At 45.0% G+C, this 143834-nt stretch overlaps 1 protein-coding gene and 1 pseudogene across 2 annotated transcripts; one reads left to right on the top strand and one right to left on the bottom strand.

Annotated features, from left to right (window-relative positions):
- Nucleotides 1-35428: 35428 nt before the first annotated feature.
- On the top strand, nt 35429-131494 carry Slc23a2 (solute carrier family 23 member 2). Of its 2 annotated transcripts, none has more exons than XM_051144673.1 (16): nt 35429-35533; nt 82384-82637; nt 89075-89173; nt 92377-92493; nt 94475-94632; nt 106374-106462; nt 107402-107466; nt 108731-108912; nt 112551-112671; nt 113123-113279; nt 117476-117623; nt 118770-118875; nt 121769-121898; nt 123352-123489; nt 129799-129894; nt 130710-131494. In XM_051144673.1, the coding sequence occupies exons 2-16, from the start codon at nt 82530-82532 to the stop codon at nt 130940-130942; spliced, it is 1947 nt and encodes a 648-aa protein (XP_051000630.1). In that variant the 5' UTR covers nt 35429-35533; nt 82384-82529; the 3' UTR covers nt 130943-131494. The 2 variants fall into 2 exon arrangements, with proteins under 2 accessions (XP_051000630.1, XP_051000628.1); XM_051144671.1 differs by lacking the exon at nt 35429-35533 and adding an exon at nt 72777-72957.
- Nucleotides 41813-41894, bottom strand: LOC127188709 (uncharacterized; annotated as a pseudogene).
- Nucleotides 131495-143834: the final 12340 nt, after the last annotated feature.

Here is a 143834-nt window from a genome sequence, read left to right as displayed (position 1 = left end):
ATAAATAATAAATAAATACATCTTTAAAAAAAAAATGAGCCAGGCATGGTGTCCCACACCTTTAGTCCCAGCACTAGGGAGGCAGAGGCAAGAGGATCTCTGTGAGTTTGAGGCCAGCCTGGTCTACAAAGCTAGTCCAGGACAGCCAAGGCTACACAGAGAAACCCTGCCTTGAAAACTAAAAATGGAGGAGGAGGAGAAGAAGATCACCAAATGGATTCTCTTTGCCTCAGGGACATTACCCTAAATGAACCGAGCCAGTCACCAGAGGGCAAACTCTATGCAGTTCCACTCACACAAAGCACTGGGAATAGTAAAGTTATGGATGTTTCGAGGGCTGGGCTGGGGCATGATAGCCATTTGGTGAATCGCTTCCATTTTGCAAAGGGAAGGTTTTAGCCATGTGCTACAAAATAGTGTGAGCACAGGTCACACTTGCGTACTCAACAATTATACTGCAAAAGAAGGAAAAAGAGGCAAAAAATGGAAGAAGATTAAAAAGGATGTAGGGAGGGGAGCTCCGAGTCAGAACGGCTTTCCAAATCACGCGGTGGACCAGACTTTTCCAAGTCTGGCAGCTTCTGTCACATTAGGATGTGTGAGGGGGAAAGCGGCTTGGCAGCCAGACCTGGAACCAGGTCCTGTGCTTGCTTCAGCTAAGCAGGTCTCCTTCCTCTCGGCCTCTCCCTGCCCTGTTCCCAAGTGTGTCAACCTTTCAACCACATACTCACATGAGCACTTCAGTGGAGAGCAATGCCATTCAGCTTTCAGCCTCTGCAGTAGAAGAGGACGTGCTGGAAAGCCAATTCAGGATGGACCATGAGTTTCTACACCGCTCTCTCCCTCATAGGTACGTTCCAAGCGCAAGGGTAAATCCTAAATAGTCTGACCTCTGCTCCTCTGTTCCACGGCACCCTTCCGTTCTGTGATGAATTGGGACCTCTGAAACTGAGCATAAGTGACATGATCGATTGTGTGTGCCTTCAATCCAATCCCACATATACACTTATTCTCTCACACTCAAATATGGCACCATTGTATATACACTCACACTCTCACCCACATGCACACATTTTCTCTCTCACACACGCCCATGTACAACACACTTTCATACACTCACACACACAACAACTTGTCTTTTGGGGAACTCTTTAGAGGCTGGTGGAGCAGCTCAGTGGTGGAGTACTCAACTCATCTGCAGCCACCTCCTTTCCTTCTCTGTGTGCTGGTCTCACTGTGGAGAGCAGACCTAGTTATAAGCTAGCATGGGACTCACAAGGACCTGCCTGCCTCTGCCTCTAGAGTGCTGGAATTAAGGGTGGGCACCATCATGTCCTATTTAGCCTATTTATTTATTTAGACTTAGCTGTTGTAAAGATTGCCCTGCCATTCTTCCTCCCCTGCAACCCCCACAAGGTTTCTCTGTTTAGCCTTGGCTATCCTTGAACTCACAGAGATCCTCCTGCCTCTGCCTCCCAAGTGCTGGTAGTAAAAGCATTAGCCATGACCACCTGGCTAAATTACCTTTTGTTTTGTTTTGTTTTTTGAGACAGGGTTTCTCTGTGTAGCCCTGGTTGTCCTGGACTCACTTTGTAGACCAGGCTGGCCTTAAACTCACAGCGATCTGCCTGCCTCTGCCTCCCAAGTGCTAGGATTAAAGGCATGCACCACCACCACCTAGCTAGCCCCTATATTTTATAATTAGTCTTTGTCATGACAGAAACTAAGAATTAACACAAACACAGGTACTTAATGATCTATATAATTTAAAATGTGTATTGAAAATTTTCTACTATAGACTACTTTGTTTTATGTTAAATAAGCTGCGAGGCTGAGCTTTTACTTATATTTTCTGCTTTAATAAGTGAAGCAGACCCTGGTATGGTAGCATATACCTTTAATCCCAATACTAGGGAGGCAGAGGCAGGTAGGTTTTTTGAGGGACAGCCTGGTCTATGTAAGGAGGTCTAGGATATCCTGGGCTACATAGTGAAAACTTGTCTCAAAATAACACACACACACACCACACACACACACACACACACACACACACACACACACACACACACTAAATAAACAGAGCTCGGGGTATGACCTAATGATGGAGCACGTACCTTACATTCACAAGGGCTTGGATTCAGTCCCCAGTTAAGGAGAGGTGGCAGAATGGGGAACAAACAAGGGTAGCAACTTGAGAACAATGATTTGAACTGTCAGACTGCCCTTGCTGTCCTAGGTGCCACGGCAAGTGCCAGAAAGGCACCAGTGAGGTGCCTTAGCAGGCGGAGCCAATAACACTGGAAGGGGACTCAATTCGTTTGGACAGTGGACTCTGCAGTGGCTGGCAGCATTGCCTGGTATGGAGTTCCACTCTCTATATGTTGAGTTCAGACCCTAGGATAAACCCAGCGGTTAAAGAAAATCAGACTTCAGGCAAATGAAGATATTTGGGGTGCTCATGTGGACGGACCGCCACAGGCTAAATTCTTAAACTGACTTTTCCCACTCAAGAGGAGCCACATCTTTTACAGTCTAGAATATTTTATTGAAATCTAACCATGGCCTGGCATGGTGGTGCAGGTCTGTAATCCTAGTACTTGGAGACAGAGACAGGAGAGCCAGTGTGGTCAACATGACCATGTTGAGGCTCCAGATCAGTTACGGTTCCTGAGTCTCAAACAGAACTACTCTCCTCAAATATAACAAAACAGAAAGTGGCCTGGCCATGGTGGCCCATGCCTTTAGCCTTTTTTTTTTTTTTTTTTTTTCTTTCTTTCTTTTTTTTAAGATTTGTTTATTTATTATTATGTGTACACTGCTTTGCCTGCATGTACACCTGCAGGCTAGAAGAGGGTGTCAGATTTCATTATGGATGGTTATGAGCCACCATGTGGGTGCTGGGATTTGAACTCAGGACCTCTGGAATAGCAGTCAGTGCTCTTAACCTCTGAGCCATCTCTCCAGCCCCCTCGCCCCCCAGCGTTAACTTTTAAAAAATCCTCTGTACAGAAAAATCTTGGATTAAAGGTGTGTGTGTGTGAGGGCTGAAGCACACCAAATAAGAAATAGGTTTTTTGGGCTGGAGAGACGACTCAGAGGTTAAGAGCACTGGATGTTCTTCCTAGAGGTCCTGAGTTCAATTCCCAGCAACTATATTGTTCCCAACCATCTGTAATGAGATCTGGTGCCCTCTCCTGGCCTGCAGGTGTACATGCAGACAGAACACTGTATACATAATAAATAAATACATCTTAAAAAATAAAAAATAAAAAAAGAAACAGGTTTTTACAGATCACAATCTCAGGGTTCACAATAGGATCAAATATCCTGTAATAAATGTTTGTGCTAGACTCAAGGAAGTGGGTGGGTGATATCCCCTATCTGCCTACACATTTTAGGGTCTTTTCTGTACTTCCCCTCTGCAGTTAGGGGCCCGGTTTGAATTTGACATTATATTACCTCAACTTGAGTTTAATCACTCATACTTGGCCACCAACTTTAGAGTCCTGAGTCTGTTTTCTCCCAAATCCTGATAATTCTGGAGGTTCCTATGAAGATAGGGTGGGGCATGGTGAAACACAGCCTGTTTGCATTGGCCAGCTTGGGAAGAGCTTCAGAGGAGCCATCCTGGCAAATTGGAGGTTATGATGTTTTATTGGGTGAGGAGGAAGAACAGATTCTGGGAAGAGGAAAGCAATGCCCTATTGTCCATCTAAGGCAAAGAGCGGTTCTCAACCCATGGGTTGAACAATTCTCTCACGGGGGTCATTTAAGACCATCAGAAAACATAGGATTAACATTATGATTCATACCAGTAGCAAATTGCAGTTATGGTGTAGCAACAAAAGTAATTTCATGGTTGGAACTTACCACAACGTGAGAAACTGTATTAAAGAGGAAGGTTGGAACCACTGGTCTAAGGCAAGGCCGCAAGTGGGCCTTGAAGGCCACCAGTCTCCGTAAAGGGTTAAGATATCTAGGTGGTCCTTCCCACCAAACGTGGTTCCAGGAGGACAAGGAGAGCTCTTTGGAGAAGAGACTGGATGACGCAGAACCTCCGAATTTCCAGGTTGTCCAAAAGGCTTCAAACAGTGTGTGGGAGGGGGCAGACCTGTTGCCTTGAGCAACACTCCGCCCCCTGAAGGGCTTGCTTTGGACTTAAAGCCGAAGGTTCTGGTGGAACAAACAACAAAGGATGTTATTGGGGTAACCGGAGCAAGTTGTGTTCAAGCAGAATGTTACTGAACAGTGTGAACTTACCAGTGTTCACTTGGAGTGTGACGCTGGAGTTGTGCGGGAGGATGTCTTTATTCTTGGGACAGTCACGGCAAAGTGTTTCAAGGTGAAATGTCATAATATATGTAATAACTCCCCAATGCTTCAGGAAAAAAGAAAGAGACTCAAGAGCCCTGGTGAAGGATGTCAATAAAAATATGGCTTGTCTTCCATTGTGAAACTGATGTTGAGCATAAATTCTTGCACAAAAAATGAACAAGAACTGGGGCTGGAGGAGAGATGGCTCAGATCTTGAGCACTGTCTGTCCTCCCAAAGGTCTGAGTTCAATTCCCAGCAAGCACATGGTGGCTCATAACCATCTACAATGAGATCTGGTGGGGCTGGAGAGATGGCTCAGCAATTAAAAGCTAGGCTCACAGTCAAAAATATAAGAGATCTGGTGCCTTCTTCTGGTGTGCAGGCAGAATACTGTATAAATAATAAATAATACATCTTTAAAAAAAAAATGAGCCAGGCATGGTGTCCCACACCTTTAGTCCCAGCACTAGGGAGGCAGAGGCAAGAGGATCTCTGTGAGTTTGAGGCCAGCCTGGTCTACAAAGCTAGTCCAGGACAGCCAAGGCTACACAGAGAAACCCTGCCTTGAAAAACTAAAAATGGAGGAGGAGGAGAAGAAGATCACCAAATGGATTCTCTTTGCCTCAGGGACATTACCCTAAATGAACCGAGCCAGTCACCAGAGGGCAAACTCTATGCAGTTCCACTCACACAAAGCACTGGGAATAGTAAGTTATGGATGTTTCGAGGGCTGGGCTGGGGCATGATAGCCATTTGGTGAATCGCTTCCATTTTGCAAAGGGAAGGTTTTAGCCATGTGCTACAAAATAGTGTGAGCACAGGTCACACTTGCGTACTCAACAATTATACTGCAAAAGAAGGAAAAAGAGGCAAAAAATGGAAGAAGATTAAAAAGGATGTAGGGAGGGGAGCTCCGAGTCAGAACGGCTTTCCAAATCACGCGGTGGACCAGACTTTTCCAAGTCTGGCAGCTTCTGTCACATTAGGATGTGTGAGGGGGAAAGCGGCTTGGCAGCCAGACCTGGAACCAGGTCCTGTGCTTGCTTCAGCTAAGCAGGTCTCCTTCCTCTCGGCCTCTCCCTGCCCTGTTCCCAAGTGTGTCAACCTTTCAACCACATACTCACATGAGCACTTCAGTGGAGAGCAATGCCATTCAGCTTTCAGCCTCTGCAGTAGAAGAGGACGTGCTGGAAAGCCAATTCAGGATGGACCATGAGTTTCTACACCGCTCTCTCCCTCATAGGTACGTTCCAAGCGCAAGGGTAAATCCTAAATAGTCTGACCTCTGCTCCTCTGTTCCACGGCACCCTTCCGTTCTGTGATGAATTGGACCTCTGAAACTGAGCATAAGTGACATGATCGATTGTGTGTGCCTTCAATCCAATCCCACATATACACTTATTCTCTCACACTCAAATATGGCACCATTGTATATACACTCACACTCTCACCCACATGCACACATTTTCTCTCTCACACACGCCCATGTACAACACACTTTCATACACTCACACACACAACAACTTGTCTTTGGGGAACTCTTTAGAGGCTGGTGGAGCAGCTCAGTGGTGGAGTACTCAACTCATCTGCAGCCACCTCCTTTCCTTCTCTGTGTGCTGGTCTCACTGTGGAGAGCAGACCTAGTTATAAGCTAGCATGGGACTCACAAGGACCTGCCTGCCTCTGCCTCTAGAGTGCTGGAATTAAGGGTGGGCACCATCATGTCCTATTTAGCCTATTTATTTATTTAGACTTAGCTGTTGTAAAGATTGCCCTGCCATTCTTCCTCCCTGCAACCCCCCACAAGGTTTCTCTGTTTAGCCTTGGCTATCCTTGAACTCACAGAGATCCTCCTGCCTCTGCCTCCCAAGTGCTGGTAGTAAAAGCATTAGCCATGACCACCTGGCTAAATTACCTTTTGTTTGTTTTGTTTTTGAGACAGGGTTTCTCTGTGTAGCCCTGGTTGTCCTGGACTCACTTTGTAGACCAGGCTGGCCTTAAACTCACAGCGATCTGCCTGCCTCTGCCTCCCAAGTGCTAGGATTAAAGGCATGCACCACCACCACCTAGCTAGCCCCTATATTTTATAATTAGTCTTTGTCATGACAGAAACTAAGAATTAACACAAACACAGGTACTTAATGATCTATATAATTTAAAAATGTGTATTGAAAATTTTCTACTATAGACTACTTTGTTTATGTTAAATAAGCTGCGAGGCTGAGCTTTTACTTATATTTTCTGCTTTAATAAGTGAAGCAGACCTGGTATGGTAGCATATACCTTTAATCCCAATACTAGGGAGGCAGAGGCAGGTAGGTTTTTTGAGGACAGCCTGGTCTATGTAAGGAGGTCTAGGATATCCTGGGCTACATAGTGAAAACTTGTCTCAAAATAACACACACACACACCACCACACACACACACACACACACACACACACACACACACACTAAATAAACAGAGCTCGGGGTATGACCTAATGTGGAGCACGTACCTTACATTCACAAGGGCTTGGATTCAGTCCCCCAGTTAAGGAGAGGTGAGCAGAATGGGGAACAAACAAGGGTAGCACTTGAGAACAATGATTTGAACTGTCAGACTGCCCTTGCTGTCCTAGGTGCCACGGCAAGTGCCAGAAAGGCACCAGTGAGGTGCCTTAGCAGGCGGAGCCAATAACACTGGAAGGGGACTCAATTCGTTTGGACAGTGGACTCTGCAGTGGCTGGCAGCATTGCCTGGTATGGAGTTCCACTCTCTATATGTTGAGTTCAGACCCTAGGATAAACCCAGCGGTTAAAAGAAAATCAGACTTCAGGCAAATGAAGATATTTGGGGTGCTCATGTGGACGGACCGCCACAGGCTAAATTCTTAAACTGACTTTTCCCACTCAAGAGGAGCCACATCTTTTACAGTCTAGAATATTTTATTGAAATCTAACCATGGCCTGGCATGGTGGTGCAGGTCTGTAATCCTAGTACTTGGAGACAGAGGACAGGAGAGCCAGTGTGGTCACATGACCATGTTGAGGCTCCAGATCAGTTACGGTTCCTGAGTCTCAAACAGAACTACTCTCCTCAAATATAACAAAACAGAAAGTGGCCTGGCCATGGTGGCCCATGCCTTTAGCCTTTTTTTTTTTTTTTTTTTTTCTTTCTTTCTTTTTTTAAGATTTGTTTATTTATTATTATGTGTACACTGCTTTGCCTGCATGTACACCTGCAGGCTAGAAGAGGGTGTCAGATTTCATTATGGATGGTTATGAGCCACCATGTGGTGCTGGATTTGAACTCAGGACCTCTGGAATAGCAGTCAGTGCTCTTAACCTCTGAGCCATCTCTCCAGCCCCCTCGCCCCCAGCGTTAACTTTTAAAAAATCCTCTGTACAGAAAAATCTTGGATTAAAGGTGTGTGTGTGTGAGGGCTGAAGCACACCAAATAAGAAATAGGTTTTTGGGCTGGAGAGACGACTCAGAGGTTAAGAGCACTGGATGTTCTTCCTAGAGGTCCTGAGTTCAATTCCCAGCAACTATATTGTTCCCAACCATCTGTAATGAGATCTGGTGCCCTCTCTGGCCTGCAGGTGTACATGCAGACAGAACACTGTATACATAATAAATAAATACATCTTAAAAAATAAAAATAAAAAAAGAAACAGGTTTTTACAGATCACAATCTCAGGGTTCACAATAGGATCAAATATCCTGTAATAAATGTTTGTGCTAGACTCAAGGAAGTGGGTGGGTGATATCCCCTATCTGCCTACACATTTTAGGTCTTTTCTGTACTTCCCCTCTGCAGTTAGGGGCCCGGTTTGAATTTGACATTATATTACCTCAACTTGAGTTAATCACTCATACTTGGCCACCAACTTTAGAGTCCTGAGTCTGTTTCTCCCAAATCCTGATATTCTGGAGGGTCCTATGAAGATAGGGTGGGGCATGGTGAAACACAGCCTGTTTGCATTGGCCAGCTTGGGAAGAGCTTCAGAGGAGCCATCCTGGCAAATTGGAGGTTATGATTGTTTTATTGGGTGAGGAGGAAGAACAGATTCTGGAAGAGGAAAGCAATGCCCTATTGTCCATCTAAGGCAAAGAGCGGTTCTCAACCCATGGGTTGAACAATTCTCTCACGGGGGTCATTTAAGACCATCAGAAAACATAGTGATTACATTATGATTCATACCAGTAGCAAAATTGCAGTTATGGTGTAGCAACAAAGTAATTTCATGGTTGGAACTTACCACAACGTGAGAACTGTATTAAGAGGAAGGTTGAACCACTGGTCTAAGGCAAGGCCGCAAGTGGGCCTTGAAGGCCACCAGTCTCCGTAAAGGGTTAAAGATATCTAGGTGGTCCTTCCCACCAAACGTGGTTCCAGGAGGACAAGGAGAGCTCTTTGGAGAAGAGACTGGATGACGCAGAACCTCCGAATTTCCAGGTTGTCCAAAAGGCTTCAAACAGTGTGTGGGAGGGGGCAGACCTGTTGCCTTGAGCAACACTCCGCCCCCTGAAGGGCTTGCTTTGGACTTAAAGCCGAAGTGTTCTGGTGGAACAAACAACAAAGGATGTTATTGGGGTAACCGGAGCAAGTTGTGTTCAAGCAGAATGTTACTGAACAGTGTGAACTTACCAGTGTTCACTTGGAGTGTGACGCTGGAGTTGTGCGGGAGGATGTCTTTATTCTTGGGACAGTCACGGCAAAGTGTTTCAAGGTGAAATGTCATAATATATGTAATAACTCCCCAATGCTTCAGGAAAAAAGAAAGAGACTCAAGAGCCCTGGTGAAGGATGTCAATAAAAATATGGCTTGTCTTCCATTGTGAAACTGATGTTGAGCATAAATTCTTGCACAAAAAATGAACAAGAACTGGGGCTGGAGGAGAGATGGCTCAGATCTTGAGCACTGTCTGTCCTCCCAAAGGTCCTGAGTTCAATTCCCAGCAAGCACATGGTGGCTCATAACCATCTACAATGAGATCTGGTGGGGCTGGAGAGATGGCTCAGCAATTAAAAGCTAGGCTCACAGTCAAAATATAAGAGATCTGGTGCCTTCTTCTGGTGTGCAGGCAGAATACTGTATAAATAATAAATAAATACATCTTTAAAAAAAAAATGAGCCAGGCATGGTGTCCCACACCTTTAGTCCCAGCACTAGGGAGGCAGAGGCAAGAGGATCTCTGTGAGTTTGAGGCCAGCCTGGTCTACAAAGCTAGTCCAGGACAGCCAAGGCTACACAGAGAAACCCTGCCTTGAAAAACTAAAAATGGAGGAGGAGGAGAAGAAGATCACCAAATGGATTCTCTTTGCCTCAGGGACATTACCCTAAATGAACCGAGCCAGTCACCAGAGGGCAAACTCTATGCAGTTCCACTCACACAAAGCACTGGGAATAGTAAAGTTATGGATGTTTCGAGGGCTGGGCTGGGGCATGATAGCCATTTGGTGAATCGCTTCCATTTTGCAAAGGGAAGGTTTTAGCCATGTGCTACAAAATAGTGTGAGCACAGGTCACACTTGCGTACTCAACAATTATACTGCAAAAGAAGGAAAAAGAGGCAAAAAATGGAAGAAGATTAAAAAGGATGTAGGGAGGGGAGCTCCGAGTCAGAACGGCTTTCCAAATCACGCGGTGGACCAGACTTTTCCAAGTCTGGCAGCTTCTGTCACATTAGGATGTGTGAGGGGGAAAGCGGCTTGGCAGCCAGACCTGGAACCAGGTCCTGTGCTTGCTTCAGCTAAGCAGGTCTCCTTCCTCTCGGCCTCTCCCTGCCCTGTTCCCAAGTGTGTCAACCTTTCAACCACATACTCACATGAGCACTTCAGTGGAGAGCAATGCCATTCAGCTTTCAGCCTCTGCAGTAGAAGAGGACGTGCTGGAAAGCCAATTCAGGATGGACCATGAGTTTCTACACCGCTCTCTCCCTCATAGGTACGTTCCAAGCGCAAGGGTAAATCCTAAATAGTCTGACCTCTGCTCCTCTGTTCCACGGCACCCTTCCGTTCTGTGATGAATTGGGACCTCTGAAACTGAGCATAAGTGACATGATCGATTGTGTGTGCCTTCAATCCAATCCCACATATACACTTATTCTCTCACACTCAAATATGGCACCATTGTATATACACTCACACTCTCACCCACATGCACACATTTTCTCTCTCACACACGCCCATGTACAACACACTTTCATACACTCACACACACAACAACTTGTCTTTTGGGGAACTCTTTAGAGGCTGGTGGAGCAGCTCAGTGGTGGAGTACTCAACTCATCTGCAGCCACCTCCTTTCCTTCTCTGTGTGCTGGTCTCACTGTGGAGAGCAGACCTAGTTATAAGCTAGCATGGGACTCACAAGGACCTGCCTGCCTCTGCCTCTAGAGTGCTGGAATTAAGGGTGGGCACCATCATGTCCTATTTAGCCTATTTATTTATTTAGACTTAGCTGTTGTAAAGATTGCCCTGCCATTCTTCCTCCCCTGCAACCCCCCACAAGGTTTCTCTGTTTAGCCTTGGCTATCCTTGAACTCACAGAGATCCTCCTGCCTCTGCCTCCCAAGTGCTGGTAGTAAAAGCATTAGCCATGACCACCTGGCTAAATTACCTTTTGTTTTGTTTTGTTTTTTGAGACAGGGTTTCTCTGTGTAGCCCTGGTTGTCCTGGACTCACTTTGTAGACCAGGCTGGCCTTAAACTCACAGCGATCTGCCTGCCTCTGCCTCCCAAGTGCTAGGATTAAAGGCATGCACCACCACCACCTAGCTAGCCCCTATATTTTATAATTAGTCTTTGTCATGACAGAAACTAAGAATTAACACAAACACAGGTACTTAATGATCTATATAATTTAAAAATGTGTATTGAAAATTTTCTACTATAGACTACTTTGTTTTATGTTAAATAAGCTGCGAGGCTGAGCTTTTACTTATATTTTCTGCTTTAATAAGTGAAGCAGACCCTGGTATGGTAGCATATACCTTTAATCCCAATACTAGGGAGGCAGAGGCAGGTAGGTTTTTTGAGGACAGCCTGGTCTATGTAAGGAGGTCTAGGATATCCTGGGCTACATAGTGAAAACTTGTCTCAAAATAACACACACACACACCACACACACACACACACACACACACACACACACACACACACACTAAATAAACAGAGCTCGGGGTATGACCTAATGATGGAGCACGTACCTTACATTCACAAGGGCTTGGATTCAGTCCCCAGTTAAGGAGAGGTGGCAGAATGGGGAACAAACAAGGTAGCAACTTGAGAACAATGATTTGAACTGTCAGACTGCCCTTGCTGTCCTAGGTGCCACGGCAAGTGCCAGAAAGGCACCAGTGAGGTGCCTTAGCAGGCGGAGCCAATAACACTGGAAGGGGACTCAATTCGTTTGGACAGTGGACTCTGCAGTGGCTGGCAGCATTGCCTGGTATGGAGTTCCACTCTCTATATGTTGAGTTCAGACCCTAGGATAAACCCAGCGGTTAAAAGAAAATCAGACTTCAGGCAAATGAAGATATTTGGGGTGCTCATGTGGACGGACCGCCACAGGCTAAATTCTTAAACTGACTTTTCCCACTCAAGAGGAGCCACATCTTTTACAGTCTAGAATATTTTATTGAAATCTAACCATGGCCTGGCATGGTGGTGCAGGTCTGTAATCCTAGTACTTGGAGACAGAGACAGGAGAGCCAGTGTGGTCAACATGACCATGTTGAGGCTCCAGATCAGTTACGGTTCCTGAGTCTCAAACAGAACTACTCTCCTCAAATATAACAAAACAGAAAGTGGCCTGGCCATGGTGGCCCATGCCTTTAGCCTTTTTTTTTTTTTTTTTTTTTTCTTTCTTTCTTTTTTTTAAGATTTGTTTATTTATTATTATGTGTACACTGCTTTGCCTGCATGTACACCTGCAGGCTAGAAGAGGGTGTCAGATTTCATTATGGATGGTTATGAGCCACCATGTGGGTGCTGGGATTTGAACTCAGGACCTCTGGAATAGCAGTCAGTGCTCTTAACCTCTGAGCCATCTCTCCAGCCCCCTCGCCCCCCAGCGTTAACTTTTAAAAAATCCTCTGTACAGAAAAATCTTGGATTAAAGGTGTGTGTGTGTGAGGGCTGAAGCACACCAAATAAGAAATAGGTTTTTGGGCTGGAGAGACGACTCAGAGGTTAAGAGCACTGGATGTTCTTCCTAGAGGTCCTGAGTTCAATTCCCAGCAACTATATTGTTCCCAACCATCTGTAATGAGATCTGGTGCCCTCTCCTGGCCTGCAGGTGTACATGCAGACAGAACACTGTATACATAATAAATAAATACATCTTAAAAAATAAAAAATAAAAAAAGAAACAGGTTTTTACAGATCACAATCTCAGGGTTCACAATAGGATCAAATATCCTGTAATAAATGTTTGTGCTAGACTCAAGGAAGTGGGTGGGTGATATCCCCTATCTGCCTACACATTTTAGGGTCTTTTCTGTACTTCCCCTCTGCAGTTAGGGGCCCGGTTTGAATTTGACATTATATTACCTCAACTTGAGTTTAATCACTCATACTTGGCCACCAACTTTAGAGTCCTGAGTCTGTTTTCTCCCAAATCCTGATAATTCTGGAGGTTCCTATGAAGATAGGGTGGGGCATGGTGAAACACAGCCTGTTTGCATTGGCCAGCTTGGGAAGAGCTTCAGAGGAGCCATCCTGGCAAATTGGAGGTTATGATTGTTTTATTGGGTGAGGAGGAAGAACAGATTCTGGGAAGAGGAAAGCAATGCCCTATTGTCCATCTAAGGCAAAGAGCGGTTCTCAACCCATGGGTTGAACAATTCTCTCACGGGGGTCATTTAAGACCATCAGAAAACATAGTGATTAACATTATGATTCATACCAGTAGCAAAATTGCAGTTATGGTGTAGCAACAAAAGTAATTTCATGGTTGGAACTTACCACAACGTGAGAAACTGTATTAAAGAGGAAGGTTGGAACCACTGGTCTAAGGCAAGGCCGCAAGTGGGCCTTGAAGGCCACCAGTCTCCGTAAAGGGTTAAAGATATCTAGGTGGTCCTTCCCACCAAACGTGGTTCCAGGAGGACAAGGAGAGCTCTTTGGAGAAGAGACTGGATGACGCAGAACCTCCGAATTTCCAGGTTGTCCAAAAGGCTTCAAACAGTGTGTGGGAGGGGGCAGACCTGTTGCCTTGAGCAACACTCCGCCCCCTGAAGGGCTTGCTTTGGACTTAAAGCCGAAGTGTTCTGGTGGAACAAACAACAAAGGATGTTATTGGGGTAACCGGAGCAAGTTGTGTTCAAGCAGAATGTTACTGAACAGTGTGAACTTACCAGTGTTCACTTGGAGTGTGACGCTGGAGTTGTGCGGGAGGATGTCTTTATTCTTGGGACAGTCACGGCAAAGTGTTTCAAGGTGAAATGTCATAATATATGTAATAACTCCCCAATGCTTCAGGAAAAAAGAAAGAGACTCAAGAGCCCTGGTGAAGGATGTCAATAAAAATATGGCTTGTCTTCCATTGTGAAACTGATGTTGAGCATAAATTCTTGCACAAAAAATGAACAAGAACTGGGGCTGGAGGAGAGATGGCTCAGATCTTGAGCACTGTCTGTCCTCCCAAAGGTCCTGAGTTCAATTCCCAGCAAGCACATGGTGGCTCATAACCATCTACAATGAGATCTGGTGGGGCTGGAGAGATGGCTCAGCAATTAAAAGCTAGGCTCACAGTCAAAAATATAAGAGATCTGGTGCCTTCTTCTGGTGTGCAGGCAGAATACTGTATAAATAATAAATAAATACATCTTTAAAAAAAAAATGAGCCAGGCATGGTGTCCCACACCTTTAGTCCCAGCACTAGGGAGGCAGAGGCAAGAGGATCTCTGTGAGTTTGAGGCCAGCCTGGTCTACAAAGCTAGTCCAGGACAGCCAAGGCTACACAGAGAAACCCTGCCTTGAAAAACTAAAAATGGAGGAGGAGGAGAAGAAGATCACCAAATGGATTCTCTTTGCCTCAGGGACATTACCCTAAATGAACCGAGCCAGTCACCAGAGGGCAAACTCTATGCAGTTCCACTCACACAAAGCACTGGGAATAGTAAAGTTATGGATGTTTCGAGGGCTGGGCTGGGGCATGATAGCCATTTGGTGAATCGCTTCCATTTTGCAAAGGGAAGGTTTTAGCCATGTGCTACAAAATAGTGTGAGCACAGGTCACACTTGCGTACTCAACAATTATACTGCAAAAGAAGGAAAAAGAGGCAAAAAATGGAAGAAGATTAAAAAGGATGTAGGGAGGGGAGCTCCGAGTCAGAACGGCTTTCCAAATCACGCGGTGGACCAGACTTTTCCAAGTCTGGCAGCTTCTGTCACATTAGGATGTGTGAGGGGGAAAGCGGCTTGGCAGCCAGACCTGGAACCAGGTCCTGTGCTTGCTTCAGCTAAGCAGGTCTCCTTCCTCTCGGCCTCTCCCTGCCCTGTTCCCAAGTGTGTCAACCTTTCAACCACATACTCACATGAGCACTTCAGTGGAGAGCAATGCCATTCAGCTTTCAGCCTCTGCAGTAGAAGAGGACGTGCTGGAAAGCCAATTCAGGATGGACCATGAGTTTCTACACCGCTCTCTCCCTCATAGGTACGTTCCAAGCGCAAGGGTAAATCCTAAATAGTCTGACCTCTGCTCCTCTGTTCCACGGCACCCTTCCGTTCTGTGATGAATTGGGACCTCTGAAACTGAGCATAAGTGACATGATCGATTGTGTGTGCCTTCAATCCAATCCCACATATACACTTATTCTCTCACACTCAAATATGGCACCATTGTATATACACTCACACTCTCACCCACATGCACACATTTTCTCTCTCACACACGCCCATGTACAACACACTTTCATACACTCACACACACAACAACTTGTCTTTTGGGGAACTCTTTAGAGGCTGGTGGAGCAGCTCAGTGGTGGAGTACTCAACTCATCTGCAGCCACCTCCTTTCCTTCTCTGTGTGCTGGTCTCACTGTGGAGAGCAGACCTAGTTATAAGCTAGCATGGGACTCACAAGGACCTGCCTGCCTCTGCCTCTAGAGTGCTGGAATTAAGGGTGGGCACCATCATGTCCTATTTAGCCTATTTATTTATTTAGACTTAGCTGTTGTAAAGATTGCCCTGCCATTCTTCCTCCCCTGCAACCCCCCACAAGGTTTCTCTGTTTAGCCTTGGCTATCCTTGAACTCACAGAGATCCTCCTGCCTCTGCCTCCCAAGTGCTGGTAGTAAAAGCATTAGCCATGACCACCTGGCTAAATTACCTTTTGTTTTGTTTTGTTTTTTGAGACAGGGTTTCTCTGTGTAGCCCTGGTTGTCCTGGACTCACTTTGTAGACCAGGCTGGCCTTAAACTCACAGCGATCTGCCTGCCTCTGCCTCCCAAGTGCTAGGATTAAAGGCATGCACCACCACCACCTAGCTAGCCCCTATATTTTATAATTAGTCTTTGTCATGACAGAAACTAAGAATTAACACAAACACAGGTACTTAATGATCTATATAATTTAAAAATGTGTATTGAAAATTTTCTACTATAGACTACTTTGTTTTATGTTAAATAAGCTGCGAGGCTGAGCTTTTACTTATATTTTCTGCTTTAATAAGTGAAGCAGACCCTGGTATGGTAGCATATACCTTTAATCCCAATACTAGGGAGGCAGAGGCAGGTAGGTTTTTTGAGGACAGCCTGGTCTATGTAAGGAGGTCTAGGATATCCTGGGCTACATAGTGAAAACTTGTCTCAAAATAACACACACACACACCACACACACACACACACACACACACACACACACACACACACACACTAAATAAACAGAGCTCGGGGTATGACCTAATGATGGAGCACGTACCTTACATTCACAAGGGCTTGGATTCAGTCCCCAGTTAAGGAGAGGTGGCAGAATGGGGAACAAACAAGGTAGCAACTTGAGAACAATGATTTGAACTGTCAGACTGCCCTTGCTGTCCTAGGTGCCACGGCAAGTGCCAGAAAGGCACCAGTGAGGTGCCTTAGCAGGCGGAGCCAATAACACTGGAAGGGGACTCAATTCGTTTGGACAGTGGACTCTGCAGTGGCTGGCAGCATTGCCTGGTATGGAGTTCCACTCTCTATATGTTGAGTTCAGACCCTAGGATAAACCCAGCGGTTAAAAGAAAATCAGACTTCAGGCAAATGAAGATATTTGGGGTGCTCATGTGGACGGACCGCCACAGGCTAAATTCTTAAACTGACTTTTCCCACTCAAGAGGAGCCACATCTTTTACAGTCTAGAATATTTTATTGAAATCTAACCATGGCCTGGCATGGTGGTGCAGGTCTGTAATCCTAGTACTTGGAGACAGAGACAGGAGAGCCAGTGTGGTCAACATGACCATGTTGAGGCTCCAGATCAGTTACGGTTCCTGAGTCTCAAACAGAACTACTCTCCTCAAATATAACAAAACAGAAAGTGGCCTGGCCATGGTGGCCCATGCCTTTAGCCTTTTTTTTTTTTTTTTTTTTTCTTTCTTTCTTTTTTTTAAGATTTGTTTATTTATTATTATGTGTACACTGCTTTGCCTGCATGTACACCTGCAGGCTAGAAGAGGGTGTCAGATTTCATTATGGATGGTTATGAGCCACCATGTGGGTGCTGGGATTTGAACTCAGGACCTCTGGAATAGCAGTCAGTGCTCTTAACCTCTGAGCCATCTCTCCAGCCCCCTCGCCCCCCAGCGTTAACTTTTAAAAAATCCTCTGTACAGAAAAATCTTGGATTAAAGGTGTGTGTGTGTGAGGGCTGAAGCACACCAAATAAGAAATAGGTTTTTGGGCTGGAGAGACGACTCAGAGGTTAAGAGCACTGGATGTTCTTCCTAGAGGTCCTGAGTTCAATTCCCAGCAACTATATTGTTCCCAACCATCTGTAATGAGATCTGGTGCCCTCTCCTGGCCTGCAGGTGTACATGCAGACAGAACACTGTATACATAATAAATAAATACATCTTAAAAAATAAAAATAAAAAAGAAACAGGTTTTTTACAGATCACAATCTCAGGGTTCACAATAGGATCAACTTCCTGTAATAATGTTTGTGCTAGACTCAAGGAAGTGGGGGTGGTGCTATCCCCTACTGCTACACATTTTAGGGTCTTTTCTGTACTTCCCCTCTGCAGTAGGGGCCCGGTTTGATTTGACATTATATTACCTCAACTTGAGTTTAATCACTCATACTTGGCCACCAACTTTAGAGTCCTGAGTCTGTTTTCTCCCAAATCCTGATAATTCTGGAGGTCCTATGAAGATAGGGTGGGGCATGGTGAAACACAGCCTTTTGCATTGGCCAGCTGGGAAGAGCTTCAGAGGAGCCATCCTGGCAAATGGAGGTTATGATTGTTTTATTGGGTGAGGAGGAAGAACAGATTCTGGGAAGAGGAAAGCAATGCCCTATGTCCATCTAAGGCAAAGAGCGGTTCTCAACCCATGGTTTGAACAATTCTCTCACGGGGGTCATTTAAGACCATCAGAAAACATAGTGATTAACATTATGATTCATACCAGTAGCAAAATTGCAGTTATGGTGTAGCAACAAAGTAATTTCATGGTTGGAACTTACCACAACGTGAGAAACTGTATTAAGAGGAAGGTTGGAACCACTGGTCTAAGGCAAGGCCGCAAGTGGGCCTTGAAGGCCACCAGTCTCCGTAAAGGGTTAAAGATATCTAGGTGGTCCTTCCCACCAACGTGGTTCAGGAGGACAAGGAGAGCTCTTTGGAGAAGAGACTGGATGACGCAGGAACCTCCGAATTTCCAGGTTGTCCAAAAGGCTTCAAACAGTGTGTGGGAGGGGGCAGACCTGTTGCCTTGAGCAACACTCCGCCCCCTGAAGGGCTTGCTTTGGACTTAAAGCCGAAGTGTTCTGGTGGAACAAACAACAAAGGATGTTATTGGGGTAACCGGAGCAAGTTGTGTTCAAGCAGAATGTTACTGAACAGTGTGAACTTACCAGTGTTCACTTGGAGTGTGACGCTGGAGTTGTGCGGGAGGATGTCTTTATTCTTGGGACAGTCACGGCAACGTGTTCAAGGTGAAATGTCATAATATATGTAATAACTCCCCAATGCTTCAGGAAAAAAGAAAGAGACTCAAGAGCCCTGGTGAAGGATGTCAATAAAAATATGGCTTGTCTTCCATTGTGAAACTGATGTTGAGCATAAATTCTTGCACAAAAATGAACAAGAACTGGGCTGGAGGAGAGATGGCTCAGATCTTGAGCACTGTCTGTCCTCCCAAAGGTCCTGAGTTCAATTCCCAGCAAGCACATGGTGGCTCATAACCATCTACAATGAGATCTGGTGGGGCTGGAGAGATGGCTCAGCAATTAAAAGCTAGGCTCACAGTCAAAATATAAGAGATCTGGTGCCTTCTTCTGGTGTGCAGGCAGAATACTGTATAAATAATAAATAAATACATCTTTAAAAAAAAATGAGCCAGGCATGGTGTCCCACACCTTTAGTCCCAGCACTAGGGAGGCAGAGGCAAGAGGATCTCTGTGAGTTTGAGGCCAGCCTGGTCTACAAAGCTAGTCCAGGACAGCCAAGGCTACACAGAGAAACCCTGCCTTGAAAAACTAAAAATGGAGGAGGAGGAGAAGAAGATCACCAAATGGATTCTCTTTGCCTCAGGGACATTACCCTAAATGAACCGAGCCAGTCACCAGAGGGCAAACTCTATGCAGTTCCACTCACACAAAGCACTGGGAATAGTAAAGTTATGGATGTTTCGAGGGCTGGGCTGGGGCATGATAGCCATTTGGTGAATCGCTTCCATTTTGCAAAGGGAAGGTTTTAGCCATGTGCTACAAAATAGTGTGAGCACAGGTCACACTTGCGTACTCAACAATTATACTGCAAAAGAAGGAAAAAGAGGCAAAAAATGGAAGAAGATTAAAAAGGATGTAGGGAGGGAGCTCCGAGTCAGAACGGCTTTCCAAATCACGCGGTGGACCAGACTTTTCCAAGTCTGGCAGCTTCTGTCACATTAGGATGTGTGAGGGGGAAAGCGGCTTGGCAGCCAGACCTGGAACCAGGTCCTGTGCTTGCTTCAGCTAAGCAGGTCTCCTTCCTCTCGGCCTCTCCCTGCCCTGTTCCCAAGTGTGTCAACCTTTCAACCACATACTCACATGAGCACTTCAGTGGAGAGCAATGCCATTCAGCTTTCAGCCTCTGCAGTAGAAGAGGACGTGCTGGAAAGCCAATTCAGGATGGACCATGAGTTTCTACACCGCTCTCTCCCTCATAGGTACGTTCCAAGCGCAAGGGTAAATCCTAAATAGTCTGACCTCTGCTCCTCTGTTCCACGGCACCCTTCCGTTCTGTGATGAATTGGGACCTCTGAAACTGAGCATAAGTGACATGATCGATTGTGTGTGCCTTCAATCCAATCCCACATATACACTTATTCTCTCACACTCAAATATGGCACCATTGTATATACACTCACACTCTCACCCACATGCACACATTTTCTCTCTCACACACGCCCATGTACAACACACTTTCATACACTCACACACACAACAACTTGTCTTTTGGGGAACTCTTTAGAGGCTGGTGGAGCAGCTCAGTGGTGGAGTACTCAACTCATCTGCAGCCACCTCCTTTCCTTCTCTGTGTGCTGGTCTCACTGTGGAGAGCAGACCTAGTTATAAGCTAGCATGGGACTCACAAGGACCTGCCTGCCTCTGCCTCTAGAGTGCTGGAATTAAGGGTGGGCACCATCATGTCCTATTTAGCCTATTTATTTATTTAGACTTAGCTGTTGTAAAGATTGCCCTGCCATTCTTCCTCCCCTGCAACCCCCACAAGGTTTCTCTGTTTAGCCTTGGCTATCCTTGAACTCACAGAGATCCTCCTGCCTCTGCCTCCCAAGTGCTGGTAGTAAAAGCATTAGCCATGACCACCTGGCTAAATTACCTTTTGTTTTGTTTTGTTTTTTGAGACAGGGTTTCTCTGTGTAGCCCTGGTTGTCCTGGACTCACTTTGTAGACCAGGCTGGCCTTAAACTCACAGCGATCTGCCTGCCTCTGCCTCCCAAGTGCTGGGATAAAGGCATGCACCACCACCACCTAGCTAGCCCCTATATTTTATAATTAGTCTTTGTCATGACAGAAACTAAGAATTAACACAAACACAGGTACTTAATGATCTATATAATTTAAAAATGTGTATTGAAAATTTTCTACTATAGACTACTTTGTTTTATGTTAAATAAGCTGCGAGGCTGAGCTTTTACTTATATTTTCTGCTTTAATAAGTGAAGCAGACCCTGGTATGGTAGCATATACCTTTAATCCCAATACTAGGGAGGCAGAGGCAGGTAGGTTTTTTGAGGACAGCCTGGTCTATGTAAGGAGGTCTAGGATATCCTGGGCTACATAGTGAAAACTTGTCTCAAAATAACACACAACACACACACACACACACACACACACACCACACACACCACACACACACACTAAATAAACAGAGCTCGGGGTATGACCTAATGATGGAGCACGTACCTTACATTCACAAGGGCTTGGATTCAGTCCCCAGTTAAGGAGAGGTGGCAGAATGGGGAACAAACAAGGTAGCAACTTGAGAACAATGATTTGAACTGTCAGACTGCCCTTGCTGTCCTAGGTGCCACGGCAAGTGCCAGAAAGGCACCAGTGAGGTGCCTTAGCAGGCGGAGCCAATAACACTGGAAGGGGACTCAATTCGTTTGGACAGTGGACTCTGCAGTGGCTGGCAGCATTGCCTGGTATGGAGTTCCACTCTCTATATGTTGAGTTCAGACCCTAGGATAAACCCAGCGGTTAAAAGAAAATCAGACTTCAGGCAAATGAAGATATTTGGGGTGCTCATGTGGACGGACCGCCACAGGCTAAATTCTTAAACTGACTTTTCCCACTCAAGAGGAGCCACATCTTTTACAGTCTAGAATATTTTATTGAAATCTAACCATGGCCTGGCATGGTGGTGCAGGTCTGTAATCCTAGTACTTGGAGACAGAGACAGGAGAGCCAGTGTGGTCAACATGACCATGTTGAGGCTCCAGATCAGTTACGGTTCCTGAGTCTCAAACAGAACTACTCTCCTCAAATATAACAAAACAGAAAGTGGCCTGGCCATGGTGGCCCATGCCTTTAGCCTTTTTTTTTTTTTTTTCTTTCTTTCTTTTTTTTAAGATTTGTTTATTTATTATTATGTGTACACTGCTTTGCCTGCATGTACACCTGCAGGCTAGAAGAGGGTGTCAGATTTCATTATGGATGGTTATGAGCCACCATGTGGGTGCTGGGATTTGAACTCAGGACCTCTGGAATAGCAGTCAGTGCTCTTAACCTCTGAGCCATCTCTCCAGCTCCCATGCTTTTAGCCTTTAGTCGCAGCATTTGGGAGGCAGAGGCAAGCAGATTGCTGTGAGTTCAAGGCCAGCCTGATTTATAAGGGAAATCCAGCATAGCCAAGGCAGAGAAACTCTGCCTTGAAAAACAAGACAAAACAACAACAGGGCTGGAGAGATGGCTCAATGGTTAAGAGTGCTGCCTGCTCTTCCAAAGGTCCTGAGTTCAATTCCCAGCAACTACATGGTGGTTTACAACCATCTGTAATGTATTCTGATGCCCTCTTCTGGCCTTCGGTGTACATGTAGACAGAACACTATATACATAATAATAAATAAAAAAATCTTTTAAAAATTTTTAAAAAAACAACAACAACAGAAGACTTCAACACTGGGCCAGGCATGGTGACACATGCTTTTAATCCCAGCCCTCAGGAGCCAGAGGTATGCTGATCTCTGTGAATTCAAGGCTGGCCAGGTCTATATAGTAAGTTCCAGAATACCCAAGGCTACATAGAAAAATGCTGTCTCAGAATTCATAAATAAATAGGTAAGCAAATAAATCAAAACCAAAGGCTGGCCAGGCATGGTGGTACACCCCTTTAACTCAGGAGGCAGAGTGTGATGAGGTCATTGTGGGTCTAGCTAGCAAGTTCAGGGCAATCTTTGGTTTCAGAGCAAGACCCTATCATTTAAAAAAAAAACAAAAAACAAAAAACAAAGTGAACCATACTGAACAAATACAAACCATCTCAGAGCTGTGGATGTAGCTTACCATAAGAATGTTTGCTTGTCAGATCTCTGTGAGCTCGAAGCCGGCCTGGTCTACAAAGTGAGTCCAGGACAGCCAACGATACACAGAAAAACACTGTCTCAAAAAACAAACAAATATGGTACAAAGTAAGTTTTAAGTTGGGATAAGTTGTATGTATAACTATATTCCAAACAGAGGCAGCAACCCTAGCCAGGGATGTGTTTCATCTTCTTGCTTTTTTTTTTTTTTTTTTGGTTTTTTAAATTTTTTCTAAATGTAACTGTCATGTTTAATGGTTTTTGCAGTGCTCCTGCAGAAGAAAGCATGTAATTCTATGGCATAATCAAATCTCACAGTGTTTAGCCCTCAGATCACCACACGGCAAGCTCCTCAGAAGACCCCTGCTTCTGCTTAGTCACTGTCAATAACACAGTGACAACATCTGGAATTCTAACAGTTTAGCCCTGCTATTTTCCCAGTTTGTTGTACTATAAAATTCTAGATAGAGTTTGTTTTGTTTTGGTCTTTGGTTTTTGGTTTTTCTTCTTTTTAAATATTTTATTAATTTATTCATATTACATCTCAATTGTTATCCCATCCCTTGTATCCTCCTATTCCTTCCTCTCTCCCACTTTCCCCCTACTCCCCTCCCCTATGACTGTGACTGAGGGGGACCTCCTCCCCCTGTATATGATCATAGGGTATCAAGTCTCTTCTTGGTAGCCTGTTATCCTTCCTCTGAGTGCCACCAGGCCTCCCCATCAAGGAGACGTGGTCAAACATGGGGCACCAGAGTTCATGTGAAAGTCAGTCCCCGCTCTCCACTCAACTGTGGAGAATGTCCTGTCCATTGGGTAGATCTGAATAGGGGTTGGAAGTTTACTGCACATATTGTCCTTGGCTGGTGCCATAGTTTGAGCAGGACCCCTGAGCCCAGATCTGCTCATCATAATGTTCTTCTTGTAGGTTTCTAGGACCCTCTGGATCCTTCTATTTCCTCATTTCCCCATGCTTCTCTCACCTAAAGTCCCAATCGGATGTCCTCCCCTCTGACCCACTTTCCTGGTAAGTGAAAACTTTCATGGGACATGCCCCTTGGGCTAGGCTAGTATCCAGATATAGGTGAGTATATACCATTTGACTCTTTCTGCTTCTGGGTGAACTCACTCTAGTTTTTGGTTTTTCAAGACAGGGTTTCTCTGTGTAGCCTTGGCTGTCCTAGACTCACTTTGTAGACCAGGGTGGCCTCGAATTCACAGTGATCCACCGGCCTCTGCTTCCCAAGTGCTGGGATCAAAGGCATGTGCCACCACACCCGGCTCTACATAGACTTTTATCTCTGTTCTACTGATGAATTTTATACTAATGATGGAATTTTCTTTTGCCGTTCCCAAGGCTAAGTGTGTTAAAGGTCTAGGTTTAAATAATTCCCTTATGGAATAAAGCCAAGTTTCTCAACCCACATTTTGTTATCAGCCTTTTTTTTTTTAAATGATTCATATTATTCAGTGTATTTAATGATTCATGTGTATTACATAAGGAATTCCTATATGTTGTGCACATTCTTCCAATATCTCCTACCAGCTTCTTCCTTCTCCCATTTCCCCCTCCGGCTAGTCCCTCTTGACCGTTTAAAAAAAGCTTTTCTTTGCCCCAGCACTGGAGACTTTCCCTGTTTTGCATCTAACGTGTTTTCTTCAGGGCTTCTGTGTGGTTAATTTTGCATATCAACATCACTGGGACAAGACATGGCAAGATAGTATTAAAACCCTATTTCTGGGTACAGCTAAGTCTGTGAACCTGTTGGCAGAAGAGAGTAACGTTTGTGTCGGTACACTCAGCAAAGAAACCTGACCTCCATCAAGTGGGCAGGCGTCATCAAATCTGTGGAATTTACAGGTAGAAAAAAAAGCTGAAGGAAAAGCAAAGCCCTTTGCTCTGCCTTCTGGAGCTGGGACGGTCACCTGCTGGTGCTTTAGGACACTGAAGTCCCCACGCCTACAGGCTCAGGCTGGGTCACACCACCAGCCACTCTAATTCTGCAGCTTTCATGCCAGCACATCATGGGACATTCTGGTGTCATAACTGATGAGTGAATTCGCCTAAGGCATAACAAACTCAGTGTCTTAATGATTCTGTTTCTTTGGAAAGCCTGCCCAACTCGGTTTCCTGTTCTCCAGGAGCCAAGGAGGTTGAATCCCTTCATGGCTCACCTTAACTGTTTGCTCACTTAGCAGCTCAAATGTTTGTACACAGGAGGACTGACTGTGTGGTGGGCTCTGTTTGAAGAATGGATGTGCAGAAGTGCGGAAGTCAAGACATCTGCCCTGGGGGACAGACAGGTTCTGTGAGTGAGACACAGAAAACCTTGCAGCGGTCAGTATGATTTCATTCTAAATGCTAAGTGTCGAGAGTTCACTTCTGTTTACCTGGGGACTTGGAAAGTTTCCAAGAGAGGCTAAGGTGAGATGTAATAAAACAGAATGCTCCAGAGAAGTGAGGGCCATCAAGATGACTTAGGGCAAAAGTGTCGTCTTATAAAAGTATCTTTTGTTTGCCTGAAGTAATTGTCCTCAAGGAGGCTTACTGCCTCTGCTAACCTAGGCCTAGTACTGGAAGAGTCTATCTTTCTGTACAATCCTATCTAGGCCTAGGATGTTTTCATCCTCTGAGACTTACTGCTGAATAAGCTCACCCTTTTCTAGTTCTTTCAGAACTCTGACTGGGTGGTTCAACCCAGCTGCTCTGGCTCAAATTCTTGCCTAGAGCTCATCTCTATGATCCACCTGCCTCGGCCTCCTGAATTTCGAGATTTTTCTTTTGTTTTGTTTTTAAGATTTATTTATTATTTATTAAGTAAACAGGGTTTTTGTTTTTTGTTTTTTTTGTTTTTTTGCCTGAATGTAAACCTACATGCCAGAAGAGGGAGCCAGATCTCATTATAGATGGTTGTGAGCCACCATGCGGTTCCTGGAAATTGAACTCAGGACCTTTGCAAGAGCAGGCAATGCTCTTAACTTCTGAGCCATCTCTCCAGGCCTTTTGTTTTGTTTTTGGTTGTTTGGTTTTTTGAGACAGGGTTTCTCTGTGTAGCTTTGACTGTCCTGGACTCACTTTATAGACCAGGCTGGCCTCGAACTCACAGTGATCCACCTGCCTCTGCCTCCCGAGTGCTGAGATTAAAGGCATGCCACAACCACCCAGCTGCATTGCAAGATTAAAGGAGTGTATCACTGTGCTTGGTTAAAAAGAGTTTTGAGCTGAGCATGGTGACACACGCCTTTAATCCCAGCACTCGGGAGGCAGAGGCAGGTGGATCTCTGTGAGTTCGAGGCCAGCCTGGTCTACAAAGCAAGTCCAGTACAGGCAGGGCTCTGTGTAACAGAGAATCCTATCTTGAGAAACAAACAAAACAAAAAGGATTTTGAAGATGGGACCTAGATGCACTTTCTTTGCTCCCAACTCCTCTCTAAGCTGACTGATTCCATCTGGCTTCTCTCGGTTTCTCACTGAATTGCTCTGCTTTACCTCAAATTAACTCCAGCAATCCCTTCTAATCCTCTGGCTCCTCATTTTCTGGCTCCTTCTGACATCACCTGTGCCTACCTTGTTCTCTCTTTCTCTGCAACCTCTCTCTGTAAAACTCTCCTGGTAAAACTGCCTCTGAATTCCACGAACTGAACTGCCATGAACTGAACTGCCGCGAGCTCAACTCCACTGCATTGCTTCTCTACTCCCTGACTCAACTGAGCTGCCTGAACAGAACTGACTAGAACTCAGAGATCTTCATGCCCTATGTCTCCCGAGTGCTGGGATTAAAGGCATGTACTTGCCCTGTCCCAGGGTAGCCTTGAACTCGGAGATCTGCTTGCCTTTGTCTCCTGGGATTAAAGGCATGTCTGTATTCCAGTCAAATCACACAGACCTAGAAGTTGTTTGGATGTGATCTCTTGCCAGAGCAGCCATGTTCTGATTTAAAATTCTACGTCCTTTGACCTGTATGAGTAAACCCATCATGTGTGCCTCCCCACACAATAATTTTAAAAACTAAAAAGAAGCCGGGTATGGTGGCGCACGCCTTTAATCCCAGCACTCGGGAGGCAGAGGCGGGTGGATCGCTGTGAGTTCGAGGCCAGCCTGGTCTACAAAGTGAGTCCAGGACAGCCAACGCTAACACAGGGAGACCCTGTCTCGAAAAACCAAACAAACAAACAAACAAAAAAAACTAAAAAGAGGGAGTTCCAGTGGGCCAGACATCAAAAGCACACAAACAAACAAACAGCAATTTTTTATTTACTTTTGTGTGTGAATGTGTGAGAAAAGGTCTCTCTATGTATCCCTGTTTGTTCTAGAACTCACTCGATGGCCCAGGTTGGCCTCAAGTTTATAGACATCTACTTGCCTCAGTCTCCTGAGTGCTGGGATTAAAGGACTGTGCCACCATGCTTAGGTAAAAGGGGTTTTTGAAGACCGGACCCAGATGCACTTTCTTCGCTCCCAACACCGGTGTTAGACAGGGCCAGAGAAATATAGACTGGGAAAGAAATCCATAGAAACATGGTGAAGTAGGCGAAGCAGCAAGAAACACAGCTGCAAAGCCAAATGAGGACGAGCTTCCTGACGGGACGCAGTGCCCGCTGTGCCAAATGCCTCCAGAAAGTTCCAGTAAAGATCCTCAGATTGTGTAATTTGGGGAACGTGGCTAATTTGTTTGGGCAGTTTCAGAGGAGAACCAGAGACAGGAGCCAGCTTGCCAGTGGGTAATGAAGGGAGGGAAGTGCACAGGGCGGCACTTTCTAGAAGCTGGGCCAAGTAAGGAATTTACCACAGGAACTTGGGGTATAATACTTGGGCTAGGAGCTGGGTGGGGTGGTACATGCTTTTAATCCCAGCACTTGGTAGGCAGAGGCAGGCGGATCTCTGTGAGTTCGAGGCCAGCCTGGTCTGCAAAGTTGAGTCCAGGACAGCCAAGGCTACATAGATAAATCCTGTGAAACTCTGTCTCAAAAAACTTAAAAAAAAAAAAAAAGAAAAGAAAAAGAAAAAAGAAAGTAAGAAACAAAGTGGTCTGTGCTGACATGTAGAGGGTCTCAGAAGGATGTTGGTCTCTGAGAGCCTTCCATGGCAGGTTAGTTAAAGGGACATTTAGGGGAAAGTGGCTTTGTGGGTAAGAGCATATGTATTCATTCAGATGACTGAGCACATCTCTTTATTAGAAAACAAGAGATGCTTAGGTTGGGAACTGGGAGTCGTTTGCAGATAAAAAGGGTCTTTTGTGAGGATCAAATAAAGGAGCCAGGACTGTGAGATTGGGGGAACCGGTGAGCCACGTGTTTTGTGCTATAACTCAGATCTTTGTGGCTGCCTCTGAGCCCTTGTGGACACCACCAGGAAGGAGAGAAGATGTGGAAGAGACTAAAGGGCGCTGGGCTAGGCTTTAAGTTCTCTGACACATCAATCCTGTGCCCATTCGTGAGTGCTAGTGCGGAAAGATTCTCAGAAGTGATAGACATTGCCAAATCAGTCTTTTTTTTTGTTTAGTTTTGTTTGTTTTTTGTTTTTGGAGACAGGGGTTCTCTTGTAGTCCTGGCTGTCCTGGGCTTGCTTTGTAGACCAGGCTGGCCTTGAACTCACAGCAATCCACTTGCCTCTGCCTCCCGAGTGCTGGGACTAAAGGAGAGCGCTACCATGCCTGGCTGCCAAATCATATTTTAATAAGTGAGTCCATTTCCCTTTTCCTCCACCAGTAATGGTGCAATTAATCTCTGTACATCTGGTAGGTAGAAATATTAATGACTAAATTTTTGTTCCTTGTTGGGACGGGAGAACCATTAGTCCTCAAGGGTTAACCGCTGCCTCTCCAGGTCTGCTCTTCTCTGATTGTCCTCAGGGTGGATCCTTATCTGCTCAGGCAACTTCCTACCTCTATGGTTCCTCCCTCTGATCTACTTCCTTATCTTCTTCCTGTGTGGATAACTGGCTCTTCCATGCAGATTTCTCATTCACAATCCTAGTTGCTATGGGTACCCTGAGGACACTGCCTTTTGACTTCTGGCACACAAAACTGTGACCTCCTGATAGGTAGCCAGTGGTGACATGTCATTATTTCATGGTCCACAACGATACAATTGTAGGGTTTTTTTTTTTTTTTTTTTTTTGCCTTAATACAGAATGAAGGAACTGGACATGGTGGCGCATGTCTTTAATCCCAGCAATTTGGAGGCAGAGGCAGGCAGATCACTGTGAGTTCGAGGCTAGCCTGGTCTACAAAGTGAGTCCAGGATAGCCAGAGCTACACAGAGAGACTCTGTCTCGGGCGTAGGAGAGGGGGAACCAGAATGAAGGAAAAAGCCGTGTTGGCACATATAGTTGTCACCCCAGCATTTAGGAGACGGAGGCAGGAGGATTGCTCCAAGTTCAAGGCCAGCTTGGGCTCCAGAGTAAGAGCTTGGTCTTTAAAAGTCAAAACAAAACCAAAGAAACTAAAACCCCGAACTCTCAACCTATAAATACAATTCCGATATATGCTAAAACAGAGATGATTCTTCAAAATGTTATACTAGGTGAAAAATGTTAGAAAAGAGAGACCAGAATTGTCTGATTCTACTTAGGAGATACCTTGAGTGGGTAAGTTCATGAAGAGAGTAGAGCTGTGGTAAACAGAAATTGGGGAAAGGGGGAGCAGAGCAAGGCACTTGGTGTTTAAGGAGAATAGAGTTTGAATTTATAGATGAAAATTCTGGAGATTTCCTTCTGGGCGTGGTGGCACACGCCTTTAATCCCAGCACCCAGGAGGCAGAAGCAGGTAGATCTTTGTGAGTTTCAGGTCAGCCTGGTCTACAAGTGAGTCTAGGCAGTCAAGGCTATTGCACAGAGAAACCCTGTCTCAAGAAAACAAAACAAGGGCTCAGAGGTTAAGAGCACTGGCTGTTCTTCCAGAGGTCCTGAGTTCAATTCCCAGCAACCACATGGTGGCTCACAACCAGCTATAATGAGATCTGGTGCCCTCTTCTGGCTCGTAGGCATATATGTAGGCATAGTAAATAAATAAATCTTTAAAACAAAACAAAACAAAACAAAGACAAAGCCACCTTATATAGCAAGGTCCAGGCCAGCCAGGGCTGTACAGTGAGTGAAACCCTGTCTCAAACAAACAACATCACCCCCAACTCCCTAGGAAAAAACCAAAAGAAAGCAAAAAAAAAAAAAAAAAAAAAAAACCCACAAAACAAATTATATATGATGAGTCTATGCTATGTTCACTGTAGATGTCTGAAAAGAGAATGTAGCCAGGCAATGGTGGCTCAGGCCTTTAATCTCAGCACTTGGGAGGCAGAGGTTGGTGGATCACTGTGAGTTCGAGGCCAGCCTGGCCTACAAAGTGAGTCGAGGACCGCCAAGACTGCACAGAGAAACCTTGTCTCAAACAAAACAAAACTAACAAACAAAAACAAAAAAGCAAAACAATAAAAAGAGAGTGTGGATCATGTGGTTATCAGAGGCTAAGTGATGAGGGGATTGAAACTACAGACTTGAAAATGCTCTTAATAGCCAGCAGGGCGGTGATGGCGCACACCTTTAATCCCGGCACTCGGGAGGCAGAGGCAGGCGGATCGCTGTGAGTTCGAGGCCAGTCTGGTCAACAAAGGGAGTTCAGGACAGCCAAGGCTATTCAAGAAACCCTGTCTTGAAAAACCAAAAAAAAAAAAACAAAAACAAAAACAAAAACAAAAACAAAAAAAAAGAAAGAAAAGAAAATGCCCAAAAATGCAGTAGTAGTAACAGTCTTATCACTGAACTGTAGTTATAGACGGAGGATTTCATGGCATATGAATTATACATCAACTTTAAAAAGCCTGGGGATAGGCAGGGAGAGGGATCCACAGGATGCTTCTGGGGCCACAGTTCCACTGGCTACTCCTTAACCCAGAGACACGGGTACCCTAGGCTCAGGCCCCTAAGTTTTACAATTACAGGCTTGTTTTTCAACTGTTTACTTTTGTTTGTTTGTTAATTGAAATACTGCTGCAATGAGTAACACTTAACTTGGAAACAAAATAAAACAAAAAAGAAAGGAAGGAAGGAAGAAAGAAAGAAAAGGGGAAAGCCACTAGATGTGGTGGTCCTCTTCATTGAGAAAGCAGAGGCAGTTAGCTAGGTTTTTGTGATTTGGAGGCCAGCCTGGTCTACATAGCTCCTATTAAACCAGTCACAGTAATGAAGCGAGACCTCATCTGGGAAAAAGAAAAGACAAAAATAAGGAAGCAGGCTGGGTGGTAGAGGCATACACCTTTAATTCCAGCACTAGGGAGGCAGACACAAGTGCATCTCTGAGTTCAAAGCTAGCCTGGTCTACAAACTAAGTCTAGGACAGCCAGGGCTGAAATAGAGAAACCCTGTCTCAAAAAAAAAAACCAAAACAAAAAACCAAAAGACCAGAAGCAGTCACTTTAGGCAGCTCTCACAGGGCTGCCCCAGGCTGCAGAATGGAGCTCTACTGACAGGAAACCGAGGTGAGTGGTGAGTTCTTGGTCTTTTGCAAGCACTTGTCCTGCATTAGGTGAAGGGACCTTTTTCCTATCACTCACTCTGATCTCTTCAAAATTAACAACATCTTCCCTGAATTGTCCTGCAGAGACAACTCAAAGTCAGAGTTATGGCCTAGATGGGGGCTTAGCAAATGGGGGATCAACTGTTTGCTTTCATATAAGCTAAGAATTTTTTTAATGAGTGAACCCAAACCTAAGTAAAATCTTACCAAATTCTCTCCTCTGGAGTTCAGGCTGTATTTCAGCAGTAGAGCACTTGGCTAACACATACATGAACCTAGGTTCCACACCCTGCCTCCCCAAATGAAAAGAATATACGGATTATACTTAATTATTTTTATTTTATTTTATTTTGAGTTTCAGTAAAACAAAACAAAACAAAACAAAACAAAACCCAATTGGGTGGTGGTGGCACATGCCTTTAGTCCCAGTACTCTGGAGGCAGAGGCAGGCAGATCTCTGTGAGTTTGAGGACAGTCTGGTCTACAAAGCAAGTGTAGGACAGTCAAGGTTAGACAGAGAAACCCTGTCTCTACAAACCAACCAACCAACCAACCAAAAAAAGAAAAGAAAGAAAGAAACCCCAAAGCAAACCGAAAACTATGAGTATTTGTTTTTGGCCCTTGATGTACAAAATACAAAGCATTTTACTCTTTTCAAGAAACAGTTTGTTTTATCTAAACACCAGAGAAATGTTAGAAATAATATTGAAAAATATGTATGAAGAAGATAGACTACCTACAAGCTACAGTTGCTTCTTAAGAAAATAATATAGCTTGTGTATGGGGGAAATTTCAATCAAATTAACCAGGTCATAAAACACTCTTGATAGCCGGGCATGGTGGCTACACAGAGAAACCCTGTCTCCAAAAACAACAAAACAAAACAAATACTCTTGATAGAATCTGTAGATTCGAGTTAGGGGAGTTAATGAAGTTGGAGAACACTGTTTTTCTTATAACGTGTGTGTGTGTGTGGTTTTTTTTTTTTTGAGACAGTGTTTTTCTGCGAATCCCTGGCTGTCCTGGACTCACTTCGCAAACCCGGCTGGCCTCAAAGTCACAGAGATCCACCTGCCTCTGCCTCCCTGAGTGCTGGGATTAAAGGGATGCAGCCACCGCTGCCTGCCTGCTTGTTTGTAACTCTTCTAATGAGAAGAGAAAATAAAAGGGAAGGGATGTGAATAGGAAAAATGCCCATGTCACTTTTGAATTAATGGTGATAAAAATGCTTATCTGTAACGATGATGTGGAACACCTGCGTGTTGCTACACTGAATAAACATTTCCTATGCATTACAACATTTAGTCCTCATTAGAGCCAGGAATGGCTCAAGTCAGGGTGGCCCTAGATTTCAACTCCAGTCTGCTATCGGTAAAATGTAGTACTTTGTCCAGAAGGGGGAAAAAAAAAGTAGGAGATTAGAAAGTCAAGGGTCTTGAATGTTATGCTTTGGAAGAGACTGGTTTCTGTTTATTTGTGCTGGGTCATTATTTAGACTAAGAGGCCCTGATGGATTCTCAGAAGGGATGTCAAATGGTCAGCTGTGTTTTGAGATGATAACAAAGATGGTTTTAGGAGGCAACTCTTAAGAGGTTGAAGAGCAAGTGAGAGTCTGTATCCGCTGTTGCAAAACACTTCCCCTGTTCAAGTTGCCTGCAGGTAACTGACTGGACACAGAGTCAAAGGCAACTTCAGAGTTTTTCTCATGGCAAAATGAGAACCGAGATAGAAAACGCATTTGTGAAAGAATCATACGTCTAGTAACAGGGATGGCTCATGATCATCTGGCTCCAAGACATCTCTTCCCAGAGTACTAAAAGTCTCAGATGTTCAAGTCTCCATAGCCTATGTCAAGCTGTCTGCCTGTAGCCTACAGAAACCTCTGTAATCTATTGTAACTCCGAACGCAATGCAAATGCCATGTAAATAATTGTGTACCGTGCAGAAGGGAACGACAAAAGGAAAAGTCTGTATATGTTCAGTACAGTTGTGCCCTAAAATCATCACTTTATTGTTCTGGCCCTATCATATCAGTTATCACTCCAATGCTTGGGAAGTTTTGACCCACAGTTGTTTGACTCTGTACACGTAGACCCTGTGGGGTACAAACAGCATATTTACAGTTTCTGAGGAACGTTCGGGAAGTTGTCTGGTGATACCTCAGAAATGTGTGTCTAAAAGTTGAGAAATGACTGGCCTGGAAAGAGAGGTTATGGAAGAAGAGGACTGTGAGAATGGGGAGGGGGGGGGGAGAAAAAGGGAATCAAGGGAACCAACCCCTCTAGATCCCCAAGCCTGAGCAATCCTTCCAGCACTAGCTTGGGTGGAGGTGAAGTATGGGACAGTTAGAAAGGCTGTGGGGGGGGGGGGGGGGGAAGAAAAGAAAAGAAAAGAAAAAAAAAAAAGAAAGGCTGCGTGGCTTTATCGCATAAAAATGTTTCCAGGAGGGATCAGTCAATGGAATGTTACTAAACCAGGGAAGAAAAAAAGGATTGTAAACAGGCAAGAGGATTTGGCACTTAGAAGGTCACAGATGACGTCTGAGAAAGGGGGAGACTGATGGCGCTTAAAGTGCTTGCTGAGTGCTGAGGGTGGGGGAGGAAGAGAGGCAGGAAGGCAGGCAGCGGGGAGAAACTCGGAGTGAGGTGGTGTTTTAGGACAGAGGAAAAACTGTAAATGGAGAGTTAGGAAGAGGAAGACAATAGGAAAATGGAAAAAAAAAAAAAAAAAAAAAAAGAAAAGAAATAAAAATCAGAAAAGTGCCGGGTTTGGTGGCGCACACATTTAATCCCAGCACTCAGGAGGCAGAGGCAGGTGGATCGCTATGAGTTCGAGGCCAGCCTGGTCTACAAAGCGAGTCCAGGAAAGCCAAGGCTACACAGAGAAACGTTGTCTCAAAAAACCAACACCGCCCCCCCCCCCAAAAAAAAAAATCAGAAAAAGGATAGATTGAAAAGATCAGGGGTTCTTGATCTTGGAACAGCCTTTCTATTCCAGAAGGTTCCACAGTTTGCTAATCAGAACACAACTATTATGTTTTAAGGGTGGCTGGGAATTCTGGCATAGAAAGAGTTGTAAGACAGTACCTGTGTGTTTCTCTGGTGCTGGTCACGGAATCACATCATATTTTCTCCATCTTCAGTGAAGACGGAACACCTACTTGGTCTTCAGGGTATATAAGGTTTTACAATTCGATTTAGTGCTTTTCAGTTTTTTTGAGACAGGGGGGTTTAAGTAGTGCAGGCTAACTTCAAGTTCATGTTCTTCCTACCTCTGTCTACAAAATGCTGGGGTTATAGGTGTGCACCACCAAGCTTCGCTGGTTTTATTTTAGTGTGATAATATTTAAAGAATTACACATTGATTCTCAAAGACCCGGCTATGCACATTAGCCTACTTTATAAAATGTCTCTCCTTGCTGGTTAAGGTGTGCCCCTATTGATTAGTGTGACGCCCGACCTTCAGACTGCCAAACATAAACAATTTTGGAATCAAATATTTTTTTTTTTCCAGGTGAGGTCAGACGTGGTCCACCATTCTTTATGACTCACAGGAGTTGCTTGGGGACATGAGGGATTATAACCAGGACAGTGGTTTCAAGATGGAAGACAGAAGAGCTAATCATTAGGGTTTTATTTGTTTGTTTGTTTTGGTGGAGGTAAAGACATAGTTTCTGCAGTACAAGTTAGTATCTTAGACCACCGCCCAACCATCAACGGGAAACTTAGTGGAAACGCAAATTCAGAAGCCACACTTCAAACCTCCCAGTTTCAACACCTCTAGGGGTGGTACCCAGTCACTGAGTCTTTACGGCCCTCTGCAAGACTGCCCGGCCCAAGCGTTATAGGTTTATTGACATACGGCCTTTCGACTCTACAGCCTAAGCGCCCATCCAGCAGGCATCCCCTGGGGGCACTTGAGAAATACAGAGCCGTATGCTGCCCCAAGACCCGTTCTGAAATCAAGCCTGGTTGGTGTCTTCTCCCTCGTCAGCATAAGCAAGGAGAATCTCTCCTCCCCCCGCCCCCCCACAGTGAGTTCGGAAGCCTGACAGCCCAATTGCATAAGCCGCGAAATTGCTTTAAAGCACGTAACCCACTGGGCCGGGTGCACTGTACCCCGCTCGCTGTCACCCCGCAGCTACTGCAGGGCTCGAGGTCCAGCAGGGTAAGAAAAGAGGCTCTGGAGGGGGCAGACCCGGCGAGCATCGAGCCTACCAGGCGGGACGCCCCCGCCCCGCGCCAGCAGGTGTGTGGGTAAGGGTCTGCGGCTCGGCGCCCCGGGGCGCGCGGGCGGAGCCGGGGGTCGGGCGGGGAGGGGCCGGCGCGCGGGGCGGGCGGCTGCGCGGCTCCCGCCCCCGGCCCGCCCCTCCGCGGCGCCATTTTGCAGGCGGCTGCCGCGGGGACCTGAGGCGGCGGCAGGCACTGCGGCGCGAGCGGTGCGATCGGCAGCAGGACGCGAGCCCAGCGAGCTGCAGGCAGGTGAGAGCCGGGCCGCCGCGCCCCACGCCTCACGCCCCACGCCGGGCCAGCGGCCGCACCTGCCGGCGGCCCCCGGCTGCCCGCCGCGCCCACGAGGCCGACCCGCGCGGCCCCCGCGCGCTGTCACCCACCCGCGGCGCGGCCTGCGCCCCCCACGTCGGCTCGCTCGGCCCGGTGGCCCTGGCTGCCGCGTCAGGCCCTGCGTCCCCGGCGCTCGCTTGTCGCCTCGCCCGGTGCCCCCCGGGACGGCTGCCGTGGGCTCGGGGGGTGCTGCGTGGCTTGCTGTGCGCCCCTCTTCAGGTGGCGCGCCCCGCATCCCCGTGCCTGGGGATTCAGGGTCAGGCGGAGGGGCGGAGGGGGATGGTGGTGCGGTTTCCAGTCTGGCTTCCTTTCCTCTTTGCGGAGGCGACACCGAGTAATTTTAGATGCCGCTGCTCCAACCTCGCGACCTGCCCGCTGGCCTGCCCCCCAGGGGTCCCGGGTCGCCCTGTTGCCTTCGCTCTTGACCGAGAAATTGACATTGGAGTGTGATAACTTGAAGGTGAAGAATTGTCGCCATCGTTTGGCCGGAGATGTCCCCATTAGATGGGTAGCCTGTAGGAACTCGGCCTTCATTCAGGATAAGGGGCTTTAAGGGGGTCTGATGGGAAACTCCTGATCGTCAGCGCAAAGGGTAAGTGAGGGCAAGTGCAGTGGGGAAGAAAGTTGCCTTTTTGAGGGTTTCCCTGGGCTGGGGCATTTGCAATGGTTCTTAGTCTGATTTTTTTTTTTTTTCCCCGTCCTTGGGAGACGAGACGGGGAAGATGCTGTCCCTTCTGACGTTTGGGTCCTCTAGAAGAAGGCGGCCAGGGATGTGTGAGGCTCTGAGTCCTGAGACAGCCAGGCTTGAGCTGTCATTAGCTGGCCATGTGACTTCCCTCGGGCAGTTTCCTCCTTTCTAAAAGGCTAGGTGGCTGAAACCTTTCAGCTTTGTATTTGAGTCCTATTGGGCTCAGGCCTCACCTGTCCCATTTCCCTGCATCTGCCTTTCATCTTAGTATGTGACTTTGCTGGCCTGCCCCTTTAAGGTGTTTGACTCAGGTGAGGTTTATGAGAGAGAGGTCTTTACCTTTACCTACCTTAACTTAGAAGCTCACGATTCTGTACTGGGTTATAGTTGACCTTAGCTGAGTCTCTGTTTACTTAGTTCATCCAAAAGTTCAGAGCATTGGGGACGCTGTGCACTGGGCTAGCTTTCATGACATATCTGGTAGTTAAAAGGAGACCCTGAGGTGTGAGGTTTCTGCTTTCTAGCCAGGGTCCTTTGCTTAACTGCTTGCTAACTGGTTCTTTTTATACCAGGGCATTTCCAACCCCCTTTTTCTTATTTTGGGAAATAATTTTTGTAAGCAAGTAGGTGCTTGCCTGGCAATGGTGGCGCACACCTTTGATCCCAGCACTCTGGAGACAGAGGCATGTGGATCTCTTGAGTTCAAGGCCAGCCTGGTCTACAGAGTGAGTTCCTGGACAACCAGGGCTACAGAGAGGAGCCTTGTCTTGAAAAACCTTAAGGGGGGGGGGTGGAAAAAGGAAGGAAAGAAAAAGAAAGAGAAAACAGAAAGAAAGAAAGTGGGTGTTTGAGGAAGTTTTTGTAGCAGCAATTTTTTCTTTTTTTTTCTTTTTGGTCCTGGCTGACCTGAAACTTGCTTCAGGCTGGCCTCAAACTCAATGGGAACTTTATTAAAGTTGTGACCCCTCCCTCTTGTCCCATACAGTTTTCTGGTTCTTAGTTTTCTCGGTGTGGCACATTATACTGAGATTAAACCTCTATGGAAAAAAAAACGATTAAGCTGCTGTGTGGTGTAAATGTAATCTTAACAACTCAGCCCAGCTGGGGAGATGGGCAGCTGAAAAATTCAAGTCAGCTTGGGAGGAAGGGTAAGACCTGGCCCTGTGAATCAATGCAGTGCATTTATTTATTTATTGTCAAGATTTTGCTATGTAACCTTGGCTGGCATGGAACTCTTAAAGATTGCCGCGACCCAGTGCAGAGACTAAAAGTGTGTTCCACCATGTCCAGCAAAAAAGTTAAAACAAAACAAAACAAAAACAAAACAAAACAAAAAACTCAGGGAAATGCTTAACCTAGAGGGCTGGAAAGATGGCTCAGCAGGTAAGATCACTGGCTGCTTTTTAAATTTTTTTTCCCCCTCCTATGCAGAATCTGGGTTTAATCCACAGCATATCCACATGGTGTTTCACAACCATCTTTAACTCCAGCCCCAGGGGATCTAGTGCCCTCTTCTGGTCTCTCTGGTGTGAACTCTGCACACACATGCACAGACACACACACACTCAGGGATACCATCCACATACATTCAAAAAAGTGCTGGAACCAATACGACGGTCCAAGTGTGAGCTGAACAAGGAAGGCACCAGTGGGCAAGCGAGAGCAGATGGGGAAAAGCCCACAAGGCCTCAGCTCTACACAGCTCACTGTAGGTGAGTGAGGAGAGCTGGGAGTGATGGGGAAAAGTCCACAAGGCCTCAGCCCTACACAGCGCACTGTAGGTGACTGAGGAGAGCTGGGAGTGATGGGGAAAAGCCCACAAGGCCTCAGCTCTACACAGCGCACTGTAGGTGAGTGAGGAGAGCTGGGAGTGATGGGGAAAAGCCCACAAGGCCTCAGCCCTACACAGCGCACTGTAGGTGACTGAGGACAGCTGGGAGTGATGGGGAAAAGCCCACAAGGCCTCAGCCCTACACAGCGCACTGTAGGTGACTGAGGACAGCTGGGAGTGGGAGAGGTGGTCCTCCCCAGAGAAGAATATACGAATTGGTTGTCAAGTGCCAAATGGTCAGTCCTGCAAACACATACAAGTAACTAGACAGGTTATATGTAGGAGTATATATGTCTATACATGTATGCATGCAATAACAAGTAGTGAGAAGAAAGGTCATGATTTGAAGGAGATCAGGGAGGGGAAATGGGAGGGTTTGGAGGGGAAGAAAGAGAAAGGAGAATTATATGCTCAAAAAGGTAAATAAATAAATTAATTAAATTAAATACTTGATTAGAGTGTTTTTATGCTATACTGCCTGCCTGCCTCTTTTTTTTCCCCCCCCTTTTTCTTCTCAAGACAGGGTTTCTCTGTGTAGCCCTGGCTATCCTGGACTCACTCTGTAGACCAGGCTGGCCTTGAACTCACAAGAGATCTGCCTGCCTTTCCAGTGCTGGGATTGAAGGCATGTGCCACCACCCCCAGCCTGCCTGCCTGATTTGTATAGCAGTCTAGTCGACCTGACATTTTAGGAATATTTTAGGAATAAGTGCTGGGTGGTGGAAGTGGTGGTGCATGCCTTTAATCCCAGCACTCTGGAGGCAGAGGCAGGCAGATCTCGGAGTTGGAGGCTAGCCTGGTCTACACTTGAAGTTCTAGGACAGCCAGGGCTACACAAAGAAAATCTGCCTCAAAAGAACCAAGGGGAAAAAATTTTAGAAATAAGCTTTTTGTCCCAAGGGTAAGTGTGTGTAGCCTGTCCCCAGTCCATTTACCCACCCGTACTTCCATTAATTAGGTGCCAGCTGTTACTGAAAAGACCATTCTTGAATTAAACCAACGCATTTGCACTTGAGGTCTAAGTTTTTGTTGGTTATGGAAAGTACTGAGTTAGCTGTTCCTTCTCATTTTGGTTAAGAAAATTGTCACCACTAGTAATTTGTTTTTATAACTCATGATGAGCCTAAAAGTGAAAGCTTTGAAAACCTTATTTTGCCAGGTGTGGTGGTGCATGCCTTTAATCCTAGCACTCTGGAGGCAGAGGCAGGAGGAGAGGCCAGCCTGGTCTACAGAGAGTCCAGGAAGCCAGGGCCATTACACAGAGAAACTCTGTTCTGAAAAACCAAAAAAAAAAAAGAAAAGAAAGAAAACCTTATTTTATTTACTCTTACGCTTTTTTAGGTTTTTCAAGACAGAGTTTCCCTATGTAGCCTTGGTTGTCCTGGACTCACTCTGTAGACCAATACGGCCTCACACTCAGAGGCCCGCCTCTGCCTCTCAGCGCTGGGATTACAGACATGAGCCACCACCTCCTGGTTTACTCTCATGCTTTTAAGCTTTCCCCCAACCTGTTCACTGGTGTTACTTCCTCAGAGTTCTTTTTTGTTTTGTTTTGTTTTTCAAGACAGGATCTCTCTGTGTTAGCCTTGGTTGTCCTGGAGACACTCTGTAGACCAGGCTGGCCTCGAACTCACATCGATCCACCTGCCTCTGCCTCCAGAGTGCTGGGGGTTAAAGGCGTGCGCCACCACGCCCTGCCTTTCCCCAGAGTTCTTTTTTCCCTCATTCATTTTTTACCCCCCTCATTTTTGTTTTTGTTTGTTTGTTTGAGGCAGGATTTCTCTTTGTAGCCCTGGTTGCCCTGGACTCACTTTAAGACCAGGCTGGCCTCGAACTCACAGAGATCCACTTGCCTCTACCTCTGCCTCCAAAATACTGGGAGTAAAGGTATGTGCCACCACACCCAGCTCCCTCATTCATTCTTTTACACTTTTCTGCTCGTGTGTGTGTGTGTGTGTGTGTGTGTGTGTGTGTGTGTGTGTGTGTGTGTGTGTGTGTGTTGGAGGCTGGGTTTCATTTAGTTCTGTCATTCTTGCTTTGTTGCTGCCTCCAGGTTTAAAGGAGCCCTTTGTGCAGTCTTTGGTATTCTTGTCATTCTCTTCCTGGTGTTGCTATTTCTATCTTGTCCCAGGTTCTAGGTTGTTGGCTACTTCATAATTAAGGTCTCCTGGGCTTTTTCACTGTTATCTTGACACCAAATCTTGCTGTGTTGTCCAAGCTGGCCTCAAAGTCCTGGGCTGCACAAACTCTCCGGTTAAAGCTTCCCTTTACCTAATCCTCCGGCCCTGGCGTTTGGGGCATTTACATTTAATACTTTTTCTTTTTTTTTCTTTTTTTTTTCTGAGACAGGGATTCTCCGTGTAGCCTTGGCCATCCTGGACTTACTTTGTAGACCAGGCTGGCCTCGAACTCACAGCGATCCACCTGCCTCTGCCTCCCGAGTGCTGGGATTAAAGGCGTGCGCCACCATGCCTGGCTAATACGTTGTTTGAGTGCCTACTTTTTCCGGGGGCAATAAGTAATCTTAGCGGTCAAATGCTGCAGGGAGGTTTTTCTGTCCACATGGAGAGTTCAGCGGTTTCGTGGTACGTGGGTTCTGAGTGAGGCACTCTCCAGTGGGGGAGGCAGACAGTAGGATTTCAAAGACTCCTTCAAAGCCTGGGGACTCTGGAAGTGTGGGGATGGGAGCAGAGAGGACAAGGCCGGTTGAGTGAGTCTGCTCACTCTGCTGTGACAGAATGCCTCCGTTTGGAAGGGTTGAGCTTCTCACAGTTCTGGAGACCAGGAAGTCCAAGGTCAGGGCTCTGGGAAACTGAGCGCTTTCTGTCTCGCTCATAGGCAGCCACTTTCTCATTGAGTGCTTAATCACATGACCTTTTCTCAGTGTCTTCTCTCTCTTCCTCCCACTCCAGTGGGAAGAATTGAACCCAAGGCCTGTGCCTGCTGTACCACCAAGTTGCGTGCCAGCCTTTTCTTATTATCTTACTAGATTAAGTCTCCCTTACGATAAGACCTCATTTAACCTTAATTAATCAATTAAAGGTTTTGTTTCTGAGTTTAAGCACACTGCAAGGATTAGGGCCTTGGTATGTGGATTTAAATGGGAGAGTGAAGCAGTTTACTCCACAGCACAGAGTATGGATGAGTTTATCTTTTTAATTTCCTTTTTTTGTTTTTGTTTTTAATGACAAGATTTAGTCTTGGCTGGACTCCCTTTGTAGACCTGGCTGGACTCCCTTTGTAGACCAGGGTGGCTCAAATTCAGAGCAATCTGCTTGCCTCTACCCTCTATGCCTGCCCCAGGGCCACCATCCTGGCTTTTTTTTAAAAAAAGATTTATTTATTATTTATACAGTATTTTGCCCACATGTACACCTGCTTGCCACAAGAAGGCACCAGATCTCATTACACATAGTCATGAGCCACCATGTGGTTGCTGAGAATTGAACTTGGGACCTTTGGAAGAGCAGATGGTGCTCTTAACCTCTCTCCAGCCCCTATCTTTAATTTTCATGCTAGAGACTGTTTTCTTTTCTTTTCTTTTTGGTTTTTCCAGACAGGGTTTCTCTGTGTAGCCTTGGCCATCCTGGACTCACTTTGTAGACCAGGCTGGCCTCGAACTCACAGCGATCTGCCTGCCTCTCGAGTGCTGGGATTAAAGGCGTGCACCACCACACCCGGCTCTAGAGACTGTTTTCAATTAGCAATAATTGCACCTCGGATAAACCTCATTGGCTACAATACTGCCACTGCGCAAAGCTCATGCTAGGGATTGAACCTGTGGCTTTGGCATGAGCAGGTGCTCTGCTATAGAGCTACATTTCTAGCCCTGATTCCACTCGTAACAAGGGCGCTTAGCCTCACCATTGCTGTTTGAGAGTGGGTGTGGGTAGGGTAGCTCTGAGGTGGCAGGTAGGCCAAAGCATGGTGATTTGCTGTGGGGAGACAGTGAGAAGTGATTGGATTCAAAGTAGGGCTAGAGAGACAGGAGGAAAGAGAGGTGGACGAGTGTCATGGAAGAAGACAGAAAGACAGGCTTCTGGGCTGACACCTGGAACAAGAGTGGCCATCGGTTGGGGGCAAGTAAGTGCAGGGTGTGTGAAGCTGTGTACCAACCCATCACACCCAAGTTGGGTATAAGGCCTGTGGGATTTCCTCCTGTCTGCAAATGTAAACCTTGTTGGTATCTTCTCAGTGCCCTTAACTTAATTCTCTTTCTTTTAGTTGAGGCAGTCTCTAGCCTTCCTGGGAAGTTCACTCCCTGAAGGAGAGTAGTAACTTTTTCTAGCGCCTAGTCTGGAAAGCTCCCTGAATTCCTAGGTTCCTCTCAGACCGTCTTGTGTCTAGACCTCTGTCTAGTTCTCCAGGGCATCTCACTAAAAACCTGGTGAGGGTCATGCTTCATCGGGCCATTTCCTCTGTGTGTGCATGCATGCGTGTGTCTGTCAGTGGCTGTGTGTACACAGGTGTGAGCCGGAGGACAACCCTGAGTAATATTCCTCAGGTACTGTCCACATTTATTTATTTTTCTTTTCTTTTAAATTTTGAGACAGGATTTCTCTGTGTAGTTCTTGCTGTCCTGGACTCGCTTTGTAGACCAGGCTGGCCTTAAACTCACAGAGATCTAACTGCCTCTGCCTTCTGAGTGCTGGAATTAAAGACATACCCCACCAGGCCTGGCTTATTTATTATTATTTTTGATTTGTTTTTTTTTTTTTTGGCATGTATCTGTGCATGCAGTCTTCTCTGACGCCAGAAGAGGGCATCCAGTTCCCCGAGACTGGAGTTGCTAATGACTGAGAGCTGCCCTGTGGGTGCAGGGCATTGAACCTGGGACCTCTGAAAGGGCAGCCAGTCAGTCCTCTTAACCACTGAGCCATCTTCCCACCACTTAGAAAGTGTGCTTTGATGACTGAAGATGGGACAGCGGTGTAACCTGGTGTGTTTATTTCCCAGGGTTGGGGGTGTGGGCACTGTTTTCACCTAAGGTGCTGCTGGCTACTTCTGTTCTTAGAGGCATCCCTGCCGTTGGGGCTAGGGGCTAGGGACCATGTGAGGGCTGAGAATTGAACTTTAGTCTTCTGAACGAGCAGCCCATGCCCTTAACTACTTTGCCATCTCTTCAGCCCCTACTTATTTTTTTTACTGAGACAAAGTCTCACTGGCCTGGTACGCTAGCTTGACTGGCCATCCAGTTAGGAATCCACCTGTTTGCACTTTACCAACTGCTCTCTCCCTAGCCATTTAAAAAAAAAATTATGTGTGTGAATCTTACATAGTTGAGCCCTCCCATCTTTGCAGTTGAAAGTGAACGCAGCTGAATAAGATTAACTTCTCTATAGGAACCCGTGTAAACAATACAGGGGACCCTAGAAGGGTGAGAGAGCTAGTCCATGAAGTGGGGCCAATGGGATGGTGCTGGTGCTAATAGGTACGGATGGTATTCTGGGCATTTGAGGTCAGTATTGCTGGTGTGAAAACCCAGGGTGAGTCTGGTCTGTGTTTAATTCGTATCTCTAAGGTAACTACTAGGTTAGAATTCTCAGATGGCCTCTGGAACTCTGGGCACTTAATGATAGAACTCCATTTCCAGCTCTTGTTCTTGGTGGTTTGAAGAGGGCAGAGACGCAGGTAGCTAGTTGTGTGCTGGGTGCTCTGCTTGGCACTACTTTGTTCTGTTTTACAGTGGGGAATGCCTAGGATTGGAGGTTTCAGCCCCTTGTTCATGGACATAGTGCCACTGAGTATCAGAGCCAGGACTTGACTCCAGGGCAGTGACTTGCCACTTAAGACTGTGATCCGGCTGTGATGCTTGTTAAGGACGAGATTGGAGGTGGGGTTTGACTTGGGGGTGGGAGTGGGGGGCCAGCACTGATGGAGGGATCATGGTGAGCGAAGGGGGAAGGTGAAGAGGACTGAAGCACACAGGACAGCTGAGAGCAGCTAAGGGTGTGATAGAGGAAGTCAAAGGCCTTTGATAGCCTCCTGGTGGAAGGCCACCAGAGGATGCCTGGAATGGTGTCTCCTATCTTGTTTAGATGTACATTCTAGAAAACTCCAGGGTGAGTGGACTGGGAGGAGGCTGAGGTAGGATCTTCTCTGGCCTCTTTAATTCTGGGGTTCTGCTGTTGCCTGTTGTGTACCCCAGCTTGGACTCCTTTTAGCATAGGAATTATCCATGGTATTTCACTGCCACCATAGCACTCCTGCTTTCTTTTTTAAACTGGCTTCTCTTTGCTCAAATAAATAATACATGATTTATTGACTTAATTAAAATTGACTTAAGTATTTTTTTCCTTTCTTGTTTTGTTTTACTTAAAAAATTTATTTTTACATATGAGTGCTCTCTGCATTCATACCTGCATGCCAGAAGAGGGCATCAGATCTCATTACATGGTTTTGAGTCACCATGTGTTTTCCAGGAATTGAACTCATGGCCTCTGGAAAGGCAGACAGTGTTCTTAACCGCTGAGCTATCTCTCTATAGCCCCTTGTTTTATTTTTTGAGGTAGAGTTTCTCTGTGTAGCCTTGGCTGTCCTGAAATTCACTCTGTAAACTGTGCTGGCCTCGAACTCACAGAGATCCATCTGCCTCTGCCTCCTGAGTGCTGGGGTTAAAGGTATGCACTACCATGCCACGGCTGTTTATTGTCTTTTATTTAAAACTTTATTTTTCACATTTAATTTTATCTGTATGGGGATTTTCCCTGTATGCATGTGTACTGCATGCGTGGTGTCCCTGTGGAGACCAGAAGAGGGTGGCAGATCCCCTGCAGCTGGAGTTGTAGTTGAGAACTGCCACGTGGGTGCTGGGGATTGAACCTGGATCCTTTTGAAGAGAAGCTAGGGCTCTTAACCAGGACACGTCTCTCTAGCCTCATATTTAAAACATATTTTTGCTGGAAAGGATGGCTCACATCTGTAATCCCAGTACTTGGGAGGCCTAACCTTAGGTCATCTAGGATATATGGTTCAAAGCCAGCTTGAATTACACACTTCTTACCTAAAAAACAAAACAAAAAAAAAAACTCAACAAAAACAAACAAACAAACAGACAAACCCAGCAGAACAGGTGCCTCTACTGCTTTGCTCTGGAGCTGTGACCCCGCCCCTGCCAACCTCAGGCAGGGTAGAAGCTTTAAAAACGTTTTTTTTTTTCTTTTCTTTTCTTTTTTTTTTTTTTTAAACAATAAGAGGTTGTGTGTCAGTTCTCTACTACTGTTTGGGTCTTCAGGTCGGTGAGATGGGCTGCAAGTGACTTAGCCACTGAGCCCCCTTCTCAAAAAAAAATCATTCATTCTTTTATACAGTATTTTGCCTGCATGTGTGCCTGTAGGCCAGAAGAGAGCACCAGATCTCATTATAGATGTTTGGGAGCCACCATGTGGCTAGGAATTGACCGCAGGACCTGTAGAAGAACAGCCAGGGCTTGGCTTTTAACCTCTGAGCCATCTCTCCAGCCCCATTCCTCAGTGTTTCTTGGAAACCTGGCAGGCTCTGTCCTGTCACTGTGGTGGTTCCCTTCCTTGCCCATTTGAGGACAACCTTACCTTTCTTGCCAGGAGGAATTGGATGAGTTACATTTTTTTTCTTTCAGGTCCATCCTAGGATTTTCTAGTTTTTAGTCTATGCCATCACATTGTATACCCTTTGTGTCAGTCATTGAAACTGTTCTCTTCCTCAGACGTTTTATGGGTTTTATTCCCCCCCTCCCACCCCCCATTTAAAAAAAAAAGAAAAAAAGAATGTTATCTCCACGTGAAGATGGACTGAATCCACCACCTGCTGCTGACTGAAGCTCTCTGTTGTCTCTGAAGCCTCCTGGGGTCCTGGGATGCCCACCCTGTGGCCTGCTTTCCAGTTACTGGCCAGCATGTGACTTCCCCACTGCTTCCATCTAGGGTCCACGGTGTGCTCTTGCAGGGCTGCGAGCTGGTTGAGTAGAAAGCTCCTCTAAGCCCTTTGCTTTTTGCCCAGGAGGTGAACAGGGAATCTGTTATCATATTCCTCATGACAGTACTCACTTAGGTTGATGTGCCAAATGTCTTCAACTCCTTTTTAAAATGTCACATATGAAATCCTACATTTTTATTGCTTTCAGTGTCCATCAACTCCTAAAATACATTTTCCAGATTTCGTTTTGACTGGCCCACTTTCCAACAAGATGTCTGTATCCCTGTGGGTCTTATAAGAAAGTCTTACATGAGCTCTGCTTGGTGGAGCTGTGTTAAGATTTATTTCTGGGGTCTTTATTGTGTTCCGTTAAATATATATATGCCATATCTCCTTATGCCAACATTGGGGGTGTCCTTATACGACCCTGTCTGAATTACCATAATGTTCTGTTCAGTTTTGAAACTGGAAAAAAGCCACCTCTGGTTTTGTTCTCTTGCTATTCTTGGACCTGTTAATTTTTATGGGAGTTTCAGGATCAGTCAGTCAACTTTTGCCAAAAGGCAGATGGGATTTTGATAGTGATCGAATGGAGCTGGTAGATCAGATTTGGTAGTAGTATCAAGAAGTACTTTAAGGGGCTGGAGAGATGGCTCAGTGGTTAAGAGAGAACACTGCCTGCTCTTTCAGAGGTCCTGAGTTCGATTCCCAGCAACCATGGTGGTTCACAACCATCTGATATGATGCTCTCTTCTGGCCTGCAGGTGTATATGCAGATAGAATACTCATACATAAAAATACATAAAATATTTTAAATGCTAAAAAAGAAAATTTAAATATGCTAAACAAACAAAAAATAAATAGAAAACTAAAAAAAAAAAAAATGCTGACTTCAGGTCATCGATATTCTTGCTCCCTCAATCACCCTTATGAGTCATTCATTATCTATTATCTATATTTTTAAAAAGATGCTTGAACCCAGTAGTTTCACCTTGAAAGCAAACTGAAATTACCTGGGGGACCTTGAGAAACCATGGATGCCTGGTCTCACCCCAGAATCTGGGATGCAGTTTCAGCACTCAGTAGAGTTCTGGAGTCTTAAAGTTTTTTCCCAGGCAATTTTATTGTGCAGCCAGGGTTGAGAAGCAGTACTCAGACACATATCACTTTCAAAGCCTTGACAGTTCATTGATGGCGGAATTGGAGGGAAGCAGGTCACTAACTGCAGAGCCTCTGTCTCTTTGCATGGCTCTGATGGCTGCTTTGTTTTTTATTATTTTTTATTTTTATTTTTTGCCATTTCTTAATGTGGTATGGCCCCTAACATTGAGTGGTTTTGCAAATTGACTTCTCCTGGGTATGTAGAGTTGTCCTTATTGGTCTGTGTAGAGAGCAGAGATGGAGCAGTCCCTAGAGGTTGTCATTTCTCAGAAGTCGGACTTTCTTTCCTCCCCCACCCCCCACAGGGTTTCTCTGTGTAGCCTTGGCTGTCCTGGACTCTTCTTTGTAGACCAGGCTGACCTTGAACTCGCAGAGATCTGCCTGCCTCTGCCTCCCAAGTGCTGAGATTAAAGGCGTGCACCACCACCTAAAATCTGACTTTTTTAAAAGGCGGCCCCCCAATTTTGTAATCAGAAATGGACTGAAAAAAAAAAAAAACATGCTGGCAATTCACAGCCATATTTAGGAATGTCCTATAGAGACCACTGCAGCTGTTGGTAAGAATTACTGGAGGGCCCTCTGGAAGTGAAACTGCATCCTGCTCTGCAAGAATTCAATGCGAGGCTTTTGGTGAGTAGCTAGCTCCCTGCTTTTACTCACCGAATACCCATGGTTGCATGTTACATGTGAAAGTAAAATTTCTGTGCATGTGTATAAATGCACACATTATATACAGCTTTCAATCAGATGGGCTTTGAAAACTTCTGTAGACCAGTGAGATGAGAGGGCACGATTAAAGATGCTTGCCTCCAAGGGTAGAGGGAGAAATGGTATGCGGCGCTGTGGGGGCTTTAGAGATGTCACTGAAACACTGAATACGCCTTTAAAACTTGATCTTTAACAACTTAGTTGTTTGGAATGCATCACATTTTACATGACAATTCCTTCTGTTGGGTCTTAAACTCCCCACACCCCAACCCACACTTTTGTCTTCCTGTGGTGAATAGATACAATGGAGATTAGCTTTTTATGTAAATCTAGGTGCATTTTTCTGGTTATTTAAAAATTTGAGCCCAGCATGGTGGCTCAGGCCTTTAATCCCAGAATTTGGGAGGCAGAGGCAGGCGGATAACTGTGAGTTCGAGGCCAGCCTGGTCTACAAAGTGAATCCAGGCCAGCCAAAGCTACGCAGAGAAACCCTGTCTCAGAAAACAACAAAAAACAAAAGCAAATCAAAACAAAAAAAGCTTTAAACTTTTGAAAGGGACATCATTTTTATTATTATTTGTACGTGTATTTATATGTGTAGTGTGTATAAATGTTGCGGTGTGTGTGAGTGTCTGTGGTTGGATGTGTTCTCAGTTGATCTGTCCTTCATTTACTGAGGCAGGGTCTCTTGCTAGAACTTGTAGGATTAGGAAGTCTTAATACCAGCGTGCCATAGGGATGTACCCTGTGGTGGGTTACACTGCACTACATGCCTGCTATGCTTTTATGTGGGTGCTGGGAACTGAGCCCAGGTCCTGTGCAAGAGTAAGAAGTGCTCCAAAACAAGAGCCAGTGTTTCCCCAGGCCCTGATGCACTTGTTTTTTTTTTTAGACAGTGTTTCCCTGTGTAGCCTTGGCTGTCCTGGACTTGCTTTGTAGACCAGGCTGGCCTCGAACCCACAGAGATCGGCCTGGTTCCACCTCCTGAGTGCTGGGATTAAAGGTGTGCAACCCTACCGCCTGGCTTTGACGCACTTTTAATGATTTTGTTTAGGGTTTATATTTTGTTTGGCTTACATTTCCAAGTTTCCTTAGTCTGTTTTTCCTGGTGGTTTATACTAGTTCTTTTATATTACTATTTTAATAAAAATCGAGTTTCTATATCTTTTTGTAATCTATGAAGCATTGAGAAGTAATTTTTCCCCCGAGACAGGGTGTTAAAAGTGGGTGGCGGAGGTTAGAGGTGAACAGCAGAGCTGCATAGGGGGATGAAATCACACCACGCAACAGATCCACTTAAGAGGTTTGATAAGGAGATACAGAAACTGTCTCCCGAGACACGTTGGGGGGGGGGGGGGAGGGAGGGAGAGAGAGAGAGAGAGAAACGATTCCAGCCTCTTGTCCCCCAATTTTTTTCAGTGAAAGAAAGGTGGACTAGAGGCTGTGTTGTCACCCCCACAGAGCAGGAGAACATGCTATGTGTGATTTCCTGATTTGCTGTTCATGTTGTAAGTTTGGGTACTTGGATGTTGGGTCCCTCAGGCGTCAAGGCTTAGGGTCATATACGTGTGTCTGGGGTTGACATTAGAGTGCTTTTTCTGCTCCTTGTTGCCCCAGTAGAATGACAAAATAAACTTTAAGGCTGTGCTCACTGTGCTTAGATAAAGGCCCCAGAAGACTCTGCAGTCTTTCAGCTGTGTTTGAGCTGAGCCTCCTTTCACATTCCTGTTCTGGACTCATGTCTTTAATAGGATTAGGGCTCGCTGGTCTTTCTGACTCTGAGGTCCTGTTTGTGACTTTCAGGTATCCAGCAGGACACAGTGTCCTGTTGAGGGCCTGCCTGTTAGTGCACCTTGGCACTTCTCACAACTGAGAAAGGAGACAGACAGGTCTGCTTCTGTTTCCTGAGCAACTGGTGAGCTGGTGCCAGCAGGCTGTGAGTCCAGCCCCTCAGTGTCCTCCTCTGCCCCGTTGTGTGGGTGGGGCTGCAGCGTTTCCAAGTGCTCCTTCATTGGTTGCCCTTTCACTTGCCCTGGTGTGGCAGAACTGTTTTCAGGTCGTTGGTTTTGGGCAGTGACCTGAGTCACTGTAATGCGCTTATCACTTAATTGTGATCACTCCAAAGCATTTTGGGAACGGCTTTACGAAGTTTTGGTTGGTGCAGGTACAATGGCCTTTTCAGTGTGATTGAGGGTTGACTGATCACATGGAAGGGAAATCAGTCACTGTGCTACCAAGTGTGACTTTGGTAATTGCCATTTGAACTTTGCCATTTTGCCAAGAATATAAATTGTATTTTTAGTACTTTAATCTTTATAACTAGGATGGTGAGTCCCTAATTTTCTCTATCTTCATTTTTCTGTAGATGAGAATATATTATCCTATGTATAATATGAGATTAAACATGTTGTCTTGGTTTATAGTTTTATGTTACCTTGACATATGTTAGCCTGATCTACAAAGCAAGTCCAGGACAGCCAAGGCTACACAGAGAAACTGATCTCAAAAACCCAAAAAATGAAAAATAAGATGCAGCTGTAAGGCATTTGTCTTAGTTGAGGCTTTATTGCTTTGAAGAGACACCATGACCAAGCCAATTCTTCTTTCTTTCTTTCTTTCTTTCCTTCTTTCTTTCTTTTTTTTTTTTAAGAGGGAGATGGGTGGCACTAGCCATGACCACCTCTTTTTAAAAATATTTTAAAATTAATTTATATATATATTTTTTAAATTTTTTTAGACAGGGTTGTGTTATCTTGGCTGTCCTGAACTCGCCTTGTAGACCAGGGTGGCCTCAAACTGACAATAATCCACCTGCCTCTCAAGTGCTGCAATTAAAGGCATGCACCACTATGCCAGACAATTCTTTTTAATGTATATGAGTGCTTTATCTGTACGTACACCTGAATGCCGGAAGAGGGCATCAGATCACATTATAGATGGTTGTGAGCCACCATGTGGTTGCTGGGAATTGAACTCAGAACTTCTGGAAGAACAGCCAGTGCTCTTAACCTCTGAACCATTTCTCCAGCCTGACCAAGGCAACTCTTATAAAAAAGAAATCATTTAATTGGGGATGGCTTACCGATTCTGATTTTCAGTCCATTATCATCATGTCAGGAGGCCTGGCAGCCTGTGGGCAAACATGGTGCTGGAGGAGCAGAGAGTTCTACATCTTGATCCAAGGCCGCGAGGAGGAGGAGGCTCTGATTCTACACTCATCATGAGGAGGACCACAAGGCCACACCTCCTCCAAATAGTGTCACTCCCTGTGGCCAAGCATTCAAAACACATGAATCTATGGGGGCCAAACCTATTCAGACCACCACAGCATTTTCTTAATTAGTGACTGATGATGCCCAGCCCATGATGGGTGGTGCTATTCCTGTTGTGGTGGACCTGGGTTCTATAAGAACTGGTAGCACCAGATCCCTCCTGGGCTACGCCTGAGTTTACTGTATGTACATTAGATCGGAGAGGATAACTAATGCTATGCAAGTTCCAGCTGCTCCGGGAACTGCAGGCTTGGTTTTAGACCAGACTGGATATCATAACCAAGAGTGTGACCTGTCTACACCTCCCAGGAACTGAGGGGTGTGTGTGAGTGTGTGAGAGCCTAATAGGTTCAATGCGTGCTTAAGCTCCAGTTGATGGGAGGGAAAAATTGGCTGCCTCCATCCACCTGTGAATTAGGCTGTAGCTATTTCTCTAGCACCTGGCCTGCCTGTGCACTGCAATGGGCTAAGCCACCACGGCCAAGTTTTGAGCTTGCTTCCAGGCGTGGCTGGCATACAGGACGCCCAGGACAGTGCCATCTAGAGTCTCCAGGTACCAAAACCAAAGAGTTTGTCTTGCCACTTCTAGAGTTGTCTCAACCAAGTTAAAACGTTTTGTTTTGCCTGTATGTGTCCAGTATGTGCATGCAATGCTTGTGGAGTCCGGATGAAGGCGCCAGATCCCGTGGACCTGTAGTTGAGCTGCCATGTGAGTGCTGTGAGTTGAACCAAAGAGCAACCAGTGCTCTTAACCACTAAGCCATGACCCCAGCCCCTAGAGTCAAGCTTATATTTGAATTGCCACATTAACTCTGATCAATAAAGTCTTGTTTTCTTTGGAAAAAAGAAAAGAAAGGAGAAAAAAAGAAAGAAAGAACGCAGAGCAAAGCCATGGAAACAAGCTAGGTAGCAGTACTCTCCATGGCCTCTGCATCAGCTCCTGCCTTTAGGTCCCAGCCCTGCTTGAGTTCCTGTCCTGACTTCCTTCAGTGATGGACTATGATGTGGAAGTGTGAGCCAGTATAAACCCTCTCCTCCCTGACTTGCTTTTGGTCATGGTGTTCCATCATAGCAATAGTAACTCTAACTACAGACATACATACAGGCAAACACTCATACACATTAAACAAAAATTTCAAGATTTCTCTTTAAAAAAAAGTTCTTAGCCAGGTGTAGTGGCGCACGCCTGTAATCCCAGCACTCTGGAAGATAGATGCAGGTGGATCTCTGTGGGTTCAAGCCCATCCTGGTCTACAAAGTCCCATCCAGGACAGCCAAGGCTACACAAGAGAAATCCCGCTGCCCCCCCCCCCCCCCCCCCCCCCGCCCCGCTCCCAATCAAACTGGTAAATTTCAGCCTGGGCTTTTGGGTGGGGCTTCTAAGGCTCTGCTCCTAGTTGAAGAGCTCTAGAAAATTAATGGCTGCTAAAGGAAAGACAGTTTAGGGGATAAGTTGGGAGGGAGAGAGTTGGTGGGTTCTTGGAGGAGTTGGAGGTAGATGGTGGGTGTGTATATGGATAACATCAAAATACATTGTATAAAGTATGCACATAAATATATATTTATTTATTTAGGTTTTCCGAGACAGGGTTTCTCTGGGTAGCCTTAGCTGTCCTGGACTCACTTGATTTGTAGACCAGACTGTCCTGGAACTCACAGAGATTCACCTGCCTCTACCTCCTGGGATTAAAGGTTGGGGACACCACACTTAAAAATAATGATTCTTAATACCTGCAGTCTAACACCTTGAGAGTCTCATAGTTTATTAGGACAATAGCCTACTCTACAGGGCTTGCCTTGTGCATGCATGCTCATGCGCATGTGTGCCAGTCTGTATGTGTGTGTGTGTGTGTGTGTGTGTGTGTGTGTGTGTGTGTGTGTGTTTTAAGATTAATTTTTTCCTAACGTGTAAGAACAAGTTGGACGCCCTGGAACTGGAGTTACATATGCTTGTAAGCTGCCATGAACTGAACCAGGACTCCTGCAAGAGTAGCCAGTGCTTTTAACCATGGAGCCAACTCTCTCACCCATAACTAGTCTTTAATTACTTAATTAAAAAAATTCAGGGGGCAGGGCCTTGTGTAGTTTAAGGTGAGTCGTAAACATATGACTCTTCTGCCTCAGTGTTTTGTGTGCTGGAGTATATTTGGTGTTTGTCTCTATACTCAACTCTGAATGGACAGGTGTGAACATGGGTGTGCTCTACTGTTAATTCCCTGTTACTAACAGATAGATGGACTCACCCCCACGTAAGCAGATGGATACCATATTGGCTGTGTGGTATTTATGGTAAAAAAAATAATTGTCATAACTTATTTAGACAACTCTTAAATATTGGTTCTATGATTAAAGTGAATAAAATTATACCCATTTAGTTAGTTTTCTAAAATAATTTTGTGGGTATATATTTTTAAAAAGTTTTTACTTAATCATATGTGTGTGTGCCTGCATGCATGCGTGCATGTGTGTGTGAATATGTGCCCATGAGTAAAGATGCTTGTATAAGTTAGAAGCACTGGATCCTCCTGGAGCTGGAGGTACAGGCAGTTTTGAGTCACCTGACATGAGTTTTTTGTTTGCTGTTTTTACAGATAGAGCTATCAGGGCTGGAGAGATGGCTCAGAGGTTAAGAGGGCTCTTCCAAAGGTCCTGAGTTCAATTCCTAGCAACCACATGGTGGCTCACACCCATCTAGAAGTGAGATCTGTTGCCCTCTTCTGGCATGCATGTGTATGTGCAGGCAGAGCTCTGAATACATAATAAATAAATGAAAATCTTAAAAAATAGAAGCTGAAGCTCAGAGCTTCATTATAAAAAATAAAAATAAAAAAGATACAGCTATCAAACATTTAAAATTTATTTGAACTGAGAATGTTGACCAGTCTTCTGATGTTCAGAGTGGAGGTCTTTCTAAGCATGAAGGTGATGGAAAGATTGAAAAAAGACTGACTTCAGAAATACTTTGTTTGTTTGTTTGTTTGTTTATGTTTTTTGAGGCGGGGTTTCTCTGTGTAGCCTTGGCTGTCCTGGACTCACTTTTGTAGACCAGGCTGGCCTGAACTCACAGAGATCCACCTGCCTCTGCCTCCCAAGTGCTGGCATTAAGGGTGTGGCGGTGCATGCCTGGCTCAGAAATACTTTAAATGGGAGCGGGAAGATACAAGTGAGAGGGTAACAATTGGGATGTAATCTGAATAAATAAATTAAAAGAAGAAATACTTTAAATGACCTTTACATCAAGTGTTAAAAAGAACAACACAACAAAGGCTTATTGTCCGTGAATTATGAGGCGCTCTTATGAATGGATGAGAGGAGCTCCAGTACTTACTGAACAGACAGGGAAAAGGGGAAATGCACCCACGGGTCTTTAAGGAATGTGGACCAATGGAGTCAAGACTGGAACCAGATATTCTCGAAGCTTGTGTTTAGACAAAGAAATGGTAGCTGAGTAGCTAACTCGGTTTTCCTCTCTGGGCTCAGTTTCGTAGTTTCCCATTTCTTAGGGGGAAGGTTGGGAAACGGCAGCCAGTCACGTTGTTTAGCAGGTACCTGCTTTGGGGCAGTTATTTATTTTCTTTTGTCATTTTCTTCATTCACTTAGTTACCTGTTCAGGTTTTTAAAGCAAACAACTACAGCAGAAAGACTTTTCCTGTTATGAGGTGTGTTTCTTCTAGCCCTTGGAAGCACGGAGAGTTAATAATGCGGCGCTGCATTTGCACAGCTTTCAGGGGCTGTTTTAATCCGCATTAAGTGCGTTTTGATTCTTGTTCTTTAGGTAATGAGGTAATGAAGTGTGCTTTCTCAGCTGATTACTCTTTCACAGTTGAACTGACTCCTCAGTCTGGCAGCTGAGGTGCTGTTGATGTGGGTGTGGTGTTCCTGACCTCTACTCTTCTTGCTTCTGACCAATACATGTCTCTTCTTAGGGAAATGATGGTGAAAGTTAGAAATTGACGTTAAGCCTGGTAAAATACCAAGATGATAGTGCTGCATGATTTCTCCTCCACATTTTCGGGTGACTTTTTAAACATGTATTTTCTGTGTGAAATCAAAGATTGGTAACTGCAGGTAACAGGTTGAATAGCCCTTATCTAGAATGGTTTGGACCATAAGTTGTTTTTTTTTTTTTAATTAAAAAATTTTTCTTTTGGTTGTTTTTGTTTTGTTTTGTTTTTTGAGACAGTGTTTCTCTGTGTAGCCCTGGTTGTCTTGGACTCACTTGTAGACCTTGAACTCAGAATGATCCACCTGCCTCTGCCTCCCAAGGGCTGGGATTAAAGGCATGCGCCACCATGCCCAGCTGACCACAAGTTTTTTAAAACTGAATTTGTATAATGAAAGATTTTAGGAATAAGACCCAATATGAAATTATGTTTTCTATACTCCTTGTACATACAGTCTGAAGGTAACTTTATGCAATACTTTAAAATGGTTTTATGCATCAAACAAAGTTTCATGATGTGGAGTTGTACACTTTTGCTATCAGATTTAGGATTTTTGGTTAGAGATGCTTATTCTTTCGGCTCCTGTATAACCCTGCTGTGAAGGAGCAGGGATGCACAGGCCTCTGTGGGAGCATGAGCTGGGCGACCCCGTGTGCATCGACGTCCTTCTGCTCTGCTCCAGGCTCCACTTAGATCTGCGGCCTTGTGATGGAGGTGGGTTTTCTTGTTCAGAGTAGCGATGGGAGAGGGCGGTGAGCTGAAGGGGTGCTCACTCATTGTCCAGGCCTTGTCTGCCTGTGGTGCAGACGTGCTTACCACCTCTTCTTCTCCTCCTCCTCCTCCTCCCCCCCTCCTCCTCCTTCTCCCCCTCCTCCTCCTCTTCTTTCTTCTTCTTCAGTTTTTTGAGACATGGTTTCTCAAGACAGGGTTTCTCTGTGTAGCCTTAGCTGTCCTGGACTTCTTTGTAGACCAGGCTGGCCTTGAACTTACAGAGAGCTGCCTGCCTCTGCCTCCCAAGTGCTGTGATTAAAGGTGTGAGCCACCATTGCCTAACCCTTATTTTATTTTTTTTTAAACTAATACTTTTACCTTTCTTTCTTTCTTTTGTTTGTTTGTTTTTTTGGAGGGGGCGCGGGGAAACAGAATTTCAAGTAGTCCTGGCTGACCTTGAACTCCTGATTTCCAGCTTCCACTTCTCAAGTATGGGGAATATAACCCTATGTCAGAAGAAGCATGCATATGTTAAAATCATTCAGATTTTTCTGAATTGTATAAATTAGGAAGGTCCCACAGTCTTATGTTCCTCTTCCCACTTCAAAGCAGCCTGAGGTATATCCTCATCAGTGCATACAAATACATGTATGTAATTAATATTTCTCAATAAAAGTAGGACCATAGTATAGATATTGTACAACCTGAATTCTTCAAAGAACAAATATTTATTTTTTTCCCTTTATTTTGTTTTATTTTATTTTATTGTTTTGTTTTTTTGAGACAGGGTTTCTCTGTGCTGTCCTGGAACTTGCTCTGTAGTCCAGGCTGTCCTCGAACTCAGGGAGATCCGCCTGCCTCTGCCTCCCAAGTGCTGTTATTAAAGGTGTGCGCCACCACTGCTTAGCAATACATTTATTTTTAAGCGTAAGTAAGCCATTTTAAAGGACTTTCTTTTTTCTTTCTTTCTTTCTTTTTTTTTAAGGATTTATTTATTATTTATGTATACAGTGCTCTGTCTGCATGCGCACCTGCCTGTCAGAAGAGGGCACCTGATGTCATTATAGATGGTTGTGAGCCACCATGTGGTTGCTGGGAAGTGAACTCAGGACATTTGGAAGAGCAGTCAGTGGTCTTAACCTCTGAGCCATCTCTCCAGCCCAGGACTAGATTTTTTCATATTCTATCCATTATGCTTTTTAGTTTTACTTTAAAAATATTTTATTTATGCATACGTGTCTGTGTGAGTTATGATTGTGGAGGTCAGAAGAGGGCGCCACTTACAAGCCATTGGCAGCTGCTTCACAAGGGGTTCTGGCAGCAAGCACTTAATCAAGGAGGCTCCATGCCCTGTCCCTCCTTTCCCCCCATTACACCTCTTGACTCATCTTCAGTGTTGGTTTCTACATTGTGTCTCTTACATTTTTTGGCCTTGCATTGCTTTAGAAAAGGAAACACATTTCTTCATTCATATTCTAATAATTAAAAATTTTTCTTTTCATCTACCCAAAGACTAGTGTTTCTGAAATCGGTGGGAGGGGCGAAGCAGGCTCATTATTGAAGGTCAGACTGGTATTCTCTGCTTATTTACCTCTAGTCCACTGGTGAATGCTGATGCTAAACTAAGTCACCCCAGAGCAGCTGGTAAGAGTGGAGACTTTGAGCATGAGAGTTTGCCAGTTGGTCTGCCCAAACTGTTGGCTGTCTCAAGCATCTTTCTTCACTCTGGTGGGCCAGGCTTATGGCTAGGTCTGTGCTGGCTGTGCCTGAGGCGGCCACTGAGTCTGCCTCTGGGTTTTTGTTGTAAATGTGTGTACAGGTGGTTATTACTTTTCTGTTGCTGTGATAAAATACCACGACCAAAAGCAACCTATAGAAGGCTTAGAGTTCCAGAGCGAGAGTCCGAAGTTATGGCAGAGGCATGGCAGCGGGTGGTGAGAGCAAGAAGCTGAGAGATCACATCTCCACTCACACAGGAAGCAGAGCGCAGATTGGAGGTGGGCTGGGGCTATAAATTCTCAAAGCCTGTCCCCAATGATGTGTCCTAAAAATTCCATAACCTTCCGGGACAGTGCCACCAGCTGAGGACATGAACCTGTGAGTGACAGTCCTCATTCAAACCATGTATCCCCTTAATGATTATAAAAGGAGTCTGGATAGCAGCCCAGCCTTTAGCTTTAGAAGCAGATGTGATTGTTTTGAGAAGCCCCTGCCCCAGTGTGTTACTAAAACTTGAGTGTGGTTGTATTTGGGCAACATGGAACAGTGGTAAATACAAGGCCTTTGCTGTCTTGATGGGCTCTCACTTTTACTTTTATTGCGCTGCTCCAAGACCTGGCAGGAAAGAACCCCCCTTTACTTGAGCTGTGTTCCTCCCCCCCCCCCCCCATCCCCAGGGTTTCTCTGTGCAGCCTTGGCTGTCCTGGACTCATTTTGTAGGTCAGGCTGGCCTCGAACTCACAGCGATCCGCCTGCCTCTGCCTCCAGAGTGCTGGGATTAAAGGTATGTGCCACCACACCCGGCTGAGCTGTGTTCTTATATGCAGATACTTAGGATGAAGTTAAGCATATAAACCAGCATAGTAAGTAACCACTGTAACTAAAAGTGAAGTACAACAGTTGCAGTAATATAATATGTACCCTGATAAACTTGCTAGCACTACTTTAGAAAATATTTAGCATGCTGTGTTTCCAATCAAAGCCTGGTGTTAAGGGCATGAAGTTTAAACCCATGAAGAAAGTCCAACTTAGAACAAATTGACTTTATAGGTAGTCTTCTTAAGTACTAGCTTTGAAAATAATTTGTGTGCTGGGCAGTGGAGGCAGAGGCATGCAGATTTCTCAGTTAGGCCTCAGGGACCAGCATTACCTACACAGTGAGTTCCATGGTAGCTAGCAACATAGCCCTGTCTTGGGGGAAAAAAAAAAAAAAAAAGAAAAAGAAAAGAAAAATAAACAAAAGAGAAAATATTTTGTGCAAGAAAAAGAGAGTTCTGTCTTGTTGATACTGGGGTTTGAACATGCTAGGTAAATATTCTAACAATTGAACAACATTCCTAGCTCTTTTTTATTTGTTTATTTATTTATTTAGACACCGTAGTAAATTAAGCTGCCAAGACTAACCAACTAGCCTTGAGCTTACTATGTATCCCAGACTGGCCTGAAACTCACTCTGTAACCTAGGCAGGCCTTGAACTTGTGAGCCTCCTGCTTCAGTCTTCCAAGTAGTTGTGGTTCCAGGCCTGGGCCACCACAGGTTGCTTTAAGGAACTGACAGTGCAGAGTGTGACGTAGCTTGGTTTGGGCTGGAGCCTTGAAAGTGTTCCCTAACAGAGAAGAAGCCACGGGGTAATGAGTTTTAGGATTGAGCATAGGTGGCTGAGCAGCTGACTCCATTCCTGCAGAGTGTCTCTTGCTAGGTTAAAGATTGCCTTTGAGTTTAGTTCACCACTTTCTTTTCTTCAGTTAGGATTTGATTCTGCTACCTAGGTCTTGCCAGGCAGCTTTGATCTTGGAGCTCAGCTGCCAGTAACAGTAACAGCTAACAGTCAGGTCTGCACAGTGACATGGGTGTTTCTTCATAGAGCTCTGCTCAGAGCCCCATTGTCCCTAGAGCCCATCTGTACTTGAGCTTATGTTAGGGAGAGCCTGTGAGTGATGACTTGTCGGGTGAGGCTAATGAGAAGGTGGTGCACTTCCCTAGGCCAAATCCAGTGGGACAGGACACACCAAGACCAAGTTCTCAGCAGGAAGAGATTTATTTACCCCAGAGGGACAAAGGGCAGGGAATAAGAGACAAATATGGGAGATAGGGAGAGAGAGAGAGAGGGAGAGAGAGAGAGAGAGAGAGAGAGGGAGAGAGAGGAGGGAGAGAGAGAGGAGGGATATTTGCTTTAGGGGAGAGATTGGGGTTTTTAGTAGTCAATAAACTGGTGGCCCATATGCAAATGGCATTTTAAAAAGGGGAAAGGGAAACCCCATGTTTAGCTGAGTTGGTTTGTTCTGATTGGTCTGTTAATTAGGGAAGCCAAAGGGGACTTTCGATTGCTGGATTTAAGTACATTGATAGCTGGACCTTGGTGGTCAGCCTCAGGAGGAGGAAGTGGCCAAGTAAGGGAATAGACCTTAAACCAGGCTGGTGATGCATGCCTGTGATCCCAGCACTCTGGGAGTCAGAGGCAGCCAGAGTTCGAGGCCAGCCTGGCCCACAAAGCAAGTCCAGGACAGCCAGGGCTACACAGAGAAACCCTGTCTCTTGAAAAACAAAACAAAAGTGACAGACCTTGGTGGCTAGCTTTGGAAATGTAATCTAACAGTTTAGTAAGGAAGAGGGCATGGGGGAAGGGCAGGACCTGCCAGGGCCACGTTTACCATGCTGGGGCCTGCTAGAGCCCACCAGTAAGTAGATTAGAAAATAAACGTGTACAGTCTTGACCCTTACATTAATTACAAGGTAGGAGGTAAATATTTGTTTTGGTTTTTTGCTTTTGGTTTTCCTTATCATTAGCAAAGCTTTGCTGAGTGTGCTGCTATTGGCTGTCCTAGGGTCACCATGGCAGCAGAGTGTTCTCACCCTTTCCTAGCACTCTGCAGTTTCATTACTGGATTAAGGCACTTACATATCACTAAGAAACATTATTCCTTCCTCCTTTTCTACTTCACTTATCCCAAAGCTTGATGGGCAATATAATAATGTTTTTGGTCTTTGCTTGTTTCAGTACAAGGAATTGAACCCATGGCCTTTTACATGCTTTACTACCAAACTATGCCCGCAGCATGAGCCCCCCCCCCTTTTTAACATTAAAAAAAAAAAACAAAAAACAAAACAAAAACAACAACAAAAAACCAAGGTCTTTCTTACCAAGCTAGTTAGGCTGGCCTTAATTTCTGTAGCCCAGGCAGCAGAGTCCATGCCATAGACAACACTGCTGCAGTGGATGAGGAGGTACTCAGTCTTGAGGTGACTTGATGTGCTGTATTAGGAGGGCTCCCCTTTTCTGAGAACAAGGGGAGGGAGTGTAGGGGAGAAAGGGCGAGAGGGAGGTACTGGAAGGAGAGGAGGGAGGGGGCTACGATAGGGATGTAAAATTAATATATAAGTTAAAAATAAATTTAAAAAATAAATGCATAGAAGTGTGGCAAATACCTTCAGTCTCAGGCACAGGCAGGTAGATTACTATGAGTTTGAGGCTAACTTCGAGTGACTTCCAGGCTAGCCTTTAATCCCAACACTCAGGAGGCAGAGGCAGGTCGATCGCTGTGAGTTCGAGGCCAGCCTGGTCTATAAAGCGAGTCCAGGACAGCCGAGGCTACACAGAGAAACCCTGTCTAAAAAAACCAAAACCAAACCAAAACAGAAAAACCCAATCAATCAATAACTATAGAGTAACTGCTTTATGTTTATTTACTCTGTATATGCAGGAGTCATCTCTGTTTCACCATGTGGGCCCCAAGGATCCAACTCATGTAGTCAGGCTCAGTGGCAAGCACCTACTAAGCCATCCCGCCAGCCCAATCATTTACTTTAAAAAAATTTTTTTTATTTTTATTTATAGTAAAAGACATCCATGCTTACTATTAAAGTAAACCCAAGGCTGGAGAGATGGCTCAGCAGTTTAAGAGCACTAACTGCTCTTCCAGCAGACCTGTGTTTGATTCCCAACACCCACGAGGCAGCTCACAGCTGAGTGCAACTCCAGCACCAGGGGATCCGACATCCTCCTCTATCCTCTGCAGGCATGTGACGCACAAATACAGATAAAACAATCATATTTATATAATATTTATATAAACTAAAAAGAACCCCCCTCCCAAATTAGGGTGACATATCCTTGAGCCCATCGCCATGAGCATTTTTGTGTGTTTCTCTCTATCTCTTTTGCTTTCTCGGTGTACTGGGGTTCTCCAAGGAAGCCATTGTCATTGAAGTGCATGTTCCTAAAAATAGCATGCATTGATGCTGGAGGCAAAGGGAAGGGGCCATCTGAGGACAGTTTGAAAAGAAATGTTCCCCAGCTCTAGGGTCTGAGTCACCACCTACCCCCATGCTGCCTTTTAGGGATCCTCTCTATTCTCTGTGTAGCCCTGGCTGGCCTGGACTCGCTTTGTAGACCAGGCTGGCCTCAAACTCACAGCAATCCACTTGCCTCTGCCTCCTGAGTGCTGGGATTAAAGGCGTGCACCACTACGCCCAGCGGATCCTCTTTATTGTTTCATTGATCTTTTCTTATATTTGGTCGTTTCTAATGGGTATTGATCAAATGTATCACCAGGTATAGCTTGTCTATATCATCCCTAGGATTTTCTTTGTCTAATACATTTCTTTCTTTCTTTTTTTTTTTTTTTTTTTTAGACAAGGTTTCTCTGTGTCACCTTGGCTGTCCTAGACTTGCTTTGCAAACCAGGCTGGCCTCGAACTCACAGCAATCTGCCTGCCTCTGCCTCCTGAGTGCTGAGATTACAGGCATGCACTACTATGTCTGGCTTTCTTTTCCTTTTAAAGATTTATTTACTTTATGTATATGAGTGTTTTGCCTCTGTGTATGTCAGTGTCCCATGTATGTGTCTTGGTGCCAGTGGAGGCCAGAAGAGGACCTGGAGTCACAGCTTATTGTGTCCTGCCATGTGGGAGCTCGGAACCAAATTTGTGTATCTAGAAGAGCAACAAGTGTACTTAACCACTGAGCCATTTCTTTCGTACATCTTCCTTCCTTCCTTCCATTTTGCTTGCTTGACTTTTTTATTATTATTATTAAAGATTTATTTATTTATTATTTATATAGTATTCTGTCTGCATGTGAACCAGCAGGCCAGAAGAGGGCATTATACCACATTTTAGATGGTTGCGAGCCACCATGTGGTTGCTGGGAGTTGCACTTGGGTTTGGAAGGTTCTCCAGAAGCAGTTCACGTCTGATACCAAGGGATAGCCAGCCATACTTTGTATGCTGCTTTTTCGTTTGCTTGTTAGGTCTTACCACATCAGGCTGAAACTCACTCTGTAGACCAGGCCGGCTATGAACTCAGAGATCTGCCTGCCTCTCTCTCAAGTGCTAGGATTAAGGGCCTGAGCTACCCTACCACGGCCTTGTAGCCCTTTGATCCTCCTCCTTGAGATGATTGTGCAGTGAACTCTGAAACTCAGGATTCCCAAAGCTGTGTCCATTCACTTACAGATGGCTCTCAAGGCTTCCAACCCTGTGAAGGATTATTTTCCCCCACGTTGCTCTGTTTGCTGTGGCTAGACAGGGGGTTTCCCTGTCAACCCACTGCACTTCCATGAGAACTTCCATAAGACTGGCTCCAAGGCCCACTGAGGTCTTCACTGCAGACTGTTCAGTTATATGGGAAACTGCTTCTCACCTCAGTGCATAGATAACGTCCACAGTTTGAAAGCTGAATGACTTATCTCATTCCATTTGCTGTAAGACTGTCAATACCAAACCTGAGGTGCCAAGCTCTTCTTAAACTGACTTCATTTTGTGACTGAGAGCAAGCAGGTAACAACACAGTACCTGGCTCCATGATTAAGGAGCACTGTAGAAGTAGCTAGGACTACACAGATGCAGAGGATGTGGGTATCTGTTCCATCAACAGTTTTTAGCAGTGAGGAGGAGCTCTTGTTCTCTTGGTGTCTGTTCCCGAGACCTTTCTATGTTTGGAATTTTGTTTTGGGTTTGCAGTCTGTGTGCTGTTGACGTCACTCTTTTACTTTGTGACTATCAAGCATGTTATATAAAAATGTTGCACTGTTTATAGCTTGATTCTTAGCAACAAGACAATTAAATATTTACTAAAGAAATTGGGTAGTTTCAGGAGCCTGTGTAAATACTGATGGTGACTTGCATAAGGAGAGAAAAAAGATGGCTGGTTGTGTAATGGTATCATGAAGGAAACCACAGGCAGGTTAGGACTCCTGCCTTTTGTCTTTCTTTCTTTCTTTTCTTTTCTTTCGTGTGTGTGTGTGTGTGTCTGTATGTGTCTGTATTTGTGTTTCAAGAGAAGGTTTCTCTGTGTAGCCCTGGCTGTCCTGGAACTCTCTTTGTAAACGAGGCTGGCCTCAAACTCACAGCGATCCACCTGCCTCTGCCTCCTGAGATCTGGAGTTAAAAGTGTGCGCCACCATGCCCGGCTACGATAAATGTTTTAAAATCAGCAAGTTGACGCTGGATCAGATATCCTGCATATCATATATTTACATTATAAGTCATAACAGCAGCAAAATTACAGTCATGAAGTAGCAATGAAATAATATGGGGTCATCATAACATGAAGAACTGTGGTAAAGGGTCACAGCAAGGCTCAGCTGCTATTCTTCTTGGGAAATGCTGTGGCCCTGGATAATTCTTGGTTACACTATGGATCTTTTACTTATTGCGCATGTGCATGGGGTGCGTGCACATGTGACTGTGCGTACATATGCATGTACTCGCATATACCTCAGGCGCCTAGGTTCTCAGGCATGCTGGGGAGGCCCTTTACCATCAACTTATGCCCAGCTCTTTCTCTTTTTCCTTTTGTTTTGTTTTACTTCTCTATGTAGCCTTGGCTGTCCCAGAACTCAATCTGCAGACGAGGATGGCCTTGAACTCACAAAGATCTGCCTGCTTCTGCCTCCGAGTGCCGGGGTTAAAGGCATGTGCCACCACCACCTGGCTTGCATGCTTTTTCTTGGTTGTTGTCTGGTTCTTTTATTTTCCTGCGGGCTGCAAGGTGGTCACATATCTGTCTTATGATCAGAAATATATTTTGTTTACTCATAAGCTTCGTCAGCGGGCCAGTCCTCTCGTTCCTTTATTCACTTTGCTAACATGCCCATGTGTGGGGCTTATGTGCAGGTGCCCACGGAGGCCAGATGAGGATGTTCAGATCCTCATGGAGCTGGAGTGACAAGCAGCAGTGAGCCACGGGATGTGGGTGCTGGGAACCACCACGCCCAGCCCTCTGCTCTGAGCGACCAGCAGTCTCTCCAGCCCCAATTCACTTTTGTTGTTGTTTGGTTGGTTGGTTTGGTTTGGTTTTGCGTTTTTTTTTTTTTTTTTTGGCTGTTGAGTTCAACAGGAGGTACACTAGGTAAGAAGGTCACTTTCTCAATCACACATTTACAAGTTCTGAATTTAATTAGATCTCAATTTTTATTTTTTTTTAAAATATGGTTTTCCTTCCCCCCACAGCTTGTAAAACATTCCATTAGTCTGGCAACTGACTTTCAACCCTGACCTCCAGTTTCTAGTTCCATTAAGTCATCAGGTACACACTCCCCCGACTTCCTGCCCTCCCACCTAAGGTAGCCACCTGTGTACATCACCGCACACTATTCCTGTGTGTGTGTGTGTGTGTGTGTGTGTGTGTGTGTGTGTGTGTGTGTGTGTAGTAGTTTGGGTTTTAATATGTCCAAATAATGAAACAGAAACTTCCTTTTCACAGCCTGTCCCCACACCCTTAAAAACAAGAACAAACAAAAAACCAAACACACCCAAACCACACACACTACATGGTCCCTGCAGTCAGCAGGAAGAGAGCCAAGAGAAGGGGTGCTCCTCTCCCCCAGCCCATGCGCATGGCCGGAACTGACGTGCTGCAAAGTGTTGCCTGGGCTTCTAAGCCCAGATACTATTTGAATTATTAATTGAATGAGAGACAAGGGGTCACCAGTTAATAAAACAGAAGTTGTGCCATGAGTCAGCATTAGAAGTAAGTTTATATAAAATACATTTATTTTAATTCTGTTGTTCTATATGTTGAAAATTTCCAAAACAGATTTTCTTTTCAGTGCTTGCGGGGAGGGGGTGGTCCGTCCTAGGCCCTACACCATTAAACTGTGTGGCTCCAGATCTGGAAAATTTTGTTTCTGTTTTTTTTGTTTTTAAAAACCTTTACCAGCGCCAGTTAATTGTTATAGCACTAGAGGGTGCTGTCAGGCCATGTGTTTGCTTTGCTTCTGGTTCTTACAGCGTCTCCCCTCGTTCATTAAGTGGTCAGCTAGGTTCTGTTCATCTGCTAACCCTAAATCTCTCATGCTCTTGGGTTAACAAGAGCAGAGCAGGGAAATGTCAATATGTAACAAACCAAACCGACTTTATTTTTTTTTTTTAATTAAAAATTTTAATTGACATACGAAATAACACTTCGCTCATACTTACTTTTGGTTAGATCATTGCACCCCAAGGGCTCCTCTGTGTCATCTCCCAGCCCCGCCGTGTTTGTACCCTCTGCCCCAATAGTCCCCCTTCGATTTTCACATCACAGGTGGGCTTTTACCTTTCCATCGCTTTTCCTTAAAATGTCTGTTTCCCTCTCATGGGCCTCCAATTAGTTTCTTGGCCTGTACACACACTTAAAAAGTTACTTATGTTTAAATTTAGAAGCAATGTACTAATGAGAGATGGCCTTATTTGTCTTACTTCACTTGATATATTTTCTAGTTTAATTCTTAAAGAAAAAACAAAAAAGATATTACATTAATAAAATTAATAAAATCAGATTTTTTCAAGTATGCAGTTATTTCTTTTTTTAAATGCATGTGTGTATGTGTGCATACATCTGTGTATACATACATGTGGAGGTGAGAGAACAGCCTTGGGTGCCATCCCCCAGAATGCTATTTCCCTTGAGATAGGGTCTCTCACTGGCATGTAGCTCACCAGTTGGGCTAAGCCAGTTAACCAAATCCTCAGGGCTGGAGTCATAACTGAACCACCATGCCCGGCCCTTTACCTTTGAAATGGGTTCTGAGGACCCATCTTGGGCTTCATGGTCAGAGTTAGCCCTCTACTAACAAAGCGATTTTTTTCCTCTAGCCTGGGTCGTTACTGCCCCTACTCCAACAGGGTCTCTCAGTGTAGCCTTGGCTGTCCTGGATCTATCTCTGTAGATAGATCCACCTGCCCTTTCCAGACTGCTGGATTTAAAAAGTATATGCCATCATGCCTGGCTAAGTGCTAGTGATTTCTGATGAGTTATTTGCCCAAGTTTAGTTTTTTTTTTTTTTTTTAATTTTTTTTTTGGGGGGGGGGGTCGTGTTGAATTTAACCCGTACATAGTTACTAAGAATGGAGCTGCTCACTTGCCTCTTACTACACCAAGATGTGAGTAGAGGGTTTTTTGTTTTTGTTTTTGTTTTTTTTTCAAGACAGAGTTTCTTTGTGTAGCCTTGGCTGTCCTGGACTTGCTTTGTAAACTAGGCTGGCCTTGAACTCACAGAGAATCACCTGCCTCTGCCTCCCAGAGTGCTGGGATTACAGGCATGGGCCACCACACCCGGCTATGAGTAGAGTCTTAAATGAGTAGAGATTAACAAGTACACTTCTGGATGCATAGCTTTTCCCTCTGCTAAGCTACAGTGTGGGTGCAGCATGTGGGAAATCCTTCGATGGAAGTTCTGTGAATTTATGCTAGTTAGTCTCTGGAAGAGTTTTGGTTCCTTTGATATGTTTTAGCTTTCCTCCAATATCATTCTAGTGTTGCTGCTTTTTAAATTTGTGTTTTAAAATAGTTAAAAAAAATAATTATGTGTGTTGGGGGATTATGCATTTAATTTAAATTCAAGTGCCCATAAAGATCAAAAGAGGGCATTCGATACCCTGAAACTAGACTTGCAGGTGGCTGTGAAGCAGCCTACCTGGGTGCTGGGAACTGAAACAGGTACCCTGCAAGAACACTGTATGCTTTTAATCACTGAGCTATCTTTCCAGCCCGTTTATTTGTTAAATGTATATTTATTTTCATTTTTATTTAGGTGTCTGTGTGAGTATATGGTGGGTTCCTGTGGAGGCTAGAAGATGGTGTCAGATCCCTTGGGAGATAGAGTTTCAAGTGGTAGTGAGCCTTCACATGGGTGCTGGGAGCCAGATCCCGGTCCTTTGTAAGCAAAAAGCATTTTTTGTTTGTTTGTTTTTCCAAGACAGGGTTTTTCTCTGTAGCCTTGGCTGTCCTGTATGCACTTTGTAGAGCAGGCTGGCCATGAACTCACATCGATCCCCCTGCCTCTCCCTCCCAAGTGCTGGGATTAAAGGCTTGCGCCACCATGCCCAGTGCATTTTTTTTTTTTTTTAAATTCATTCAGAGACAGGGTTTCTCTGAAGCTCTTGTTGTTTTGGAACTCACTCTGTAGACCAGGCTGGCCTCAAACTCCAAAATCTACCTGTTTGTGCTTCCCAGTGCTGGGGTTAAAGGCACACCCCTTCACTGTCCAGCTACAACAATTTTTAGTTCCTGAGGTTTCATATTTTTAAATTATTAGCCAATTTTTCTATAGTTATTGTCTCTTTTGGCATTGTCTTAGTCTTTGTGTTGCTGTGATAAAACACAGTGACCAAAAGCTGCTTGGGGAGGAAGCAGCTTCACTGAGTGAAGCCAGCTTAGGAACTCAAACTGGGAAGGAGGCTGGAGGCAGGAGCTGATGCAGAAGCCATGGAGGATGCTGCTTACTGACTTATGTATGGTGAATTTCTCAGCTTGCTTTCTTAAAGCATCTGGAACCACCTGGCCAGGGATGGCCCCACCCACTGTAGGTGGAGCTTTCCCACATCAATCATTAATCAAGAAAATGAGAATTCTCTTCAGATTTGCCTACAGTCCAATCTTATAGAGGCATTTTCTCAATTAAGATTTCCTCTTCCGGGCTGGAGAGATGGCTCAGAGGTTAAGATCACCGACTGCTCTTTTGGGTGTCCTGAGTTCAATTCCCAGCAACCACATGTTGGCTCACAACCATCTATAATGTGATCTAATGCCTTCTTCTGTCATGCAGGCCTACATGCAGGCAAAGCACTATATACATAATAAATAAATAGATCTTAAAAAAAAAAGACTTCCTCTTCCTAGATATGTTTAGGTTTGTTGACTAGATCAACTAATTATAAGTAGGTAATGAGAGACATAGAAGCTACTTTTGGGGGCATCACAAATGTTTACTGTAACATGACACACAGTCATTTTCTACAACTGCTCCCTGATCTCTGGTGATGAAGCTCTATTTATTTTTTATTGTGCACAGTTCCCCCTGTTATATTAACCGCGTTTCCTACATTGGGTAGACTCTTCTACGTGCTGCAAGGCAAGGGAACTTCCTTGCTTATATATTGTCTTCCCACCTCTTAGAGGTGGATGCATAAAGTTAAGCGTAGGCCATTTGGCCTGCATTTAATAATGTTATGACTTTTACTTCATTGAAAGAATGTCTTAAATATAAAGACTAAGATCTTACGAGTTTGATATTTTGGCAATGTAAAGTAGTTCTCGCATGTAACACTTGTTCTGTTTTGATACAGAGTCTCTAGTATGTAGCCCTGGCTGTACTGGGACTCACTATGTAGAGCAGGCTGATCTTGAACTCACAAAGATCTGCCTGCCTCTGTGTGCACTACCATGGCCACTTGCTGTGAATTGAACCTAGGTTCCTTATGCACTAAGTAAATGTTAAGACCTATACAACACTTTGATTTATGTTTTTTTATGTTTGTGGCGGTCAGAGGACAGATTGCAGGAGTTGGATCTTGCCTTCTACAGGTGGGTTTTGGGGACAGAACTAGGGTTGTGGGGTTTGTGGCAAGAGTCTTTCCCCACTGAGGCATCTTATTGGCCCCATCATTTCTTTTTTTTTTAAAAAATTGTCTATGTGAATGTTTTGCCTGTGTGTATGTATATGCACCATGTATATACTTGGTACCCTTGGAGTTCAAAAGGCATGGATTCCCCTGAAACTGGAGTTAGGGACGATTGTGAGCTACCAGATGGGTTCTGGAAACCAAATCTAGGTCTTCTGTAAGAGAAACAATCACTGCTGAGCTGTCTCCTTAGCCCCCTCATCATTTATTTTATTTTATTTTTATTTATTTTATGTATATGGGTGTTTTGCCTACATGCATATATATGCACCACATGCATGCCTGGGACCCATGGAGGTCAGCAGTGGGTATTGGGTCCTCTGGAACTTATATTGCAGATGGTTGTGAGCCGCCATGTTGGTGCTGGGAACTAAACACTGGTTTTCTGCAAAAGCAACAAGAGCTCTTAACCCCTGAACCATATCTCCAGCCCTATCATATTATATTTTAAAAATACTCTGCCTGCAAGAGGGATGTTGACATCTTCTCCATCCCTGGGTTTATCTGTTTTACATGGTAAAAAATAAAATATCTGGAGTTAAGAGTAAAGAAGAGTGGTTGCAGTGTATGGTTCTGGAGGTCCAAGACTGTGGCGCCAACAGGGCAGAGGCACAAATGGAGCCCATTCCCAGGCACATAGGTTGGCTTTGCCTTTAACACTTTACTTGGGGGCTGGAGAGATGGCTCAGAGGTTAAGAGCACTGGCTGCTCTTCCAAAGGTCCTGAGTTCAATTCCCATCAACCACATGGTGGCTCACAACCATCTGTAATGAGATCTGGTGCCCTCTTCTGGTGTGCAGGTGTACATGCGGGCGAAACACTATATTTAAATAAATAAATCTTTTTTAAAAAGCACTTTACTTTTTTTTTTTTTTGTAATAGCTTATTCTCTAGAGGGAGTACCTCACTGCCTGGGACCAGTGTTAATTATTTTGAAGGTAGTGTCCTCATGACCTAATTATTGCCCCGCAAGCCCATCTCTCAAATGTTCTATTGCCTCAGCACTGCCACTTCGGAGAATTCTTTTATTTGAGCCCTTTAAGACAAATAGTATCCAAACTCAGAATTCCCTGTCTTCAGTTTTTATTGGTGTAACTGGAAGGTGGTGGTTTAAGTAAGAACGGTCCCCATAGGCTTATATGTTTGAGTATATTGTCATCAGGGAGTGGCACTACTTGACATGGATTAGGAAGTGTGGCCTCACTGGAGTACGTGTGTCACTGGGGGCGGGCTTTGGGGTTTCAAGTGCTCACGCCAGGCCCACTGCCTCTCTCTGATGCCTGCTGATTTGGAAGTAGAACTCTGAACTACTTCTCCAGCATATGTCTGCCCGTGTACTGCCATGCTTCCCACAATGACGATGATGGACTAAAGCTCTGAACTGTGAGCCAGCCCCAGTTAAACGCTTTCCTTCATAGGAGCTGCTGTGGTCATGATGTCTCTTCAGAGCAATAGAACACTGACTAAGACAGAAGTTGTTGTGTTCTGTTTATTTATGTAGTTTTTTATAGCATGATGCATTTATTTAGAGAATAATTTGACATGCATTTTTCATAACTGGGCTTATGAAGCCTGGGACTTAGGTCTGTCTGCCCGGGTTTGGTTTGGTTATGTTGTTAGTGAGCCCGTGCATAGTGGCCCCTCTGCCCTCTCCCTCTCCTGGGGTTGGAATGCAGCCTCACGCTTCCTTACCCTAGCCTTCTGTTTCGCCTTTTGTACGCAGAGGTCCCCTTACCTAGTCAGACAGTTCTAACCTTTTCTGAAGCTCATCTTCATGCTCTGTTGTTTTGTGGCATTTCATGTTGTCGTGAAATCTTGAGGCTGTGTCGCATGTCAAGGCCAGTTAACATAGTTACACTGCACTTAATAAAGGAGACTGCTTCTGAGATGCATTCCTAGGTAACTTGATTGCATGTCTGTCATAGAATGCACAGCTAGCTCTAGCTTACCACGTACTACATACCCTGGCTGTCTGGCAGAACTACCATTGTGTATGAGGTCTTTCTCTGACCAAACATAGGTATGTGGGGATAAAACTCAACTTGGAAGCACACATTTTGTCCCTGGATTGTCTGACTTTCAGCATTCTGGTTGTCATGAGCCTGTTGTGCATGTGCAGTGCCCCACTTGGCCTTTTCTCATTTGTAGAACAGCTTAGTCAGTACCTTTTAAACATTATGTCTAAAGTTTATTCCACTTGTCCCATTTTCGTTTCTTCTAGATTTATTTAGTTTTATGCTTAGAAGTGTAACTAGCGTTACAGGTGGTTGTGAGGCACTGTGTGGGTACTGGGAACTGAACGCTGGTCCTCTGCTCTTGACCATGGAGCCACCTCTCGAGCCCTTTCTTCCCTTTTTTGTTTTTGGAAATTTCTCTCAGTCCCTGCAGCACTTCTGGCATCTCCAGAGCATTTTGACTAGGGCTCCGCTCCCTGAGTGTACTGAGCCTCAGGTGGGTAACCATGTGGGGATCTGTTCTGGGCCTTTGGGACAGTGTTCTTTCGTCCTGAGCCTTGGCAGTTCTCCAGCCCAGCCTTCTCCTGTTTCCAGATGTCTTCTCCTCTGGTCTCATGGCCTCTTTTCCGTCTTCACACCACTGCTTTCTTCAAGGTTGTGTGAAAAAATGGCACTCTCAGCTGCTTTCTCCTGGTTCTTCTGTCTTTACCTGAGGGCCCGCTCTTCTCAAGTGCAGTGCTGCTGGCAGGACCTTCCCTGCTCTCCAGAGCCTCATGATTACTGTCCTCTGGGGATGTGCAGTCTGCTGTAAGAGATGGAGACAGATGCTTGGATATCCCAGAAGTGGAGGTGCCCCACTTCTGTGCCGGCCCTGGGATGGAGACAGGACTAGAAAGGGCAGTGGCTGCCTTTGTGGCCTTTTCTTCCTCTTCAGGGACTGTAGTTGGACCCCGTCTGCCAGACCCCAGGGACTCGGGCTGTGCTGTTTGTCATCAGTACTCAATTTTGTTGACTTTGCTGACTGTTTAATGAAGGGGTCTTGCTTTGACATCACTGCAGTTCTTTGGGTTTTGCAATCTGATGTCTTTGGGCTCCTGATTGGGGAAAAGGAAAACTGCCAGCGAGTAAAATTAATCCTTCTTTTCACTGAGCTGGCAGCAACATGGGCAGACTTGCTCATCTGAACTGTTTGAAAAGATAGGTTTTAATTTCCCTTCTTTGTTTGGGTTTGAGAAATACAATCCCAGCAGCTGCTGGCTTTCTATAAAAGAATATCCAGATTGCTCTGAAGAAGCCTGCTGCAAGACTGAGGCTTGCAGTAACCCTTCGTAGCCAGGCGGTGGCTGTTGTGTAATGCAAAAATTGTTTCTGATGAGGTGCGGTTAGTTATACAATTTTGGCCAGCTCGTGTGGGTTATAAGAGCTGAAATTACTTCAGCACCTGAAAGCAGCTCCTGCTGCACCCGAGGCCAGACACAGGACTGCACAGGTGTGGTGGGTCGTGCACTGATTGTGGACTGTGAGGCTTCATTGAAGATGTGACTATTGCTTGGTACAAGAGCTCTGCTTGAGGGTGAGTTCTGAGGCTTACTGGACTGTGTATCTGAACTGTCTCAGTGTGCATTTGTGACCATGTGTGCCTATGTGTGACTATATCTGTGGCCATATTCTCTTCTCTTTCTCTCTCTTAAACACACATACACACACGCACGCACATGCACTGTGTGTGTGTGTTTGAGAGAGGGAGGGAGGAGAGAGAGAGAGAGAGAGAGGGAGAGAGAGAGAGAGAGAGAGGGAGGGAGGGAGGGAATTGTTAGGCATTATTTAAATATTGGTGCCTGAACATTAGCATTTCTGCAGTGTGCCCCTTGCCACACACACCTGGCTGTCTGCAGCAAGGAAGTGTCAGTGACTTCTAGAAGCATTTACTTCCTTCCCCATCGTAAGTTTAGGGTTCTTGTCTGTTTTCCCTTTTACAGCACAGCCTTTTGCTTTGGAGAAAAACAAGTAAGTATATAAACAAAAAAAGAATATAAATAACAAATTTCATAAGGAGCTAGGCCTCTTTATAAATGGAGCATATTGATTTTTTAAAATTCTTCTGGCTTTTTATATTTTAAGAATATTTGGTTTATTATTAATGTGGGATTTTGTAATGTTGCCATGGCTGGCCTTGAATTTCAGTCCTCTTGCCCTCGGGTTCCTAAAGCTTGGGCTTAGAATTGTCTGCCATTGGGGAAAAACAGACAGGGTTTCTCTGTGTAGCCCTGGCTGTCCTGGATTATTTTTTTATAGACCAGGCTAGCCTTCAACTCACATTGATATTCGTACATCTGCTTCCTGAGGGCTGGGATTGAAGGCGTGTGTTACCATGTCCGGAAGGAAAAATATTTTAAAAGGAATTTCTTAGGAGGAACATTATCCCTTGCAAGGGGGAAAAAGGGCAACATCGTCACAGGCTCCCATTTGTAGAAAACTAGAGAAAGCCTTGCTTTTTCTGTAACATCAGAGTTGGTTTTAACCTGGAGAAGGGCTGTAGTCCCTGCTTAGGTAATTGCAGTGCAGTTCAGGCAAACCCATGCATGACGTTGATTCCTGAGGTAAATACCTTACTTAACCCTGTCTAGGGAAAATCTGCTGGTAGGAGGGAGACTCTTGGTGAAATGCAGTCTGGGCAGGTGTGCAGAAAAAAATGATGTGGCAAAGATTTGCTGATGGAGGGGGAAGCAGTTGATCAAGAGAATTTAACTAGGGTGTAAATAAGTGAAGGGGGCTCCCCTGGGTAGTGAGGAGGAGATTTGGCTTTGGTGTCTGAGGCACAAGGAAAAGATGGGAACATTCCAAAGGGGGTTGGTGTGGTGGGGGCAGTAGTTTAGAGAGAGCTGGGGAGGAGAGGGACAGTGGCGGAAATGCTCCTCTCAGCAGGGGAGCAGGAGTGGAAGGTGACCCAGATTTAGTTCACTCATGGCCTCCTCCTTAGAGAGGGCAGTGGTGCTGCAAAGAGGGTGGAGCAGGGAACCCAGCACAAGAGGACAGGGTAGCAGGAACAGCATCTCCGGGAACTTATTGTAACTTCCAAGGCCTCTTTCATATTAGAAAAAGGGGAGGCATCAAGGGCACTGGAGACCTGGAAAAAGAGAACGCTGTCTACCTTTCTTTCTTTCTTTCTTTCTTTCTTTTGTTTTTTTCTTTTTTCTTTTTGGATTTTCCAGACAGGGTTTTTCTGTGTAGCCTTGGCTGTCCTGGAACTCTCTTTGTAGACCAGCCTGCCTGCCTCTGCCTCCCGAGTGTTGGAATTAAAGGCTTGTGTCGCTAAGCCCGACGTAGCTATCTGTATTCTTGACAGTAAGTCAGGAACTTGGGGCTTTTGTTGGTTTGGTCCAAAATGGCCACCAATCTTCAGAGCTTTGTTCTTGTTCATTTTAAAAATGATTTTATTTTTATTTTAAAATTGTGTGTACATGAAAGTAATGGCTGAGGAGACCAAACGAGGCACCTTTGCCCTGAGTTACAGGTAGTTGTGAGTTTCTCCACATGGATGCTGGGAAACCAACTCAGCCTTTGCTGGCTAATTTTATGTCAACCTGACACAAGCCTCAACTGAGAAAATACCTCCATAAGACTGGACTGCAGGCAAGCTTGTAAGACACTTTTTACATTGCTGATTGATCAGGGAGGCCCTAGCCCATTGTGCCTGAGCCCACCCTTGGGCAGGTAGTCCTGGCTTTTATAAAAAAGCAGGCTGAAAAAAAAGAAAGAAAGAAACGAACAAACAAACAAAAAGGAGGCTGAGCAAGCCAGCCATGGAGAGCAAGCCAGTAAGCAGCACTCCTGCATGGCCTCTGCATAGCCCCCTCCTCCAGCTTCTGCCCTGAGTTCCTGTCCTGACTTCCTTTGGTGATGAGCATCAACATGGAAGCCAAGTAAACCCTTTCCTCCCCAGCTTGCTTTTGGGCATGGCGTCTCGTCACAGCAATAGTGATCCTAACTAGGACGAGTCTTCTAGAGAAGACCATGCAGAGCCTTGTTCTGTAGGAAGCCTGCATGGGAGCACCGTGGCCGCTGTGTTCTCAGGATTCTTGCCTAGCCCACTTTTGCTCTTGGTACGAACACACCAACCTCTGCCTCAGGTGCTCGACTTTGGAATAAAGGCCTACCAGAGTTTTTAAGACAGTTAAAGAAAGTCATATTTGCACCTGGAATGTCTGTTATATATTCATTTTAATCTTATTGTTAACATTTCACATAATACTTGCTTTTCAGTGGGTTAAGTGCTCGCCACACAAGCATGAGGACCTGGGTCTGATGCCCATGTGAAAAGCTGACCACATTGGTGCGTGCTTACAATACCACTGCTGGTGGGGTGGGGGCAAGTGGTCCTGAGGCTTTCTTTGCTCAGAACTCAGGAGCCTCCAGGCCAATTAGAGAACTTGTTTCAAAAAACAAGGAAGGCATTTCCTGAGAAACAACACCAAGATTGTCCTCTGGCCTCCACACGCACTTGTGTGCACACGCTCTGTGCACAGCCACACAGTTAGCGTTCCATGGTCTTGTCTGATGATTGGTTAGCCTGTTGGGTTTTGCTGGTTTGTTTTCAGGTGCTAGAGAGAAGAAGTTCAGGGCTTGTACTTGCAAAGGGCCTGCTCCTCCACTGCTGAGCTACACCCAAGACCTCCCTCTCCTCCCCCCTCATGCTCCAGCCACAGATTTCCCTGAATAAACCAGGAGAACAGCAGCTGTGTGCTGTTTTTCTCCACGTGACTAGAATGCCCTTTAAAAAAAAAAAAAAGTTGTTTCTCTAAAAACTGTGAGTGCCTTTTATGCACTTGTCACCGCGTCCCTAGCCTGCCTGCTGGGAAAGCTGGACTGATGCCAAGGGCCATGGAACTGTGGAAAAGGAAGAGGCAACTCAGGAGTGCATCTGAGGAGGCAGCCCCTTCAGGTCAAACCTGGCAACTAGAGATGCCCGGGGCGATGCAGACGGCAACTGGAGCTGGGGAGGAGGATCTGGGATTAGGAGGCAAAAGCTGGGTTATCAGACAGAGTTCTTACCACTTAGTGTTTGAGGAAGCAGTTAGAGAGGGAGAGAGAAAGAGAGAGAGAGACAGAGAGAGACAGACAGACAGAGATTGCTTGCTTGCTTGCTGGTGGACTTTGCGTGTAAAGCACTTTGTACAAGCCAACAAAACAAAACACCATGCTGACATTTTGCTGGACACAGACTACCTCTTTTCTTCAGCTGAGCATAAGTGAATGCCTTGACTTCCCCTAGAGTGACTGGCACCTCTAGGCCTTGGGGGGGGGGGGTGGCTTCCTGAGTGATTGTTCCTGCTGAGGTGCTGCAGACAGAACCTAGTTTCAGAAGTGGAACTTGCCAGGAAACCTGGATCCCCCATGAGAATCCAGGCTTCATCTGCTTCTCTTGAAATGCTGTTTTCATAGCACAGCACAACAGCTAAGTGTGCAACTGTTCTTCCAGAGGGCTGCAGTTTAATCAGCTATAGCCAATGCTAACTCTAGTTCCAGAAGGCCTAATGTCCTCTCTGGCCTCCATGGGCACCAGACACATTAAAAAAAAAAAAAAAAAAAAAAAGTAAAATGAGCCTTTTTTGTTTGTTTTATGTTTTTCGTTTTTTGAGACAGGCTTTCTCTGTGTAGCCCCAGCCATCTTGAACTGGCTTTGTAGACCAGGCTGGCCTCGAACCCCCAGAGATCCACCTGCCGCTGTCCCCCGAGTGCTGGGTTTAAAGGCACGTGCCACCACACCTGGATTAACAGTTCTTCCAACCCTGCGGAGCTGCTGGTAGTTGTCATCCTGTTTATTTCCGAGCTTGCCTGCGGTAGACAGCTGATTTCACGGGAGAATTGCTCTTGTGTAATGGCGTCTTTCACTTAGACAAGGTTGTACATTTCTGTTCTCTTATTTTCTTTTTTCTGTGAACAATTTTCCATGTGAATCAAGGTTTCTATGCAGTTTAGTGTTTTTTTTTTTTTTTTCTCAGCTGAGTGCCGTAGTGCATGCCTGTAATCCTGGCACTCAGGAGGCAGAGGCAGGCGGATCTTGGTGAGTTTGAGACCAGCCTGGTCTACAAAGTGAGTCAAGGACAGCCAAGGCTACATAGAAAAACCCTTTCTCAAAAAACAAAAACAAAAACAAAAACATTTTTCTTTAATTTACCTTATGTATGAGTGTTTTGCCTGAATTTATGTCTGTGCACCATGCACATTGCTGGTGCCTGAGGAAGCCGGAAGAGAGTGTCAGATCCCTTGAAACTGGAGTTAAGGAAAGTTGTAACCTGCCATATGAGTGCTAGGAATGGATCCCATTTTTTCTGTAAGAGCTGCAAGGGCTCTTAACTGCTGAGCCTTCTCTCCAGATTTGACACAGTCTTTTTTGGTTTTTTGAGACAGGGTTTCTCAGTGTAGCCTTGACTATCCTGGACTTGCTTTGTACACCAGGCTGGCCTCGAACTCACAGCGATCCACCTGACTCTGCCTCCCAAGTGCTGGTACACAGTCCTTAAATAGTGCTATGGTTTGTTTTTTATGAGTGGGGCATAATGTAACTACTAAGTTTTTGTCTTAGTTGTTATCTTAGACTACGCTGCTGAAGGCAGCATACCCCCAAGACATGTTAAATGGCATGTGCAAGGCCCTACGACCCAGCGTGAGCATGGATGGTCACAACTTTTCTTACTATCCACAACCCAACTCACCTTCTCACCAACTCCTTTCTCACTGGGAATGCGTGAGTATCTGTTTTTCACCATGCTGCCATCGAGTGTTACAGTGGACGACATAGGTAAAGGTGGCTCTGCATCTCATTTGGCTTTGAACAGGGCTCAGACACTTACTGTGCTGCTTGTGTTTGGGGGCCGAGGGCTGGAAGCATCATCCTGCCCATTTGTACATGGAGGGTTATGGTTTCTTTTCACTTGTAAGATTGATTTAGAAATGTCTATTGCACTTTGCCCCTTAATTTTTTTTTCTATACAGAAGTCTAAAGAACTTTAGATTATAACATCTACAAGTCTTTTTTTTTTTTAATCTTTAATGATAAGCCAACAAAAAAAAATCCCCTAGTCCTAATATGTAATCACGTAGTAGACTTTTTAAAATCTTAGGTCTTTCCTTGATTTTGTGAGTAGTCAATCAGCTGTTGTGGCCTGGATTACATCCACACCTACCCTGCACCTTGATGTGCCACCATAGCACATGTTCATAGTCTGTTTATACCTTTGTCTGTCTGTCTGTTTTTTGAGACAAGGTTTCTCTGTGTAGCCCTGGCTGTCTTTGAACTCACTCTGTAGACCAGGTTGGCCTCAGAAGTCACAGAGACCCATCTGCCACTGCCCTCTGAGTGCTGGGATTAAAAGCATGTACCACCACTGCCCAGCCATACCTTTTTAAAAACTGTTCTTCCCCTCCTTCCCTGCCTCTGGATTTATTTATTTATTTATTATGTATGCAGTGTTCTGGCTGCGTGTAATGCCTGCAAGCCATAAGAGGGCACCAGATCTCACTATAGATGGTTGTAAGCCACCATGTGGGTACTGGGAATTGTACTCAGGACCTTTGGAAGGGCAGCCAGTGCTCTTAACCTCTAAGCCATCTACCCAGCTCCATACATTCCTTTTTTAAATGCATCCTTGTTTAGAGTTTCAGCTAAGACAATACCTTCTTTATTTGTTTTTTTTTTGTTGTTGTTGTTTTTTTTTTAAAGACAGAATTTTTCTGTGTAGCTCAGGCTGGCCTCAAACTGAAGCTTCCCCTGCCTCTACCTCCTGTGTGCTGGGGTTAGAGGCTTGTGCCACCATGTCCAATGCTGTTTATAGCCGTTCTTGCTCATTCTTTCAGGATTTTTTAGAGGCATTAACATTAAATTTTTATCAGCTTTGCTTATTGGAAAATGAATATCCTTGCAGTAGCTCCAGGAACATTCTGTTTCAGTGGTTACTAAAATTCCTTTCATGGAAAATCAAATAAAATTATGATCACAGACCAGAAATAATTGCTACTTATATAATGAGAGATACATGATGTGTTTGGCGCATGTGGCCACTTGACAAATAGAAGATGGCCATCATTGCTCTCATTGTTGTCACCATCCCTCAACTACTCCTTCCCCTCTGTCCAGTGGTCACGGGCCAGACAGCAAGTAGCCTGGCTCATTCTCTGTCCTTTTGCATGGAGCAGGAAGAGGAGCTCCGGTGTTATTAATTAGTAAACTTCCCCTTGTGCTAGAGTTTCTGGGAGACTTTCTTTTTTACATTAACATAACACACACACACACACAATTTAAGATTGTTATTACTTGTGTGTATACGTGTGAGCCTGTAAGAGTGTAATGTACCCCTTGTGTGTAAACACCCTCAGAGGGTGGAAGAGGGCGTTAGAGTTCCTAGAATTGGAGTTACAGACAGTTCTGAGCCAACATGTGGGTGCGAGGACTGAACCCACGTCCTTGGCAAGAGCAGCTTGTCACTGCTAAGCTATCTCTCTAGCACCTGCAACTTTTAAGATACGGTTTTCCAATATATATATTATAATTATTATTTATTTGTATTAATGATGGTAATTGTCTATGTAGCCCTAGCTGTCTCAGAATTCACTATGTAGACCAGGCTAGCCTCCAACTCACAGAGACCTGCATACCTCCGTCTTTGTGTGCACTGCCAAACCCAGCCTTTATTTTTTATTTTTAATTATGTGTTTGTGTGCATGAATGTGGATTTGTACGCTTGAGTGCAATGCTTTCAAAGGTCAGAAGAGGGCGTTGGAGTCTCTTTAACTGGAGTCACAAGACTCTTAACCTAACAGCTCAGCCATCTCTCTGGTCATGCGTTATCACAAATTTGAACAAGTCCCTAAACTTCCCTTTCACCTTTTGCATTTTGCCTCCAGATCTTGGCATTTCCCAGGCAAAGGCACTTCCTGTGTGGGTGAAGTCACTGATCTCGTGTTGGTCCACAGTTTCTGACCTTGCAGGCCATCTTCGAGAGCCTTGCATACTCAGTCTTTTGGGACTTCCCTTGTTCCCCAAAGCCTTCCTCAGAGTGTAGCTGGTGTACTAGACGGTGTTGGTCAGTACTACAGCGTCCTCCTAACCAGCTCTCTCCCACTTGTGACTAAATGCAAATAGTGTCCTTGGAGTGCAGCGTTGGCCCTGTTGAGAACTGCTGTCCTAAGGAGATGTGCGCTTAGATAAGGATGCTAAGTGAGTAGCAGCTCCCAGGCCTGGGAGATGGCTCAGTGGTTAAGAGCACTGGCTCCTCTCCCAGCACCTACGCGGAGGCTAGCAAACATTTGTAACTCTGGTCCCAGGGGATCTGATGCCCTCTTCTGGCACCATGCATGTATAGTGCACAGACATACATGAAGGCAGAACACCCAGTTGTGTTTTTTGTTTTTTGGTTTTTTTTTTGAGACAGGGTCTGTCTCTCTGTATTAGCCTTGGCTGTCCTGGACTCACTTTGTAGACCAGGCTGGCCTCAAACTCACAGGGATCTGCCTGCCGCTGCCTCCCACCTCTGCCTCCCGACTGCTGCGATTAAAGGCAAGTGCCATCACACCCAGGCACCCATACACTATTAAAAGTAATTAAAATGTAAGAATGTAGTATAGTGTGTTGGCTGCTGTGCGCTTTGTTCTTCCTTTCTGCTCTCCTGTCTGCCGTATTTTCTCATCCACCCCCCACCCAACCCAACCGTAATAGGGAAACTTTTGAAAAGAAAGTTTTGTACCTGCCTTTTACACACCCTCTAGTTTGGTTAGAGGTCCTTCTTGGTGGAAAGAGCTGACGTCACTCTGATAATCTGATAAATTTTCTTTATAAAAAGCCAGGCGTAGCTGGGCATGTTTTATTGTACATGTGCCAGCCCTTGTATCCTTTATGCTTTCTCCTCTTTGAAGACAAGTTTTCCAAATGTTAGTTAATCCAGGGTGGATTAGCTGTATTGTCCAGGTTATGCTCCGTGGTTTGAAATTGTTTTACTTTTTTTTTTCTCTTTCTCTTTTGAAACTTGTTTGCATAATTGTTGCAGGATCTTCCTGCTTTTGAATTTTTCTCAGTTTTATCTTAGTTTGGAATATTTGGGTGTTTCTTTACTGAATACTGCTTTCTCTTAGATTCCTTAGGCTTGTCATATCCATCTTGGATTGAGTAGCTGTGATCTCTCTCTTTCCACTTCTTATGTTACCTCCACTCTGGGGAAGGTAGAGGGAGGTTTTGGGTTTCCTTTTTAAGCTATATTATCTGTTCTCGAGCTTGCATGTTTTGACTCCTTCTTCTGGTATTCTAATCAGTGCTGTTGCTTTCTTGCTTGAATTCTGCACAGCCAATATCCAAGGGTATTTTTATCTTTCATTGGATGTTCAATGCTTTCTGCCTTCCATAGGACATAGGTAGGGAATCCAATTTTGATAAACTGACCATATCTGCGTTGTCTTAAGTGTTAATTAAAATTCACTTCTGTGTTGGCAAAAGCCACTTGTTAAGTGCCAGCTGACAAGTGGTATCAGCTGGACAGGGCAGGTGGAGTACATTTTCATTACAGGAGAATGTTCTGTAAGGATTCATGCACATCGGAGGAATACCTTAAGCTGGTTTTTTTCTTCCTAGTATTCTAATGCAGGGGTGGTGGTTTGAGACAGGGTTTCTCTGTGTATGTAGCCTTGACTGTCCTGGACTTTGTAGACCAGGTTGGCCTTGAACTCACAGCAATCCACCTGCCTCTGCCTCCCAAGTGCTGGGATTAAAGGCGTGCGCCACCACCGCCCAGCCTTATTCTAATATATTGCCATACCATTTCTGTGCTTCTCTTTTCGGCGCCCAGTGGGGGTTGACTGTAGCTGAAGAGTGTGGGGTCTTGAAAAGCATTGGTGGGGTCTTTTCAGCTGTTTGGGTGCAATGTGGCCACGGACTGTTTCTGTGCAGGGAGTCTGATGACTCTGGGTCCCATGTTTGTTTTCTCTGACTCTCCTGCACCATCTTTTGTAGGTGATAAGAGATGACAGAAATCTCCTTCTGAGAATCCGGTGTTCCAGGTGCTGAAGAGCTGCTTCTGGTGTTGCACTGCCGGCTTGAACAACCTTCTCTGTAACCACTCCCGGCCAACAGCTGTGTAGGTTGCTCAACCTTCCTTAATGATGGGTATCGGCAAGAACACCACATCCAAATCAGTGGAGGCTGGGGGGTCCACGGAAGGCAAATATGAAGAGGAAGCGAAGCACCCCAATTTCTTTACTCTCCCGGTAAGAGTATCTCCTTTCTCGAGTAGTTGTAGGACAGATTTTAACAACGTGTGTTTTCAGTGAACATCATGGCATTGAATATCAACTGCCTCCAGTGATGTCTGTGAGCCAACCCGGGATTAGCTGTACTCTCAGCCAGCCTCAGGGACCTGCTTGGGTTAACCCAGGAAGGAAGCACACTGTTGTTAATGTTTTGAAACCATTTCAATGTTTACTGCATTTTGGAGAGAGTCTTCATTTTTTATCTCCGTACTGTTAGGAAGTAACATGTAGTCCAACTTCTCAAATTGTAGGTGGGAGGGAGGAATGGCACACATTCCAAGAGATGTAATTCAGACCTCACACACCATCAGCTACCCTGAAGCTGGCTGATCCAGCAAAACCTCTGTTTTTTGTTCCATACAATGTAATTTGAACATATTCACCCTTTTGCCCCCAGGTCCTCCCATCCCTTCCTACCCAACTCTGAGACTCCTTCTGTGTTCTGTTTGCCCACTGAGTCCAGTTTGTGTAGGCAAGCTTGTCTCAGGAGTTGAGACTGTCCTGCTGTGTGGTCGACTCCCGGGCTCACATCTCTGCAGCTGTCAAATGATAACAGCCAGCATTGGGCTTTCTTGCGCATCTTCCCCATTCTATGCTGGGATTTTTGTCTTAAGCCTTTATTCTTACAGTCTGTGCAGCCCTCAGCCACATTCTGGTGGCCACATTCAAACAAACTCCTCTGGAGTAGCTGATACCATGGCATAAGTTCACAGGCCTTGGGGATCATGGCTTCCGCACCTCTCAGCCCTGCGGATCGTGGCTTCCGCACCTCTCAGCCCTGGGGATCATGGCTTCCGCGCCTCTCAGCCCTGGTCTCCTCTGGGTGCCCCTGCAGCTGCATTGGGCTCTATCCTACCTGGTCTTTTAAGGGAACTTATGACATGGCTGCCCCTGGCCCATAGTGAAACTGTATAGATTGTGTCCCAGTCCTCACATAGAGTGGTGGGTGGCAGTTAGGATGCCCTTGGGTTAGCCATTTTCACCTCTCTCCAAAGTGAGGCTTACAAGCACTGGCATAGAGCAGCCCACTGTGGTTCCGTGGTCTGTTTCCTCCAAATCTCTCATCTTGGAATTTAATCCCCGTTAGGAAATATGAAGAGAGGTTACCAGGTGGAACTTTTAAGAAGAGGCTAAAGCTCTGCCCTTTTAAGTGGATAATCTGTTTGTGAATGTAATTAATAGAATAATGAGTGGGTTGGCTGCAAAAGCAAGCTTAACTAGGCCTCTGGTGCGTTCCCTATCTCTCATGATGAGCTGTTCTCCACAGCTCCCAGACTCTGTAGGCAAAACAGTTGTCACTAGACACAGCCCCTTGAAACTGGGGTCAGAACCACAACCAGCTATTTTTCTTCTTGTTTTTTTTAAATCTCACTTTATGTGTATGTATGGTTTGCCCGAGTGTATCTCTGTGTACCACATGCATGCAGAGCCTGGATTCCCTGGGACAGGAGTTACAGTGGGTTTTGCGCCACCATTTGCGTGCTGGGAATTGAATTTACATTTTGTGTTTCTTATCTCAGTGATGTGAGACTGATATGCCCAGATGCCCCACCCTATCCCTGCAGGTCATTCCTGATCTAGCTGCACCTTCCTGCCCACGTCTAGCTCAGTGTCAACTCTGCACAAAGCTACTTTACCCTACGAGCCACATTAATAGTACAGATCAAAACCCAAACCCTACAAAGTTTAAAAAGCATTCCAAGACCGTGCAGAAGGTCTCAAAGTGAAAATGTTACCCCACCAGTGCATTTTATCTTTGTTCCATGGACATATACACCCTCAGTACTTCTGAAGAATTGACTTTAGCGTGTGATTTTTTTTTTTTTTTTTCTTCTCCCCTTTTGAGTCCTCTGCCCCAGCATCTGGCCTGTGACTGGGGTGCTGCCCGTTGTACTAACCTCAAAGCCTCCATTTACCTCAGTGCATCTGTCTGTGCCCTCATGTTTGAATGGGACTGTCCTGTCCAAACCGCTGTTAATCGTACATCTGCCACTGCCACTCAGGCTCTGAAGGGTCTGCCTGCCTCGGCTGCTGATGCTGCCTTGTGACTTTAGCCTACCTGCCCACCTTCTGCTATATAGCCCAAGTGGCTGGGCTTGGCCTCCCCTCCTGCTTCCCCAAAGCCTCCTGAGTTAAGCTAGAATTCCCTAGCCTGCCTCCCAGTACCCACTCTGGATGGGCCTCCTGTAGAGTATCAGGGTTGAGTGTTGTTTTCCTGGGACGTATTATCTGCACTTTTGTTTAGTCCAAGGAGTGCCTGCTGTGTGTATATGAACCGAGAGAATTAGGAGAGCGGTTGGAATTGTGAACGCTTGCCAAAATCTATTGGTTTCGGTACCATGTAAAAACTTTCAGATGTATTGAGGCTGGCTCTAATGATGCTACTCTCCTGTAATCTCAGCACTCAGGAGGCCAAGGCTAGAGAGGGTCAGCAGTGTGAGGCTAGCCTGGGCTACATTTTTTTTTTTTTGAGGTACAGTTTGTATAGCATAAAATTTGAAATGAAGATGTCACAGACGCATGACACAGTCAGCGTGTTGTATAACTGTGTGTCCTCCGCCCAGGTCCAAAATACCCTTGTTTCCCACGAAGCAGGGTGCTTTGTGTTGTGGTAGGAAGGCTCGTCTTGCCTGTGCCTTCTCCCTGGCGTCTCAGTGGGCTGAGTGTTGCTGTGGTACAGTATGGAATGCTGGAGCTTCAAGTACAGACTTGAATTTGGCTGGGAACGTGGATCTATCTTGCTGCAGCCAGTACAGGCAAACCATGTCACAAACCCAGTTGTTTATGTAAGAAGCTATACTGTGGTTTAGAATTTTGCCTGTCTGTTTTGTTGTGCTTGTTTTGTTTTTTGGCATAGTAGGGTCTTGCTCTGGTCCAGGTTGGCCCCAGACCCACAATCCTCCTGCCTCAGCCTTCTGAGAGCTAGGATTAGAGATGTACCTGGATAAAAATAGTTTTAGAAGCAGACCTCTGCTTAAAGTAATGTAAGAAAATCCTGCCCCATTAGAGTGTGTCCATTGAGATCTCTGGCAGACTTTAAAACTTAGATGTGGCTCTACATGCTTTCAAATAAGAAATTTAATTTTTTTTTTTTTGAAATTTAATTTTTTTGATGGTTCAGTTTTCCCAGCTACAGAAGTAAGTGGATTGGAAATCTCTCTGGAATTCCTCAGTCCAAGGAACTTTATCCTCATATGTTGCTTCGTTCTTTATTCTTTTTAATGACTCTCTCTTGGAGAAAGAACTTGTATTCATTATAGAACTACCAAAGTGCGTGAAAGGAAAAGGAAGGTAAAATGCCCCCTTGATTAGCAACAACCACTCGTAATATATGGGGATGTGTTGTTAATTGTCTTCTGTTTTAAAAAACCAGTGTGCAGATGGGACACGGGCACATACTGACTATACCAGATCAGCATAGCCAGGTAGTGTGAGGAGTGAAGGTCAAAGGTTGCTGTCCTTGGCCCAAGCATATGGGCCGCTGGAGAGGCCATTACCATTATTATAGTTTAAAAAAAAAAAAAAAATTTGCTTGGACTTTTTGTCAGTATGTGAATTTCCAAGTTTCCTGTCTTCCCTCCTTCTCCCTCCCCACCACCCTCCCTGTCTTTAGACAGCCTCCTGCTATGTAGCCCAGACTAGTTTTAAACTCAGCAATAAGCTTATTTTTATTTACATATTCTTTGAGAATTTTATGCAAGTATACAATGTACTGTGTTTGTATTCAACGTCCTGACCATGTCTTAACTTCTCCAGAACCTTCCTGTACTTCCAACTTCACCCCATCTTCCTCTTCATGTTGCAGAGTCCAGTTAGTGCTGTCAGATATATGTGCATGCGTGTAGAGCAGTGGCTCTCAACTTTCCTAATGCCGAAAGCCTTTCATTAAGTTCCGCAGGCTGTGGGAGCCCCCAACTATACAATTATTTTGTTGCTACTTCATAACTGTGACTTTGCTACTGTGAGAAATCATAATATAAATATCTCATCTGAAAGATATCTGTTATGCAACCCATGTCAGCTTCCAAAGGGTTCTCATCCACAGGTTGAGAACCTCTGGTATAGAGCATTCACCTAGGCAGCCTGCAAGAGGCTGTGCCCCTAAAGAAAGCTGACTCTCCCTGTCTCATCAGCCATCAACTTCCAGTTTTTCTCACCTAGGAGTAGGACCTTGTGAACCCCTGTTCCCTTTATCTTGTACAGGTCTCTTTCTCCCCTTCCTCTGTTGACTTGGGGTGCTTTTTTATGAATTGTCAGGCTCTTTCTCTGTATTACACCATATAGTTGTTCTCTTCGGCCGTCATCACCGTTTTCTGTTTTTTGTGTATTTATTTCAGAGTGTTGGAGTTTAAACTGCGTATTTGTCTTTTGCTAATCTATGCTTTGTTTTTGTGGCTGTGGTTTGTGAGATAGGGTCTCATTCTGTAGATCCCATGGAACTGGAGTTATTTATGTAGGATGCTTGTAAGCGCCCATGTGGATGCTGAGAATTGAACCTTGGTCCTCTGCAAGAGCAGCCAATGCTTTTAACCACTGATCCATCCCTCTAATTCCTATATGTGGAATTTTTATTACAATTATATACTCCTAACCAATATAATTTGTGTTCTCTCTCTCTCTCTCTCTCTCTCTCTCTCTCTCTCTCTCTCTCTTTCTCTCTTTCTCTCCCTCCCTCCCTTCCTTCCTCCCTCCCTCCCTAAATAAGATCTCACTATGTATTTCTGGTTGGCCTGGTACTTACTATTAGACCTGTCAAAATCAGAGATCCCCCTGCCTCTGTCTCCAGGTTTGTTTTTTTGTTTTGTTTTTGTTTTTTGTTTTTTTGTTTTTTCGAGACAGGGTTACTCTGTGTAGCCTTGGCTGTCCTGGACTTACTTTGTAGACCAGGCTGGCCTTGAACTCACAGGGATCCGCCTGCTTCTGCCTCCCAGTGCTGGAATTAAAGACCTGTGCCATCACACCCAGCTGTTTTTTGTTTGCTTGTTTTTTGTTTTTAAATAAAGTATTTGGAGAGCCCCCTACCTCTGCCTCCTGTTTTTTTATAAACATTTTGGAGCCAGCTGCAATGACACCATCCCATGGTGCCAGCACTTGGGGGGCTGAAGCAGGAAGACGGTATAGGTATAGAGCACGGCCTTGTCCCCCCAAACAGACAGAAGTAGTGTTGCTGTTACTGCTTAGTCAAGTTGTACGTGGTTTTCCTTGATGTTACAGATTCCATGTAAGAACCACTCTCCTTGTACTAGAAAGATTGGGTTAGCAGTTAAGGGCACTTCAGGGCTGGAGAGACGGCTCAGAGGTTAAGGGCACTGGCTGCTCTTCCAGAGGTCCTGAGTTCAATTCCTAGCAACCGCGTGGTGGCTCACAACCATCTATAATGAGATCTGATGCCCTCTTCTGGCATGACCTTGTACATACAGATAGAGCACTCATATATAAAATAAATACATAAAAAAGATAAAAAGAGTACTTGCTTCTTAGAGGGCCTGGGTGCAGTTCCCAGGACTCAAGCTGGGTTAGGCAGCTCATAACTGCCTGTAACTTGAGCTTCAGGGGACCTAATGCTTTCTTTTGCCCTTCCCAGGCACCCACAAACTTATATACACATGAGTGTCCATTTTCTTTGTAGTATATGGGTATAACTAGGTTATGATTAGTTATTGTTATACTTAAACAGTGCTTACTTTCTTGGGGTTAAAGCCTCTTCCACCCCACCCAAGTATTATGTCTTTAGAAGAGATCCCCAGGAATGGAACCATTTAATTAAGGAATCAAAATGTACTGTTTTTTGTTTCTAACCAAATAAATAATGTTGTTCCTCACCAAAGAACACATAGCATGGGCTAGACCTCCTTTGACTCCATCCAAAATGGGCCGGTCCTCCTGCTGCCTCGTGACTTACACACAGTAGGCTGTCTAGTTACAGTCCTCAGACTGAACACTTCCTTTCTAGAGCAGACAGGTAGTTGCCTTGGTGGTTCCTGAGGAAGTGATCTCAACCAAAGCAGCTTAGACAACACCACCACTCAGGAGCAACCTGGTCACCGGTATTGCAACACTGGCTTACCAGCCACCTTCTTGCCCTGGATGGAGTTGGGATCCTATGGCTAGGGATTGATTTCTTTGGAATGTTCCATTTCTATCTTCCCTGGTAGGCTCGGGCTCACGCAGCTCTACCCTATGAGGCATCTTCTGGGAAGCTCCACACTTCCCCATTTAAAATAGCCTGTATCCATCAGGGTTTTATTTAAGAAAACAAACTTTGCTGCTGTGATATCTAAAATGCAGTTCAGGGGTCTCAGAAGAATTATGGGAGGCCTTTTCGAAAAACCACATTTCTCTGTGGCAGAGTGGCAAGTACTGAAACAGTCTCTCAGTGTAGCCTTTCTCTTCAGGTGGTGATCAATGGTGGGGCCACGTCCAGTGGAGAGCAAGATAACGAAGACACTGAGCTCATGGCAATCTACACCACAGAAAATGGCATCGCAGAGAAGGTAGCCATGGGCGCCCCTTCGTACTCTGACCCCCCCCCCCTGTGTTTCTGGAGGGCCAAGGGGGTCTTTGCTTTGGTACATCTATCTTCCTCGGGGTGGGGGTTGTCTGTATGTTTGTTTTGTAATGGAAGAGTCATAATTACTAGGTTTTTAATTACCTTAGTAGCAATTAAGGTTCAAAGCTCTTAAGAGTCATTATATGGGTATTTGTAAAAAGCCTCAGCCAGATGCCTGAGAACAGTGGCCAAGAGCTTGAAGACTGAAAGTCAAGTCTGATTACAGAGGTGACTCAGACTCTAAGGAAATTACCATGACTCTCTGGTATCTAAATAAAAATTAAAGTCCAAGGTAAGTGTACCTGAGGTGGATATCTGAACTACCAATATGGTATTCAAAAGCATGTATGTACGTATATATGTGTGTATATGTAAGTATGCATGTGTGTATATATGTGATTATCGGCATGCATTTGTATATATATATATACACATGTATATGTAAAGTTATTGCTATTGTGCTTGGTCATTATTTGGTTTTTAAACAAAATTTGAGTGACCATGTTTGTATACTTTTCTATTTTGCATCACTATAATGAAATGAAGAAAAGAGAGTTTTATTCTGGCTTCAAAGGTCTGGAAGTAGAAGATGGGCAGCCTCAGTGGGCATTACCTGATTGATGGCACATAAGAGCAAGTACTCACATCCTGATCCAGAAAGCAAAAAAGGACAGGGCCAAGTAGCTCTCACAGAGCACTGCAAGATCACAGACCTTTGTGTCTGATTTTTTTTTTTTAAGGCATTTGCTTGTAGTCCTCTGCTCCAGCTTCCAGAGTGATACATGTCCATGGATTAGCTTGCTTACTTATGCACACCCCCCATTCCTCATTCCTCTTCCCTCCCCCCCCCCCCCCCCGCCCCGTCTCTGTCTCCCACCCCACCCCCCTTCCCTCTCTGTATGATTGTTGAGCCAGAAGAGGCAAAGATGAGGTCTATCTCATTTTTGTTTTTTGTTTTTGTTTTTTTCAAGACAAGGTCTCTCTGTGTTACCCTTGGCTGTCCTGGACTCACTTTGTAGACCCGGCTGGCCTCGAACTCACAGCGATCCGCCTGCCTCTGCCTCCCGAGTGCTGGGATTACAGGCATGCACCACCATGCCCGGCTTCATTTTTGTTTTGGTTTTTGGTTTTTCAAGGCAGGGTTCCTCTGTGCAGCTCTGGCCATCCTGGAACTCAGTCTGTAGACTGGCCTCAGTACTGAGGTCTATCTCTTAAAGGGCCATGCTGTCTTTGGATGTTGCCACCCTTGAAGAAGCCTTTAACACATTGATCTTCAGAGGGTCATTAGGTAAACTATAGCATATACTAAAGAAGAGGTTTATTTTTCTATTAGGTTTTATTACTTTGTGTAAGGTATGTGACAGTGCTGAATTTACCTGGTGTGGTGAGCCCAGTATGTTCTTAGTCCTGTCACTAGACAAGTGTTTTAGGACTTGCCTTTGGGTCCCATCGTTTCTTAATGACTTATAGACTCCATTCAATTCTCATCCTTCAGTATAGAGAGAAGCTGCAGATTAAAATCCTGGTTGGAAAAAGACAAATAGCAGACTTAGAGAGAGACACTACGCACAGACTTGCAGCTACCTTTCTCCCAGTGCAGGCAGGTAGTGTTGTAATTCTCCTACAGCAATGTGTGATGATAGCTGTCATGAAATGCTGCCAGCTAGGGAGGCTCACTTGAGCTTTGGCATGGAAAGTTTTATCAGGAACCAGCCTCCTAGGTATGGCTGGCCATGGTAGTTTCTCAGAGAACACGCTGATAACAGGTAACCTAAGGACCCTGCAGTAAATCACATTGTTGTGTAAACTGTTACCTTACCCAAGGCTTTAGAGGGGAAAAAAATATTATTTTTAAATCCCAAGAACAAAAGCAAAGCACCTAGGAGATGGTGTCAGGTAAGGCCAGACCTTCTTTTGAAAGAATGACGCTTGGGCGGCCCGGGCCCTCTGAGCCTTTCCTCATGTCTTACATGCACATTACACTTTCTTTGTCACTGCTACTCCCTCAGCTTTCTAAAGACACATTGCCATTGTAGTGCCTTCAACAGTGTCAGCCTGCCAACATCTGCTGCTGCTGGGACCGAGGCAAGTGTTCAGTAACATTTGTGCCTAGTGTCAGCGTCATTAGATTGTACCTTTAAACTGTAGACAATGAGGCAGAGTGCCAGCACATCTGTGGAAAGGGATTCAACCCCAAGACAATGGTCCCCCTTTCAAGTAAAACTAGGTTAGCAGCGCATGGATTCAGCAGCTCAAATGAGGGCCTGATCCATCAGACATGGGCTCCAGGGTCACAATATTATCTCTATCCTTTTTTTGTGAAACACTTTTATTTTGTTTTCTATTATTTTGATTGCTAGGTACAAAGTAATTTTTAAAAATATATTGTGTATTACTATGATAAAATACTGTGACCAAGGTTTATTTGGAACTTATGGTTCCATGACCATCACAGCAGGGAGCATGGCAATAGGCAGGCAGCTGAGTGCTCAACTCTAGAACCACACAGAGGAAGGAGAGACGCCTGTCCCTAGTGACATACTTCCTCCAGCAAAGCCTTGCCTCTTAATCCTCCACAAACAGCCACTACCTGGGGACCAGGTGTTCAAGTGTCCCAGATTATGGGGGCATCTCATTCCAACCACCTCAGACTTGCAACTCAGATTCTAAGAAATGCAGTTGTTTGCAGAGTCTTAGAAACCAGAGCAGTTTTAAGACTCCATGTAAAGAAAGGCAGGGCTTTATGAGCTGATGTCAAGGCTGACTAAATGGCTGGACTGATTTAGTTGTCTTGATGATCTTGGCCTTCAGAAGCAGGCAATACTTAACATTTTAAAAATCTTTTTTGTCACATAAAGTATTAGAAATGTAGAAATATTTTATTGTATTTTTCTTTTTAAATAAATAAAGCCAAAACCAAAATTTGAGTCATTAGGCTTGGGAAGAAGTTTTGGTCAGGATTGGTGCTCTTGGGACGAGCTGATGTCGTAGAAGACAGAGCCCTTATTCTGAGCCTTATCTCAGCTGACAGAATGGCTACACCAGCAGAAGGTGGTTCTGGGCAGTAGAGGAGGCTGGGCTAAGTTGAACAGCGCCAACGTCATTTTGGGCAGTGACTGAGCCTCTCTTTTCTCCTCTCGACTCCAGAGCTCTCTTGCAGAAACGCTAGACAGCACTGGGAGCCTGGACCCCCAGAGATCGGATATGATCTACACTATAGAAGATGTTCCTCCCTGGTACTTGTGCATATTCCTGGGCTTGCAGGTACGGTGGTTCTTCTGAGTGTGAGACAACTGGGCTAATGCTTGTACTATCTACCAGCTAGGTTTCCAAGATAGTTTATTTTTAAATGTTATTTTATTACTTTTCATTCTGTGTATTATGTGTGGGTTTGCATGTGACTGCAGGGTGGCTATGGAGGCCATAGGTGCGGGATTCCATTGCCTGATGAGGGTTTGGGGAATCAAACTCTAGTTTTCTGTAAGAATAATATATGTTCTTAAACTGCTAAGCTATCTCTCTATTCTCCAAGTTTCAAAAGAAGAAAAGATCTGGGAAGTAAATATTCAGGGAACAAAGAAGTGAGACAATATGAAGGAAAAAGGTTACCATCTTTTCCTTGCTATAGGGAAGGCAGAGTAGAAGAAGGAAGGAACAGAAAACAGTAATTAGCTTTGACCTCCACCCCCTGACCTTTGCAATCCACAGTCGTGGCAAGGGTCTGTTGGCCAGGACATAAGGGAAGGGAAATTTGCTGCCTCCTAGTCTTAGTCTGCTGTGGCTTCCAGCAGGATGGGGAGGCTGGCAATAGACAGGTCTACTGTAGATTTGGTGCTGGTGCTCGGTACCCATGCCTTGCTTACAGGATTAAAGTGGCTTTTTGAGAAAAGGGGCAGGCGGGGGACTCCTCACTACCTGGCTTCTGACTGCTATGTTGGGTTTGGATCCTGTTTTGAAGTCTGAACTTCCACACTTCCTTGCTCAAGTTTGTGTGATCAATTCCCCTAAGGTTTTTTCAAGTTCTGGGAGAGTCAGTCTTGCTTACTTGCTTTCTTGGAGCTGGCCTGCGCCTGGCCCCCACTGGTGCCTGGTTGAGTTTTCCTCCCCACGCAGCAACAGGAGGGCCGAGTGGGCTTGGTGAATAACAGCTCGGGTCAGGTGCCCTGGACCAAGGACCTAAGGAGCACACCTTTCAGATCTTTCTATTATAGATGTTTCTAGAATAGTCAGATGGGAGTAGCAACTCTTGTGCCTCCTACTCTTAACAATACACAGTCCATTGTGCACTGCTATGAGAAGTTGTCAACAGAACACACCTGTGCATTTGAGCTGCAGTCAGTGTGCTTCTCTGACTTGGGCTGAAATGGGAAGCTGTGGGGGAACAAAATGAGGAAGTTTACAGAACAGGAATAAAGAACTAGGAAGTTGGGGGGAGGAGGGAATGAATTGTGTATGCTGGGGCTGTCTATCTTCAAGAGCTACGGCAGTGAGGAAGGGTAGCATGGGGTTCCTGCCTAAGGATCCCTGCAGCCACTGTGCCCTTGAACTCTGCCATAACTGCAACAGGTAAATATTTGCCCAGCAGTGCCAGATCACAAAACAAGAAAATGCCTTCTGCTATGAAATCACTGTGACCTGAGCTGGCTAAAAACAAATGAAAAAGCCACACAGACTAGTATCCTAGGAATGCAGGTGTAAAACATGAGTGTGTCAGCCGGGTTCAGTGCATTCCGTTCTCTGCATAACAGGAGCTATCTGGAGCAGGAGGATTATGAGTCTGAGATCAGCTTGGGCCCTATAGTGAGTTTTGGTATACCCCGGATTCCAGAGTGAGATCCTGACAGTATAAATCATGAGCAACACAAGGTCTTACCAAATGCAGCCCTATAGGATGCCTGACTAGGGTCTCTGTCAAGACTGCAAGAACGGATCAGCACAATGTCGTTAGCAGGTTAGAGAAGAGCTAGTGAGAATAAGTAGCTATCTCTAGTCAGAAGTATCTCAGCTTCTATTGAACTTCTTGTGCACTGATGTGAATTCATGCCAGTGACGTCTTGCAAATGGGCAATAGGGAAAGGAAAGTGACAAACTATGGCTGGACATGTGATTAGAATGTATAAGTTTGCTTAACCAGAGATTCTTTATATGGTCTGTTTGTCTTAAACACACCAGGGCAACAACTGTAGGGACAAATCGAGCAAAAGCAAGGGCAGGTTTACCTTTCTCCTTGTCTCTCCTTGAGCAGCACTACCTGACGTGTTTCAGTGGCACAATCGCAGTGCCCTTTTTACTGGCTGATGCCATGTGCGTGGGGGATGACCAGTGGGCCACCAGCCAGCTCATCGGGACCATTTTCTTCTGCGTGGGAATCACTACACTACTGCAGACAACATTTGGATGCAGGTGAGATGGGAGTACTGTGGGATGCTCACACCCCAGCAAGGCTCTGAGCTGGGCCCTTTGCTTAGGGCTACTGGACAGATCAGTTGGTGTTACAGCGTATCCTAGTGGCCACTGGTCTCCAGCCCACCTTTACAAGGTGTCCCCTGACCCCATGTTTCTTCTCTTCATGAAGGGAGCTGCCCCATTATATAAGCTAGAGAAATAGCCTTTTTGTTCCTGTTGCTGGCTGGCAAGGCACTGCTGGTCTTCAGCTTGCCTTCCAGTCCTCTCATAATTCAGACCTGGTCTCTTTGACTAAGTTTGCATTTGGCCTCTTGCACTGTGACTCTGCTCTTTGTGCACTCTCCAGCCCCTGCCATCTTTCTACCACTCCCCTCCTTGGGCTGTCCGGGCTGCATTGTTCCTAGTGTACTTACATTGTCCCCTGCATTTTCCCAGGTTTCCAGCTGAGCCCCCTGAGACCTGCCTTCTTGCCTGTCCCAGTGGCCCACCCACACAGCACACCTGCCCATCCTCCGTCCTCCCCTCCCCCGCCCCTGAGAGTCCTGAAACCCTCTGTTCTCCCCTGAATTTCTCCACGTGTTTTATGTTCTTTGAACTCATTCTTCTGATGTGGCTTGCTGTTCTGTCTTTGCCCCGCTTTCTCATGCTGCCTTTTTAGGTGCTAGCCTTCTGCCTTGGTTACCTTTGCATCCATAGCTCCAGTAACTGGTTGTGGAGCTGAGCCAGGACATACAGGAAGCAAACGGTCCTAGCTCTTCCTGTAGGCTGGCCTTTTCCTCTTTTCCATATTCAGCCCTGTTCACGGCATAGCCTCCTACTTGCCTGGGCTCTGCTGATTGTCCTCAGAGTAAAGTCTGTGGATCTCTCTCTATCTATTGGAGATGGAGCAACTGGAGCTTGCTTTTCCATGCTAGGAAGTAGAGCAAGAGAGACAGTGAAGGACCGACAGGCTGCTGTGATGTGTATCCTGATGTGCCAGAACACTCGGGGCTCTCAAAGGCTAACCTCAGCAGGGCACAGTGAACGGCACGGTCGTCTGGTTGCAGTGTAGCTGGAGTGGGAAGGCAAATGGCAGTTCCCTTGGGGGTCTGCTAGCAAAGAGAAGCTGTTGCACTGGAGGCCGTGGGGCTAGCATGCTGTTGGCTCTTAGAGCCTGTTAGATGGTCTGCTGCCACGGTACTGAGCAGGGGAGTTAGGGCTGTTCTTATCAGGGGCCCAGAGGAGAGGAGCAGGGCTGTCATTGCTGTGCTGGGAAAGGAGATGAACCCAGGCCGTTCACAAAGCATTCAAGCTGGGCAGTTGAATGTGGCAGCAGTGACATGGGTGGAGCAGCTTGTTTTGGCTTTAGTTGTATACAGGGCATGGTACTCTGGGAAATGAGTTTCCTAAACAGCTGACTTAACCCATAGTTGTTAGAGTTGCTTGACATGGAGAGGTGATAGCTCTTCCTTACGGCTGCATCTGCCTTTGTATGTTGCATCCCCATGTCCTGCAAAGGCCCAGCCAGGTGACTGCTAAACCTGGTGGGCAGACTTGCATAAGAGACATAGCAAGTGGACCTCAAGGACTTCAGGCGAGTCCTTTTGGTCTTGAGGGCACCCTTTTTTAAAGCCCTTTGTTCAGGCATCAGTCCATGGAGAACAGTGTTGGTCAGTGCAGTTCACCTCTCCTGTCCTCTGAAAGAACAGTCAGTCAAGAAAGAATTACAATGCTGCCACCTGCCCACTCAGCACAGGCGTGTGGTGTCTGTGCAGTGTGCTCCTGAGGCGTTACGTGCCCTGTAGGTCAAGAGTAACAAGTCCATTTTTTGCCCTGTGTGGCCACATGCTTGGTTATCAGGAGGCCAGTATCCCATCTAAGAACCAGGCAATGAGTGCACACTGTCTTAGAGAGTGGGTGCTAGTATCACGCTGGGCCTGGGATGTGGGATTCTGTGGCTGTTGAGGCTTGGGTGGTATCCACACTTGACTTTTGAAAAGAGGAAAAGTACTGACAGCCCCACAGATATCCAGTGACTTACAGGTGTAGAAGGTGCAAGTGATTCTAGGTTGCAAGCACACAGGATTGTACATGTATGGTGATGTTCATACCCCAGAACATTGTATAGGGCCATGAGAAAGGCAGGGACATCATGCCTAGGACTTGGGGTGGGGGTGGTAGAGATAGGCCCCAGAGACTTGTTTTTTGGCCCAGGAGGATGAGAGAGTATATTTCACCTTGGCAGAGGTACTTACGACCCTGCGCTGATGACTTGTTCCTTGAACATCTTAGCTTACAGCATGTGACCAAAGAAAAGTAGTGGCCACACCTCAGTCTCAGGCAGCTGTCTCCTTGGGAGGGTGAGGAGACACTGACCCCACTGTCCCTAGATGAGAGTTTTTGCCTTGGCCTTAGTCACCTAGTGTACTTTAGCAGATTTGGAGTGGTTGTAGAGTGTAATTAAGATGGACATTCTTTTGGTCCTGCTAGATAGTAATGTGGACCGTTACCAGGTGCTGAGAATCATTATCTCAATAGGCATAAAATGTCCTGGTTAAAACAGGATCAACTAAAGCAGTCACACAAAGAAGATGCAAGAGTGGACAGTCAGGAGGAAATGGAGATGGAGCCCAGAGCTGGGTTGATCCCTCACCGTGTCTAGAGGATTGTGGGCGGTCTGTGCTTTGGTTTACAAGTCATTTATTTTTTTTCAGACTTCCCCTCGCTGAAGGTTTTTTTTTTTTTTTTTTTTTAAATGTTAAGCTTTTGTGGTTTCTTGACAGATTCTCAGAAATTCCCAACTCTGTGGTGGTTATCTGTATTGTGTCATAAGTTCTGGGTTATGTGTTTTTTCCTACTGTTTGTTCCACCTCTGCTTACATCACTGGGCAGCTAAGGCATACGGCCCTGCCTCTGACAGGTGGGCCTTTTATTCTGAGGAAGCTAGAGGGCGGGGTAGAAGGGATGGTCTATGCTTAGGCCCCCTTCCCTTCCTTATTATTGAAAACCTAACTTGTTCCATAAAAATGGAATTCTGGATACCTGTAATCCTAGCTCTTGGGAGGCAGAGGCAGGTGGATCACTTTGAGTGTGAAACCAGCCTGGTCTAGATAGAGATTCTAAGGCAGCCATTGCTGCATAGTGAGGCCCCAAAGAAAGAAAGCCAAAATTAATCTTTGAGAAACAGAGATGACGAAACACATGGTTCCCTTCACAGACATGAGGCTGAGCCACCTTCCTTGGGGTGTGTGCTGTCCCTGGTGACGCCCCTTCTGGTGCCGGCTGTAGGTCATCCTTCCCTGCTTTGCTGCTTGAGAGTGTCTTCCTTGTCTTTGGGGACCGCCATCTTTTCCAGGGGGGTGGCCAGGCTCGGCTTCACTTGTGGGACTTCAGTGGCTGTTTTGTTCCCTAGAACATCTGTCTGTTGGGTGAGGTGATTTTCAGCATGCCTCTTCCTCCCTCTCCCTCTCTCTACTGGCTTTTCCCTTGTCCTTGCTGTCATCATCTTCGTTGCTTGGCTCCTTTGATGGAGACTGAACAGTTCTTGTTCTGGTTATTTGTTTGCCAGTTTTAGTTACCCCTGAGCTTGTTCTGAAAGCTGGTACCAAACCTTTTAAAATCTCCCTCCCATCGAGTTAGTGTTATTCAGAGCCTTTTTAACCCAGAGCCAGCCAGCCTGCAGTAGTTGGAGGCCCTCACTTCTGCACAGACACCCTTAGTTAGTGTGGAGGAAGGTTGTCGGAAACCCTGTGCCTCTCTGCCTCACCGATTTTTTTTTCCTCACAGATGTGGCAGGAGAACCCCACTGCTTTTAGAGGACCCCTCAAGCCTACTCCAAGAACCTCACTCACTGTTATCCCTAATAATCTAAGAGTGCAAGTAGGGGTTACCAAAGGGGCTCCTTGAGGTCAGGCACAACCTACCTCGGCACATAGCAGATTCCGTTGCTGAGAGCCACTGACACTGGTTTAAGTGTCTGGTTTCTGATTGGCCACTACCCATAGGAGAATATCTCCTGCTTTCTGCTTTATTGGCTTCTGTGGCCATGGGGTATGTCTGGGGTGTGTGTGTGTACATGTGTTTAGAGTGGGGGACTTGCTCACTCACTAAAGACAGTGAAGACAGTACACTTCCCAGGTCTTACATCTGAGGACTTTGAACCCATATTATTGGAGTGCATAGTGGTTAGTCTAGGGATGTTGAAAAATGCCCCACTTTTCTTTCTTCCTGATGAGTTCTTGTGCTTTGTTTTTTGTTTTTTGTTTTTTTGTTTTTGGTGAGCCAGTTGAAAATAAAGTTGCAGATAGCTTGATGCTCTACCTTAAACTGTCCTAGGGGTAATGGTCTCTGAGTAACCACAATGCCACTTAGCAACTCGAGAAAATAATCACCCTATCATATCATGTAATATGCAGTCCACATTTAATTTCCCCAGTTGTCCCTAAAATATGTTATAGCTGTTCCCCAAGCCTCTCCAAGCTGTGGTCCAATTAAGCTCATACGGTGCTTTTGCTTGCGACGTCTCTTATCTCCCTATGTCATCTTCTCTTTAGAATCCAGGCCAGGCGTCTCACTGACTCATGATCCCAGTTTATCCTGTTGTGTCCTCATGGTGCTGTTTACTTTGCTGCACTGTCTCTTATTTGTTGTGAACTGGAATATGGGGCCAGAGACGTGGATGATTCAGGGTGAATGTTTCACCAAAATTACCAAGTTGGTGATATCAGGCCCTTTGTATTCTGCCATGCCAAGCAGCACATAATGGCTGGTTGTAGAGTTTTCCTACGAATAGAAAGTTTACTGCCCACTTCACCAAGAAAGCATTTTAAATACTACAGTGAAATGAGAGGCCAGTGCAAACCTGGAGGGAAATGACCTTGGAAGACCTCATTTCTAGTCAGACCCATTGGGGCTTTAGACTTAGTGGCCTGGATCCCTTTGTGCCACTTACCAGCCATGAGGCTAAGGGCAGGCTGCCTAGCTTCTCAAAGACCATTCCCTCAGCTGTAAAATAAGAATAAGCCTCATGTTAGTGAGGCTCATGTGCAGTAGTGCCTGCCCCTGCCAGTGCTGTGAGCTGCCATCATTACCTGGACTCTGCAGGGGCGAGGGTGGAATGTTCCTGATGGGTCAGGAGTGGGTGTGCACCCTGGCCACACACACAGAACCCTGACTTGGAGGGGACAGAAGACATTAGAAAAGAGCTGCGGTCATTTGACCCAGATCCTCCTGAGGCCTGAACCACTCCTGCCTCGGTAGCATGTTCACTGTGGCAGAGATGTTGGCCGTGATGCTACCTGAGATGACTCTTTGTCAAGGTGTCAGGGATTAAGAGACTGCCTGACTCTTTGCTATATGTGGGTTTAATAAATTTTGTTGTTTTATTTTTCAAGACAGGATTTCTCTGTGTAGCACTGGCTGTCCCAGAATTAGCTCTGTAGACCAGTTGGCCTCGAACTCACAGAGATCACTTGTCTCTGCTTCCAGTGCTGGGATTAAAGGCATTGTGGCACAACACTGCCTGGCTCTCTGCACCCTTTTTCCCCTTTTCTTGACTGTTAGATGCTGTTAGCCTGGCATACTTACTCTCTGTGCCACAGACGGTCCATTCTCTTCCCCATCCTCCATACTCTCACCTCTGTGCTGGTGACTGACAAGAGTACAAGGAAGAAGGGTCTCACCAAATGTTGCAAAGGAAAGAAGCCCCAAAGAATTGATAAGTATGCTTTCTAGAAAGTCCTCTTGCTAGGTGTGGTGGTACATACCTTTAAGGCAGATAGATTTCTGTCAGGTTGAGTTCAATGTGATCTACATGGTGAGTTGCAGGCCAGACAGGGCTACACAGTGAGACTCTCTCTCAAAAACAGATAAAATAAACAAATAGCCATTAACCAATAAGTAATTATTAACATCTAATTGTGTTAACATACAATAAAATTCACCTTTGTAAGACGTGCAGTCAGGTGAGTTTTCCCTTGTGTCCAGTCATCCAGCCACCATGGCAGTCGATAGATAGAGAGCCATGTCACACTGTCCTGCTCTGTATTTGGCTCCATGTTATGCTAACAAACTCTTAACCTGGCATAGTTGATACTTTTGTGTTTGAAAAGGAGATTATCCAAAGAATAAGGAGTGATCTGGTATGGTAAAATGTCCCAGAGACACTGGTTGGACTGGGGTACCGTCCTCCTCGATTCTCTCCCACCTATGGAATCTCACTTTTGGTTGCTGTACATACCGCCTGGAAACAGTGACACCTCAGCAACAGCGAGCCCACTTAGTGTCCAGATCGTGGCTGCTCACTCCTATTCTTTATATAATGGACTAGTGTTCTGCGAGCAAGTGGCTGACTTAGAGTGGGGACATGAAGGACAGGTTGAGCCTGGAACGTCTCACACCTGAAAGTTAATATGTGTTCAAAGAATGATAGAACACGGGGCAGGGGGAGGGGGGGAGAGCCTTCAAAGGGAACAGAACCAACCTAAGCAGCCATCTGGGCAGGTATGGGCAGTGTAATTATTAAAAACATGCATAGTAGTAAGTTATACAACTTTGAATAAAAGAAGACTTCATGTGTCTGCAGTGATGTTCAGGAAAGAGAAAGGGAAGATGGAAACACAGCGGACAAACAGGGAAACTCTTCTTTATAAAGGATATGCCAGTTATAAACATAGATGAAAAGCCAGGAGGCTAGCCTGGACCACAAAGCAAGATTGTGATTCAAAATGTTAAAAATTATTGATCGATTGGTTATCAGAGAATCATAATATCTAACCCTCATGCTAGAATTTAAAGTTAGTGGTAATATCACACAATCTTAGGAGCCACTGTAGAGGAATTCAGTGCAGCAACACATCTGCTCTGGCAAGGGATCACATCCAAAGACCTTCTAGTTCTTTGTGATTGATCTGGCTGGAATACAGACACACCCTTAGTATACTTCTTTAATCCCAAACAATGAAGGTAAGGTTAGTTTATAGAAAGAAGCAGCCATGTTTGAAAGTGATTTCTAATTGAGGGGCAGACAAAGTGTTGGATGAGAGAGATTTGACAGAATGAGTCAGAGACAGGATATGTCCAGTCCCCACCAGAGAACAGAACAGGAGAGGAAAGAGAGAGGCCAATATATATATATAAAATATATATATATATATATATATATATATATATATAAAATATCTGCACCCCATGCCCCCTCCAAATTAATTTGAGAACAATTCAGTCAGAAGCCAAGAGTTTGAGTCAGTCAGCTTGGAGCGGAGTTTTCACCAGAACAGCTGAGTTGAACCAGCCAGTGAGAGTTCAGAGAGCCAGAAAGGCTTGGGAATGACTCATCTCATCCCTTCATCTGAGGAAATAAAAACATTTACTAGTCACCTCAAAGACGATTTGTCATTCCTAGGAGACCTTTCCTATGTTGAGAGGAGACTCATCCACTTAAATAAGCACCTTCCCCTAGTGGGACAGCATGACTGATGGGTTCCAGTGTGAGCCAGTACAAGTAGTTACTGAGTGGTCTACTCGCTAGGGTGCTTAGCATGTGGTGTGCTTGGATTGGAAATACTTCTGCCTGAGTGCTAGATTACATTATTGTTTTATTATTTTTCTTGTGAGATACAGATGGTTCTAACTGCTAACTGCTGCCTGCTCAAGTGTTTGGGTAAAGTATTTTCTATGTCATCTGTTTCCCACCAGCTGATTGATTGATAAGCAAATAACAAGGTGTTGTTAATTTATAAAAAGTTTTCTTTGGCACATTGTTTTGCTTGTCTTCCAAGGCATCTGCTAAGGTGGTTGGTTGATTCAGTGATGGAACTTGAGTCCTTTAGGATTATTCTTTTTAAGTGTCCTGAAAGGTTCTGCATCAGTTTGGTTGTTGCATGTGCTGAGGAAGCGTGCACTACACTGCTGTGATGTACTCGGTCAAAGCAAACACATGTGTGCCTTCGTGGTGCTTCTGCAGGACACAGGGCCTTGACTGTCAAAAACCATCTCTGATGGTGTTATGGGGGAGTGAACTTCATTCTCCTTCTGTAGTGATTGTGTGCACATTTCCTCTCTGCTCTCTTCTCAACCTAAACGGTGTCCTCGGTTTCTCATTGTAAACCAATATGTTAGGAAGAAAGCAGGACTCCTTAATTCTAATCTAACAAAATGCCTTTCCGAGCATGTTTGTAAACAGCTCCTTAAATTCTTACTATTGATCCTGGGACTAAGATTGTGTCTTCCCGTCAGGGAGTTAGCCCTTCTGGACAAGATGAGCAGACCAGTGTAGAACAGAGCCCTTAGAGGCTAAATGGCTAAATGGCTAGCAGGCCCTGGCCCTAGCCAGCTAGTCACCTGAGTCAACACAAGAGGGCCACACCTAGAGCTGTGCCACAGCCTCTTCAAGTCCAAGAATAGCTCCCAGTTGACAGTCACCTGTCCCATTTCCCTCAAAGTTACCCTTTCAGAGTTAATCCCCTGAGCATTTCACTTTTTGCCTACAGGTGCCACTGGTCCCCTTTCATCTTCACTCCATCCCTCTGTGGGCTTCCCCTGAGGTTAAGTGTGTCCTTGGTGGCGGTGGAGCCTGCGTTCATCTGATCCACCACATCTGTTGTATCCTGTGGTCCCCACTTTGCACCTCTTTTCTCTTTGCCTGGGTTCCTCATAGTCCCTCAGCATGGGGCTCAGTGCTTCTCAGTTTTTACGACAAGCTTACATGACAGGTGACAGAGTTCCACAGCGCCTCACACTATGCACATTGGTAGTCTTCCTAGGCAACTGTGATTATTGTCCCCTTCACACAGCAGAAGCGCCCCCAGATCCAGGAAGCGTTTTACTGTGTCTGCTTTAAGTTGTGCTTGTGTCAGGTTGGCACTGAAGCCTTTTGTCATCAGGTGGCCGAATCATCAATCTCTTCACCCAGTGCTTCTCAACCTTTTTAATACTGTGGCCTTGTGACACAGTTCCTCAAGCTGGGGTGACCCCAACCATAAAATTATTTTATTGCTACTTCATAGCTGTAATAATGCTACTATTATCAATCATAATGTAAAAATATGATATTTCCCTTGGTCTTAGGTGACCCCTGTGAAAGGGCTATTCAGCTCACACACAAAGGGGTTGGGGCCCACAGGTTGAAAATGGCTGATCTAGCAGGGGTTTGGGGGCTGAAGGGGGTATGACAGGTTCAGCAGTACCTTGAAGTGGCACCCCAAATGGAGATTTGGGGCTAGAAAGATGGCTCAGCAGAACAGAGCTCTACATGCTGGCTTTGAGGACCCAGGTTCAGTGTTTGGTGGCTCACAATCACTGTAACTCTAGCTCCAGGGGATCTCATGCCCTGTTCTGGCATACATATACACAGACACATAAATAAAATTAAAGTACTTTTTAAAAAAAAAAATTTTTTTTTTTATTTTTAATTTTATTTATGTGCGTTGGTGTGAGGGTGTCAGAGCCATTGGAACTGGAATTACAGGCAGTTGTGAGCTGCCATGTGGTGGCTGGAATTGAACCTGGGTCCTTTCGAAGAGCAGACAGTGCTCTTAACCACTAGGCCATCTCTCCGGCCCCTAAAGTACTTTTTAAAAGATGCTGAATTGGTCCCACTACACCAGAAGCGGAAGCCATGCTGTGGACACAGACAGATTGCTGACTGACCTCGTGATGTTCTTGTGTCAGGTTCAGTCTTTTCCCTGAGATACTCTACCTACCAAACTAAGGATGCTCATGTGCTTTTGTAGCATTTCCTGAGAGCCTCGTTGTGTTTCTGGTTTGAAATGGTGAGGCCGTGAGGCCAACATGAGCAGCTCTTACAGCCATCTTAGGAGACTTTATTCTAGTGTCACCTGCTCAGGACCCTGGAGTCCCAGTCATTGGGCAAGGCTCTCTGTAGCCTCACTCTTAGGGCCTTTTATCTTAAATAAAATCTCACCCTGTGTGCCAAGATAGGCTCATAATGAGGTCTGATGCAAGAGTGGAACTCAGAGTTAGCCTGGACTTCTGTCACTTCCCAGGAATAGCTGATGTGTATGATGATCAGCTGGGTCTGGCACACACCTTGAACCCCAGCACTCAGGCGAGAGGCAGCCCGATCTCAGAGTTTAAGGCCATCCTGCTTTCCATAGTGCATTTCTGGCCAGCCAGGGCTGTATCAGAAGGACAACCCCCCCCCCCCCGCCAAGAATATGAATATAGATATGTATACACATATATTCAACTTAATATTCATGTTATGCAACCCTAGGATGCCTTGCTTGAAGTCTGAAACTGTGGTAAAATAGGTGTTATTTGGACTGTTCAAGAAGACATCCACTCTTCATGGTGTACTGACATCCTTTTATTCTTGTAATATATTCTTAAAGTTTTGCATGATGGATTTCCGTAAGTCAGTGGCTGTGTTCCCTTTGATGTACATTTCTGTTAAAGGGGACCATCACATTTAGTGGCAATGTGCTCCAGACCCCGTTAGCCTGGCAATTATAAACCTCATGGTCAGTGAGGCGTCTGCTCTGTGAGTGGTTGGTAGCAAGGCCTCTGGTTGTACTGTGAGGCCCACCTCCGTCTTTCAGTCCATGGTCTACCTGCTCTTAGTAAGGTCACTGGTTAAAATGGCCAGGAGAGCACTTTTGACAACAGCATGTGTCAAAAAAGAGCACACAGAGTTCTGGGCTTGCCCAGCAGCCAGCTGTTCTTTGGCCAAGGCTACTTCTATTTCTTTGTGGTCTTCGTCTCTGGCACAGAACTTATCAGGAGGTTTTTGGGTCCCTACCTTATGAGCCAGGGCACTGTCAAGGCTCAGCATCTAAGGATGTGTGTCTGGCCTCACAGTCCTGCAGGCGGCAGGAGAAGGATTTATATTTTACTCTCAAATATTGTGAAAAATAGCGATTAAGTTCTTATGCTAACCCTCTACATTTCTAGTAAAAATAGCAAAATCTTTGTGATTTGATTAGTTGTATTCAATTTGAGAATGTGAGCAGGAGATGTAATGGGGAGTTTACCAGGTTTCTGAGCCCTTTAGCCGGGCTTAGGGGCACACGCATTTAATCCCAGCACTCGGGAGGCAAAGGCAGGTGGATCTCTGTGAGTTCGAGGCCAGCCTGGTCTGCAGAGTGAGTCCAGGACAGCCAGGGCTACACAGAGAAACCGTGCCTCGAAAACCAAAATAAATAAATAAATAAATAAATAAATAAATAAATAAATAAATGTATGTGTTGGAATACTTTAAATATTTTATCTATTAATCAGAACATTTATTATATATACTCTCATATTGTAACTTACAACTTTCTTTCTGGATACATATAGATCATTAATAATTTTAATATGCTCACGATTTGGGCGGATTTTAGCTCCCAGAATGATGCAATGGAATGGTGCATAAGACTTGAAACGGAGAAGGTGGGCTGTACACTGATGTCTGTTTGGGAGCCTATGAGCTCATCAGGAAAGAAGGAAGCTCAGATTCCCCAGTCACCAATCCCCAGCGGGGAGAGGGCGAAGTAGTAGGAGCTGGTGTTGGGGTGTTAGCACTGACCACAGGGGTTCCCTGGAACTGCCTGAGACCAGAGCAGCAGGAGGAGGGGGGATTGGAGAAACTAGTGGCCCCAGCTATGAGCCGCAGGAGATTTTTACATAGATTCTTTTCAGGTGTGCCTGTGTTTACTCATGTGCTGCGGGTCTATGGAAAGACTGTTAAGCTGTCAAATAGTGGACTACCTCGGTAGTTCCCGATGCTGTGATCATGGTTTTGGTCTCGTTTCTTTTAGGTTACCCCTGTTTCAGGCCAGTGCTTTTGCATTTTTGGCCCCTGCTCGAGCCATCCTGTCTTTAGATAAATGGAAATGTAACACCACAGGTAATTGCAGTTATTTCCACATATGTCATTGGGGTCCTTTACGCAGGTGGAAAGGGGGCCTGCACACCCTGCCAATAACAGTGTTACTTCCTGTATTGAGCATAGACTGTACTGGCCCGTAAGCAGCTTAGACCACTCCAGTCTGTGGACCGTGCCTGTTTCTCTCTTTACATCTCCTCTTCATCCCTAGTCCTAGGGCAAGCAAGGGCCAGAAATGACCTAATTTCTGTTTGCCAATGAAACTGATAAAGAAGGGGATAGGATGGAAAAATATTTGTGCTATTTTCCTGCCTCTCTCTTCCAGTGGATTTTGTGACCTGCCACAATCACTCTCTCGCTGCATCAGCATTCCTTTCTCTGCAACATCTTTGCTTTTTAAGGATCTGGCTACTGTGGTTTTCTGCAAGTGACTCTCCTTCCCCTTCCTTAGTGATTGCAAAGATCCTCACGGAACCTCAAACTCAAGGAGATGAGAAAATCAGACCCGTTGTACTCTCAGAATAGTTTACAGTTTGAGCTTCTAGGAGCCAAGCTTTCCTGATTTCCTTGCCTTCCCTGCTCCTAGGCGTTACTTTGTGACCATTGATTTTTGACTTAGGAACTGGGAAAGGCCCTGCCGTATCTAGGTTTTAAAAACCTCAGCCAAGTAGCCTCGTTGTTGGGCATTCCAGGTAGCTGCTTGCAAAGAGTGGTTTCTGTGAGGCTGGCCCTGGCTGGTAGGCACCACTTCAGTCAGCCTTCCACACTGAGAAGCTCTGTCAACGAGTACATTGGCTTACTTAGTACTGGGCGTCTGTCTCCAAGCATAAGCCCTACTGTCACAGGCTGAGTTTTAGGAATTGACACTTAAAACAATAAGAAATTATTAATGGTTATAATAATTTTGTGCTATAAACATAGTTTCACTCCAAGAAAAACTCTTTCCCTTTTGTTTTCAAGAGATCACAGTTGCCAATGGAACGGCAGAGCAGTTGGAGCACATCTGGCACCCCCGGATCCAAGAGGTAAAGGTTGAACAATGGCCCCTTGTGACTTCTTGTGCATCTCTGATGTCGATTTGTGTCCACGAAACTGCAGCTCCTTTTGCTGAGTCCCTCTTATTTTTAACTACTGGAGTTGCTTATTTCTACTGTCTGTTGAGCTTCATGCTTGCTCGTCTCCCCCAGGGTGACAGCTGAGGCTTGTGCCCGTGTCCTCCAGTGTGACAGCTGAGGCTTGTGCCCATGTCCTCCAGTGTGACAGCTGAGGCTTGTGCCCGTGTCCTCCAGGGTGATAGCTGAGGCTTGTGCCCGTGTCCTCCAATATGATGTCTGAGGCTTGTGTCCGTGTCCCCGAGTGTGACATCTGAGGGTTGTTGGCTGCTTTGAGTCTACATGTTGTCATCTGTCTTGTTGCTGTGTTGGAATGCTGAAAACAGCTTGACTGGAGAAAGCTCAGTATGGAAGGCTTTTCTGTCTGACTTGGTTGGGAGGTCATGGAGCAGTTGTTCAGCTCATGGCAGCCAGGAAGAGGGCATGTGGTACAAGATGGGACCAGGAAGGATAGTTTCCAAGGACACATCTCAGAGTCCACTTCCTCCATTTTGGTCTCATCTCTTAATACTATCCTCATATTATGGGCCATCCATTGAGTATTTAATTGTACTGGTAGTGCCATGATGGACACACCTAGAGGTGAGCGTTAGTAACAGGGGCATCTCAGTACAAGCAAGTTAATAGTTACACATACCTGCTTGTTGAAAGAACTAAATATAATTTTTTGGGCAAAAGTACATTTGAGCAGAGCTGATAGAAGCTGTCCTCAGGTACAGAAAACCAGCTGATGACTACGTATATATTCAGAGTGTCACCATGAATTCTTTAGACTTAGTACAAATGTCATTTTATGTGCTGAAGACATTCCTGTAGAATTTTTGTCAACAACTTTGTCTTTTGAATGTCTTCCGGGGGCTTTTAAAGATAATTGTAGTGAAATGTCCTGCAGGGCTGGATTGAAAATGTGCTCGTCCGAGAGCTGACAGATCCGTCCATCTCGCCTTGCAGAGGAGGAGGCAGGCAGGTTTGTCCTCAGGACCCATTTCTGCAGTTAACCTTATAGTAGTGATGGCCTATTAGTTAGCCAGTCTTCAGTCACCTCCCCAGAAACCTTCTTTGTAGGCCCTGGGGACTGTCCCAGCTGGCATGCTGTTCCATGACATGACTTGTTGCCTTGCAAGTGAAACTCTGAGTGTTTGACATGGCTCTCAAGCTCTGCCCTTCCCTGTTTCAGATCCAGGGGGCTATCATCATGTCCTCACTGATAGAAGTGGTCATTGGCTTCCTTGGCCTGCCTGGGGCTCTGCTGAGGTATATTGGACCCCTGACCATCACACCCACTGTGGCCCTCATTGGCCTCTCTGGATTCCAAGCAGCAGGAGAGAGAGCAGGGAAGCACTGGGGCATCGCCATGCTGTAAGTGTTCTGAGACAAGTCAGAGGTAGGACAGCCCTGTGGGATGCTGGGAACAGGCACACTAACTTCTGCTGAGATAAGAATGTTCTAGCACTTTAAATTGTATTTATTTGAGGGCTAGTACAGTGATTATTGTAGATCACGCTGGAGGCGTGGTGGCAACCACACTATTCGTAGGCAGACAGCCGTGATTGTGGAGGAGGGAGGGCAACTGTCAGATTTGCTCATGGTGGTCCGTGGTCATGCTGAGCCTCGTGCAAGGTAGCAGTGGCGGGAAGCTACATTGTTTAGATGAGGCTGGCAGTGGAGAGATGTTGTGGAGGGACCTTTGGGCTCTCACCTGATCTCAACAGGGTGTTCACATGGTGAGGCCACAGTTTCTCACATGCCTGCCTGGCCAGGGTTGGTTGGTCTTTCTTTCTGTATGGAACAAGTGCATTGAAGATCACGTCAATATTGTATATTAATGAAGACAGATGGGACTTTAACAAACTTATAAGACTGAGAATTCACATTCTTTTTTTACATATGTAGAACAGATGTAAGGATTATATCATAGGTAAATGTTTCCAAAGGTCTGTAATTTTACCAAGTAATAACAATTTTAAAGCAAAAAAAAAAAAAAATTAAAGCAAACTATATTTTTATTTTGTTTTGTTTTGTTTTGGGAAATATTCCATATATAGTAACAGACAACATTTATTTGTTTTTTTGTTTGTTTATTTTACTGTGCCTCTGCTTTGTTTAATGCTCCTATAGAAGGTTGAGGCAAGTGTTCTGCACATCTAACAACTGAAGAAACAACTACAGGGAGGCAGTGTGACTTGTCAGAATCACACAGCTCATCAGTGGCCAAGATTATTTTCAAAGTCCACGTAGTCTAGGTAGAACTCGGCTCATACTCTTTCCTGCCTCTGTGCTGTACAAGGTATATGAAGATATCCATAAATTCTAATTATTTTCTCACCTCACCAAAGGTCAGTCAAAACACTTTCCATACACGCATGTGTGTGTAGATGCTGTTAAGGGATTTTCTTCAGTGAAAAACAGTAAGGACTAGAAAGGTGACATTGTGCTTATAAAACATTAAAATTCGCCAGGTGAGCCAGGCGGTGGTGGCGCACACCTTTAACCCCAGCACTCGGGAGGCAGAGGAAGGCAGATCGCGGTGAGTTTGAGGCCAGCCTGGTCTACAAAGCAAGTCCAGGACAGCCAAGGCTACACAGAGAGACCCTGTCTCAAAACAAAAACAAAACAAAACAAAAGGGCTGGAGAGATGGCTCAGTGGTTAAGAGCACTGCCTGCTCTTCCAAAGGACCCGGGTTCAATTCTTAGCACCCACATGGCAGCTCACAACTGTCTATAACTCCAAGAGCGGGCACCCCTGCACCAAGGCACATAAATTAAAGATTAAATAAAATATTTTTTTAAATCGCCAGGCGTGGTGGCACACGCCTTTAATCCCAGCACTTGGGAGGCTGAAGCAGGCGGATTGGTGTGAATTCGAGGCCATCGGGTCTACAAAGCAAGTCCAAGACAGCCAAGGCTACATAGAGAAACCCTGTCTTGAAAAACAACAAACAAACAAACAAGCAAACAAAATTAAAATTAAGACCAATAACAAAAATATTAGGGAGAAAATACATTGAAGCTTTAAGAACATAAAAATTTATATAAGTAACTCCTAGTTATCAAAGAAATTAGAGCAGTTGCTGATGAATTAGCAGGTGACAGTACTGCCATTACTAACCAGGAAGTGCTCAGAGTTGTCCTGGAGAATTCATAAGCTTTATGTGCATGACAAGTGAAAAGTAGTGCAGCCTCCTCTCTCTCGAACCATGTGACCAAAGGGGGGGGGGCATTAATGAAAGCAGAGAAAAAAATAGAGTACCCAGAAGCCGTCTGTCAGAGCGAAGAACCCTACAGACCTGCTTCTGCAAGGCTGAGAAGAGCAGAGTGTGTGCACACGTGGAGGGCTGACTGTAGACCAGAGAGATTTAGAGCAGAAACAGTGAAATTCTTCCAAAATACAAATGGCGAGAATGGACTCCTAGTGGCCCATGCTTTCCCCTGGGAAATCCTTTTAGGAGCCCCAAAGCATCCATAGGCATCTTCTAGGTGAGAGGCATCCGCAGAAGCTTGTAGCCACCCTATAAACTCTGGCTAATCCTCCCATATCCCTCGTCACGTGCTGCTCCACAGGATGTCGGCTTTTAGATGGGACACACCCCAAACCGTTCCCTCTTCTTGCCTTTCTCCTTTTAGTGAGTGGCACGGCCACTCTCCCAGTCTGTTATGCTATGCCCCTCCCCCATTTCCCACATGCAGCCCACACTATAGCTACATGTTCAGGGTGGTGTGGCTGTATACGTCCACACGCAGCCCAGATGAGATCGGCACCTTCAGGGTGGTATGGCTGTAGTGAGTGTTCATCTTGAATAAATAAGTAGTTTCTAATACGCTGTTGCCATGTTGGTTTTGGGTTTTGTTGTTGTTGTTGTTGTTGTTTAATAAACTTCTCTGTCCCAGAGGAACTGAGATGACAGGCTCCATGAGCCCTTTCAACCTTGATCTAGGCTGCCAGACTTTGATGGGTTACCAGTTCATCCAAGCGCCCCTGCAGGCAGCCTATGGTCAGCCAAGCTTTGCACTGCACCTCATTAAGAGTGCAACAAGGAAGTGAATTAGTAACTCTTAGCTAGTAATTCTAGCTCAGCAATTGGAGTAATTAAGCTTAGCTTTGAGGACATATTCTTCTGTCAGCTTTACCTTAGGTGACAAGTGAAAAAAGTCATTCCAGACCAGACACCTTATTAGGTGACTAGGTGCCTTCCTCTGTTCCTATGTTGTCTTCATGATACAGTCCACCTGGGAGGATGAAGAGTGGCCTCCCACTGGCCACCCACTCCTGGCGTCAGAGTCCTGCTGCGGAAGCTCTCTAGTCAACCCAGACAGTCTTGCTCCTAGGACAGGTGTAGAAGGAGACGTAGTTAAAGCTTAGGCTACAGGTCAAGTCGGTCTACCCACGAGACCCTGCATGACTGGCTTTAGTGCCTGTGGAAAGAGCATGCTCACAAGCTGCCCCAGGAGAAGCTGTGCACTTTTCTTTCTTTCTTTCTTTCTTTCTTTCTTTCTTTCTTTCTTTCTTTCTTTCTTTCTAAAACTTTATTTTTGGTCTTTCAAGATCGAGTTTCTCTATGTAACAGCCCCAGCTGTCCTGGAACTCAGTCTTTAGACCAGGCTGGCTCAGACTCACAGAGATTCCTCTGCCTCTGCCTCCCAAGTGTTGGGATTAAAGGTGTGCCTCATCACCACTGCCTGGACTGTGCACTTTTTTTGAATACTATTTTCATCTAACTCAATATGAATAAATCAGAAAATAAAGGAAAGTGTGGAAAAAATAGTCCCCACTCATTTCAAAATGTCAAACTGATCCCTGGTGGCATTTGGGTCATGTCCTTTACCCCCTTTGGTGTGTGTGCATACTGTAGTCAGTATCAAAGGCTAGCTGCCTAGCATTTCCAAATTGTAGTGAGAAGGGCTAGCGCAAATGTAGGTGAATGAACTGAACAGGTGTGATCAGTTAAAACTTTAGCTATAACAGCCTTTAATTTTGTGAATTTTCTTTCTCTTCTCAGGACGATTTTCCTAGTGTTACTCTTCTCACAATATGCCAGAAATGTTAAATTTCCTCTCCCAATTTACAAATCCAAGAAAGGATGGACTGCATACAAGTTACAACTTTTCAAAATGTTTCCCGTGAGTAGCTGGCCACCCCACCCTCAACCCTACCACAACATGCCTTGTTCACATGTTAGATGTCAGCTAAGGGAAGGCCATCGGGGGTCCCTCCTACATCCCTGTGATGATGACGCTGGGGGACATACTAACCAGGCAGCACAGCTTTAAAGGCTAGATGCCTATAAGGTTCCAGTTCCAAGATTAGATCCAATTATTCTGCAGTGCGACAGAAGGACTCTTGTCAGTGACTTTGAGATGTCCCCACGTGTGGTCTCTGCAGGCACATTACCCATTCTTCTTTTCCTAGCTAAACTTGGGAAGGGTAAAGTGAATTTACCTGCATAAACCTCTTAGTGCAGTTCCACTGCAGCAGTTGTACATGGTGCTGATGATGGTGGGCTTGGGGTGATGGTTACACAGTAGGAAGGGATGTATGACCCAACCAAGATTCTGCCCTTGACCACTCCAGATAATCCTGGCTATCCTCGTGTCCTGGCTGCTGTGCTTCATCTTCACGGTGACTGATGTCTTCCCCTCCAACAGCACCGACTATGGCTACTATGCACGCACAGATGCCAGGAAGGGTGTGCTTCTGGTAGCCCCATGGTTCAAGGTTCCATACCCATGTAAGTATCAGGGAGGGCCCAACTGAGAGGGGTTGGAAGTAGGCAAAAGGTTCTACATTATGAAAAGCCTTTTTGGATTTTTTTCTTTCTAATCGTTTATGTGTATGTATGTGAGTGAAGGCACAGGTTGCAGGTCAGAAGACAATCTCACACGTGGCTCTCACCTTCCCCCTGTTAGAAATAGGGTCTTTTGTTGCTGGCCACCAGGCTGGCTGTGCTGTGAGCTGCAGGCATTCTAGAGAGGCACTGGTGTTACAGATCTCCACTGCTCTCTAGGTTCTGGGGATTTTGGCCATGTCCTCATGCTTTGCATGGCAAGCACCTTACCCCTGAGACTTCTGAGCCCTGGAGCCTGAGCACTGTAATGGCCACTTTGCTTGATAGGGAATTAGACTGTGGAAATCGAAGCTCTTGTCCCCAGAGGTCAGTCACCCACACGGTTCCTGACTAATTCCCCTCTCAGGTTAACTACTTGGCCTCCTGAGCCCTATTAGGCACTGAAGTCCTGGGCAGGTGCTCTGGCCAGAATGTGAGCTGTCATGGCAAGGATTTGAGGGCCACTGCTGAGAAGGGGCTGGAGATTAGCTACAGGCTGCCCCTGCCTGGCAGAGGTTATGTAACTGGTTTCCTTTGGTCACAGCTGCAGAGGTAAACTGATACTTGCAGGCAGCCGGAAGATGGAGCTTAGGCTTCCTTGTTGGGTAACTCAGGGGCAGAGTATGGATCTCCACCTGGAGACCACCTGAGTCACATGCAGCATCTCCAGATCCCAGCCTGAAACACACTCACATGACAGTGGTGGTAATGCTCTTTCGACATCCTGGGGTTCTCGTAGAGTTGAATCATGAGCTTAGACAGATCGATCCAGTTACCCCACTGAGCTGTCTTATTTTACGATGAAAAACCTAAAAAGTAAGAAAAGCCAAGAATGTTAAGTTTGAGTCAAGCATGTCTTCTCCAAGCATGCTGAGCGGTGATGATGTTGGCAGCTCTCCCTTTGTTCTCGATCCTTTACAAAAGCTTTAACAGGCTTAGCCTTCTAAAATAACATTCTCATCACATGGCGTCTCAGTATGTACTTATGTATACCTATCCCGTTTCTAGAAAAATGTGCTCAGTTCATAAACACACCTATAATCCAAGATAAAGTGAGACTGAAGGTCGCTTTATAAGGCATCATGGGAGGACAGCAGAGAAGCAGTCTCAGCACAGCCATATGATCTGCCCATGCATATGACTTCCCAGCCAACAGCCAGTGAAACTGCAGGCAGCTAGCTGTTCCCGTGAGGCTGTCACAGACCCATACATGAGTTGTTATCACTCAAAGACAGGCTGCGAGGCATCATCACAAGAGTGACTGAGCTCCTAGGGTTCTCTCAGGACAAGCCTTCAGCTGCCAAGAGCTAGTGAACTCTCACTTGGTTCCTCTGAGTGGAAAGCCACCTCCAGTCCTGTGCACTTGCCAGCAAATTGGATCAATCTAGAGCAGAAATTTTCAAATATTGGCAGCCATGCTCCCCGCCTTCAATATGGGAAGGATTTTCTAGGTAATATTCAGATAGCTACATAATATAGCTGTTAGTATGCAGACTCTCTGTCCAAGATGTCAGCAATGCCAAGTTTGAAAATCTGTTGTAACACACTGAAAAAGTTATACTTAAACCAGACACAGCATGTCGCTATAGAATACCAGCACTGGGAGGCTGAGGCAAAAGATTATGAATTTGAGACCACAAACAAACTCAAAACTAATTAGCAAACTGAAAGTTCTAGTTAGAAGAAGAGATAAGGTAATGGCTTTAAGGCAGAAGTTTAAAAAAAAAAGTGTGTATGTTCGTGTACAGAAGGAGCTGGAGAGATGGCTCAGTGATTAAGAACTCTTCCAGAGGCCTTGGTTTCTTTTCCCAGTACCCACTTGGTGTTTCACAAACCATCTGTAACTGTAGTTGCAATGGATCTGATGCTTTCTTCTGGGAGCTTGTGGGCACCTCACATGCATGGTGTATAATCATACATGCAGATAAAACACTGGCATACATAAAATAAAAATAAATCTTTAGGGCTGGAGAGATGGCTCAGAGGTTAAGAGCACTGGCTGCTCTTCCAGAGGTCCTGAGTTCAATTCCCAGCAACCATATGGTGGCTCACAACCATCTATAATGAGGTCTGATGCCCTCTTCTGGTGTCTAGGCATACATGCAGGCAGAATTCTGTGCACATAATAAACAAACAAACAAACAAACAAATAAATAAATCTTTAAGAAAATAAAATAAATCTTTAGAAACCTAAAAAATTTCAAATTTAAATGCTGATATAAAAGATATTTAGAAATCAAACTTTAAGACTTCAGGTAAAAGAGAAAATAAAATAATAATAGTAATATAGAGACTGAGAAAAATTTAAAACATACTTCATGAAAATGGTGCAGGTTGAGTATTTCCTGGTCCCAAAATAATGGGGACCCTGGGTGTCTTAAAACTCAGACGTTTTTGGGTTGGATGTGTATATACCGTACTCAGTACAATGAGGGTGGGTGCAAGCATGAAGGTCGTCTCTGTTCTGCCCACCTGACACACAGCTGCATTTATTTTATTTTTAATGTATATGAATCTTTTGTCTGCAAGTATATCTGTGCATTATTTTCCTTCCTGGGCCAGAAGATATTGTACCCTCTGGAACTGGAGTTATAAATGGCTGTGAGCTGCCATGTGGGTGCTTGGAATCAAACCCAGTGCTCTTAACCTGAGCCGTCTCTCCAGCCCCATGTACCTGCCTCTTGACCGTAATTTAGCACAGAAAGTTAGGTTTGGAATTTTCTACTAGTGATGTCATGTTAGTTTCAGAAAATACCAGACTTTGGAACATTTCATATTTTTCAGTTAGGACTGTTCAGCTGGAAATGGCAGGATATAATAGGAATCTTCCCTCTGGACACTGTAACAGCAGAAAGCTTATTTTAAAACCGCAAATGGAACTCACCAAAGAAGGTCCTTGAACTAACCCTCAGATTAAGTGCAGGCCACCAACGTGGCTCCTAGGCAGGGGCACTTCGGCCCTCTGGTTCTAGCTGTGTTCCTACTTTGAATGCCATCTCTCTCTTCCTAAACCCTGTCTTTATTTGAACTTGAGCCATCACACTGTCCCGGGTCATCTCAGAATGCTCAGAGCCATGAGGTTGACTCCTGCCCCAGAACTTTGTTTCCAGTTTTACCACAGTGGCATCTGGGTTATTAATCCTAATGGTTCAAGAAAGAAGGGCAAGTGACTTTGTCAGGGAGTCCATGTGTACTGGTAATAAAGATAGATACATTTTTTTAAGGAAATGTTTAATAAGAATTAAGCAAATACAGATACTCAAATGAAATTATAAAGAAGTTTTTGTTTTCTAAAATAAAAGTTAACCTTTCCTAGCATTGTTGACAGTTTACTCTGACAGCAAACAGACAAGGTTGGATTATGCTGTATTTGACTGCTGGACAAGAGCAGCTGTGGCTTCTCACTTGATGCCACTATTTTGTACCATGGTTTCTACAGCTATGTTACGAATCTCTGGGACAAATGTCTATTCCAAGCCAGAAATGTAATCCCAGCTCTGTAATCCCTGCATTCTGGGGAAGCTGAGGCAGGGGACTTGCCTGTACAGTATATACCAGGCTATCTAGACACACTGTTTCCAAAACAAACAAAAACAACAACAACAAAGCGAAACAAGTTTCTATTCTACTGCAGCAGGCAGTGTTAAGCTATACTTCAGTGGCCGCTAGGAGCGTGACTTTGAGGAAGAGAATCACCCACCTCTTCCAGCCAAGTAATTGCTTTCTTCTTTTTTGTTTTTTTGAGACACAGTTTCTCTGTGTAACAGCCTTGGCTGTCCTGAAACACTCTTTGTAAACCAGGCTGTCCTTGAACTCAGAGAGCCGCCTGCCTCTGCCTCCCGAGTGCTGGGACTAAAGGTGTGCGCCACCACACCTGGTGCAACTGCTCTCTAAAATGAAGGTGAGGTCAACCCTCGCCAAGGCCCCAACTCAGTAACCTTCCCAGACATCTAGTGTGCTAATTAAGAATGAAAAGCAAACAGCTCCCAGGAGCTTCCGAATCCAGTAGAGAGCTTGCAGAGTTCCCTGCGGTCCTTGCAACCTTTACCTGTCCCTTGAGGTTAGTGAACACATCTCTCATGGCTGCCTTCCTTCCTCAGTTCAGTGGGGGATGCCCACCGTCTCTGCAGCCGGTGTCATCGGCATGCTCAGTGCCGTCGTAGCCAGCATCATCGAGTCCATTGGTGACTACTACGCCTGCGCCAGGCTCTCCTGTGCCCCACCACCTCCTGTCCATGCAATAAACAGGTATGTCCCACAAAGACCCACCGAGAGCCTTGATGGCAGCAGCCAAATCATAACTGTCCAACTCACTCCTTGGTGTCCCAGTTGTCTCATCTGTGGCACAGAGCAGCATCCTGCCTTTCCTTCCTCTCAGTCCCTCCAACTGAGCAGAAAGGTGGATGCATCTCTTGTTAGTGTAGAGCCGTCTTACACATGAAGCTCAGCAAAACATTCCACACATTGCCTTTATTCTTTGCCTGGTTTTGATATGTGTCTACTACTTTAATTTTCTGTTGTCTTCCTAAAGGTACCTCTCCACGCCCCACCCCCATTTCCCACCCCAAGAACTCAATTGTAGATTGATTGTAGTGAGACAACATCTTTATGGTTTACAGGATTATTTCTGAGTTGAAGAAATTCTGTTTTTCTCCCATTCAGTCCTGGCTGCCATTGTCAGACGGATGGCAAGATTTCTTTTTGCATTAGACAGTAACCGAAACCACTGTAGGTGTGTCTGTGAATGGATTTCAGTTGCCCTTCAGGGCAGTCTGTTCACAGTCATGATCCACAGAACCAGACAAGAACAGGGAGAGGTGGAAACTTCAGGATCAAGCTGTGGGGTTTGCACACACTTACCTTCTGGATGTCATTAGGGAATTGATCCTGAGGAAGACACGGAGAAAGGAGCACAGGTCACTCCTCCACTGCTGCTGCCCCTCCAACATGAGTCAACATGACTTAGCATGACTTGTACATGGATTCTGTAAGGCTTTCCACAGTCATTACACAAGATGAGACTATTTGTTTTAAACTAAAAAAAAAAGATTCAATAGTTACAAGCTTATAAAGCATGTCTTCCTAATAAAAATATCTTAATAGCGAAGAATCAATGTGTTTTACTTCAAAGCTAATCTTCTTTTAGATTTAGTAGTTCTTTGATTTCATTTGAAATTATTTTAGAGTACTTGTGTCCAATGGGCAGTATGGAGCTAGCCCTCTTGGAGTTGCTGAGCACACGGGGAGTTGTCCTCAGTTGTCAGAGAAGGGGCCTGAGACTCTTCATGCTTACTGACTAGCAGCCCTGCCCCCACAAGGGGCATCGCTCTGAGAGCTGCTTTCAGTGCTTCCCCCTGAATGACCACTTCTCTTTCTCCATTTCTTTTCTCTTAGGGGTATTTTCGTGGAGGGTCTTTCCTGTGTTCTCGATGGCATATTTGGTACTGGGAATGGCTCGACCTCCTCCAGTCCTAATATTGGAGTTTTGGGAATTACAAAGGTAATAAATGGCTTCCTAATTAAATGGCTAATCATCTGTCCATTTCACTGATGCATCTGACCATCACCCTTCCAGTATGATCCTCTTCCTTCCCCATCTCCTTTTTCTCTTGGATGAGCTTGGAGTGTCTGTTAGGAGATGGCTCCTCCTCACTTGACCCCCTGGGGATGAGGCGTGTGATGTGGTTGTGGCTTCCTGCAGTTTCCAGACTTTGATTAAGCGTCTGTGTGCTAGGCCTCTGCTCTAGGAATTCAGCAGAGCATGTTGGATATCTCTCATCCAACATGTCTGATGTCTGCCACCACAGAAAGCCATTGTCATATTAAATAACAGGACAGACTCCCTTGTCAGTGAAATCTGTGGAGTCACAGTGAAGTAGAGCTTGCAGCTGAGTCCTACCGGCCTGACCCTCCTAAGCACTCCATCTGTGCCTGTATACTGACATGACCTACAGCTGCTCCACCCCAAACCCAGCTTCTGTATGAACGAGTCTGCTCTAGACCTATTGGCTTTATTACCCGCAATTAAACTTATGTCCCAGTTGCCTTCAGCCAAACCGTGCTGCGTGCCAGGATGTTGAGGAGTGCTAGTAGGCCCGGAAGCCATTGGATGTTGTGTAACTAAAGACTGTTAAGACTGGTTCTCCTTTCTTTATGGGCTGCATGAGTCATAGGTCTCTTTACCTGAGAAGCCAATCCGGAAGCCTTCTAGACCTGTTTGACCCCCAGCTCCATGCAGGATTCTATAACCAGATAAAAAGAAACTCAGTACTAAGTTTGATTCATCCTAATTACAAATCTGAGTGAGAAGGAACAGTGTCCAATGCCAGAAGCACACCTGATTTGTCAGTCTTCCCCTTAAGAGGCAGGGCTGGTGTGAGCATAACTTGTGTGCCATGGCTCCATCTGCTGCCTATTGCTCTCAGCACATGCCATGAAGGCAGAGTTTATGGGTACTTCCTTCTGGGCCATAGCTGGAGTCCAGGGCTGCCTGCAAAATACAGCCTGGTAGCGAAAGGAAGGGTCTGATGAACCCAGAGTATGTGTTAGCCAGCCACCCTGAGCCTCTGGGCAAATAACTAGTTCCAAAAAGACTGGTTGTAAACTTTCTGAGAGGACTCCTGTTTAACAAGCACTTTCCTGTATACTTACAGATAGCACAGAACAGCTAAAGTCACTGAAGGAAGCAAGTCTCCTTTATAGGATGACCACAGTGGCTCAGGGCATGGTTGATTCTTGAATGGGACCAGCTTTTCCGAAGGGGCAGCCCAGCATCATTTATTTATTTGTAGTTGCGGGGGGGGGGGGGGGGGGGAGAATGTATGCACAAGTGCAGTTCCCACAAGGTCAGAAAATAGCATCAGATCCTTTGGTGCTGAGCTATACGCAGTTGTGAGCTCTAGTGAGCTCTTAACCACTAAGCTGTCTCTTCAACCCATCAGCATGAATGAACGAGCTCATTTACATTGCTCTGGATCCCTTTGTTCCCAGCCTTTGGAGCTATTTCTCCAGGCAAAAGCTATATCCTTTCAGGGCACTCGCTGTCAAATCGCTAGTCTACGTCTACCTTAGAGCAGGGAATAGGGGTTGGGGCAGAGTTGTCTGTGACCCTAGCCCTGTGGCCAGCTAAGGAAGACTCCCTGCTTGGAGCAAGGGGGTATGAGCTCTGCACTGTTAGCCCCTCATCCCACTGAATGACTGGACAGACTACCTTTATGAGTAGAGCACAATTCCTAAGGCCTTCAGGTCAGGTCTAGATTCATGTTGTCTACCATGGCAGTCAGGAGCCACATGTAGCTGTCTGTGTACACTTACCCAGTCACATTGACCATACTTCAAGGCCCCGTCCTTGCACATGGCTCAGTGGCTGCCAGAAAACACTTCCACTGTAGCAATCTCCTAGACAGGCAGGGCTGAACAATTGAACTAGGCTTGGTGTGAAAGGAGGATGGTCTGCCGGCCCCACCCCCCACCCCCCAACTCTCTGTCTGTATATTCTGGCAACTCTGCACTTTGCAGCTTGTATCCAGTTCCTGCATTCCTTGGACTTTGAATTAATCTTCTTACCAGAAATGAGTTACTAACCCTGTCTCAGCTAAATGTGGTCCACTTGTCCCATAGACATGAGGGGGGATGGGCTGCCCTGGTCCCATCACCTTTTCTCAACATGGTCACAGCAGATTACCTCCTTGGTCTGTGTGCCCTGGTCCATAAAGGTAGCTTGCAAGGTGTTAGAATTTATCTCTTGATACCAGCTTAGCATAGTTTTCTGGCATGTTCCAAGTACCAGCTATGTTAGAGATACTTTCAGAGTACAGTGGGCAAGCAGACCAGCAGCCATGCCTCAGAGCTTTGCATTCTTGGGCCTCTTCCCTCTACCACCCTTTATGGCAAAACACCATGAGGGGAGGTGCGTCCACAAATTGTAGGCTGCTATTTGTCTGACATTGTGGAGGTGGAGTGGAGTCATAAGGACTTCTGGTGGATTGTATGGTGAAAGGTCATATGAAAAAAGTGGGAGAGGAGCAAGAACAGTATGTATAGTTGTTATGGCCGTGACTCCAGCCCAGGATGTCATGTCAGCCAATGGGCCTGAAAGGCCACACTCAAAAAAGAAACTACAAGCAGGGCATGGATAAACAGAGTCTTATCTGTAGCTCTTTGTCATTGGGGTCATCTGTTCATAGTTGGAACAGTGAACTGAGGTGGTGGAGAGCATGTGGAGCAAGGAAATGGGGGGTCTTGTGTTGTTTCTAGCAATTAGGTGTTGAGGGCTAGTTTCTGTTAACTGCGAGTTTAAAGTAATCTAGGTTCTGCCCCATTTGCCTGGGGCCCTGGGACTCTGGGTTGGAGAATGGCAGGTAAGCCTGTGTCTGCAACTGGTGTGTCCACAGGTTGGCAGCCGCCGAGTGATCCAGTATGGTGCAGCACTCATGCTGGGCTTGGGCATGATTGGCAAGTTCAGTGCCCTCTTCGCATCCCTCCCGGACCCCGTGCTTGGAGCCCTCTTCTGCACACTCTTTGGTGAGAGTCCACTTCCTTGGTAGCAGGTTTATCATTGCTTGCTGTTCTTCACATTGGCTGATTTTTTAAAAAATCCTCCTGGTTGTTTTTGCTCTGTGCCCACAGGCTTTCTTTTCATGCTTCAGGCTTCAGAATACCCTGGATTCAGTACAATAGAAACTCAGCACTCAAAACTTGGACTGTAAAAACACACACAAAACATACTTGTCTGAAACACTTAGCTCTGAACACAGCACTAAGCTACACAAATGCAGAATGAAAGTAGTATTTTAACTCCAAAACAGTCAAACGTGTAAAAGACACATTAGCTAGTTTTGTTTGTTTGTTTTGTTTTGTTTTTCGAGACAAGATTTCTCTATGTAACCTTGGCTGTCCTGGAATCACTTTGTAGACCAGGCTGGCTTCAAACTCACCAAGACCCACCTGCCTCTGCCTCCCAAGTGCTGGGATCACAGGCGTGCGCCACAGTGCCTGACTCAAATTCGCTAATTCTTAGTGGGGATCCTGATGATCTAGTCAATAAGATCTAAAAACTCTGAGTTTCCACTTTAAATTATGAAAGGTGACTCTTCAAAAGCATAAAGATTTGCATCAGTGTCCAAGCTGAATGTATGTTAAAGATAGAAGTAATAACTAAGAAAAACATATGAAAGTTAAGATGAAATCTAGTTTCTCTAGTGAGAATTTATAATTGACTTAACTCAGATATGTTTCCCCTATAAATGAACCCTTTCAACCTGACCACTTTCACATTGGACTTCAGATTTGGTCTGCGCCTTTCAGATACTGTCAGTGTGGACAGGCAGCAGATTTCTCATGTGTTAATCAAATGCTTAGATAGAAAGTGAGAGATGGCTCAGCAGTTAGAACACCGCTGTTCTAAGAGGACCTGGGTTCAATTCCCAGTCCCTTCCTCCCCACGGTTCCAGAGCATCTGACATTGACTTTCAGTCTCCTTGGGCACCAGGGACACACTTGGTGCACAGACATAAATGCCATCAAAATACTTCTATAAAGTTAAAAAAAAAAGTAAACTTAACCACTGTCTGTCTACTTGATTTAAAGAAAGTGTAGTGTAGCCAGGCATGGTGGTGCATGCCTGTAATCCCAGCACTCTGGGAGGCTGAGGCAGGTGGATCTCTGTGAGTTCAAGGACAGCCTGGTCTACAAAGGGAGTCCAGGACAGCTGAGGCTACACAGAGAAACCCTGTCTCCACAAGCAACAATAAGAAAAGACTGTAGTGTGATGCTTATGTGTGATGCTATTTGGGTCAGATACAGTGTCATAGTCCAGCCTGAACCAACCACCTCCTCCCGCCCCTGCACTGGCCTCCAGGTTGGTTTCTGGGGCACAGGGAAAGGCCACCTGGGAACCCATCCTCAGCCTCCAGGACAGCCTGTCAGTGTGTTGTCGGTGAACTCAGTGCAGCTGTTCTGATGCTTTTCTCTGCAGGGATGATCACAGCTGTCGGCCTCTCCAACCTGCAGTTCATTGACTTGAACTCTTCCCGGAACCTGTTTGTGCTTGGATTTTCCATCTTCTTTGGGCTTGTTCTTCCAAGTTACCTCAGACAAAACCCTCTGGTCACAGGTATGAGAAACAGGTCTTGAATCTTGGGTAGAGTGGTTGGGATTTCAGCCATAGAGTCACAGATAGCTCTTGCGGTGGGAGGGGACCTTGGAACTCATGTGTGTGATGCTTTCCTTCTGAATCTTACTCTGATTATTTCTCTGGGAGCCACTGGGGCCTCCCACACATGAGCATGTGCCTTGGGGGTACCTTTAAGTTGATGGGCATTTGCTATGGGTGCTAAGGTTTCACTTCACTTTTTTGTGTTTTTGGTTTTTTTTTTTTTTTAAAGATAGGGTTTCTCTGTGTAGCCCTGGCTATCCTGGAACTCGCTGTGTAAACCAGGCTGGCTTAGAACTTACGGAGTTCAAGGGTGATGGAGGGAGGGCACCGCCTCTGCATCCCTTTTTTGGTATTAAAGGCATGCACCACCACCACCCAGCTTGAATTTTTTTTTCACTTTTTTGTTTTACGAATGCAAATGTTTTTCCTGCATGCATGCATGTACGTGTTCATCATGCAGTGCCAGAAGAGGGCATCAGCTCTCCCTGGAACGAAAGAAGCAGAAGACTGTGAAGCACCATGTAGGTGCTCTACAGACCTGCTTCTTCAAGAGCAATAGGCAACTTTACCCAACGGCTTGGCATCTCACCAGCCCCAGGTCTCTCCACTGGCCCTGTAAAACTTTTTATTTCCTAGACTTATGCTGTATTAGGTTGTATAATTCCTTAGAACTCAACTTCACAGACTTTGAAATTAGTTTTTCTGTTTTTAATTTGAGAATACTTATGTAGGATCTAGAAAGATGGCTCATTAGTTATGAGCTCCTTTTTAAAATATCTAATTTTTTTTTACATTTTACCATTTTATGTGTTTTGCCTGCATTGTGTAGTGCACCGTGTGTGTGCCTTGTGCCTGAGAAGGTCAGATGAGGACTCTGGATAACCTGGGACTTGGAGTTACAGAGAGTTGTGAGCTACATGTGCATTCTGGGAATTGAGCCTAGGTCGTCTTTAAGAGCAACAGGTGTTGCTAACCATTGAGCCAACTCTCCATCCAGCCTTGGTTGTGAGCTCTTGCTGCTTGTATAGAGGACCTGCATCCAGCTCCCAGCACCCATATGAAAGCTCACAGCTTGTTGAACTCCAGTTCAAATCTGAAGCTGTCTTATGATTTCATGCAAATTGTGCAAACATACATGAAGGCAGGTGCACACACACAAAATAAACAAATCTGTAAATAAAGAATACCTATTTATGTTAATAAAAACTCTGCTGCCATGCAGCATAAACAAAGGAGGAACCTTCTTAAATATCTGTCGTTACTGATACATGATTTTTACAATTGAATAATTCAGAACCGTTTGTTCAGCTTTTTCCTACATAGGCTTTCATGTGTCCAGATTAGCATTGGACTCATTTAGTAGGCAAGGCTGACCGTAAACCCTAATCCTTCACCTCCTAAGTTCTGGGGTGACAGGCATGTACTACCATACCTGGCTCAAAATAACTAGTCAAGCAGCCTAAATTGAGGCCAGTCTACTCTACATAGTTAATTTAAGGATAACCAGGGCTACATAGAAAGACCCTGTCTCAAAAAAAACAGACATCAATACAAAAAGGAAACCATTTTTAAAATGACATGAACAGCTAGGGTTGGTGGCTCATTAGTAATCCCAGCACTCAGGAGGCTGACATAGTGTGCCATGAGTTTGATACTAGCCCTAGGAACATAGTGAGTTCCTGGCCAGCTTGAACTATAAAATAAGTTTTGTCATCCCCCCTCACAAATATTGTTATTATTTTATTATTTACCTTGTAATTTTTTTCTTTTTGGTTTTGGTTTTTTGATACAGGGTTTCTCTGTGTAGCCTTAATTGTCCTGAATTGAAATCACTTGCTTTTGGGGTATCTTGTTAATTTCTCAAAAAAAAAAAAAAAAAAAAAAAAAAAAAAAGAATCACTCCAAGCCCTCTGCCAATGTTCACTGTTGGCCCGAGTGAGGCAATCTCAGCATTAATAAAAGGTACCACCCTCTCAGCTGGATCTATTCCAGGTAACTGGCGAAGTCTCATTTTTCTGTGGTAAAAATATCCATTCTAAGATACAGTCTTCCCTTTGCATAAGAATTTCTGTGGGAGAATGAGTAGAAGGTTTGAAATAAATTACTTAGTTCTTGGGTAGTTAAACTAGTTGTAGGCCACAGCCAATTAATATCTCCCAGCAATTTTTGAAAATCATTAAGAGTTCTTAATTGGCCTTTCCTGATCTGTACTTTCTGTGGTCTGATTTCCTGTGGGCCTATTTTGAATCCTAGATAATCAGCAGAATCCCCCCTTTGTATTTTTTCTGTAATCCCCAGCAAGGCAAGGTTCTATTTATTTCATCAAAAACCTGTTCTAATATACTTGTGTCTGAACCAGCCAACAAAATATCATCCATATAATAGTAAGTTATGGATTGAGGAAATTTCTTGCAAATTATCTCCAATGGCTGTTGTATAAAATATTGACACAAGGTAGGATTGTTTAGCATTCCTTTTGGTAAAACTTTCCAGTGATACCTCTTTATTGGGCAGCTTCTACTAAATGTAGGTATTGAGAAGGCAAATCTCTCTCTATCATGTTTATGTAAAGAAATCATGAAAAAGCAATCTTTTAGATCAATCACTATAATAGGCCATTTCTTAAGTAACAAGGAAGGCAATGGGATTCTGGATTGTAAAGTTCCCACTGGCTGAATAATTTTATTAATTGCTCTGAGATCTGTTAACATCCTTCATTTTCCAGATTTCTTTTTGATGACAAATACAGGAGAATTCCAAGGGCTGTTGGACTCTTCCATACGTTGAGCCTCCAGTTGTTCTTGGACTAGCTTTTCTAGTGCCTGTAATTTTTCTTTCATCATAGGCCATTGTTCAATCCAAGTAGGTTGGTCAGTCAACCATTTTAGTGGCAAGGCTGCAGGTGTTTTATCAACAGTGGTTTCCCAGTATAATTTAAAAGAGTCGGCCCCTGTTGTATCTTATTTATGGACAGCTTGGACAGACTGTAACTGTATTTTATAATCCCTTTTCATAGTTTGAATTATTTTTTAATCAGGCCTATCACCTGTTTTCTGGCTTGTTTCTGAAATTGGAGGGATGTTACCTTGGGTTTTCCATTGGTGTAAAAGATCTCTTCCCATAAGTTTATGGCTCTATCAGCCATGTATGGCCTTAGTTTTCCTGTTTGACCTCCTGGCCCTGTACATTTAAGTCATCTCACAATTTGTCTTATTTGAGATAATGTTCCAATCCCTAGGAACTGTATAGATACATTTTGAAGTGGCCAAATTGGATGCCAGGAATCTTGGGAAATTATAGTGACGTCTATGTCAGTATCTAGTAAACCCTTAATCTCAATGTCATTTAATTGTAATTTTAACTTTGGTCTCTTATTATTAATAGTAGTTTGCCAAAATATTTGTTTTTTAGTATCTTCAGTATCTTTTATCTCTAGGGACGTTTTTATCTCCATTAAATGGGTTTTCTAAGTCTTCAGTAGCCCTATTTGTTTTATCAGACTTTGAATTTTCTTGTTGTCTTTTAGAATAATCTTTTAGAAAATGAATGGCTCATGTTCTTTTTTGTTGGGCCTTGAACTTAGCCCCTTAGTCAGTTTTCCGAAATAAGGGAATTTCCTTGGGTATCCTTGGATGACCTACATTCATGAGCCACATGACCATTCTTTCCACATCTTCTACATTTTACAGGAAATCTTTTCCCTGAATTATTACCGTTGTAGAATAATTTATCTTTAGGAATGGCTTGTTCATTGTGTTTCAATTTTTACAGTCATAGCAGTGAGCAGTTTGTGTTTTAATGTCTCCTATAGTTTTTTGTCCAATTATAATTGAATCATGAGTATTTACTTCTATATCTGAAGTAATTTTAATCCATTCATGAAGAGGTGCAGACTTGCCCTCAAGGGTCTAATAGCCTTTTTACATTCAGCATTAGCATTTTCAAAAGCTGGAGATGAAAGTAGAATTTCTTTAGCATTTGGATCTGCTGTGGTTCTGTTCAGAGATTTAGTTAGTCTCTGTAAGAAGTCAGTGAAAGTTTCAGTTGAACCTTGGGTTATTATTGTAAATTATTTCGTTTGTTCTTGTTGTTCAACCTTGTCCCAAGCATTCATGGCTATTGTTCTAAGATGTTATCATCAAATGCAACTGTACTACTAATTCAGAATATGGGCCTTCACCTAGTAACTGATCCCTGACAATAACAATGCCTCTAGTCCTGTTGCACTGCTCCATAAGTGCGGCCTCATCTTTCCACCATGCCAGCCATTGTAATTGGGGACCCGGCTCTAACATGGCAGTCATTAAATCTCTCCAATCTTTTGGAATTACGTGATTCTGTGTGGCCCAGTTATTAAGTATTTGTTTAACATACAGTGAGTGTAAACCACAACTGGTTGTTGCCTCCTTAAACCCTTTTAATTCTTGTGCCTCTATAGGTGGCCAATCAAAACCCTGATAACCTTGTGGATTTTCCACATCTCCTGGTAGTTCCCTTATAAAGACTGGGAAAATAATTTTTCATTTTTTAACAAATAACAACTGCCTTGTAGTCTTGTTACAATGTTATGTTGTATGTTCTGGCCTTTTTTCTTCAGTTTCTATCTCAGTATTATTATTATTATTATTAGTTATAAGTCTTTCTAACTTATCTTGTAAGGTTTGTTTCCAAATTTCATATTTTTTTTATTTTGTTTTGTATCCCATACCTAGTATTTTCCTCAGTTCAATCTATACATTTTTGTAATTTTTTTCTCTGAAGTCTTTTCCACTCTCTCAGTACTATTATTCTTAGTCATAAGTCTTTCAAACCTTTCTTCTTCTTAGGCTTGTTTCCAAATTTCATATTTTTCATTTTGCTTTGTCTCCAATACCCTAGCATTTTCCTCAGTCCAATCTGCAAATTTTTGTAATTTTTTTCTCTAAAGCCTTTTGTTTTGAAGAATTATAGGAAGCTAGAATGATTAAAATAAAAATAGTCATCATAGTCAGTAGCAGGATTTCTCTCTCATTTGTATCACAGCATCATTTAAAAGAGCATTTAACAAGGCCCAAAAACTTTGTGCTATTGTGTCTCTCATCTTTAAACCACCAAGATATAACAAAGTCCATATTTTATTATTTGGGTTTTCTCTTTGGGAGCTATTCCTCTCACCAAGTATCCTTTTTTTTTTTTTTTTTTTTTTTTAAGGGTGTTGATAACACTAAATACATTGGGTGCTAATCGGTTACAGTAAATTGTATTGGTTTGGCCTAAGAAGCCAATAACTGACACAGGAAGACTGAAACATACTTTAAAGCTGCAAGCACTATGGCTGAGCAGAATCTAAACTGATACAAATCTACTCATAAACTAACATAAACTACTCCAAGCCTCATAACATACATATATCCCAAGTACTTTCCACTATGATCCTTGGAGATGTCTCTCTCCTTCCCCATCTACTGTCAACTGTCTTCCTTTCCCTCTCAACTGTCAAACTTGGCTCCGCCCCCTCTCCAGGAAGTCCCATCTTCCACTTCCTGTCCTTCTGCCCAGTTTATTGGCTAAACAGCGCTTTATTGACAGTTGTCATATCCACTCAAGACATTCCTTCACACTGGACTCTGTAGACCAAGCTGGCCTCAAGCTCTGCCTCTGCCTCCCAAGTACTAGGATTAAAAGCATACACCACCACTGCACGGCTCACCTTGTAAATTTTTTTTTTTTTTTTTTTTTGCAGCATTATAACAGTCATGTATTTAAAATATTTAATTTTATTTTGGAAATATGGGTGTTTTGTCTGTGAGTATGTCTGCATCATATGTGTGCTGTAACTGTGGAGGTCAGGAGAAGACATTGGATCCTTGGGAACTGGAGTTAGAGATGCTTGTGGGCTACCATGTGGGTGCTGGGAGCTGAACCTCGGTCCTTGGGAGCCAGTGCTCTTAACTGGGGAGCCATCTACCAAGCTCCACAACAGCCATTTTTAACTCTGAATCTTTTATAAGTCTATAGACCACACCTCAATACCTCCATAGTTTATTGCAGTGTTAATGTCACTTTATTTGGTTCCTCTACTGTGTTCCCTTGTTAATACCGTAGAATTGTTGGAAGTTTGCATCGTTACTGGGAAGAGTATGTACATGTGTACAACTGAGCGTTTTATATGTTCAAGTCCTGTGTTGACTTCCAGAGGTGTCCAGTCCACTGCCCCTTTCTGAGTCAAGGACAGACCTGCCCTGGCTACAGTGATGACCCTTAACAGTGGTTCTGTTCCATGTCCAGGTATAACAGGAATTGACCAAGTGCTGAACGTTCTTCTCACAACTGCCATGTTTGTAGGGGGCTGTGTGGCTTTTATTTTGGACAACACCATCCCAGGTATGTGCTGTATGGTAGCTTCCTAGATGCATAAGCAGCTCTGGGGGAGGAGCAAGGCCTCGGTGTAGCCCAGGGCTTGAGCTCCATCACCCTCCCTTTGCCATTCAGAAGTGAGAACCACAAATAGCACTCAGTGACATTTGCCTGTGAGCAGTAGCTGAGACAAGAGGATCCCTCAAGCCCAGGAGGCCAACTCGGGTAACATAGTGAGGCCTTGACTTGGGGGTTGGGGTAGGAAGCTGTCTCTGGTAAAAACTTTTCTAAAGTGGTTGAGCTGCCATATCATCCAAATGACTGCTGTGAGATAGTACAGTGTCCTGTGTGTGGCGCGTAGGCACACCCTTCTCAGCCTGCTGAGCCTGGTGCTCGGCACTTGTACAGTCTCTTAGAGATGGTTGCTATGCTTGTGTTAGATGCTACCTTCAAGGACAGCCAACACAGTCCTACTGTCTGTTGAGCTTGCCATGGGTTTCCCAGCAAGTGAATGAGACATTGTAGTGGTGAATTGTTTTAAAGGGAAATCTTAAACTTCCAAGCCCAAGAACAAGACCAGTACACCTCCCATCCCCCACATCAAACTGGAGCAAAACAGTAAAAGCTTAGGTGAACCCAGTGGCTTTTTGATGAAGGCATCGCATGTTTTACATTGGCATTTTAGAGAGGTAGGGGGTTTTTTGTTGTTTTTTGTTTTTAACAAAATTTCATAATAGATTTTTGAAGAGTGTGTGGTGAGATGGATAGACAGTCATTTAGGAAACTGGATCAATAACTAAGTATTCTTTTTGCCTTTCTCTGTGTGTGTGTGTGTGGAGCAGGTACCCCAGAGGAGAGAGGAATCAAGAAATGGAAGAAGGGTGTGAGCAAAGGAAACAAGTCTCTAGATGGCATGGAGTCCTACAACTTGCCCTTTGGCATGAACATTATTAAAAAATACAGATGCTTCAGCTACCTGCCTATCAGCCCAACCTTTGCAGGCTACACATGGAAAGGCGTTGGCAAGAGTGAGCACAGCCGGAGTTCAGACAAAGACTCCCAGGCCACAGTATAGCCTTTGCTGCACCCTGTGGCCTGGCCACAGTGAGGCATGCATCTGTAGTTCCTTGCTGAGTAACAAGAAGATACGTGTTTGTATATCTACATTGGCCTCCTGCACCTCAGAGCTAAGACAGGTTGCATATCACTCTTCTGTTGTGGGTGGTGATTGTGTCCAATACGGTGTCTCGCTTGTCTCCTTATTGGTCCCTTACCCTATTTGTGTCCATTGCTGGCCATGGTCACTGAACTTGGAATCACAGTCCTGCCATTGGAGTGGGCATTTGGAGTCTATAGTTGTCCTGCTTTCAGTCCCCTCTGCCTTCCAGTGCTCTCTTTCCTATAAGCTGCTTCAAGGTCCAGGGGTTTCTGCTTCTTAAACACTATGTCCTACTCTTTTCACTTGACCTCAACATGAGCCCTGCAGAGACCTCCTCTGGCCAAGAGGCCACCAGTGTCCTTATTTTGTCATATTTGCCTGGTCAGTGTGAGTTTGTTGTCCTTGATAACCAGGAGCCTATTGACCTGGTGAAAATAGTGACCTGGCTGCCCTGTACCCGGGTGTGAGCATGTGTAAGGTGTGTATAGCTATGAGCAGGGGATTTACAGGGAATGGGAAGGTCCTAAGTCATTGAGTTCCTCAACTACTCTTCCTCCTTGCCACCCTGACCCCACCCACAGTTCAAAGTGATCTGTTTTACTGGCTGAGACGCCTTATTTGGCATTTTCACTGCTGGCTGGTATGACGGGTATAGAGTGCCCACAGATAAGTCTATGGGCGTCTTGGCTCTGCTGTCCTGTTGTCGTGTGTTTTATTCCTATTTAATATTATTGACTATAGCGGATTTTTGAAATCACTGTTTTTCCATGTGAGCTTCTAACCTTGCATCCTGTTCTTGTCCCCTTTAAGAAAAGAACCAGCGTCTGTAAAGCTGTGGGCACCATCAGGGAAGCTTCCTGTATCGGCCGTTGAAGGCCAGTGACCATTGTTGTGGGTGTGTTTTGTACTGCTCTATCCCATGAAAGTGTAAATACTGTAATGTCTAATCTATTTATCACAACTGACTACTGGACCAGGGCCCAGACATTGGGTCAAGTTACATGTGAATTTGTTTGGTGAAGAAGGGCAGCCAGGACAGTAACACAGTGTCACCACATGGGACGTGCCATTATCTGGCTAAAGTCATTCCTTCCTTCTGCTGCAAGTCATGGCTGACAGGCCTGGCTTCATAAGACTTGGTGTGAGTTGTCAGGCCACATGTCCACTGGATCTTGCTTCTCGCAGAAGGGAACCTTTGGCCCCTTAGCCAAATAGCCTGTGTAATTCGTTGCAGAAGACAGTAAGAAAAGCAGCTTCTAGGTGCCCTCTGTTAAGAGTTCTAACTTGGAACACAGATGCTTGCTGACATGTGATGTGTACTGAATTTGGTATTGGTTTTCAAGCCAAGGGAAAGGCTTAAGACATGAAATTGTACCTCTTACGTGGCTGTGGACCTGGCCAAACTGTGGGTAGCAGTGGGCATTCCTGTCTCCCTTAGCAAGGTGTGACTCAGTAACATGTCCACAGTATGTGTTTCTGTGCCCCAGCCCCAAGGCTGGGTCAGGGTCACTATGTTGCCAGGTCTTTGTGTCTCTGCAGCCCTCATGACCCATGAGAGTTTTGGATTTCAATAACATCTCAGAGCCACCACATTGTTTTGCCAAAATCTTACTCCAGATTAAGTACAGAACTTGGTTTCGAAGTGCATTTTGTATTCAGAACCATTAGTGCTTTGGTGAGTAGTAGCCTTTTGTCCCTCCTTAGCAAGCCCGGGTGGCTGACAGCTCTCAGCTCTGCATTCACTCTGTTGCCTCCATTTGCATCTCAGATGTGCAGTATTGTGGGCCTGCAGTGAGCCGGAGTCCACACAGAAGCATGAGAGTGGCTGGACTCCAGGCCTAGTGTCCTGCCAGCCATGCCTGTACTGCTCAGTGCACCCGAGTCTCGGCTGTGTTTTGCTCTGAGGCTTCCTTCCACTGTTCGTCTGGGGCATGGGCTCAGCAAGTATCTATATGGCCAACGAAGTGCTGTGCCAACACCTCCCATTGGAAGCAGGCCTTCCCCTTCTTGCTTCATCAGCACCAACTCTTGATTTTCTTAGTAGGAAGGGGACAGGAGGTGGGAGGAAAGAGGCAGCCTAACCAGGTGCCTCTGTCAAGTTGGGTATTTGGTGATTGTCACCTTGTCACCATATAGTCAGCATATAGTTTCCCCATACACTTGGGGAACATGTATTTATGTGCCAGAAGGGGAGTTTTTAGGGAGACATGTTGTGGTGTGTTGGTCCATTTTGTGTCTAGTTTGTTGGCCTGCATTGCTGGGACTGGGAGCTCTGTTGTTTACCAGTGGACTGTTAGAAAGTATTTCTGATGTGAGCATCCTGCAGGGCATTCCGTCTCTAGTTCTCATAGTGAGTGCCTGCCCCCTCTCTCACCTGAGAGCAAGCATTTGTGTCAGGCACAGAAAGCAGAAGTATTAGGGACAGGAAGGTTCCTTGTGAGGAACTCAGGATAGAAAGTAACAGGAAATGGCACCAGTCTTTGAAAGTGGTTTTCATTCTCATTTCTGAGCTAAACTTAGATTAGAACATTTATGCTCAGAATCTTTCTTAAGAGTGTTTTCAGTATTATCAGGATTGATCCAGGCAAAAGAACGTGGCTTTACCAGGTCAGCCGGGGTAGAGTATTGTGGGTCCTACCAGTGTCCCATTTCACAGTAACAAATTCACATGCAGGATTTACTTTATACTGTAGAATACTGACTTTCATGATGACAACTTGATTTATGCATGAATATCACAGTATTTCCATATAGTAAAATAACATTTCTGCCCAGGATAATAGTCACAGTTTTCCAGGGAGGGAATGATATAATTTTCATGACAATGTCATGTGCTGATAGAATTTCTCCATTGATGAACCTCTAGTATGTGTGTATACTTTATTTACCCATGTATATTTTATGATCATGATCCAAGCTGTTCATTCTTTCATTCGTATCCCTTCTAAGACACTGATATTAGCAACTTAGACTTAAAGTTGGTGAGTTTACTCTTCAGTCCTACTAATGTCACAGAGGCGGGTCCCCAGTTTAGAACCCACCTGGCTGGACAAGAGGCACCATCCTGCAGTTGGCTGTGCTTAGAATAGACATTTGGCTGCCAGCACCAGGCTTGGCATGGCGTGGAGTGAGGGGCCTCATTTCCTAGCTGTTGCTGCACACCAGCTGTGCATACCCAAGCATGCCCAATGCATATTGGGTGAGTACACAGCTTTCACAGGGAGCGCTGGCCTCCAGGAAACTGTCTCTTGGACCAGGGTCTCACACACTGTACTTTGTTCTCCTTCCCCTTACAATTTGGACATAGAATAAGACATCTTCCACTTTTCATTTTTTCTACAGTCAGAGCCCCAGTAGTGCTAGAAGGTCCCTTATGTGCCAGCATTCAGCTTTCATCCATGGCGCCCCAAAGCATAGTAGTGCTGGGGGTCCCTTTTCAGCAGCCTCACAGACCTCCCCATCCTTCCAGGATGTTGACTGCCTTGTCACCACTCTGATACCCAGCACTCTCAGGTTGCTGTATATGTTTTCCAGTGTTTGGAACACTCATAACCAATGTTGCTGTCTGATGCCATCTGACAGTCCAGTGAATCCTTTTCTGTCTGTTCCTAACAACTTTCATTTGACACATTAATAAATTTTTGACTGTCTTTAAAACAGTAGAGATGCCTCTATTTTATTTGAGTTTTGTGACTGACTTTGCCTATATATCTTTCTGGGGTTTTGTTTGTTTTTAATTTTTATTTTACATACTTGAGGGTATTTAGGGTGGGGTTGTTTTTTGAGATGTGTAATTCTTTTATGGAGTTTTTAAAAAGAATTTTCATATTGTTTTTCTAACATGGCTTCATTAAACGTTTAAGTATTTTAAAAATATGTAATATTTGGACCAGATGTTGTGAATAATAGTAGAGATAAAGCTATTTTATTCTGTATTTTTAAAACTGTTCCGTACAAATAAAAGCTCTCCTGGATGTAGTTCTGCTGTCCTGTGCCTCTTTCTTTGCCTGGAATTCAATGAAAACTCAAGTATATTAAGGTTCTTAAGCAAGACCAATGGAATTGAAATTATACACACACACATATATGAATTTATTACATATAATAGTTCATTACATATAAACTATATACATGTGTGAATTTATTAAGTCAGCTTACATTAATAACAGCTGAGTCACATCCAAGAAGCTGAGAGCCAGGTAGTTGCTCTGTCCTTGAGGATGGGTGCCTCAGGCTTGCAGTGGCTACAGCAGTTTCTCTTTCCATAAGATGTGGTCCCTCAGCAATCCTGGAGGGATGCTGGTGCTTAGTCTGTGACATCAGTGAGGAAGTAGCAGCAGCAGCAGCAGCAGCAGCAGCAGCATCTACACCAAGAGGCCAAGTTGTGAGTGGCAGAAAAAGGCCAAGCACTGCTTCTTGTGCAGCACGCCCCATTCAGTAGGTGGTGTGCTGGGGAGGAGGCCAAGGGCAGGTCTTGAGGTGCTGGACATAACTTTTCAAATCTGAGCAAACTTACAATGACCCAGTCTTCATCCTTGATTCTTCCCTGACAGTCTAGGACAGAGTGACATTGTAGCTTCTTTGTGGGCTGTACAGCCTGCAGCCACCATTCTGTGTCCACAAAGTGATAGCTGAGATTGCTGGGGTTGTCCTCTGCCTCTGAGCGCACATGGAATCAACAACAACAAAAAACAACCTAGAAGCTTCCAGAAAGACTTAGCAGATCTAAAACCAAAACAGCTAGGATTCAATGGCCGTCAGTATTTTCCTTGGTGAACTCTTTCCTCCCTCCTCTTTATCCCATTTCCCTCTCCCTTACTTTCTTCTCCCTGCGCCACCTCAGCTTTTAGTCTCTTTGGACACAGAGCGACATTGAACTTATAATCCTTCTTGCTTCATCTCCCAAGTGTGAAGATGACAGGTGTGTACCACTATATGGGGCAAGAAGATTTAACATAAAACAGGAAGAGAAAAAAACCCCTCAGAAGTATTGTATGTGATAACTGAGGGTGTGTGTGTGTGTGTATGTATGTATATGTCCCCAGTGATACCTGGTGAGGAAAAGAGAAGACCTAGAAACAGGCCCAAATGGACCAATAATTACAAATAACCAAACTGCCAGTCAAATGATTATTTGACTATGTAACAACACAGTCTTAGCACATGCTCATAGGCACTGGTGTTCAGAGGCATGGTCTGTGATGGTTAGAGGCTGAAACAGTGTATTCTGAGATTGATAGTGTCTTGGCAGTCTATATAAAGAAAAAAATTGATCATTTTTGTTGAATCTAGATACAACTGGGCTTGTGTCTTGTATGCATTTCATTTTGTTGTTTTCCTTATAAGAACCAGGCTGCTATAGGTTGGGTTGGAGGAGGACTAAGCGTAAATGATTTCTTCCACTGTAGAAACATTGAGAAGCACTGCTTCCAGCATGGTCCAGGCTTACATTAGGATGTGCAAAGCTATAAGTAAAAAGTTGAGCTGAAAATTACCCTGGGCAATTGCTCATCCCTTATATTATCAAAACTGTCCCTGAAGGGGTAGATGGCCAGGGCCACACCTTTCTTCTGGGCAGCTGAAGCCTTTGGGGAGGGCCTCTTTCTGACTGCAAGTACGAGGGAAGCCCGAGGGTGTCTAGTGCTAGGGTTGGCAGTAGTTTTGGTTGATAGTTTTCTCCCAAGCTCGTCTCATGAGCTGATAAGAGAGCCCTTTAGACTTTTGGAGTCCCCCTGTTACCTCACTTCCTTCTGTTTGGTTCCAACTCCCCAAACCCTTGTTAATTCAGCAGTAGCTAATCACAGACTCCCTTGTGTTTGTGTGATGAGAGGTACTTCAAAATCTTAGGGAAGTAGGGTGTGGGTTACTTTCAAACTCTCTATCTCCAAATTAACTCCTTTATGCTCATATACAAGTTGTACACTTGTTTTTCAAAAAAAAAGAAAGAAAAATCTCAGCTTTGCTCTTCCTTTCTGAGTAATAAAGGAAAGCAGCAGAGAGTATAAATTACAAATATTGGATAATATCACATTAAGAAGGGAAAAGCCCCATGTGCCTTGCATAGGACCAACATAAGGTTCTATACTAACTCCAGTTGTACTTGACATTAAGATGAAAGTTTGTAGCCAAAATCTTTTTCAGCTGACGTCACTGACTTAGTGGTACAGGCCTGCCATTCCAGCTACAGAGCTGGAATCAAGAGAGTCAAAAGTTCAAAGTCGGCCTCTGCCACAGAGACTTTTCAAGTCCAGATGAGATAATTTAATGAAACCCTGTCTCAAAACAGTACAAAAGGGCTGGGGACACAGCTCTGTGATAGGGTCCTTGCCTAGGAAGGTCCTGGGCTTAATCCCAAATACCATACAGAAAAGAAAGAAAGATCCAAAGTTATCCTTGTGTGCACTTGTTCCTGTATTAGTTACTTCTCATTGCTATGAGAAAACACCTGACAGGAGCACACATATGGGAAGGAGGGCTTATCTTAGCTCAGGGTTTGAAGGGATTCCTTCCTCCATGGTAGGGAAAGCCTCCAGGTGGGAAGCAGAGCATGGACAGGAAGTAGAGCTGGGCTATAAAGCCCCAAGGCCCACTCCCGATGACCTCCAGTGAGGCGACATCTCCAGAAGGCTCCCCAGCTTTCTCAAACATGAGCCTGTTGCAGGGTGTCGCACACTCAGACCACAGCACCTCCTTTTGCCTGGTAACTGGCCTTGATGAATGCAGTCTTTTAGACTATACCATCCTCGCAAGGGAATAAGCACACTCAAACTAGAGGAATGGTTCTCTGGTGCTTGGATTTGGTCCTTAGTCCCAAGCTTGTCCACAAGTGTATGGCAATCACCCTTGCACTCCCCTCCTCCCACCACACATATTCCAAGATGGGCCTCGCCTTAACGTCTGAGGACACCCTCCTAGCTAGAGCAACAAAACTCTTATCAAAGCCCCCAACTTCAACCCCCACTCCCCTAGGACACTGTGAGCCTCAAACTCCCAACTTGCTGTACCTATGAGGAAACTGGCAACCAAGATGCCTGTAGGCTGTGTGAGCTCTGTGGCTAGACTCACAGGCCACTCTTTTCCCAGTGGACAGAGACAGCTGGTGTCCCCAGGGTCCTTTGCCTATTCCTCCATGGTGTTAGTTTTGAGACTCCCCAGCCTTGCCTGTGGTTGTGCGGCGTGTAACCAGACTCTGGTCCTGAAGTATGATCAAGCTTTGAGATACAGCTTCTGATTTTCTTCAATGGGAGATTGAAGACCAATCTCTGTCTTTGCCCCATTGATGAAAAGTAGAGGTGCCCATTCAGAGAAGGACCTCACCAGAGAGGCAGAACATGCTTCTGGTGGTCTTGGCATGAGAGAGAAATCGTAGAAGCCTTGCTAGTATCTGTTGGAGCAGCTGAAATTATGCCCTAGGTATAGGGACATTTTAAAATAAAACAGATCTAAAATAGTGCTGGGCGTAGTGGCACACACCTTTAATCCCAGCACTCAGGAGGCAGAGGCAGGCGGATCTCTGTGAGCTCAAGGCTAGCCTTGTTTACAAAGAGAGTTCCAGGATAGGCAGGGCTACACAGAGAAACCCTGTCTAGAAACAACAGCAACAACAAAAGGATCTAAAATTACACTGATGACTCATAGGGTTTGACGGGACAACTGAGCAGCTAAGGTGCTTTTCTCAGTTAACTTATATTCTAGTCCACTGTGTGCTTTACAACAGGAAATGACACCGGGTTGTAGAAAGGATTTGAGGTGTTAAGACTGACTAGATTCAGGGCTGGAGTGATGGGTCAGAAGATAAGACGATGGGGCTTGAGTCCCAGCACCTACATGACAGATCCCAATCTGTCCCAGGGCATCTGAAGCCTCTTCCGGCCTCCTTGGGCACAAGGCAGGCATATTGGTATACAGATATACACATAAAAATAAATTAAAAAGTTAAAAAAAAAAAAAAAAGACTTGACTAGATTCTATTTGTCTTCAGTTCCTTTCTAGGTCTGGGAGGCACATATTTTTATACAGTCACAATTGTTATATGTGTTTTCTATGACTTGGCGAGGCCAGAACTCAGACTGGGTGTACCAATCTAGACCTGTAGGGCCCATTTCTACTTCATCTGCATTTTCTAGGCCAAGTGGCTAGAACTGTGAGACAGATGCCCAGACTTTGAGCAGCACTTGGGCTATCTGTGGGACATATCGACAACCTCCTCCACAGGTGAGACTTAGATGTCTGCACATGCGGAAAAGCCACAGTGGGTCGGGTGGGGCCACTCTCGGTGCCAGATGTATCCCAGAGGAACAAAGGGAGAGAAGGAGAGATTTTATCGACATTTTGAGACATTTCATGCAGTATGTGCTTACTGTGATGAATGCATCAATACAAAGGCACGTGAAATTATCCCACTGTACCAAGCAGTCACCCATTGCTGACAGTACCCAGCACAGAACTGTATGTATGCAAGGGTTATGCTTGTGAGCACATACCCAGCAACTTGGCCTTTCCCTGGCACGGTCATCCCACCAATGGGAAGATAAAGACCTTCTGTGTGTATGTATTGAGACACAATGCAAATAAGATGTTACCAACATTGACTTGATTTGGTTGGGCTTTGTTTGTTTGCTTGTTCTGCTTTATTTTTGCTTATTTTATGTGTATGGGTGTTTTGTGTAGTATGTGCATGCTTGGTGTCCATAGGCCAGAAGAGGGAGTGTTGGATCCCCTGGAACTGGTTGTGGGTGCTGGGAATTGGACCTGGGTCCTTTGGAACGGCCAGTGGAACAGCTATGCCATCTCTCCAGCAACTGGTTTTGTTTTGAAGTGGGGTGCCATGTAGCCCAGGCTGCCCTGGAACTTGATATGTAGCAGCTTCTGGTTCTCCTGCCTCCTCCCTAGAAGTGGGTTCAAGTGTGACACCCCAATCCAAGCTGCACTGATTTTTTTCTTAATGCAGCTTTCCTCCATCTTTTCTGTCTGTGCTCTCTGCTTTGATTTCTCTCTTTCTCTGAGTTCTGAGTGCCAAGTAATCTATGTTAACAATTTTCTTTGTATCATTCAAACGTTTCTGCATGTTCATTTAACCAGGAAACATCTTTCTAGCTATGCTACTTTTCTATCCACACATACGCTGTGCTTATATAGCTACTCAGGGTTAGTCAGGGGTTTTGTTTGTTTGTTTGCTTGTTTTTGAGACAAGGTTTCTATGTTTAACAGCCTAGACCAGGCTGGCCTCGAACTCACAGCGATCCTCCTGCCTCTGCCTCCCAAGTGCTGGGATTAATGGCATGCACCACCACTGCCCAGCTATGCTTCTGCATCTTGCATGGTTTTCTCTGTAGCATGTTGTGGAAATCCTTATAGTGAAGTTGGCATGACTTGAGTTCACGTTTTCATGGTGGTTTTTATAATATATTTGCTATAGATTCTTTACTATTCTATGTTATGAATATGCTATGCTATTCTTTACTCAAAGTTGTGTGGTATTTGTATTTGGTCTTTGGTCATAACACATAACCACAATAAACTCTATGGATTGAGAGTGTCCCCCCCCCAAACATTTTCCAGGAATTTACTTACTTTGTTGGTTATTTCTTGGCATGAAATAGCAATAGATTCATAATTTGAAGGACTGCAGTACAAAGTGACTTAAATATATACAAAAATTCTTTTAGCACTTACCTGGCTAACTCTGCTGCTGTGTCCACAGCAAGTGAGGCTCCTGGTTTAGTGGAGACCCTACCTTCATCCCAGGGCTGGATGGGTACAAGTCAAATAAATGATAACCTTGGAGCACCCAAAATGTATGTGTCAAATTAGGGAAAAGAAATCCAAAAGCACTTCCCCTTGGAGGAGTTTAACAAAGAGCAAGTCCAAATTTGAATTCTCTACTCTCTGCAATCTGTCATTTCCTGTCTGACTGTAGTGTGAGTCTGAGTCCATGTCTGCCTGAATGCTGTCTTGTGACTTAGTCTCTGTGTCTGTGTGTTCTGTGTGTGTCCCTAACAAAGGGCTTTTGCTCCATAGTTTTTGAACAACACAAAAAGCATCACACTGGGAAGGAACAAAGGATTAAGTCACTGACTCCAGCTGACCCACGTAAGGCACAAATACAAACAATCAAGTGGTACCCATGTATTGTCTTCAACATTATGGCATCTTATTCAACATTTGTTCCTCTTAATGGTTGCTTTCAACCTGTTCACTGTTTCTAGTACTTATTACCATAACACACACACACACACAGACACAGACACAGACACACACACACACACACAGACACACACACACACACACACTACTTTGGGTCAAAGGCATGTAAAAGATTATAACTTAAGATTTCAGCTATTTATTTGCTTGGGTTATAAAAGCTGATCTCACGGAAATCTCAGGCAAAGAAGGTTGATCATTACGTTGTTCTCTTAAGGGCGGGTCAAACGAACAGGCTGAGTGCACAGTAGGTTCCAAGGCTTAAGTCTTCAGTGACCTCAAGGTGTATTATTAACCCTGGCTGTGAGGTCCAGTGAAAGTTCAATAGTACAATATTTATGTGTTACACAAATATTACACCACCCCATTGGTAGTCTACAATCTCATCATTGATTTTTACTATGTAATTCATTTTAAAAATATTTTAGTTTTGTTTTATGTGTACAGGTATTTTGTGCATGTATGTATGTATGCATAGCATGTAGTGGCCTGGTGCCTAGAAGAGGGAGTCAGATCTCATGGAACTGGAGTTACAGGCGGTTATGAACTGTCATGTGTGTGCTGGGAACTGAACCTGGGCCTTCTGCGAGAGTGCCCATTTCTCTAGCCCCTGTATTCAACACTTTAATCAACAGTGGTTATTGATATTTAATCCAATGTTCTTTCAGCGCTAAACATTTTTATTGTATGGTTTTGAGTTTTAATATATAGTAATGAATTAAGTACCCTCTGATAGTTTCTGGTTTTGAACCAGATTTTTTGCTTTGTTTTTCGAGACTGAGGTTCTCTGTATAGCTCTGACTGTCCTAGAACTTTCTCTGTAGAACAGGCTGGCCTTGAACTCACAGAGATCCACCTGCCTCTGCCTCTTGAGTGCTGGGATTAAAGGCATGTGCCACCAGTGCTTGCTCCAAACAGATTTTTATCATTAAAATATTGTGAACGCATCAGTGTCTTGGTCTTAGCACATGGTTGTGTCTATTTGCTAACACTCAGTAAAGAATTTCACAACTGTATTCCTAAGTGCAGCTGTTTATAATCTCCTGGTTTCATTTTCTGTGTTCCGTGTGACTACTCAAATTAGCGTAGCTTCACAAATCAGTTAGGAAACCTTTAGTCACTTAACCTCTGATCTAGAATAAGTATTAATCATCGAAGTTTCTTCCGAGAGGATCCCCCGGCCCCAGGAGCGCATTATGAAGTGGTAACTGGTTTGATCTGGTGCAGGCAGCCAGATCTGCGTGTAGTCCATGAGTGCAGTGACCTTGTCACGTTCAGAAGACACCATTTAGCTACAGCCCTTCGTGGCCTCTGGCTCTTAGTCTTTCCATGCAGTCTTCATCAGTGTTCTCTGAGCCTTGAGGCTCACAGCCTTGTGGCTCAACACTCCGTGGCTACTTGCTGTCTGCCTTTTGTCCAGCTGTGCGTCTCTCTGTTAGTCACTGTCCACTGCTCAGAAGCCTTTCCTCTGATGAGGACTGAAAACTGCACAAATCCACGGGCACAGAGATGCGTATGTAGACGGCATTTAGATGCTCTGTCACGTAGCGAAACAACAGTGACTAGTTCGCCACCGGGGCCGGTGAGCTCCCCTCAGACATGGACTCTTGGCCAGATTTGCAGTGCCAGGCTTAAGTTTCCTCCTGTGAAGCTGGCGTTAAATCCAACCAGCAGGTGGGCGCCAAAGCACTTTTATGATACAGACATTAGAGGATTTAAGTATGTAGATCCCAACATGAAAAATAGAAGGCACATATACTTATTGTGTAGAAGAGTGAGTGAAAAGAAATGGAAGCGAAGCCCCTCTGTTATCTAGCCTCAGAGGCACTGGGAGGTTTGTGGGAAGAGCCTTCGTCATGCTAAACATGACCAGAATCAAAGGCCCGTGCTCAACTTACTCTACACTCAGCTCGCAGCTCCCTGCTCCTTGGGAACTCCTGCTGTGTCCACCCATCTAAGCCACACATTTCCCAGAATTCCCTTCCCTACACAGACTCAGGCCCAGGCTGACCATGAGAGAAGTGTGTGCGTGTGTCCTAGAGAGAAGCATAAGACGGCAGCTTCCAAACAAAGCTGCAGTTGCGTTTGGAAAGATGGACAGCTGTGCCCTAACCTGCTGCGTGGCATCACTGCTGCGTGGCCAAGCTGCAGTCCACCCTCCTCTTCCAGAGCTCTGTGCAGCTCTGAGACCCGGGCGCTGATGTCTTCTCCAGGCCACGCCCTGATGTGTGGAAAGAAGACTCAGGTGCCAGTGTTTCCTGATGTTGACTCTTTGGGGCCAAGTTGGTCTTTATTTTCCCCACTTGGGGCCCCACCTTTTATAAATGTGTAGCTCTAGCTGTCCTGGGCTTACTACTGCACACAGAGACAGCAGCCTTCCCTTCCCTTCCCTACAGTTATTCCTCAATTCCCGGCAGGGTTTCCTGAGCTCCCTCTGGTCTTCATGTTTCCCGGGGGCTGGGGATATGGCTTGGTTGATAAAGTGCTTTGCCACACAAGCAGAAGGACCTAAGTTCAGATCCCCAGTGCCTATAAGGACAGCTGGGCTCAGCAGCATACACCTGTAATTCCAGGCCCGGAAGAGGCTCTCTGGGACTTGACGGAC

Source organism: Acomys russatus, chromosome 4 (assembly GCF_903995435.1).
Source record: "Acomys russatus chromosome 4, mAcoRus1.1, whole genome shotgun sequence".
In the NCBI taxonomy this organism is placed as follows: Eukaryota; Metazoa; Chordata; class Mammalia; order Rodentia; family Muridae; genus Acomys; species Acomys russatus.
This window is presented reverse-complemented; position numbering and strand designations above follow the sequence as displayed.

Coding starts and splice junctions, on each gene's coding strand:
- Slc23a2 (XM_051144673.1), top strand. CDS start 82,530: ATGATGGGTATCGGCAAGAACACCACATCCAAATCAGTGGAGGCTGGG. Junction 94,633..106,373: donor CAGACAACATTTGGATGCAG/GTGAGATGGGAG, acceptor CGTTTCTTTTAG/GTTACCCCTGTTTCAGGCCA. Junction 106,463..107,401: donor ATGGAAATGTAACACCACAG/GTAATTGCAGTT, acceptor TTTGTTTTCAAG/AGATCACAGTTGCCAATGGA.